The 142,131-nt window shown below is 50.1% G+C and overlaps 3 protein-coding genes, 1 long non-coding RNA gene and 1 pseudogene across 20 annotated transcripts; 2 read left to right on the forward strand and 3 right to left on the reverse strand.

Annotated features, from left to right (window-relative positions):
• Window positions 1–5,725: 5,725 nt before the first annotated feature.
• LOC117027418 (uncharacterized) lies at window positions 5,726–19,499 on the forward strand. The gene is made up of 3 exons (XR_004423909.1): window positions 5,726–5,956; window positions 7,292–7,356; window positions 17,703–19,499. It is a non-coding gene; the product is annotated as an uncharacterized LOC117027418 (long non-coding RNA).
• Window positions 15,605–51,703, reverse strand: ADGRB2 (adhesion G protein-coupled receptor B2). 17 transcript variants are annotated; one of them, XM_033115157.1, is made up of 31 exons: window positions 51,523–51,703; window positions 43,888–44,698; window positions 33,143–33,226; window positions 32,722–32,886; window positions 31,379–31,543; window positions 30,605–30,769; window positions 30,355–30,516; window positions 30,179–30,280; window positions 29,916–30,022; window positions 28,918–29,112; window positions 28,696–28,764; window positions 28,510–28,618; window positions 27,853–28,183; window positions 27,379–27,484; window positions 27,138–27,181; window positions 26,751–26,877; window positions 26,195–26,298; window positions 25,991–26,093; window positions 25,114–25,264; window positions 24,858–24,927; window positions 24,392–24,458; window positions 24,162–24,247; window positions 23,766–23,864; window positions 21,556–21,727; window positions 21,163–21,258; window positions 20,774–20,813; window positions 19,512–20,131; window positions 17,117–17,152; window positions 16,728–16,841; window positions 16,572–16,628; window positions 15,605–16,196 (listed from the first exon to the last, which is right to left on the reverse strand). In XM_033115157.1, the coding sequence occupies exons 2-31, from the start codon at window positions 44,681–44,683 to the stop codon at window positions 16,011–16,013; spliced, it is 4,728 nt and encodes a 1,575-aa protein (XP_032971048.1). In that variant the 5' UTR covers window positions 44,684–44,698; window positions 51,523–51,703; the 3' UTR covers window positions 15,605–16,010. The 17 variants fall into 17 exon arrangements, with proteins under 17 accessions (XP_032971048.1, XP_032971049.1, XP_032971046.1 ...); XM_033115155.1 differs by having other exon boundaries at window positions 15,606–16,196; window positions 30,355–30,522; XM_033115156.1 differs by lacking the exon at window positions 51,523–51,703 and adding an exon at window positions 48,495–48,516 and having other exon boundaries at window positions 15,606–16,196; window positions 30,355–30,522.
• LOC117027050 (collagen alpha-1(I) chain-like) lies at window positions 48,710–52,103 on the forward strand. Its single transcript, XM_033114481.1, has 3 exons — window positions 48,710–48,997; window positions 50,374–50,745; window positions 51,537–52,103. The coding sequence occupies exons 1-3, from the start codon at window positions 48,710–48,712 to the stop codon at window positions 52,101–52,103; spliced, it is 1,227 nt and encodes a 408-aa protein (XP_032970372.1).
• A 26,478-nt stretch (window positions 52,104–78,581) lies between these two features.
• Window positions 78,582–99,679, reverse strand: SPOCD1 (SPOC domain containing 1). Its single transcript, XM_033114844.1, has 16 exons — window positions 98,309–99,679; window positions 89,749–89,790; window positions 88,587–88,763; window positions 88,121–88,162; window positions 87,904–87,964; window positions 87,515–87,590; window positions 86,560–86,719; window positions 86,341–86,457; window positions 84,547–84,672; window positions 82,254–82,359; window positions 81,882–82,032; window positions 81,451–81,586; window positions 80,807–80,896; window positions 80,335–80,521; window positions 78,842–79,365; window positions 78,582–78,809 (listed from the first exon to the last, which is right to left on the reverse strand). Exons 1-16 carry the CDS (start codon window positions 99,677–99,679, stop codon window positions 78,711–78,713), a joined length of 3,465 nt encoding a protein of 1,154 aa, XP_032970735.1. The 3' UTR covers window positions 78,582–78,710.
• A 20,599-nt stretch (window positions 99,680–120,278) lies between these two features.
• Window positions 120,279–121,228, reverse strand: LOC117027831 (KATNB1-like protein 1; annotated as a pseudogene).
• Window positions 121,229–142,131: the final 20,903 nt, after the last annotated feature.

The raw sequence follows: 142,131 nt of genomic DNA on the forward strand, positions 1-142,131 counted from the left end.
CTCTTCACCCTATCTCTGGCTCTCTCTCCAAGTTGGTTTTCTTGTCTAAAGTAGAATCTCTGTTTCTAGCTCTATATCTCTGACTCTCTGACTCTGTTTTCTCGTTCTCCCTCCCTCCCTTTCCTGGCCCTAAATCAGCCTTGTCATCACGTCTGCATGGCTGTCCACGTCCCCGTGGCAGGGAGACCCATCTTTCACCTCTGACGGCAGCTTTATGGTCTCAATGGGTTAGGCAGTGCACCTCCCCTTTGGGGCCATGGTGAGCTCCACACCAACACGCCTGGCCCTGGCAACTTCGGTCCTGGCAACATTTTTAGATGCCCAACCAGGGGCATCTACTTCAGTAGCTCATGGCACCAGGCACTATGGAGCTTCTGGAGAGGTAAGTCCAGGCTCTGATGGACACTGCTGTGGATGTGGCAATGGCCAGGCAGGTGGACACAGGGGCAAGAAGGGAGAACACTCCAGGCATACTGGGCCCCAGCTTGGTTGTCCCCTGGCTCTGCCCACCTGTTCTGAGGGACCTGTAGGGAGGTGACAGGCACAAGAGCCCTGGATTCCACTCCTACCTCCACCCACTGTGTGACCCTGGGCCTAGCCTCCCTCCCATACCCTGAGGTAAATTATAGAATCCCACATTAACCCACCTGCTGTGTTAAAGCAGCTAAAAGCAGTTTGCCTGATTACTCTGCCTCAGTAGTTCTCAGCCAGGGCAGTTTTGCTTCCCAGGGGACACTTTGCAATGTCTGGAGACATTTTTAGTTGTCACAACTGGGGGGTGGGCCTACTGGCATTTAGAGGGCAGAGGCCAGGGAAGCTGCTAAACATCCTACACTGCACAGTCCCCGCAAGACAGAATCATCTGGCCCAAAATGTCAATAGTGCCAAGGTGGAGAAACCCTGCTCTACCCCAAGGGGAAGATTCTGCTCCTCAGAACTCCCACACTCTCTGACCTCCTTTAAACTCTTAATCATACTCTGACCAGGGGTGGGGGCCATTAGAAGACACCAGAGTTTGATCCTGGCTCTGCCTTTAATAACAGCAGCGAACATCTATCGAGCCCTGCTGAAGTGCTGGCCGGCCCCTACGCAGAGAAAAACTCGTTTTAGTCTTACAAAAACCACAGGAGGCTCAGGCACTATTACGATCCCTATTCTAACTAAGCATCAGGAGGCAGGCAGAGAGAAGGTGAGTAATCAACTCAAAGTCACACAGCTGGCAAGGATGGAGCTGGATTTGAACTGGTCATTTTGGGGCAGAGTCCTCTCTGGGGAAGAGCCCATATAGAGGCCTGGGTGAGTCTTTTTCCCTCTCTGAGCCTCCATTTTTTCATCTGTCAAATGTAATCTAGTGTCTCATTTAACCCGGCAACAATTCTAGGAGGCAAGGTTCTGTGATCACCTCCACTTCACAGGCTAGAAAAGCAAAGGTTCAATATTTAAGTCTCAAGGTCATAGGGCTGGGAAATGGTGGAGGAGAGATGTGAACTCAGCTCTGCCGGACCCCACGGCCCACTACCATAGGTCACCTGCAGCTCCCCCAGTGCTATAAAGCAGTAGAGCAGAAGTGCTTAAACTTAAGCTCCGAGGACTTAAACACAGATTGTCAGGCCCCACCCCAGAGTATCTGATTCAGTCGTTTGCTTTTCGAAGAAGTTCCCAGGCAATGCTCATGCTGCTGGCCCAGGGACCACATCTGACAAGCCCTGCAGTAGAGCGTGGTGTTAGAGTGCCTCTGCCTGGGTTCAAATCCTGGCTCCAGCTCTGGCTGATTTGATAACTCAGGGGTATTGCTTAACCTCTTCCTCTGAAAAGCAGAAATAACAGCAATATCTATCACTTTGCTGACAGGATCAAAGGAGATCACGAATGACAAAGGAAAAGCCGCTTGCATGGTGCTGGTACCTCGTAAACGTTCATAAATGCTCGCCTGCAGAAAGATCCCCAACACAGACAACTCCCCCTCCCCCAGACAGACTGGAAGCTCCCAGAGGGTAAAGAACTAAAACTTTCTCTTCCCCTGTGTACTGGCCACTTCCCAAGACCTGCACAGAGCAGGGCACAGGGAGGATATCTCAGAAGAAGCACAAGACAGGCAGTGGGACGTAGCCCAAATCTACCAAAACATCTGCCCCACAGCACAGGGCCTTCAGAGCAAGGATGAGGTAGGAGCACAGACAGCACTAAGGACCTCCAGGCTGACCTGGCCCCCAGCCTTCCTCTCGGCCCTGCCCCACCCTCAGTGATCCCTTTCGGGGCAAGAATTGGCCTCCCAAGGCCCTGGTGCGATAGTCTGTATTTGCTTAACCACCCACCCCTTTGGCTTCTAAACAACTCTAGTCAGGGCTGCGGTGCTGTGTGACCTTTAGTCAATCCCTAGGCCTCTCTGGGTCTTAGTTTCTTCACCTAAAAAAATCAAACAAGAACTCAGCATAGTGGCTAAGGGTGGGGTCTCCAATCCCAGAATAAAGGGGTTCAAACTCTACCACTTACTAGCTGTGTGACTTTTGGCAAATCACTTCATCTCTTGGAGTGAGTTTTTTCCCTTGTTGGTAAAACAGAATTGTCCACAGCTCACAAGGATGCTGTGAGGATCACCTGAGATGATATATATAAAGTGCTGAGCATGGTTCCTAGAACTCAATAAGTGCCAGCTATTCCGGACACACAATGAGATAGGGTAACCTCACCACAAGACACGCAATGTGTTGGCAGGCTTCCCTTCCCATCTACCTCCCGCCTCCACACACGCGCGCGCACACACACACACACACACACAGACACACACACACGTTTAGTTTTGAGACTGTCTTCACTTTTCTTCCCACTAGGGGGTGAGGAAGGCTATTAGGAACAGTCTCCCAGAAGGGGTAAATCTGAACAGAAGCTTGGAAGAGAAAAAGGTGTAATCAGTTATCAGCCACTGATTTATTTGAGCGTCTGTGTGCCCTGCTAGACTGTACGCCATAGAAAGAGCTGCTTTTGCTACCATTTTATCCCCAGAGCCTATGATAGAGACTAGCGGCTTTATAAATATTTGCTGGATGAATGAGAGGACAAATTCCTTCCAAGGACAAACTCCCCTCCATGGAGGGCAAGCCAAGGAGTGTCCTGGGTGGGGTGGGGTGAGGAGGGGAACATTCAGGGATTCCCAGATTCTTTCCTTACATGCAAGAGCCTGAGACAGTTGGACTCATAAATTCTTTGAATCCTGGAATCTCTGGAAGGAGAGAAGCTTTGGCTGCTGCCCAGCCCCACCTCCTCCCAGTAATACCCCAGGCTGGGCTGGGGAGGCCTGACAACCTACCTAAAAAGGGAGGCTAAGGGAGAGAAAGGTCAGAGTGAAAACCCAATTTTTCATCAAGGCAGAAAATAAAATCGAAGAGCACAGAGGGTTTGATTCTGGCTCTGCTAGTTCCTGGTTTTGTTCTCTTAGGCAAATTCCTTCACTTCTCTGAGCCCTCAGTTTCCGTATCTGCAAAATGGGGTAATAATGATAATACCTAACCACATGGAATTTGGGGGGAGGGATTAAATGAGATAATGCATGAAATTAAGCCAAGTCCATAGTAAACACTCAAAAATGTTCATTAACATTATTATTACCGGGAAGGGCTAGCAATTCACCAGGGATTCTAGCCTTGCACCTCACACCCACATTCACCTCTGACAGTCCCCTCTGCCCTCCTTCACTATCTACATAGCTGATTCCATGTAGCTTTGAGAGATTGATGACGTTTCTGACAGATACTCATACGAGACAGGTTTTGGTTTTTTTTCCACAAAGTGACCTAAGTAGCAAATAATACGTAAAGAAATAAAACCAACTGGAGTATTGTCAACCTTGATCATTCAGAAAAGGCCTGACACTGGTGTTCAGACAAAAGAGGACAGGTGGTTGAAGGTAGGAGGAAGAGCCTGGGATTGGGGGCCTGGGTTCAAGGCCAGGGTCTGCCTTGATGCATTATTTGCCTTGAGGACTGCCCTTTGGCAAGAGAGGAAAACTGAACCTGGGGACTCTTGAGCCCCTTCCATTCCCCAAGTCTGATGGTAGCTAACTTCAAGCTGGGATTGAACCCAGGCATACTGTAACTCCCAACATGCCTATGCTATTTTTTTTTTAATAATTTTAATCATCAAGACAATCCTAAGTATCTATCATTATTCCCATTTTATAGGTGCATGGGTGTCATCCTGAACTTAAATACTTAGGGCAACAGGCCCTAAGAAGTGGCTTGCTAAGAGGCAGAGCTGGGATTTGAATTCGGGGCTTTTACAGCACATTCTGCTGTGCAATATGCCCCTTCGTCTCTTTGGGAATCAGTTTCCTCATCTGTAGAACGGGAATGCTAGCTCCAGAACCTCTCAGATAAAATCCAAGTTGGGACTTTTTGCTTCTCCAAGCCCAGGTCCCCACCCAGACAACAGCCCCTTGGGCCTGGGCGAGAGAGAAAGGCAGGTGTAGACATGAATGTCCCGCCAAAGAAGGGGGGAGGGCACTGTACGCTGCCGCCAGACACAAAAACAACTAAATAAATCAGGGCCAAGAACTTCTAATCCTTCCCGGCTGTGGCTGCTACTGCTCACCGGCCTGCGCCGCCATCGCCTGGCTGGCTCCCTGGCGACAAGGCACAGCCAAGAGCGCAGAGTCGGGCCAACTGAGTCGAAGTGATGCTGGCCGTCAAGGCGGCCTCGGCTCTCTCGGAGGAGAAGTAGGGCGGGAGGCCCTCCCTGCAGTGTGAGGCCCTCCCTGCAGTGTGACTCAGGCCTCCCAGACCCCCTCCTGGGTGGGCACAATCGCCTAGGTCTATTTTTAGAGCCGGCTCCAGGCCTGAGAGCACAGGGACAGGCAGGGAAGGGGGCCCTGGTGGGGGTGCAGGGGCCTGACCAGCTCCTCCCACTCCGGGCTCCCGGGCCCTCCACCTGTCTATCTAGAAAAGAATGGAAGCACTTGGAGTGGGAGTGGGGAGTCGCAGGGGTGAGATACAGGCCCCGAGAATGCGTCCCTAACCCCTTTCCCCCTGCCTCTCCGCAAGGCCTGGCAGTTCCAGGGAGTTGGGCGCGGCCTCCCAAGAAACGATGTCTGTTAAGTGGGGCCAGACGGTCGGTCTGTTCGACTATTGGACTGGGGGCCAGGACAGGCGGGGCTCCCGGGCGACCCTAGCGGTTAGGAGGGAAACGACAGAAAGCGTCAAGGTTCGGGGAATCCCTACCCAACCTCGCCGCTGGCCACGCCTCCAGCCCACTCTGGCCACGCCCCTGGCCTATACCGGTGGCTGGGGTGCCTTCCCTGACTCCACCCTAGGCCCCGCCTCTTACCTGGCTCCGCCCAGCTCTGGTTCCCCAAGGTCCAGAGAAGCTAGACGTCAGACATCTGACATCCTGGGACTGGAGCTGGGCCTGTCTCTGGGGCCTGGGACAGAAGTGAGAGGAATGGGGGCCTCCTCCCCCAGCGTGGGGTCGGGGAGGAGAGCTTGGGGGTGGCAACAATGGCGCCTTTGATAGGGAGGCCTCTAGGCTGAAAACGTATCTGTGGAAGCCGGGCTGTCTTCGTGGCTGCAGTAGCTGAGGCAGCCTCGAGCAGGGACACTCCGCAGTACACGGAGACACAGAGTGGCACACGGAGGCACCAAAAGCAGAGGTGTCTCAGCTGATGTCCCTACTTCTGGACCCTAGAGGCTGAGGCCACAGTCCTGGGTTATGGGGGCAGCTGAATTCAAGGACGCCGAGTTTGTGGAGGCCCAAGTGAAGGCCCATCCCACTGTGGAGAGAGGGGCGGAGGATGGGAGGCAGAGCCGGTGTCCCAGCACCAGCCCTCCATCTAGTGGGAAGTTTCGGGATCGCGGGATGCAGAGATGGGGTGGGGGGAGGGATCCATTGCCCCGGAATCTTTCCTCTTCCTGGATGTCCTGCTGGCCCTACACACCACCAACCTGCTCAGTCTGCTCCACCTCAGGTATTTGCCCACATAGTTACCCCAATATCTGTCCTCCTCTCTTACCCCCAACCCCAAGTCCTGTCTCTTCTTCCTCATACTTATCTATAGCTAATGCCCTCTTTTCTCCATCACCACAGGTCCAGGCAGCCACCATCGTTTGCCTGGATCCCTGCAGCTCCTGCCAATGGCTCCCCTTGCTTCCAATTTTACTCTTTCCCAATCCATTCTTCTACTACGAGCCAACTAGTGTTTCTAAACCAGAAATCTGGTCTTGTCGCTTCTTGATTAAAATCTTTCAATGGGTTCTCATGGTCAAGATGAACTTCAGACTGCGGCTTGATACTCAGCCAGCCCCACCTCCTTCAGTCTTAGCTATTCTTACAGGGCAATTGTCAGTTCCTCCCACACCCCCCTGTTGGCTCTCACCTTGAGGCCTTCACACCTGCTGTTCCTTTTTCCTGGAACGCTTTTCCTTGCTGTCTTTAGAGCTCAGTCTGGCAAAAACACCCCTCCTTGAGAGACCTTTCTGACCCCCAGGTGTGAGTTAGGTGCCCCTTGTCTGAGCTCCCACAGCCCCAGTACCTCTCAGCCCCTCTCAGAGCATTGCTGCCTGGGTCTCTCATATCTACCCACTCTGATGGCAGGATAATTTATTATTGAGATGTTCTCCTTGTTTTGCTCCCCTCCCAGTTCCAAGCTGGTGGCCAAGCCCGTTGATTTTCCTAGCCTCAGGGAACTGCGTGTGGCTGAACACAAAACCTGCTTGAAATTGGTGGCTCATCTTGACTTTTGAAAAAGCTAACTTCCTGGAAGTGGCTGTGCTAATGTTCCCAAGGGATGGGGAGAAAAGGGCAGCCACAGTGAGCTGAGAAAGGGAAGAGAGCAGCTAGCTCAAGAGGGGGCAGAAGTGGGGGTCCCGTGAGCAGTGGGGACTCTCTCCAGCAGCCCCTACCCCGACAGATGCTGGGAGCTGTGGGGGATAGGTGGCTGTGTGTCTGGGAGGCTGGAGCCCAAGCACTGGGGTACTAGCCTCAGTTCCCCCAAGTGGCAGAGGAACAGCTGAGTTGCCTAACCCCAAGGGACTATGTGGACTAGGATAATGGGCATCTCTGTGTGACAAATGCAGACCGAAAATGAGGCACCTCTTCCATGCTCAGGCCCAGGTGGGTTGCACAAGCCTCTGCAGGGCGCCCCAGTGATGGTTGAAATTGAATTTTCTGCCAGTTTGTAGGAAAGGCCTTAGAGTGAGTCAGATTGGAGCTGATTTAATAAGTGTAGAGAAATGGGGTATTTCTTGAGTTTGTGTGCCAAGCTTCCTACATGCTACACCTGTCTGTTGTATTCCCACTGCAGGGCTAAGACGTGTGTGCCTCATTCAGAACTGAATCCTCCGGACCCAGCGTGGTGCCTGGCACATAGTAAGTGCTCAAAATGTATTTGTTGAATTCACTTTTCCTCGGTAGCTACAGAAATCTTTCTAAAACCCAAGTCGGCTTCATTGATGCCCTGGCCATCCTCAGAATAAAATCCAGGCCCCTGTCATGGCCCACATGGCCCACTGTGATCAGAATCTGCCTCCCTCACCGCCTCCCCTCTGCAGCCCATCCTCCCTGCATTCTCCTCTGCAGGGAAACCACACGATTTGCAATTCTCCAAACTTGCCAGGTTGTTTCATGCCTTGTGCCTTTGCTTACGTGGCACCTTCTGCCTGGAGTGCCCTTTCCCCTTTCTCTGCCTGCTGAGCTTTCAATTAGTCTTCAAAGCTCAGCGCAAGTGTTTCGTTCTTTAAGAAGCTTTCCCTGACAACCTCTCCCTAAAGGCAGAGTTGACCCCTCCTGCTCATGTCCACGTCTGTCTCCCTCTTCCCCAACCTCGTCTCCTGGACTGGGGCTTCTCGAGTGTTAAGTCCCCAGTGCCCAGAACAGTGCCACATATTTGATTCTCCATAAGTGCTCACTGTCACTGAGCATTAGCCCTGACCCTCCATGGACTCATAATGTGACCTCAAGCAACCTCTCCCTTCTGTGGGCTTCAGTTTTTTCTCTCTGCACAATGAGGGGAGTGGAACTCAATGGTCTCTAAGGGCCCTTCCTTCCCTCCATTGGGCTTGGAGGTTATGGCATGTAAAACACAAGTCACCTGTGTGCACTGCAGGCCAGCTAAGGGCAGAGCAGTTCAGACATGCAGCTGTGCATGTAGCACCCATGCATGGGCACTGGGAGCAAGCCCCTGCCTAAATGGCTGCAGGTGATGTGCTCACACAAAAGTGTACGTGGCCTTCTGGACGTGGATGTTTTGTGTTCCCATACCCCATCCCTGATCAACCATTGGCCCTGACAGTGAAAAATTCAGCAGCAGCCAGAGCTGCCAGTCCAGCAGCAGCAAGTTAATACTCTGTTTCCCCGAAAATAAGACCTAGCTGGACAATCAGTTCTAATGCGTCTTTTGGAGCAAAAATTAATATAAGACCCGGTATTATATTATACTATATTATATTATACTATATTATATTATACCCGGTCTTATATTAATTTTTGCTCCAAAAGACGCATTAGAGCTGATTATCCGGCTTAGTCTTATTTTCGGGGAAACACGGTCTGCAAGGAATGAGCCTCCTGCATATGCACACCCTGAGGCTGCAGTCCTATGGGGCACTCCCCTTCCCAGGCCTGCACATGCAACGCCATCCCCTCTACACTCCCTGCCCCCAGGCCTAGACATAGACACAGTGGGCCTGTGAAGGGCACTGATGGCCAGAGCTTTAGTTCTTCTTCCGGGATACCCCCCTCTTGATGTCCCATGGGAAGCTTAACCACCACATTCATTCATTCATCCATTCAAAAATATCTAAGCTCCTATCACGTGCCATGCAATGGTATATATATCAGTGAATATCACCGTTCTGCCCTCAGGCTCACAGTCTAGTGGGGAGACAGGCCATAAAGAGAAAACAGGTGCTATAATTTCAGATCGGAAGAAGCAGTACTATGGAAGGATTAGGGTGATGTCATCAAAAATGACTCAGAGGGGCAAGGAGTATGCAAAGAAGGCCTTTCTGAGTAGATGGCATTAGAGCTTCAATCAAAAGCAAAGCAGGTCACTGGGGAAGAGTCCTTCAAGTGGAGGGTACAGCTCATGCAAAGGCCCTGGGGTGGGAGAAAACATGAAATGTGTTGGAGGAGCAGAAAGGAGGCCACATGGCTGGAGCTCCATCAGTGAGGAGAGTGCTAGGAGACTCAGAGTGGTGGGAGGGGTGACCAGATCAGGCCCCCCAGATGTAGCTCCCCTTGAGCCACAGTGTAGAATCTTAACTTTATTCTAAGAGCAACGGGAGGCCCTCCCAGGAAAGGTTTTGGGCAGAGGAAAAATAATCCTTCCCTTCCCCCTGCTTCCCTCCTCCTTGGTATCCTTCCTAGAGACCATGTCTTCCTCATCTTTACCTTGCCAGTGTCCAGCTCAGAGCCTGGCATGAGTTGGCATCAGAAAATGTTTACTGAATAAATGAATGACCAAGCCAGGCTCTCCTGGCTCAAGGTTTGACTGAGTGACTCAGAGTGGGTCAGCTGGGCTGCTGAGAAGTCCTCGGGCAGCTCAGGATGGGAGTCATCTGGGCCAGATTAAGACATTTAGATGCCCTACCCATGGAAAAGGGTCTGGTATTCCACATACATAATTCATAATAGAAATAATACTAATCCATGAAGCATAATACCTACACATATGCTGAAATGAAAACAACTTCTTTTAAGGTTTTTCAATTGCAAAATTCTGGGTAAGTTCATTGAAGCAAAATTTCTTTCTGCTTGTGTGTGTGTGTGTGTGTGTGTGTGTTGCTACCACCTTGCTGGTGCTTCAAGCTGGACTATCTGTCAGTTGGATCACCCAGTGCTAAATAGCAGGCCTGGCCCAAGTGTTTCCTCAGGGAGGTGGCCTTGGCCCGTGGGCGGGGGATAATGAGGGTCTCCGAGGGTGCCATGGTGGCCAGGCCGAACTGACTGCGGACGGCCCCTCAGCGACATTGTTGGCAGCTTCTCAAGGCCACACCAGATTTGGCGGCTGCTCAGTGTGAGAACTCTGGGGAACATTCCTTTGGGCCACAAAGCTCGCCCCTGCCCATCTCTGACCCTCTGAAAACTGCACGAAGTGACCAAGGCCCTAAGAGACTTCTCAGAGGAGACATAAGGCGCAGAGTGGTTACTTAACTTGTCCAAGGTCACTCAGCATGTTGGGATGCAGTTGCTATAGCCTGGCTCCTAGAGCAAACTCCATTCTCTTCCTGAGGGGGAGAGGACTGGGCTGGGGAAGAATGCCCAGGGTCTCAGCTTACCTGCCCATATCTGGATGCACAGAGCCGACCAGAACGAACAGTGGAGCTGGCCCCGGCCAGCCTTGACGTGGTCTCTGCCCTGCCCCCCGCCTTTCACTGCCCAGTTGGGCCTTAATCCTCTAGGCTCCATGCACCCCCAAGCTCCAATCTGCGGCCTAGAGGTGGACCTTCACTTCAAGGTCCCCATGGGGGTTCCACAACATCACACAGGCATAGAGTTGGGTACCCAGCAGAGGTTCCAGAAGCCCGAGCCAGAACAGCCCTCCACCTCTCGCTTGTCTCCCATGGTGGCATACTGCATGCACATGGTTCTACCCTTCCCGCCATCATTTAGCCCCCAACCATGGCCTGCTCTGTGTCTAGACCCTGCAGGAAATTAAACTCACCCTGCCTGGGAGGCAAGTGGACCTCCCCTCGTCTGCCCTCCCCTCCGACCATCCTCCCCCAGACTCCCCCCTCACCCCCCCCCCATATCGGGCTGGGGAAACTCAAACAAACCAGATCAGCTGAGCTCTGCCTCCAAGGAGTTCAGGTACCGCCCCCACCCCCAATGAGTGGGAAGTGACAAATGAGACTGAGGAAGTGGAGAGGGGGAGTCAGCAATCGATGGCATTAACATGGTGCCCAAATTAAATATTGACTTTCTTGGTTGACTCTAGGGATGGCTGGATTGATGGCTGGGGCTGTGCCATGCCACTGCAAGGGACAGGGACATACCAGCCTGGAGCAGGCCAAGTGGGGAGCTGAGACTTGGGAGTAGGGCTTGCCTCTGCTCCCGGCTGGTCCGGCAGAGCAGAGGCAAGGACTGCAGAGAGCCCAGGGCACGGTATCCGTATCTCCACTCTGTGCCTCGGGCACTCCCCATGGAGCCCAGAGTTCCCTCCTCTCAGAAGGTCTGAGGTCTTGCTGAGTGCCCACCCCTATCCCCCCACCCCACTCCTACCCCCTTTCAGGAACAGTGGCTGGCCTGCAGCCCAACAAACGAGCAGAATCGATCTCTGTGATGATTTTCATTACCAGGTTTCAGGACCCTGCCTCCCAGGATGGTACGGCGGGTGATTTTTGGTCTGTCATTATGTAGGATCTTGGGGAGGGGGTCAGGGCCTGTCCATTCCTGGAAACATTCTATCATCTTCTCCAGTTAATTCACCTTCAAAGCCTATAGTGGGCCCCGAGCTTTATCTCCCTCTTTTCATAGCCCCACTTCAAGAATTGATGCTGTCACATCTTCATTTACTCCCACTCTCTCTACAGCTGCTCCAACATGGCTGCCGGCCATGCCCGTGATTCTAGCCCAGCCCTTCTCCTGAGTTCCAGTCCTATCTTCTCCCCACTTACTTCCCACTTGAAATTCCCCCTTGACCATCTCCAACGTATTTCATGGTTAACACACCCAAGGCCAAAGTCATGATTGTTTCCCCCATAGCTGGTCCCCTTCCTGTGCCCCAAATCCAATGGCACATTCATCCATCCAAGTGTGTAAGACACAAGCCCACAGGTCATCCTTGGCTCCTTTCCATACCATCCACACCAGGGCTGACAATTCTACCTACTACCTACATATAGATTCCATGACCTCTGTATGGCACCCCCCTAGTTTAGTTTCTTTCATATGAATGGTCTTCTCACTGGTCTCTCTGCATCCATCCTCATTCTCCAGTAACCTCCCCTCCTCCATTTCCCAATCACCTAGAGCAATCCTATTAATATAAATCTGATTATGCCAGTTCCCTGCTCAACACCCTTCTTGACTTCCCCCTAGTCTGAAACCCCTTATTGGACTCTCCCCTGTTCTGGACCCTTAGCATGTCTTAGGACCTGAGAAGGTAGGGGTCTCCCTGGAGTTGGAAGCCTTGGAGGAATGCAGGGGGAATCACAGGGAGTACTGGGGAATGGCCCTAACAATCCCCAACTGTGGACCCCATGAGTTGCCAGGGTGGGCAAAAGAAAGCCTCAAGGGGAATGACTCCAGAGAGGCAGGAGTGGACAGCATTTCACAACCAGGTTCTCCCTCAGGCCACCTAGGCCACCTAATTTCCTTTTAATTGGTGCCTAATGGAAGTAAATTAAACCCAAGTGAATTTTAATGTGTCTGTTCAAATGCCAGTCCCAACCTGCCCCCTTCTCCCGGGGTCTGGGGCTGCAGGTGAGACGAGGGGAAACAGGCTCTAAGGGTGATGATAGGCACCGGGGGAGGGGTCAGTCTTCCCCCAGCCCTGCTGGAGTAGGCCTGATACCAGTCCATAGGTCTCCTCAGGACCTTCTTCTACTTCCCAACACCCCCTGCCCACCGGTGTCCCCTGAATCCCTAGGTTCCAGAAACATTGACTTAGGGCCTCCTTTGTGCAGGTGCTGGTCTGGGAACCTTCCCTCCCTCTCCTCCCTGAGCCTTCACCATGACCCAGTGGGGCAGGTAGTATTTGTACCTCCTTTTCAGAGGACACAGCATTGACTTGCCCAAGGTCACTCCCTTGGTTCTGTCTGGAGCCACGCTATCCAACACGGTAACCACTAGCCACGTGTGGTTACTGAGCACTCAAAATGTGGCCAGACTGAATAGAGATGTGCTGGATGTACAAAACATACAGTGATTTCAAAGATGGAGGGCGAAAAAAGAATGTCAAGTACCTCGCTGTTAATTTTATTCATTATGTGTTGAAATGTTTTTGATATATTGAGTTAAATACATTATTAAAATGAATTCCTCCTATTTTTTTTTTTTTTACTTTTTTAAAATGACTACTAGAAAATGTAGTTACATATGTAGTTTGCATTATTTTTTTTATTGGACATTCCCTGGGGTCTGATCTTATGGAGGTAGGGCTGGTCTGCCTATCCATAATACTGCCACGGTTTGAAAGCCAAGGAAAGGCTGCAGCTGAGCTTGGGTGAGCCGCTCAGGCCTCTCCTTGTCTCTTAGGAGGGCAGCCGTTCTCTGTCAGCACCATGGACAGCACCTAGGGTTGGCTCCCCACTTGGGGTCCTAGGATAGCACCGAGGCCCAGGAAGGAATAACTGGGGGAGGGGTCGATAACACCTGCAAAATGCCCCCTATGAATAAGCTCACAGCACGCTCTGGATACCCAGTGAGGAAGGCTGGGTGAAGGTTATCATTATCCCCATTTTGCAGATGAGGAAACCAGTGTTTGGGGAGATTTGTGCATTCTATCTGTTCACTCAGTAAAGACTGGCTGATGTCTGCTCCCTGTGGAGCCCTCAGCTGAGTGCACAAACCGCAACCAGGTCAACACAGATCACAGCAATTCTGTGTGAGCAGTGCAATAGTGAAAGTGTGTGCCAGGCTATGGGAGCCCAGCAAGTGTTGACCGCTGGGGCAGGGAGTTCAGGGATGGCTTCACAGAGGGGGCCACTTGGCCTGGATCTGAAAGGATGAAGGGGACTTTGCCAGTGTAAGGAGGAGGGAGTTCCAGGCAGAAGGAATGGCGTGTGTATAGGAGTGCTGGTGAGAGATGGGCCAGGTGGTGGGCAAGGGCCACCCCACCACGGGTCTTGCATTCTAGGCTAATTCTAGGATCCTTGGAAGGCTTTCGAGCAGGGCAGTAGCCTGGTTAGGTCTGCTTTTTGGAAAGATCACACCTGGGCCAGATGGACAAAGGACTGGAGACTGGAAGCAGAGAAAATAAGGACAATGAGGTGAGAAATTCAAGTCCAGGAAAGAAATGACAGGTTGTTAGATATTAGCCCAAATGGAAGGGCCATCAGGCCTACAAAAAAGGAAACTCAAGGTCAGGAGCAGGGACTTTGTTTGTGTGAGTCTATCACCCCTTCTGGGAACAGGCCCCCCTCTTTTGGAGACCTACAACCTCTCCTCATCCCCTGAAGTTCCCAAGGGGACTGCCAATCACAGTGCCCTACCCCCTGCCTGGAGCCAATCAGAACCCTTCCTTGGGGGGGTTTCTGATTGGAATTCAAGAGCAAAGTTTTTTTCCCTCTGGAGGCAAAGCTGAGTGGTGGGAGCTGGCAGATGGAAGGTGGACTGGGGTGGGTGAAGAAGCTTACCTAAAAGAATGGAGATGACACAGAGAGCAGCTGGAAGGGATGGAACATCTGGCAGCACACTGAGCCTGGGTCCCATCACCGAAGGCCTGCCATACATGCCCACTGCTGTCCTTGCTGTAGCTTGCCACCCCTGAGCAAACGAAGTTCCCTTCTACCTAAGTTGCCTGGTACTGGGAGTGTGCCACTCCTGGTGACAAGTCCTAATATAGTCATTTACAAGTTGTGGAGTTTGGAAAAGTCACGTCCCTCTCTGAGCCTTGATTTCCGCATCTGTAAAATGGGGTCACTATACCTACTTTGAAGACTCAAACGTGGTGCTGAGTGCTCTGTACACATAAGTGCTGGGGCTGCCCAAGGGGAGGCTCCTACGGCACAGAACCCCTCCCTCCGACATGGCAGCTGCCCCCATGTCAGATTTCCAGGGGCCTGTATCTGTATCTCAGAGTCCCTGGGGAGGGGTCCAGAGGGACCTATGTTGCTAAATTAGCAGGCCGGCAGCTGCATCTGTGATCCCTGCTCCTGCTGCTGCCTGACCACCGAAGAGCCGCAGAGCTTACTACAAGTCGTTTTCACACGCTGCTCCTACAGCCCCTCTTCCTGGGTGCCAGGGAACTGAGCAAGGGTCCCTTCACTCAGGCCGATAAAGGATATGCCCCAGGAATGAGTCTCCTACCCTTGCCCTCTGGCACCTAGCCAACCTGACCCCTCTACCCACACCCACCCTGAAGCCTTGAACCTGAGGCTCCACCACAATCCAGCTCCCTGCCACTCCCCTGCGGCCGTAAAGACCGGGTCCCTGGAAGCTGAGCTCAAGCTTCCTGTCCTACCTGTGGGCATCGATAAAGATGAGGTCCCAGTCCTGCCTCTGACTGTGGCCTGGGGCAGGTCACTTCCATTTCTGACCTCCTTTTCCAATCTACAAAACGGGCAACCTAAAACCTTCCAGCAAGGTCATGGTGAGGGGTCAGGGGTCGTGTGTGTGAAGCTCCTAGCACAGAGCACAGCATGAGACCAAGTGCCGAGGGACCACAGCTGATATTTAAAGAGCTTATTCTGTGCCAGGCAGTCACTAAGTGCTTTATATAGACATCAGTTTGTTTTATCCTCATAACAACCCTATGAGGTAGGTACTAGTACCAACCCCATTTCACAGATGGGGAAACTGAGGTCACCAAAGCTCTGCCTGGGCTCCAGCTCAGGCAGTCTGGCATCTGGGCCCCAGTGAAAGGCCGCCATGACATCACAGCCACTGGGGAAGGCCAGTAGCAAGGGGCCCCACTCCGCATTCCCAATCAGAGCCAGCCCGACTCTATCATACAATTTGACAAGACCAAGCAAGGTGAACCAAGGAGATGGAGGAACGAAGTTGGAGTCCCAGGGCTGGGCCTTCACCTGGGAGAAGCAAACAGCTCAGCAGCAAAATCCACAGAGTGAAGTTTATTCCCAACAAAGTTTCCCTCCCCCCTCCCCAGCCCGGGACAGAGACAGACAGGCTGGGGCAAAGATGGAGCTCCAGTGGCTGAGGGACCTCTGAGAAACAGGGAAGGGCCCTGGCCCCCCAGGCCCAGCTGTGTCTGGCTCCCCCAGCCTGGCTGAGTCCACTGTGTCTCCCTGCCCAGCCCTCGGGGGAGGGCAGGGGGCGCTGGCTCCTGGGTAGTTCCAAAGTGGAGTGTGAAAATAGAGAGATATATATATTTATACGCAGTGGACAGTCCGGCGTGGCACTCACACCTCTGTCTGGAAGTCGCCATCCGGTGGTTCTGTGGGCTCCCAAGCTGCTGCCCGGTGCAGAGCCAGCCGTTCTCGGGGCTTGGGGGGCAGCGAGCCCAGTGTCATAGACTTGAAGGTGCTCCAGCTCTGATGTCGCCGCTGTTGGGACAAGCTGGGACGTTCCCCCGGACTGGGCTTCTCCTGTCAGGGGAGAGGGAAGGGCCCGTGGAGATGGGCCAATACCCTCTCACCCATTGCACAGAAGGAGAAACTGAGGAGGCCCAGTGATGGCCAAAGTTACTGAGCGATCAGGTGGTCAAGTCAGGTTCAAATACAGATCTGCCTGGCTCCAGAGGTGGCCCCCTGAGACCATGTCTCCTGTCTGCCCACCCTCCTTAAGACCCTGGTAGAATCCCTGTCAATGTTCCCCATCCCCGAGCAACTCCAGAGCTGTTGCTTATGCCATGCGTAGGCCCTCGTTGAGGCAGGCTGAGGTTGCCCAAGCAGGGGACATGGATAGGGAGGGAATGAATGCCTGGGAGTCCCCTCACCCCCATCCAGCCCAGGGGGACTTACGCTGGACACGCTCCGTTCGGCTGCCCCACCCGAGGACACACTCCACCGCTTCTCCCTCTGTAACGGGGGCCACGGGTCAGGGTCTGACCCCAGGGGCCACTGCACCAGGCCAGGCCCGGAGCTTCAGGCAGGGGCAACCACAGGAGGAGCCCTCACCTTGGCGGTGGACTGGCTGCGGTAGCGGTCGAAAGTGTGGAATTTCTGGTTGAGCTCATGGTAGAGTTCCGAGTGCCGTTTCCGGGTGTGCATCACCTTCTGGGAGCCACAGGGCTTCAGAGGAGATGCTACCCAGTGGGGCAGCACCGTGAGCCAGCCCCCCACTCAGGGTCCCCATATCCCTGCCTGCTGCTGGCCCCTCTAGGACAAGGCCTGCCTATCTCTTTCCCCAGAGCTACAGGCTTGGGCAGGGAAGGAATGTTGGGAGGATCCCACAGAAACCACAGGCTTGTGGGGTCAGGCTCTGCAATGGGGTCTGGGCTAGTTTTAGGAGTGGACCCTCCAGAGACGACCCCTAGCCCCAATACACACATACACACAACACTTACCTCGAAGTCCAGGTCTGAATACCGTAACTTCTTTCGCTGGGAAGGAGCAGCAAGGAGGCAGTGAAGGAGAAGAAAGCTTTATACCATATGCAGGGACCGGAAACCCGGTACCCCAGGTTCTGCCCACTGCACCTTGCCCCAGACCGAGCCCAGGAGCTCAGAATCCTGAAAGGGCAGCCCCTGGGGCTGTGGGAACATGAGGAGCTGAGGCACTACCCTGCCAAGGGCTGCAGCTCCGGCCCCAAGCCCGCACTCCTTGCCACCCCTGCAATGCACACCCATGGAGGCAGACGCTCACGGGAACACACCCACACTGGCACGCGTGCAGACACGCACCCGCACACAGGCCAAATGTCCCCGTGCAGCCTTCCAACGTGGCAGGGACACGGATTCCCACATGGGATCACAGAGCAGATGCTCCTTCCTCTGTGCCCTGGATTCCACCCTTGGCCCCATCTTGCCCCTTTCTCATTGCCAGCCACGGGCTCCCCTCGCCCCGGAACCCTCCACTTGTGCTGCAAATACAAGGACTCAGGTTTTCAGCCCTTCCTTTGACCCTGCCTCGCCCCTTTTCCTAACAAACCAGGCCCTGCCTCCCTGTCACGTCTCTGCGGTCCTCACTTGCCCAAGATCAGCTCCAAGGACCCAGCAACCTACGCAGTGTCCAGTGCTGCTGAAAGAGGAGGCCTTAGTCTTCGAATGCTGGCACGGAGCACTCAAGACCAAGACCAGGTTACACTGGGGAAACTGTGGTCCAGGGAGGAGAAGGGGCTTGCCCCAAGGCCCTCAAGCATGATGCTAAAGCCACCATCTAGGCCTCCCAAGCCCCAGGCCCAGCAGACTTGCTCGCCACCATCGGCCTTTATTACACCCCTCTCCCGGTCCTCCTCCCACCTCCCTGCCGGCTCTTTGCCCACCAGCCACCCTGGCTTCCCTAACACTAGGCTCTGTGCTCCCTACCCTGGACCTTCCTCTGCCCTTTACCATGCACATGTGTCCTCCCTGTTCCTGGCTACACCTTGCCTTTTGGAGGCAGCCGGATGCCTCCCTCTGCCCCGATGCCCACAGGTGCTGCACACACAGCTGTGCCCAACTGAATAAAGGCGGACTCCTCGGCCGCAAACCCACTCCTCCACTTCTGCGCCCCTGCAGCTGCCCACGCTACAATTCCGGATGTCAACCTTGACCTCTCAAGACGCTGCCACATTTATTGCCACCTCCCACACCAGGAGCACAGTGCTGGCCCCTCCTCAGTGGTCCAACCATGGGCAGCTGTCCACAGACCAAAACCTGCTGTGAGGCTGAGCGCAACCCACCGCTAATGCCAACGTCGAGTTTTCTGTCTTTGTTACGCCTTCCTGTTTTTGCCATCTGCAGCAGGAGCAGGCACCAAATGTTCAAGAAACATTTTGGGAGAAAAACGAAACTTGAGAATCTTCTAGCTGCTAACTTAATTTCCTTAGTGCGGAGGATGGGGAGCAGCTTTCTGAGGCCGAACATGAGCAGCCAACAGTGTCTAAGCTGTGACTCCTGCCCCTTTCCTTATCCACATCCCACTTATCCCTCCAACTAGAGTTCTAGAATGTTCTCAAGTTCTACCGTGGGTCACCACCACCTGCTTGTTCCCAGTGACTCTGTGCAGACAGCAGGTCTGAGGAGGCCAGAGGGATGGTGGGGCATCCACAGAAACCACACAGGCAGGGTGAGAGAGGGGCTGACATTTTCTCAGGAAAGGGGTGGTCAAAATTAGCACAGGCTTATGGGCAGGGCTGAGGCTGATTTCAGGGATGATAAGAGCAGCAATTCCCAATTATCTAGCACTTTCTACCCGTTCCACAAGAAACCAATGTTTTATGTCACTCAGTCCTCACAACAACTCTATAAAGAGGCTGCTCTGTTCTCCCCACTTTACAAATGAGGAAACTGAGGCTCGGAGATATTAAGGCTCAGAGAGCCTGAGGCTCAGAGGTTTTGTTCCAGATCTTACTGAAGCATCCAGACGTGCAGAACTCAGAGGCCCAGGCTCTCAGCCCGTTATGTCTGCCCCCGACCAATACAGCATCTGGCCTGAGCCACAGGCCCCTTCAAGGAAGACCGATCTTAACCAGTCACCCCAAAGTAAGGCCTAAAGCAAGTGTGAATACACCGAGAAGTGCACCCTCAGCGCATGGAGTCCAAGCCCACTTGAGTTCAGAGAAGCCGGGATTCCCTTGGCGCTGCCATGGGCACAAGCAGAGGTTAGACACGCACGGCATATCACTCCCAGCAACTTCGTACAAAGGAGCTGCTCTGGGGAGCTGCCTTCCTGGCTGTAGCCTGCGACTCAGACACGGTCTCAGGCCCGTGGGGGCAGGCCTCCCACCCCACCCTACCCCTGTGCCCTGCCGCCCCTCACCTCCAGGGAGCCCAGCTTCATGGTGGAGCCGGGCACAGTGCGGGGCATGGTCCGGCTGCGCTCCCCAGGCTCGGGCACTTGGCGGGCGCTGGGGGTCGGCGGTGGTGGTTGGAAGGTCATCCCATAGGGGTTCTGTAAAGACCCATAGGCAGGGCCCAACCCCAGGCCCGAGTGGTCCACAGACAGGAAGCTGGGGTAGCCTTCAGGGTGGGCCAGTGCCTTGGCGGCCCGTCGGGGGGTGCCCTCAGGCCGGGCCCTCGGGGGATCCTCACCCCCTCCGCCCCCACTGCCAGGCTGCAGGCTCAGAGTTCGTCGGGGCAGCACCATGTAGTCCCCCTCGGAGCCTGGCTCAGCTGACCGTAGCCATGTGAGATCCAGCTGCCGCAGGCTGCCCTCCCCACACATGTACACGGGGTTGGCCTCCTGCGGGGGAGGCGGCTCCCCCAGGCCTGGCGGGGCTGCCATGGGCACCAGGATATTCCCAGGCAGAGGTGAGAAGCTGAGGCCACCTTCAGGACCCACAAGGCAGGACTTGGGCTCCTCGTCCTCATCCAGGGACAGGCGGGACAGTGTGCCCGTGATGGTGGACGGGTTGCAAGTGTTGACCTCCTTGAACAGAACTGGGGGCAGGAGTGAGAGGGAGGTTAAGTCCTGGGGAGGAGGAGCCCCAGATGCTTCTGTCCAGGCTGGGCAGGTACCAAGCCCCTGAGGTCAGATGGAGGAGGAAACTGAGTCCTGGAGAGATGGCTGGATGATTGATACTCGCTCCAGCACCAGAGGGGTTAAGAAGACAACTGGCCCAGAGGCCCGCAGCAAGGCAGGGCAAGGAATGAAGCCAAGGCCCAGCTTCCACAGGTCAGCCTCTGCTGCAGGTCCTGACCTCTGATCCCACAGCCCAGAGACTGTCACAAGGGTCTTGCTCCTCCCCTCTCCCTACGCAGTTCCCCCCCAGGAGACAAAACTGGAAAGCGATTCTGGTAAGAATCATGGAAACAACACAATACTGTTAACAGGCACCATGGGCCAAGCACCCTGCTAGGCACTTGATGTCCCCTAATCCATTTAAGGCTCAGAGTGGTAAGCCATTGGCCCAAAGTCACACAGTAAGTGTGCTCACAGCCTTCAATCCACTAAGGACTGTCTGACTCTAAAGCTAAATCCCATCACCAGACCCCTGTCAGGGCCTCCCACCATGGGGCTGGGGACCCTCCTTTCCTGCCCTTCCCGGGGGGCCATTCTCAGCTCTGCACAGGCAGACTCACCTGTCTGACAAGCCAGGTCCACATCCTTTTCAAAGTCTGACTATAGGCAGAGAGGGACAGAGCAGGTGGGCAGAGAATCAATGTATCAGGGTGGGTGCGGGGGGCTCAGTCCCCTCCCTCCCCACCGAAAGCTTCTGCCCATGGCACACTGCCCAACAGAGCCCAGAAGGACCCCAGACATGTCCACTCCAGCCCCACCTGATAGGTGGGGAAAATGAACGAGGGAAAGACTTGCCCAATGTTACCCAGCAGTCAGTGGCTGAGCCTGAATTAAAACTGATCTCTGTCCCCTCCCTGCCATGGATAGGAAAGGCGAGGGGACTGGGGCAAGGGAATTGGGGAGGGCACAGTCAGAACCCACTGTGCCCTGCCCAGGCCTCTTCACTCACCAGGATCTGCAGCTGCCCATTCTTACACGAGTCGGGGGAGTCTTCACTCTCATCGGCCCGGCACACGCCCATCTGGCACTTCACCACATCCTGGACCTGGGAGCAGCAGGTATCTGCTGTCCTGAGCCCGCCACAGGGCCCTTCCCACCCCAGGCACCCAGGCAGATGTGGAAGGACAGAAGCGCATTCAGCTAGGGGGAGGTCAGAGGGGAGAAGGAGCCCCGGAAGACCAAGAGGCGAAGGACGAGGCTGCCCAGGCTCTCAGCTCCACACCAAGGGCTGCCCAGCTGGGGGCCTGGGCAGGGCCTCAGTCCTCCTTGTCTGCAGTGAAGAGAAGTGAGAGGACTGGCCTGGTGAGGTGTGTGCGCAAGGATAGGAGAAGCCGAGCCCCACCTCTCGGCGCAGGAAGCAGTGCACAGCCGTGATGACAAAGCCTTGCGCAGAGTTGAAGACGGCGAAGAGGGCCTGGAAGAGGATGGAGCGGCGGTCTGTCATGGCCAGGACAGCAGACATCCAGGTGAGCGCCAGCAGAGGCAGCACCACACAGGAGCTCCAGAGGGAGGCCCTGAAGACAGCAGCACAGCGTCCCTCAGGGTGACACTCCAGGAGACAGAGTGGGCTGAGCCCAGGCCTGCACTCAGCCTTAAGCTGCCCAAGACTGGCAGGGCCCCAGACTCCAAGACCTCAGTAATGGTCCCAAGCAGAGAGGGGCTGAGGAACCGAAGGCAGAGAAACAGAGAAAGAAAGGGGAGAACTGTGGGGCCAGAGCAGGGACCAGGAGAGATGGGAGGGGCAGGCACCCTGACACAGTGGGACTGAGCCAGAGCCAGAGGCAGAGGCAGCATCAGGGGGCAGAGCCAGAGAAGGTGGAAAGAGACAGTGGGAGAAAAGACAAGAAGGGAGACAGATGCAGAGGCTGTGACTTTCAGCCTATTCACAGAGAATCACAGGCCTGGGCCACATCCCCAGAGATTTGGGGAGAGGAGGAGAGGAAGAGGGACAAAGAGATGACAGGCACAGTGAGAGAGAGGATGAGACAGGCAGAGACACACAGACAGGAAGAGCACATGGAGGACGCCACAGAGCACAAATCTTTGGGGAGAAAATGGGGGCCAGGGCCGGCGCAGCAGAGGCTCATCCCCGTCAGTTCCCCAAGGAGAGGCCACCAGGCCCTCAGTGGCTGCTCAGAGCCCGGAGCAGAAAGATCATAGCTGGCGCTGGGGGTAAAAGCCAAGATCAAGGCCAAACCCATACATCCCCTGACTTCTTGACAGGGAAAGGCAGAGGGAAAAAGGCAGATGGGCCTTGCATCCAGGCACCAGTGTCAACCTGCCCTCACTGGCTCTAGCCCACCTGGGGACAGGAGGGCAGTCTTGCCCTATTGGGCCAGGTGCCACACCCAACCCATCCTGCTTCATGAACACCCCCGGTGGGACAGTCAGCTCTGGCCAAGGCAGAAAGACGGGCAAGGGGCCAAGACCCATCCTAGGAAGAGCGCGTGGGGGTTGTTCAGCCTAGCCAGGGGCAGGCACAGCGGTCTCCACAGCCCCCAGGGGCAGAGCCAAGACTGAGAGAGGGCCTAAATGGAGTCATAAGAGCTACCATTGATTAACCACCAATTCTCTGCCAGGCCCTACACTGAACACTTTACACACATTAGTTCACATTGTGATCAAAACAACTCCAATAAACAGGCATGGGAATTATTATCCCAATTTACAGACCAGGAAGCTGGAGTGTGCCCAGCTGGGCAGAGAGAGACCAAGCTGGAATGCAAACCCAGCTTGGCTGCCTCTGAAACCCAAGCTTTTAACTACTAGTTCTGACAGAAAGTCAGAGAGGCAGATGGCAGCCCAAGTGACAGCAAGCTTTCTATTCCACGCAGCTTCCCAGACATGGTGTCAGCTGCCTCATAAGGCAGTGAGCTCCCTGACTCTGGAGGTGTGTAAAATAAAGCTGGACCCCGCTGGTCAGGCAGGCTGAGATGGATTTCCGGCCCTGGGTGGGATGCTGGGCCTAAAGTCCTGGTGGATTTGTGCATGGCTGGGATCTTGAGATTCTCAGCTGCCGAAGACAGGGGTGTCTCAGTGACATAAGTCTCTATCTCCAAGATTCTCTGTTCCCCAACTGGTTGAGATTCAATGCCTGTGAAATTCTAACTCTCAGATTCTATGACAGGTGATAAGACTATGATTCACATTCTAACATTCTGAGCTTCTGATTGTCTTAGTCCAAGATTCTATCATTCTAATTCTAAGGTTCTATGGGCTCAAAAATTCTAAGGCCCTGAGATTCTATGAACCTCACTATAGGTTGGGGTGTAAGGAGGGGTTTTCAGCTGTGCCTAGATAAAATGTAAGCCAGCAGTGAGGGCAGGGGTGGGAGGAAGGGGTGGGCACAGGAATCTAGCATTTTCCAGGAAGCAGACATTTACTCCCAATGCCCTCTGCCACCTCAATGCCAAGCCCTTGAGAGTATGTGGCAGCAGCAGGGCAAGCTTTCCAGGGCACTAGACTGATTCCCTCCTCCACCCACCAAAGGCACTACCCCCCATTCTTTTGCCCCCGCCCACCCCACCGCCCCCCCCAGGGGGCACAACTAACATGGCGTTCCTGGCCGAGGCTGAGCTGAGCAGGGGGCTGGGGACCACTCCACACGCTGAGCAGGGGAGGAGCAGGCTGGCCCAGGGGCACCGCTCCGACCTCGGGTGTGGCACAGACACGGGAGAAGGGGGGAAACACATGGGAAGTGGGAGACGGGGCAGCATGAGCCCCGAGTGGGGTGGGAGGGGGAGGGCAGGTGAGAGAGAGAGAGGTGGGTTAGGGTGGGCGAGGGGCTGCAGCTGAGCCCTGAGTGCCCATCTTGCCTGCACCCTTGATGCACCAAGGTCAGGGAGCTCCAGTCAGTCGCAGCGTAGAGCCCTGAATCTCTGAGAGCAGCCGTAGCCCTCCCTCCCTATACCATTTCCCACAAGGCCAAGTCACAGAGAACCCCCTTACCCGGCCCTCTGTTTCTTGGATTTGTCTGAGATGCCGTCGCGTGCCATGAGCTTGTTGAAGACGATGATTCCAATGAGCATATTCACCTGAGGGCCCAGCAGAGGAGGGGGCGGGGGAGGGAGACAGGATCACCAGGTGCCCTCCTGGCAGGAAAGCCCCAGGTGGGAGCTGGAGGACAGGGAGGAGTAGACCCCCCCGGGCCACACCCCTCCCAGGACAAGTGCACATACCAAGACGATGACAGCCGCAGGGCCCACAAAGGCATAGAGCAGGCCACCCTCCAGGGAGAGCCAGCAGCTGGGGGATGGGGCGAGAAGGGGCATCAGACACCCTCAAACACCATCTCTCAGGGCCCTCTGGGCTGCCAGGCCCCATCGGCAATGGGGCTGAGCCCCAGGCAGGGGTAGGGGGAGCCACTGGCTCTTGTTGAGCCTCAGTTTCCCGTGTATCAAAAGCTAAGACCTTCAGCCCCATGGGGATCCAACAAGGCTGATCCCTGAGCTAAAGGGTTCTTAGAGATTATCCAATCCCAGCACATACTTTAACAGTCAGGGAAACTGAGGCTCTGAGATGGGGAAGGATTTGCCCAAAGCCCCACGGCAGGCTTGGGCCAAGCGTGCAGCCTGAGAGGGCCTGCGGCCCAGTGTGGGCACCAAGCAGTAACCACCCCCCGCCCACCACGGGAGGCCCACGTACTAGCTGGATGTACCATATCCTTTGGTGCGGGTAAAGCCGACAGACACGGCCACCACCAGAGCAGGCAGACCTAAGGGGTCAGGGGAAGCCCGAGTGAAACAGCTGTCAGTCTTCAGGGTCCTCTCATCCTCCCAGAACCCCACCCAGCGCAGCTGACTCCTGTGCCCACAAAGAGTGGCCAGGGCCGAAGCTGAACCTGTCTTGCTGCCCCTGCTCCCAAGGCCCATTGGCAGAGTCCAGCACAGGCCCTGCTCACCCCAGCCCAGGCAGAGGAAGCGCTTGCGAACAAGGCGGGTACGCATCCGTCCAATGACAGCCAGGTAAGACTGCCAAGCCTCAGTGAGCACCCAGCAAAAGGAGGAGAGGAAGAAGAAGTGCAGGAAGGCAGCTGTCATGGTGCATACACCCTGTAAGGAGAGGGGAAAAGAGGGAGTGGCCCTGAGCAGCCGCCAGCGCGGGAGGCACCAGGCTTCCCACGCCCGCTGCTGGGCGCTGCCATGGCTGCCCACCCGAGCTCCGCCCTCCACAGAGCCCTGCCAGGCAACCCCCCGTCTTCCTGCACCCACACACAGCACGACACAGGCCCGGTGACATGCACACAGCGCTCAGCATCCGGGAGGCGGGCAGGCAGGCTACCCACGCACAGACGGGGTTGGCAGGGAGGGGGGCAGACACACGGCCCGGCGGGCCCCAGACCTGGCACTCACAGTGCTGGCACTGTGCAGAGAAGGCTGAGGGGCCATAAGGGGCAGCCAGCACAGGTCATCTATAGGCAGGTGGCCCAAGAGGCCTTGCTCAGGCTCCCACATGTCCACAGACATGAGAAGGCTCGGGCTCCACCAATGCCACCCGCCCAACACATGTGCACGCAGGCACTCAGCTCACGTACTCGTTCACAGAGGTACACAGGCATTCATCACTCGAGTACACACATCCCTCCTCTTCAATGCTTTCATGTATGCTCGCACATAATTTTCCCACACACACTCACCCAACACACAGTTGGAGTGTATACAAACATCCATCACTTGCGTATATATACACAAACACACACTGTCACCTGCAAACACTCTCCGCCCTCACCCCCTGCACCCCACTCTCACTCCCTGGCTCCCCCATGAGCCTGCACCTGCCTTGCTCAGCACCCGCGACTGGCCCACGAGGATCAGGATATTGGACGCCAGAATGGACAGGCAGAAATTGAGCAAGATGATGGAGCGTTCAGATTTTATAAACCTGAGAGGGCACAGCAGGCAGAGACAAAGGAGCTGGCTGCCCCGCCCAACCTGGGGTGACTGGTCACCTACCCCCCTCCATCTTCCCAGTGTCCCACCTACCTCCAGAAGGCAGCATAGATGGCAAGCAGGGTGAGCAGTGCCATGCAGGACACAGCACAGCCAATCACAAGGGGGACCGAGGGGGAGCCTGCCAGCTCCAGGGTCTGGGGGAGATGAGCAGACGTTCAGATGGGTCACTGGGAGAGGGCTGCTACCGCGGTGCCCTTGGCCTCCCCACTCCCTGTCTGGTACAGACTGGCACCTGCACCTTTATCACAGCCACACACAGACGAGGGCTCACCATTGCCTCACACGTGCTGGGAGCAGACCCATTCATACATGTGGAGGCATATGTATGCTCAGTCACCCACATTCTCGCACACACAACCAGACACACATGTGTGTACATGCACACGACTGCCCACTGCCACACACCCTCAGGCACATGTCATCACTGTGAGCACCATCCCAGGGGCACAGATTTCCATGTGCAACCCCAGAAGTGCAGCTGCTCAGACACACGTGTGGGATCACCCAGGTCCCTGCTGACGGTCACAGATGGCCGCTGGCAGCCCAGGCATCTCTTCCCTGCCCACCCCAGGCACCTCCCACTCACCAGGTCCTTGGGTGGCTGGGCCAGCACAGCAAAGGTAGACAGATGCTGGCACTGGCAGCGGGTGTGTGCTGCCTGGGTCTCCAGCGTCTGGCAGCTCTCGGTGTCCCAGTCCCCTGAGCTGGCGTCTCTTGGGTGGGCGGAGAGGTAGAGTGAGCCCCAGCCCAGTTCTGTGGCCCCACCTCTAGCACTGACCACTGCCCAAGGACAGGTGAATCCAGAGCAAGGCCATGTCCAAGAGGTAGGCAGTTGGGAGCTCCAGGATGCATCCTTGAGCCCTTAGGCCAAGGATGGCACCGAGGAGCCCTCTGGCCTTCCAGGCAGGGGATCCCCTCCTGAGGAGAGGTCCTAGGGCTGCACTCTTCCCCACAGAGACCCTGCCCAACTCACGCTCTGGAGTAGTCCCAGCTGGCACAGTGGGGATCCGTGGTGCCCTGGGGAGTGGGGAACAGAACACCTGAGTGCAGTGTGGGTTGGGGAGCTCACCACCCTGACCACCACCCATCCTGCCATGGCAGGGCCCACACAGGTCTGGGGGTCATCCTGCCATGGAGCACACCTCCGCCCCCTCAGACAGCTCTGACCACCCATGTGGGGTGTGCCCAGGGTCCCTGCCCGGGCCCCCACTCACATTGATGATATAGGAGAGCTCCACTGTGATGAGGGGCTCAGCTGGCGGCTGTGTGGGGGGCCGCACAGTCACTGTCATCACCCGGGATGTGACGGCCAGGGGGGGCCTGGGGACAGGTTCTGAGGTCAGCTCCTGCCGGCGGGCGCCCAGACCCAGTCAGAAACCCCAAAGGTGCTTTGGATGGGAGGCAGGGGGAGACCGGGGGCCAAGTCCAGGGGAGGCCTAGAGCTCAGTGGGGCCCAGGATTTGGGTGAGGTCTAGAGCTCAGTCCAACACCCCCTGGACCACAGCAAAGCCTCTGGGAGCTGCATGGACATCTCTGAGAAGCATGTCTGTTCAGAGCCCGGCAAGGAGTCACAGAGGCTGCAGGAGGCTGCGGCTGCATCTCTCCGTGACCCGCGCAGGCTCAGTCCTCCTCTCACCGGGACCTCCCTACACCCTTGGCAGCCCCATCCGTCTCTCCCAGGGACTCACCTGGGGGGCGGCAGGATGAGGCCAAGGGTGCGGTAGAGCACAGCACCGATCACAAAGTAGGAGGAGGCGTCCTCGGGGTCTGCTGGGAGGAGGCGCTGGTGGGAGTAGCCCGGGCCAGGGCCCACCGTGCCGGGGCCCCTCCCCCTGCCGGGGCTGCTTGCTGCCCCCGAGGCAGCTGGCTTCCCTGGGGAGGAGAGGCTGAGCACCTCCTTGGGCAGGAAGAGGCGGTCCTCCGAGTGCCGTACCCAGTCCTTCATGCCCCGGCGGCCGCGCATGGGGAACGTGATGTCGCTGGACACAGCTGAGACGGGCTCGCGCTGAATGCTGATCACTGCAGCGGGATGGAGGACGGCAGCCCACACCAGGACAGGCAGACACAGGAGACAGACACAAGGAAGAGAGAGATGTGGGAGAGGCGGACACCAGGAAGGCAGAAGCGTACCCCCAGGTTAGCACCAACCCAGAGGCGGGCGGATGCGTACACAGAGAAACACCACACAGAGACGGAGCAGGGGAAAAAACATGGAAAGATACAAACAAGAGGTTAAATGAGGGAAAGACGGGGCCTCGAGAAAGAGAGAGGAATAGAAGAAACCATCCCTCCCCCACCGAGGCCTGGGTTCCACCACATCAGGCACCCCTGCCGGCTTCCTGTACCCAGGTTGTCCGTGACGATCAAAGAGCTCTGGAAGGCCTTGAGAGCATCGCCCACCAAGTGAATAAAGTCCTCCACGACACGGAGCAGGTGCACAGAGCCAGGGGACACCTGGGGACAAAGAGTGTGTAAGGGTCCAAGATGGCGGTGGGTCATGGAGGAGGAAACTGAGAAGCCTGGCCTCCCACCTGCTGGGCATCATCCCACTTCTCCTTGTTCTCTGCATCCACCATGAAGCTCACCACCTGGAAGAAGCGCTGGGGAGATAGTGATTGTCAGGAGGTCCCAGCCCCAAGGACGGGGCTTCTCCACCACAGTCACACTTGCCACCCCAGAGACCAGGATTCCCCATTCAGTGTGGGGCTTCTGCACCCTCAGCCCTACTTCCTCCCACAAGGGCAGGGAGGTACCTGCACATCATCAGCCGAGGGCACATAGGTGGCCCTCTTGAAGGTATCAGTGACGTTCCTCAGAATGTCCACGGAGAAGAGCAAGTCCCCGCTATAGTAGGTGCGCCGGGCCAGCAGCTCCTGCAGGCTGCGCACCACTTGTGACATGCCCTCACCTGCCAGCATGCGCTGCCCCTTGGCCAGGTGCTCCCGAAGCTGCAGGTGACAGGTGGGCCACTGTCACAGGAGTGTCAGGAGCTGGGACCAGCCCCTGGCCCATCCCACTCCAGTCCACCCACTGCTTGCATCCAGGAGGAAAGGGAGGGAAAAAGGCAGATAGAGGTGCTCAAGGGGAGACAGAGTCCAAGAAAGAGACCCATAAAGAGAGAGAATCCCCAAAGATACTTTAAAAAGGCTACAACAGAAAGAGCTAAGAAGGAAGGTGCTCAGATGTACATCTAAAAGATGATAAGCATGGTACAGGGACAAGGTACCCCATCCCAAAAGGGTCATGCACACTCCGGAGTGTAACTCATTCATATTCTCTCTCTCTCTCTCTAATACAAGCTCTAAATGCAACCAACGAATACCAATTATAGTCAGACAAACAAGTACACACGAGCCACATTTGCTGATAACATTCTTATCCCATGGCATGCCCTAAGCTGGGCGCTGGGGACACAAAAATAAATTCAACTTTGTCCCTGCCTTCAAGGAACTTCTGGTCAAACAGGACACAGACATTTCAAAGAGCACTCACAACACCTAATGACTAAGCAGCTTAGGGGGGGCTACAGGAACACGGAGGTGGGCACCAGGGATAAGGGAAGACACTTGAGAGTGAGGACTTGAGGTATAAGTAGAAGTTTGCCAGACAGGGAGAGGCACAGCCAGGCAGAAGTGGGCACAGCATATATATGCCAAGGCACATGGGCATGAGCGAGAATCAAGGTCCCTCCATGTCCTACCAGTGTCTAGGGGAGATTTCGTGTTGCCCCAGCCCAACAGGGCACACTCACTGATAGATATAAGTAGCGGTACTCGTGGGAGATGCAGCGGGCAAAGCTGGGCAGCCCCCAGTATGCCACGCCCTGGGCACTGAGAAGACAGCGGCGGCTGGCAGACCCTGCAGGGGACAGGACAAAGGGTTGGGTATGGGGACTGAGCTTTCACCCACTTCATTCCACACCTCAGGATAGAGGATCAAAGAAGCTGGGGCCCAGAAGGGAGCAGCCAGAATTGCGAGGTGAGGGCCTGAGGGGAGAGCCACATGCCCCCTCACCTGAGGCATTGGGGGGACACTTGTTATAGATGATCTCGCCAGCAGCCGCCTTCTTCCACGTCATCAGCATCACGTACTCATCCCTGCACATCTCATGGAAGGCTGTGGGCATAGTGGAAGGGCTCAGCCAGGTCCATACGCTTGTTCCCCAACCCCCAGGGCCCTGCGAGCAATACCTGGACACCTCTTCTCACTGCAGGGCTTCACCTCCTCTCCGGTGCCCTCACACGGGTAGCCCTGCGTGCCCGTGGCCTGGCACATGCGGAAGCGACGCTGCCAGCCTGTATCACACGTCTTGGAGCACAGGCTCCACGAGTTCCATGGCCCCCACTTGCCATCTGTGGCTATGGGAGAGGGGGGCGTGAGTGGCCCCAGGTGCCCCGAGGGCCAGGACGGCCACCTGCGGCCCTTGTGCTGAGCACTCACCGGGGCACTCAAGGTTGCTGCACTCGCGGGTGTCCGTGAGGGCACCTGTACACGTGGCCCAGGCTGGGCCTGCCACACTGCACTTCCGGCTGCGCTGCTGGGTCCCATTGGCACAGGACGTGGAGCACGGGCCCCAGGGACCCCATTCTAGCCACTGGCCTTCCACTGCATGGGGAGACACAAGCAGGGGTGGCCGTTGAGCAAGGGTTGTGGGGACTGAAGGGGGCAGAGCACTGCAGGGAGATGGCAGAGCCTGCTAAGCACTGAGACTTGAGCCAGGCCAGACTCACTAGAGAGAGGTGGATGAAGGGGTCTGGAGTGAGCAGGTGGGGCCTGGGCCTGGGCCTGCCTGCCTGTCACCAGCTCCAGGAACACAGGACACCTCTCCACTCAGCATCAAGGCACACGCCCTCTTTTGGCTAGGGAAAGGGGCCCCAGGGTCACCATCTGGTCGATCTTCGCCTACACTTAAGCCCAGCTTTATGTCCCCTCATAGCCCAACTTGCCATGAGCACCAAAGTGCTATGAACAGCAAGGGTAGCCCGGGGCGAAGGAAAAGGGGCACTGGCAAGCAGCACTCCCTTTGATGGGGTCACAAGATGCCAATTCCACCTCAGATAGGCCAGGTCACCTCCCACGCTGGCAGTCTCCCCGTGCTTGGTCAAATTTTATGGGGCCCCCAGGGGTAGGGCACTGGACCTGACTGCCTCCTTTGTCTCCCGACCCCCACCCGGCTGGGCAGCGCCCGCCTGGAAGCCCATGGGTGCTACTGACCCGGGCAGGCAGCCATACTGCAGAGCTTAGTCTGCAGCTCGGGACCCTCGCAGGCCTTGCCGCCGTGCTGGGGGGGCACGCAGGTCCGCATCCGGCTCCGGGACCCCCGCCCGCAGCTGCGGGAGCACAGGCTCCAGGACCCCCACTCCTCCCACACGCCGTGCACTGCAAGGAAGCACGTGGCCGGTGGCTGGGCCGCACCTTGGCCCCGCCCACTGCCCATCTGCCCACCAATCAGGAGCTCCAGCAGTTCTGCGACCACTCCTCATTGGTTCTGCCCTGGACCCCAGGACTCAACCCTTTGAGAGGGTGTGGATGACATGGGTTTCTATTCCCAACTCACACAGGATACCTCCTGTGGACACCCAGACAGGGAATCTGGGATCCATCCAGAAGGGGAACCAGGGGTCCTCTCCTGGAGGGACAGGAAAGCCCAGGAAAGGATATAAGATCTACCCCCACCCTATCCCACATTATCCCTCCCCAGCCTTTCCCACCCCCAGACCCAGAGCAGGAAGCCAACATGGCAGGCGTGGGGCAAGAGAAGTGCCCCTCCAACCCCAAGCGCATGAACACACAAATAGACATGAATCTCTACACGGACACTGACACAAAGAGCTCACACTCCAGAACACAGCTTTGCCCCAGCCCTTTGCAAGCTCCTGCCACAGCCCTAAGTACCAAGACCCCTTCCCAGGTGGCCCTATCGTAATTCCACAGCCGGGAGCTAGCCACGGCCTAGGCGCCACTGCGCTCCCTCAGAGTGAGGAGCAGGACTGGCAGAAGCTGTCCTGCCCCTCATGGTGGACCCCCTGTCCCAGGCAAGCACATGCGCATTCTCAACTCCATGCTGAACTGAGGAAGGTTTCGGGGTCTACAGGAGGCTCCTTGGGGAATAGGATGAGGAGTCAGAGAAGGGTGGGGATGGTCAGGGAAGGTTTCACTTTTTTTAAAGTGGCATTTGTCTTAGATCTTGAAGGACAGGATGAATTTTGATAACCCAGGCAGAGAATACGGAAATGCAGGGAGGTAGGAAAGTTCAAGGAGTGCTGGCGTGGCCAGAGCGTAGGGAACATGGAGGGCAAAGAGCGTAGAAAGATAAGCCTGATTACCAGGCCCTAGGCATCTGGGGAATGATGTGCCCAGAACCCAGCCCACTGGCCTTGGTGTGGGCCTTGGTCTGATTCATCTGTGTCCCCAGTGCCCTGGACTGGACTGGGCATGGTGTGGGAGACATTCATTTGCTGAATAAAAAGAGGCAACCAACCATCTTTGGAAGATTAACCTGCCCGAGTCCCAGGCAGGACCTAACCCTGCAGGCAGACCGGGGAGGACGGGCATACCTGGGCAAGTGGCTGAATTGTTGCAGGGCCGGGTCTCCCGCAGGGGCCCGCTGCACAGGGTCCCATAGGGGGAGGACACACAGGAGCGGGTCCGCACCTGCAGACCCTGCCCACACGTCAGGGAACACACGCTCCACGGGGACCACTCCTCGGCCGCCGGGTCTCCTACAAGAGAGGGACAGCGTCGGCGGCAGGGGGCACCTCCCAAGCACTCAACCTTATAGGAATCCTCCTACCCTGACCCCAAGTGACAGGCCCTTCAGGAGGCAACACAGCCCTGCCCACAGGACTCACATGGCAGGGAGACACAACGGAACTCCAGGACGTAGACACAGATGGGCATAGACACACGCCAAACACACATGCCACCAGACACCACACGGGCCTCCGCCGCTGAGGAAGGGAGGCGGGCCCGAGTTACCTGTCTGCGCCAGGTATACCCCAGGCTCATCTGCAGACCTTGGCCACTGGGTTTTCACCTTCGGTTCCTCTTCCGGCTCCTCACCTGGAACACGGAGGTGGTGGCAGGGGCTCAGCCAGGGCCAGCTCTGTCCTGCCATAGTGGCAGGGAGAGGGCAGCCTCGCTTGCCCTCAGACTGAGGGTCTGGAACCAACTGCAGGTGATGCTCAGAGGGCACCACGTCCTGCCCCCTACCCCACGACCACCATTTTACAGATAAGGAAACTGAGGCACAGAAGGCCACGCAGGACTCACTCACAGCCTCACAACCATCCTTTCCTCCTCTTGCTTCAGCCAGACTCGGGGAGACTGGAGAGAAGCGGCAACTCATATTAATGAGTTCTGAGAGGCTTCTGTGCCAAGTGATGTCACAAACCTATCTCCTTTGATCCTCCCCTGGGAAGTAGGGACCACCATCTCTGTTTAAAGATGAGGACACTGAGAACTAGAAGGGGGAAGTGACTTGTCCAAGATGACACAGCTTCATGGGCCTGAAGCCCAGGCTCTTTCCCCTCAGAGAGCTGACTCCTAGGGCTAACAGCCATGCCGGCTATCCGTGACCACCCCCCACACCTGCCTCCAGGACACGATCCCTGCCAAGCCAGGGGCTGGGTCTTGGGCCCAGATTCAGCTCCCCAGGCAGCACTGGACTGTGACCTGGTAGTGCAGGTAGAATGCCATTCCTCTGAGACCCAAGGGCCTAGGGCAGGTGCCTACATCCAGCAGACCCTCCTCCCCACTGACCCTATAGCCAGGAGAGCAGCAGGTACTCCAGGAGGCCACTGCTGCCTCGGCCTCAGCTTCACGGGGCTCTTGGCTGCCCTGATGTATGTGTCTGCTCTAGGCCTTGGAAGCACCGCCAGTGCTAGAGGAGAGGCTGGGAGCTCCCATTCTCCAAAGCCCGCCCCTCCTGCCCAGACATGAGCTCATCCACACCCTCTCCCACAGGCTGGGTAGCAGGGATGGGGGCAGATGTGAGCACAGAGGGGAAAGCCCCAGCCCATGTAGAGGCTGCTGGGCAGGTGGGATTGGAACAGCATTTGAAGACAGGGTTCAGCCCATGCTGTCCCCAGACTAGTAGGTACTCCGCTTCCTCTCTCCCGGGCCCTCTCCTATTTCTAAAAGCCAGATTAGCATAGAACAGGCACTCTGAAGGAACCCGAGAGGGTTGTACTCTTCCTGCCCCCTGCTGCCCAGTCCAGGCTCTGCATTGGAGAGAAAGCTCTTCCTGACAAGGCATGAAGAGTGGCCACCCTGAGGAAACCAGCTATCCAGCAGGCCTTCAACCACCACTCAGCCCAGCTTCTAGTCTCATCAACTCTGGCCCCCAGGCCCAGGATCTGCTCTACATCATCCCCAGAACTTCTCCGCCATCTCTGAAACCTGGACCCCCCAGGACATCTTTGGTCAGGCAACCCTGGACCCCAACTGGGACGAGGACATTGACCACCTGTGTGACCCTGGACAAGTGTCTTTGCCTCTCTGACCCTATTTTTACCTCTATAAAACAATACTTGAATACCCCCTAACTCAAAGTCTGACACAAGGACTCCCTGACAGTAGGCCATGACGCCCTTAGCACCTTGCTTGGCACGTGGCAAATGCTCAGAAGGCAGGAACTATCTGGTGTATTTTTACCATCTCCCCTCCCCTCACAGCCTCCACCCCTTCTGCACCCTCACATGCCACCCTTCAGCCCCTGGGCCCCCTCCCTTTGAACAGCATCTTTGGTCCCTCCTGGCCTCACTTTGGGCCCTGCCTCCATCAGGACCACCAAGGTGTTAGTGCCACGCCTGCCAGTTCCTCAATCTGCTCACCCAACCCTTCCACCACACCCGCTCAGCCAGTCCCCCGCCCTGGATCCTTGTGACAAGCTGCTTTCTCCACGCCCACCCCCAGGCTGCTGAAGAAATCTACAGTTGTGCCAGCTGGCAGCATGACAGATTCAGGGCTGCACATCCGCTGGGTGCCCGGACTTCTCAGCAGCCGTTCTGGGCTCCCTGCCTTCTCCATTCCCCACCTCGGCTAGCTATGCCAGACCCTGACCTCTCTCTACTTATGTCCATCTCCCCCCACTCTCTCTGCAACAAGCTCCTTTACAGGGAAAGCCGAAGCTATGACACGGGAGCCCCCCAACTTCTGGCCCCACACCTCCAACTCCTAACTTGCCTGCAGCCCTTCTTCTCAAAAAGGCCAGCCCCTCCGCCTGGTCCTGCAGCCCACTCCCCGTCTTCTCTGGAGGGTTCCATCCATTATCCCCTCTCCCGTCTGCATTTTCTCTCATCACAAAGCTCATGAACGTATCCAGGCCTTCTGCATTCTGGGGGGATCCCTCCTTTGACCCTCTGTCTTCCTCTGGCTACTGCCCTCTGGCTTCCTTCTCTTCACCATCAATGAGTGGTCCACAGCTGGCACTCTAGTTTCTCACCTGCCATTCATGTCCTGACTCAAATGTCACCTCACCTGGTAATCCATTGCTGTCGGGCTCCTGACCACATCTTTCTACTGACACCATTCTTGACAAAGTCATTAACACCCTCGTGGCTGCTAAATCCTGTAGACACTTTGCAGGCCTCGTTTCACTCAGCAGCATTTGGCCTTGTTGACTCTTCCTGCCTCGAAACACACTCTTCCCTGGCTCTCCCGCTTTCCTCCTGCCTCTCTGGCTCCTCAGTCCCAGTTTCCCTGACTGGTCTATCTTGCCGCTGCTTCCGGCATTCATGCTTCGTCCAGTTTTCACTGCATACTCTGCACCCCTCCCCCAGGCTTGATCAATCCCCTCTGAATGGCTGCTCCCAAGTCATTACGCAGAGTACCTCCCCCTCACGTCTACCTAGCATCCTGCCTCCTGAACAGGTCTCCTGACAAACTCAGCATGTGCAAAATAGGATCGTCATCTCCTCTCAAACCTCTACCTGCTTGTTCCCCACCTTCTTTCCCTGGAAAACTCCTACTTGACCTTTACAACCCACCTCAAATGACCTCTCTGTCATCTGTGAAGTTTGCCTTATTCCCCTGCTCTCCGGGCAGAATTGGCTGCCCCTTCTTCTGTGAGCCCTCTCATTCCAGATGATTCCATCTTCTGTCTGAACTTCCCCTCACCCATGAGCCCTTTGAAGGAAGGCTGTGTGGGAGCCATCTCCCTGAGCGCAGTAAACACAGCACAGAATCTGGTCCAGGGAAATATCAATCAACACCAACGAACACACTGATCCCAGCTTTCCCCCACCTCCACCCCAGCCCATCGGGGTCACTGGAAGCCGTTGTTTATATCTTGAGTGTCAGCTCTGCCTAGCAGCCCTCCACCAATTTATTAATGAACCTGACACCCTTTATTAATAAACATTCTAGAGATGCCTTCTGTTGCAAATCCAGCCATGAGTCCCCTCATCCAACTCCTGTTTTGGCATCCTGACCATCTTCATCTCTGTGACAACACCCCCACCACCACCACCAGCCTGGCATCCAGTAAGCCCATCAAACAGGGAAATGTGACAGACCAGCCTGACTTGCTTGTCGTGGACTCACACTGTGTCCTGAGGTCTCCATGTCTTCTACTAACTGCTCACCAGCCGTTTATGGACCAACCCAACAATATAACCAGAGGTGATGTCGCTGGTTTCCAAAACAACCCCAATTAAAAATCAGAACATGCCCCAGGGCCCTTTCCTAGCGTCCTGGGCTGGGCCAGAGAGGGGAAGGAATAAGCCCAAGGCCACACACACTGACTGCCCTCCCCTCCACTTTCGCCCCCACCTCCCTCAGAGGAGTGGCCAGCAATTTATTTCCCTCACATGTGAAAGCCAGTTCTCCCTGAAGGGGAAAGAAGACAGGTAAAACCAGAGGTGTCATCTAAGGAAACAAATGTTTATTCAGCATCCACCCAGTGCAGGCCCCAGCCAGCTCCAGGCCCAGAACAGAGGGCATCTGAGAGGAAGCTGAGCCAGGAGGACAAGGAGGGGCCAGGAAGGGCTGTGAGTGCCACCTCGACTCCCGAGTGTGCCACCCAGTGAGCTCGAGGGCTTGTTGGAGCCGGGGTCTGAGGCTCGCAGGCCTACAGTCTATCCGTTTTCCCACCTGGCTGCCAGACATGGGCTCAGACAGACCTGCTGCCTGGGACAGGCTTCCCTGCTGAATTCCCCTAACAACCTTTGAACAGTTCTGTTTTATTTTGAATAAGACAACACTTACTACACAAATGCTACCTGCCAGTCTACATCACCTCATTTCATTAGGACAGGATTTCCCATTTCCTCGTGAGACACGAGGCTCCAAATTCTCACATTGGAGAGAGGCTGATGGGGATTCACACCCAGGCCTGCCTGACTCCAGAGCCCACTGCTTTTTCCACTGAACTGCACTTGCTCTTACAAAATGCAGCTCAACTTGGATCACCTCAGAGATGCCCTTCCTAAGTCCCCTGGGACTCCCAAGTCACTCCCTCGTCCCACCAAAGGCCCTCAGACTTGCTTCTATTATCCTGTTTCTAATTGATCCTTTGTGCAGCTACTTCCCCTCCCCCAAGGCAAGCCCGATTCTCCTCTGTAGCCTCGGAAGTGACTGTCTGGGAGACGGGCTTCAGACACACACACTCCCCTGCTCAGGCAACTTCAGTGGCTCCCCACTGCTCCAGCCACAATGTCAACCTCTGAGCCTGGCATGCTCCAGACCCTGCTGACCTGTCCAGTCCTGTTCTCCCCTCTCCACCAAGCAGCCAAGCACACTGTGAGGCCATGTGGAAAGTGGGAAGGACATAGTTTCGGGAACCAGGCAGGTGTAGGTTTGATTTCCAACTCTGCCACAGTCTTGCTGTGTGCCCTTGGGTGTGCCCTTGTGCACCTCATGTCTCTGAGCTTAAAAATCTTCAACTGAAAATAAAGGTGACACTTCTTACCACAGGTTTATTGTGAGAATTAAAATTAATTTGCCAACATCTTCTACATGTCAAATGCCACCTCCTCCAGGAAGTCTTCCTAGGCTGACTACACAAAGTTTTAGGTATGCCAGTCCCGTCTTCTGTGGCTTAGACCCCAGGCTGCCTCCTGCTACAGCTGTGAATATCCTGGGCTCATCCCTCTTGTAAGCCCCAAGGAAGGGTCTTAATCTCCCTCTCCCCTCTTGCACTGAGGACCTAGCTCTGAGCAGTCAGACACAGACAGGCATTCAGCAAACATAGGCCAGACATCCCTGAGGGTTCGTATACTCAGCCACACAGGGGCAACTCTTGTCTCACCCTGGCACTGGTAGGCAGGGTTGGCACAGGTTCTCTGCCATTTGAGCAGGACTGCAGACCCTGCTCCCCAAACTCCACACAGTCCAGCCTCCTCAGCGTCCTTTGTTGGGAATGTGTTAAAAATAACCATGATAATCATCACTTCCATGGAAGAGAGGGGTGTGATTTACGAAGCAGTCCTCCCTCAGTCAGGCTTTCTGCATCCTCCCTGAGGCTGGGCCCAGAGTCCTGAGTAGGGACCAACTGATCCCCTTAACACATGGCTCCCGAGCCCCAGCAGTGCTTCTTGTACCCCATAGTGTACCAGAATTCCAGGGGTGCAGGGACAGAGGGAGGTAGTTTCCGAAACTTCCAGGCCCTGCATCTGCAGTCCCATGCAACTGGCTGTCCTTATGAGACCAGAAACCCAGCCAGACTGCCAGAAGATAACTTCTCCCCCAATCCGCCAGTCTAACTGCCCAGCCTCCCAACAAAGCTAGCTGGGTCCCTGCCACCACCCCCACGTAGCCAGGAGCTCCTTGAGAGCAGGAACCATGTTTGACTTACGCTGCCTCCCACATGACGCCCAACTTCTTGCTACCTTACTTAAAGCCTTCGGCCAACAGGGCGAGGTCCCAGTGTTTGGTGATGGCAGTCAGAGCCTTGGCCCTGTCTGCCAGCACCAGGGCCACTGTCCAGTAACACCAGTCTGCCATATCTCCCCTGTACCCGGCATGTTCACACCTCCACACCCGGGCACAGGCTGTTTCCTCTGCCTCCAAAGCCTCTTCTCCTACGGGGTTTCCCGAAGTATGCAGTAAGAGATGACGGGGGGTGGCTCACAAACGTGCCATTAAATAACACTGGGTCATTGACAGAGGAAGTTATCCTCTTTCCATGTCTCTTCTAATCAGGGTGACTATTTGCCAATCTGCCTGGAATAGTCGGGATGCAACTGTCACTCCAATGTAATTAATAGTACCCCCTCCCTGCCTTTATAACGCCAAAAATATCCCAGTTTAGATGATGAATTATATGGTCACCTTACATTTAATCCTTCCAAATGCATGAAAGATACAGCCTCTGTGACTTTATCACCTTTAATACCTCCCCAGCAAGTGCCGATTTCTCTATCTAACAAACTGAGGAGAGAAGCATCTGGCTATAATTTAATAATGTTTTGTTTTCACTGTGGTTGTCTTTGGTTATCTTCTATTTCAGATAAGTGATACAATTTTTCCATTTATGATATGGAATTTCTTTTTAATATAATAAATATTAAAAGCGATTCAAGGGGCCAGCCTGATGGCTCAGGTGATTGGAGTGCCGTGCTCCTGACACTGAGGTCACTGGTTCGATTCCCACATGGGCCAGTGAGCTGCACCCTCTACAGCTAAGATTGTGAACAACGGCTCTCCCTGGAGCTGGGCTGCGGTGAGCAACCGGAGGTTGGCGTGAGCTGCTCCGGGCTGCTGTGTGCTGCTATGTGCTGCCAGGAGCGGCCAGTGGCCAGCGTAAGTGGCCGGCAGCCAGAGAGAGCTGCCGTGAGCAGCCGACCGGTAACCGAAGGCTCATAATACCAGCAGGGGCCAGGGAGCTGTGTCCTACACAACTAGACTGAGAAACAATGGCTTGAACCGGAGTTGCAGCGGTGGGGGAGGCGGAAAGGCGGGGGGAAAGCAATTCAATTTAAGGAAAAATTTCATAGGCCAGTGAATTCCTATTCACTCCTCAAAACCCAACTCAGAATCACCTTCTTTAGACTTAGAGTGCCTTCTCACACCTTGGTGGTGAGAGCACAGAGAGCTCCAGCAGCACTGATGGGGCTAGAAGAATCTTCCAGGAAGTGCACTGTATGTGCTAGATCTTCCCCCACCCCATCCAGAGAGAGCCCCAAACAGGCAGTTAGGGCCCCACTTCCTGCCACCAGGGCCCCACTTCCTGCCACCAGGCTGGCCAAAAGAAGACAGCAGGGCCTGCGTGCTGAAAGGAAAAACGCCAATCTAGGACTCGCTGGGCAGTTCACAGGCAGGGCTTAGAAGGATGCAGAAGTTCTGGATAACGAAGGGCAAAGGGCATTCCAAGTGAATGAAACAGCCTAAGAAAAGGCAAGGAGGCCAGAAAGCAGGGGGTTCAGGGGCCACAGTTGAAAGGGAGGAGAGAATTAGAGGGAAGGCTGAAAAGCAGGTGGCAGCTGGGTCCAGGGTGGGGCTGGAATGCCAAACAGAGGAATTTGGGCCACAATGGGGAGTCACGGGGGCTGGATCAGGGAAGTAACACACAGAGAACTGGGGGTCCTGAGGCCCCAGTTGGCAGCACCTCGTCCAAGTCACACAGCAGCAGTGGCAGAGTGGAGATTTTACCTTACTCTTGCCTCCCAGGCCCAACACTCAGGGGACCGCAGGCTTACCTGGTGGCCATGACAGGAGTGGAGCCTGGATGATGGGGAGGGTAGACTGGCAGCCACCAGCCAAGGGTGGGACAGGGCCTATGATGGGAGGCAGGGAGTATAGCAGAAGGAGGGAGGGCAATCGCAAGAATGAAAGACTTTTTCCCAGGTGTCACTCTGCACAGCCATCCCCATTGGCTGGTGCCTCCTGAGGGTTGGTGGGTCAGTGGGCAGGAACTATAGGACGGTGGCCAGCCCTCAGGAACTAGGCTCTGCCTGCCCCGGCCTCAAGCAGCCTCCGTGCTAGTGCTCCACTGAGCTCCTTCCTGCCTGTCTTTCCTTTCTTCCTCTCCCCCTACTTAACAGATTGCGGCAGCAAGATGGCACAAATTTATGGCTCAACTCACCAAAAATAACAAGAGATCTATCAAAGGCAGTTTGCGTGAAATTAACAGGCGCCTGTACCCTCTTGTCAAACGCACTCAGCTCTGAGGCCGGCCCAGGTACTCCGCTCTGCCACTGCCCACCAGTTCCCCGCCTCATCGCTCTTCCGGTACCAACCAGCCCCATCCCACCTGGCCTTGCCACTGACCCTACTCAGGGTGTCTCACAGAAGGTGAGCACAGCTCCCTGCCCCAGTGCCTGGCAGAGGAGCCAGGAGGAGGGTCTCATGCTTCCTCTTCACCACCATCCCCACCAATCTTGTTCTCAGCCTGGCAGCTCCATGTGCCAGCCAGTTCTCCTGTTGGCCCAGTGGGGAGGAGATGAAGAGAAGCATGTAGGGGAGGCCAAGGGCTTGGCAAAGGTGGTGCTGCCACCAAGCATAGAGTGTCCTGGGCCTTCATGATGCCACTGGCCCTCAGACACTCCCTGCCACATAGAACGAACTGAGTGTTGTCCCAGAGAGGTTGGGCAGAAGAGAGTAGATGGCAGAAAGAAAGAGTCTCTTGCCTGCCAGGGGAAAGGAAGGGGCTGTGCCAGCCCAGCTCTGGGCCCCAGTGTGCCATGCGAGCCCACATAGGATGGCTGATGTCCTATCACCCCCCCGTCCCCCTGCAGCTCCACACAAGGGTCCTCCTACAGGCAAGACCATAGAGCAGCCTGGAAACATGCCAAGCAGGACAAGGGGCATGAACCAAGTTCAGGCTGGGATCCCAGGGCTCTCTGCTCAGAAATGATACCAGGCCTCATGTCCAAGGACAATCAGTGTCCAATCTCCACCCATGCTCAGTCCCAGAGGCTGATGATGGTGGGGACGATGGTACCCTTCTCGTCATCGGTCCTCTCTGATGTTCAGAGACATCCCGGCTACCAACCAACTCCTGCTTCCGGCTTCAACCAAGCTGGGCTGGCTGCTCCTGGCTCTGTGCTCCACATGGCAGCCTGCCCAGATGGTGCCTGCCCAGGAGGGCAGAGCCTTGCTCCATCCACTGCGGACCACTGGGCCAATGGACCATAGGGAAAGCCAGACAAAAGAACCCACTCTCTGCTGAGCACAATTGGGGAGGCCCTCACAGAGTGACAGGCAGTGGCAGCCAGGCAGGAAGAGCCATAAACCTCCTGATGTACGCCTGGCACTCTCCGCAGATGTTCGACAAAGAAGCAAAATTCAATTTCTTCCTGCAGGCACTAAATCCCAGGCCAGCCTCCAGGGCCTGTAACCTGCCCACGGCCTAGCTGTCACTGGGACGGCTTCATTGACTGCTGTTAAGAGGCCAGGCTGGCCTAGGGGAGACGCCAGAGCAAGGCCACTGGGCACTTGCCATGGTTGGGTATGATGCCAGATGTCTCATGGGGGAGACTGAGAAGCCCCTCCCCCAAAGCACTGGGAGAGATTATTGTCGTGATAAACACCCTCTCTAGTTAATTCAGGGGTATCTCCCCATTTTACAGGCAAGAAACTGATGACAAAAAAGGTGGGGGGGAAATAAAAAATTTTAAAAAGGTGGGGAGTCCACTCAAGGTAACAGCCAAAGGCAGTGCCCAACTCCAGGGTTCTGGTCTCCAAAGCAGGGATGGGGACAGAACATACTCCAAGACCCCTAGCAGTCCCCCACCCCGGAAGCCTCTGCCTCCTTGTAATCCTCTCTCAGTCGGCTCTAGATGCCGCTTCTGACTTTCATCCCTGCGTGACATCCTCAGGATGCTCAGCCAACACCTGTTATCCCAAAGGGAGAAACTGAGGCCGGAGAAGGGCGAGAGCTACCTGTTCGTACCAGAGCTGAGGCCCAGATCCCAGATCTGCCTCCCCCCCCCCACTCTGTGCCAGGCCCCTGGCCGGCCCCTGGCCCAGCACTGTTTAGCAGGCACGCAGGATCCAGCTGAGGGGTTTAGGGCCTCAAAGTGGCATGAAGGCAGGCTGGCAGAAGGGAACTGGGGTGGGAGCAGGAGCAGGCAGGACTCAAGGACTCGCAGAGCTTTTGCCCAGTCAGCAGGAAGCTCTAGCAGCTGGCAGCCTTGGTCCCAGAAGACACGGGCCCAGAAGGGGGAGGCAAGGGACCCTGGGAGCTGAGCCAGCCCAGCCCTCCAAGGCAGCCTCAAATCTCTTCACCCAGGCACATTCTTCTGCTCCTCCCTTTGCCTTGACCCTGGGGCCACTGCCAAAAATCAGTGACCCATGTGGCAGCAACACGTCCCTGCTCCCTGCCTCCTCCAGCCTCCAGGCAAACTTGTCAATTTGCAGTGCCAGGGCCTGCCACGGTCACTCCCAGCTTTGGGCCTTTGTACACTCTGCTCCCTCTGCCTGGAAAGCCCTCATCACTCCTTGGGCTTGGCTCACTTCCACTTGTCCTTCAGATCTCTGCTCCTGTATCACTTCCTTCAGGAAGCCTTCCCTGACTGGCCCATTAGGGGAACCCCTCCCTGAGTTTATCATGCTGTGTTGTCTCATCAGTGCCCCCATTCATCCACCTAAACTGCAAACTCTTCAAGAGGGAGGCCTGACCGCAATCCATTTTGCTGACCCCAACATCTGGACAAGGCTGGACATTGATGACATGAGTGAATGACTATATGAACGGCCCCGGGATCTGCCAAGATGGGCACCAGCAGGCACCCTCAGGCCCCGGGACACACGCACCCCACTTGGGTGCTGCTCAGACTCACCATATCTCATCTCAGTTGTGAACAGGTCATTGCTGCTCCCCGAGTGCAAATCAGCCTCAGCAGGTGGGGCTGGGCCCCCAGGCACCAGGGCATTGGACAGAGTGTGGGCAGCAGGGGGACCTGGAGGCGTGGTGGTGGCAGGACTGGTCCCCGCCTCACCGGGGCAGCTGCAGCCCGGCTGGGCAAAGCCACAGGCCCTGCCGGCAGCGCGGCCACACTCCTCACTCCAGCGGCAGAGCACACCACAGGTGAACTGGCTGGAGTTGTTGTTGTTGATGAGCAAGACCTCGACAAAGCGGAAGGCCAGGGCCGCGGGCGCCAGCAGGCGCCGAGCCTCCGAGGGCTCAGCTGACAGGCACAGCTGCACGAAGTTCTTGTCGAAGTGCAGGAAGGTGAAGGGGCCGGAGCCGCCGCACAGCTCCAACCCTGCTGCTGCCTCCTCCTCCTCTGGCCGCCCCACCTCCGACTCCACCTGGGCCACTGCTTCCTCCAGGCTAGGCCGCAGACAGGTAAAGTTGACCAGGTAGTGGTCCAGAGGCAGCAGGCGGGGGGCAAAGTGGGCACACACTTCCTCCTGGCGGTTGAAGCGCAGGTAGAGGGAGTACTTAGTGGGGTCAGGGTTCTCCAGGGTCCAGGAGCAGCCTGAGGCGATGGTAGGAAAGAGGTCCTGCAGTGAGAAGGCCCCGTAGAGTACGCCCGAGGCCAGGGCGGAGCAGGCACTGGGGTCAGGATCGAAGGCGGTGGCCAGGTGCAGGGACAGAATCACAGATAGTAAGAGGGGACAGGCTGGGGTCATCCTATGTCCCTTGCCCTGTGGAGAGAGACAGTGGTCAGTGGTCCCAGGCACAGCCAGCATGGGCTCTGAACCTCCTGTGGCTAGCTGCAGGTAGTGGGCCTCATGGTTAAGACCTCCTGTGTGATCTTAGACAAGGGACTTGACCTCTCTGAGTCTCAGTTTCCTTACCTGTAGAATGAAAGCAGTTGGGAGAGTGCCTGGAATCTTACAAGCCCTTAATTCGTTGTTGTTGTTGTTTTTGTTGTTACTATTATGCTATAGTCCCGTCAACCACAAGCATCTCAGCTTGACATTCAGATCCAGTCCCATCCCCACCACCCAACTTGTATTCTCCAGAACCGTTGATCTCAGTCGCAGTGTGTCGTGATCAGCTATGAGGCGTGTCATGCGTAATCCAACAGTAATTGTCAAAGCAGCGATGTTTGACAACGATTTGCTTTTTTATAACTCCGAGCGATTCAAGGTTATTCCCAGAACAATGTCATTCTCACTCACTTGCTTTACTGAGTGGGAGAGAAAGGGGAGGCATTAGCGCCAGTGTGCCAGGGACTGCACACAACCTGAGCCATGCCCATGGGAGAGCATCGCAAGTATGAACGTCAAGAGTATCGCTGTCGTGGATTTCCTAGTGGAAACAAGTGGGAAAGGCATCTGCAAAGTGGGTGCAGTAATTCTCCTCAAACCCCTCTTCCCCACCCACCATGGGGTGACCATCCAAGACCTGGCTCAGAGCCTGCTACCCCCAGTGAGGCCACCATGCCATCTCCCTGCTGTGAGCTCCCATAGCCCTGGCCTGAAAGTCCACCCCAGCAGTCATGACCTCTGTCGCTTGCTATCTCCCCAGGGCTGGTTCATGCACCTCATAAGTATTCAATCACCTAAGAGTGAAGGACCAGAGTTCACTGATTTCCACCTTCCCCTCAAAATGCTGCCCTAAGCTGAGCGCCCAGCAGGTGTGAATGTCCTCTAGGTGTGGAAGGGCAACAAGGCCCAAGCCCAACCCTAACAGACACACAGGGCAGTTAGGCCAAAGTGGACAAGGGCTGCTTGGCGGGGCACCTACAGGTGCCCTTCCACCTGCCAGGAGAGAACCTCCGCTGTCCAGAAAACGGAGCCTGGTGCCTGGGCTGGCTCAGCCCCATCTCCAGCCCTGCCCCCAAAGCCATCCACACTGCCTCCCTCCTCCATGCCCACAGCATAGCTCACAGAACTGGATGGGCCCCTAGAGCCTGGTTGTTCCACATTAGAGGAAAAAAGATGAGGCTCGGAGAGGGGAGGCAACCTGCTCAAGATCACACAAGAGTGGCTGAGCTGGGAATGGATGGAGTCCAGGATCTGAGGCCCCAGAGCAAGTTTCTCTCTCATCCACCAATAGCCTCTTGCTCCATCCCCTTCCTTGCTCAGGCTTCAGGACCAATGGACAAGCCATTAGCTCTGGGTACTGAATTACAAACATAGGAAAATGCACAGATATGGCTAGATTTTCCCAAGACAAAGCTGTTCGCAAGGACAGATTTCTCTTGGCTGTTCAGAAGTCTAAAGAGTGGCCAGAGGTGGGGCGGGGGGGGGGGGGCAGCACAGGAATTAAAACCCCAGAATTCCCATCCCTGTGCAGCATCCACAGAGCTCCTCACTGCCCCAGCTACCACATGCTGCAACTCTGAGCCAGGCTCAAGGCCTCACCACAAACAAGCACTTGCCCCTCTCCAACCACACGGGGATGAGAGAGAAATAGAGGGAAGCAAGTTCAAGACAGCCCCACTTACTGGGGAGGAGCCACCCCACCCTCCTCCAAAGACCCACCTGGAGTTTATTCAGCAGATGCCAGAACAGGCTGTGCCTCCGCTGTCCCCCCAGAGCTGCAAAAGGGCTCCCGGCCTTCCCCGCCCCACATCACGCCCATCCCAAACTGTTCATCCTGCCCAGCCCGCTGCTGCGCCAGCAAAGGCAGCGGCTGATGATGAGTGACATCCAATCCCCTCGCTGCCCCCAATTATTTTTAAGCAGGCTGCAAAATTCAGGCCATGGCTGGGGCTCAGTGGAGGGGAGGTGGGAGCTCATTATAAACTGGCCTCGCCTCCCCCACTTAGAGCAGGCGGGGAATCTCCCCACACAGACACCGACACATGTGGGCTTGAACATCCCTGTGTCCTGCAGGCATGCACACACAAGCATGTATGCACAAACGCATGTTTAGACAGGCGATCACAGGCATTCTGCGTGTGAACACATACACATGCACAGAGATGAGTGTGGACCGCTGATGTATAAACTCACAGGCACACAGGATTGTGCACACTCACGTGTACAAAGGTATAAAGAGCCAGATGCTTGTTTACATAGGCAGAGATGCAAATGTACTCTCTGAACACACACAGGTATTTGGTTCTCTCAGGCTCAGCATATGACAGCTAAGTGTCAGGCAGGATCTGACCTGCTGCTCTTTCCTTTGTGTCCCTGAAGCTGGGAGCTCAGACTCCCCACCTTCTGGGCCTCCATTGTCCCCTACTTCAGAGTCCTGACCCATCAAGAAGCACTAGGTCCACATCCTTCGGAGCCACAGCCTGGCTTCTCCAGAATTGAGCCACCTCTAAAACCTGCCCAAGCCCCTCCTCTACTCAGTCTCCTTCAGCTACCCGCTTCACACCAATTCTTGAATTTCACCCTGGGTGTAACCCTCACTGTTCCTGCTGTGACATAGACCTTTTAGGGGCCCCTCTTTGTATCACTCCCCACCCACAAAATAAGGCAAGGAGCCCAATTCCAAGCTAGGTCAGAGAGAGCCTCCCCTGGGAAGAGACCTAGAAGGATCTTTGCCTCTCAGGCAGCCTAAGTGGTTATTAGCCATGATTGACCTCTCTGAGCCTCAGTTTCCCACTCTGGATGGGAGACCGTGATCCCTGCCCTCAGGATTGCCTCCTCCTCATTCAGCTTCCCAGTTAGTTCCTGGCACAGGGAGAGGGCTCACAAGTTCCCTCTCCCTCCTCCCCTTCCTCTTACCAGAAACGCACAAACTCTCCCTTCTTTCCTGCTGAGGTCAACCACTGCCTCTGGGAAGACTCTTTGGGTTGAACCACAAGAGTGGCTTTGCCACCTCCAAGCCCAGTAAGCCCACAAACCTACCGTGCACAATAGCTAGAGGAGAGACACGGAGGTCGGCTCTGCGGAAGAACTTCCTGGGTTAGGAGGTTAATGGAGAGGATAATCAAAAGGCCACTTCCCTCGGGACCTCACTGGGCTGAGATGGGTGAGTTGCTGGAGAGGGTAATCTCAGTCTCAGGGACCACTACCTCCCTCTCCTCTCCCTACCTTCACTGCATACCTGCTTCCTCCCAGCAAACCTGGGAATCTCACTCTCTGCCCAAGCACACTCAGGCCCCCTTCCTCCCAGACCCCACAGGTCTGCCCAGCTTCTGGCTTCCCTTCTGAACCAAAGGGGGAATCGGAGGGTTTCGCATTGGCTGGAAGGGCCAGGACAAGACTATGGGGTGGGAGGCGGTGGGGTGGCAACTCAAGGCAAGGGCTGGGTCTCCAGGGATCCCCAGGATTGACCCCTATCCGCCGCCCGGCCCGGAGCAGGGGTGCTGCGCGGTGGGGAGCCGGGAGCCCCGGCCGCGGGCGGGGGAGGGGCGGCAAGTGGGGGAGGGGGTGCGGCGGTGCGCACATCCGTCGCGTTTATCCACCTGGCAGCTCCAATTCGCCTGGCCGTCACTCACCCTCCATCTCCCCGGAGCTTGCTGCGGGGCCCAGCTAAGGCCAACCTGCGGGCGAGGACCCCTAGTTGGGGCTTCAGGGTCCCCTGCCCACGCACCTGCTGCGGATTGGGGTCCTCAAGGTCCCCGTTCCCGGACTTCTGGCACCCAGGAGGGTGCACAGCCTTGGTCCAGCCTCTGGAGCTGGTGGGCAGGACCGGGGGAAGGAGGTGATCTCCCCAGGGCGGCCCCTCTCTCTCTCGGACTGGCAGAGAGGGTGTCTCTGTCCCGGAAGTGGGGCTCCGGGAGCCTCCAGAACACCATAAGGAGGGGGATGAGGGGCGGCCCCCCAGACCCCCCGGGCGGTGCCGCGCGGGCAGCGGGGGAGGGGGCGGTGACTCAGCCGCCCTCGGCCCGCCTCCCCGGAACTTTGCAGCAGCTGGAGCCGCCGTTGCTACAGGAACGGAAAGCTTTTGTTCCCCAATGTCAGGGCTGCCAGGGCAAGAGGGAGGCTGGGAGGCTGCCACTCCCTGGTGGGACCCAGGACACCACACTGCCCAGAGGACTGCCAGCCCAGAACGGCCTCATGGTTCCCAGTCCCCTCTCGCCTTTCACCAAGCCAGTCACGCCAAAACCAGGTTTTTCAAACTCTTGGGGCCCTTAGGCCAGGTGGCCCCCTAACTCTGATCTGGAGATCTGGAGCAGTAACTGCCCTGGAAAGACCTGATGGCGGCTGACCTCCTGGGGGAGGAAGAGGTGCCTCAGTGCCCCATATGCTCCTCTGTGACTGATTTCCCACGTGGGCCCCCTAACAGGCAGCCTACCTTTGGGGACTTTGACTTGGGCTTCTTCTCTGTACTTACCCCACCTCCCAGCCTCTACACCTGAACCAGGACCTCAGAGACCTTGGTCTGGCTTTTACTGGTGCCCCTCTGAGTAGAACTGATCCCAGAGCAGTCCAGTGGGATGCCGAGGGTAGGGGGGAAACTAACAGTCACAGGCTCCCTGGACTCACTCTGGGGGGGCTGAGTATTTTCTGGCTTTATTATCCTAGGGGTTGTAGTGAAGTCACTAGAACCTGCTCTGCATTTCTCCTCTGGGATTGTGAATAGATAGGGGCCTGACCTTGGCCTTGAAGACAAACAGCCCAACACACCTATCATTGTTGAGCATTATTAGGTGCCAGACACTCTATATACAATCTAATTTCATTCTCCCAGCAAATATTTGTGGCCGTTATTATTGACCCATTTTATAGAGGGCCAACTGAGGCTCAGAAAGGTTACGTAGTTCACCCGGGTCACACAACTTTTGAACCCAGGTCATCTGACCAAAAGCTGAGTTCCTAACTACTTACTCAGCTCCTTTATCTGGGGGGGGGGGGGGGGGGCAGAAGACAGAGACCAGCTGGGACCTCACTTTGGGTTATAGAAATGCCTACCACACACACACACACCCCAAGCTAGACCTATTCCTTTCTAAAGAGTGATGGGGGAGGGAAGGAGAAGAGAAGGCAGACAAGGGAAGAAAAGGGGAAAATCTCTGTTAATCTTGATCCAGGGAAGACCTTCCCTCAGGCTTCCACCACCACCAGACCCTGTACAGAGTCCACACTGACCCTCACCACTTCCCCAGATACCTGCTCTGTCCCAGGGCCAGGTGGACTCCCTACCACCTACCCTATGCCCAAGCCAAACAGAGCCCACCTCCACCCTCACCCCCACCTAGTGGGGACTGCCTTGGGGTAGACAGAGGCTCCCTGAGAATACCTGCCCAAGCCCAAACAAGCCAAATCAGACCATCTCAAATCCAGGGGCCAGTCCTGCTGGTCTGTGCCTGATGGCTCAAAGAGTTCCAGAATTGCTGCTAGGATGAGCCCTTCCCTCCACCCCATCACCCCCATTCTCCCCCCCCCCATATGGTCTGACCACCAAGGCTGTTCTGGTAGGGCTAGCACGTGGGGGCACTCGACCTCGCCAACCAACCTCCTCTCCCCAGGGACTTCCCAGTGCTAGTCCCGCAGCCACCGCTGCTGCTCCGGCTGCGGAAACCTGGGGTTGCCCACGGAAAGGAAAGGGGCGGCGGGTACAGGGCGGAGGGCAGGGGGCGCCAGAGGACGCCCAGGGGCCCGGCCGGCAGCTGGGAAGGCGGGCAGGCGGGCAGTATCTCACGCCCGGGAGCCCCTCCCCCCGCCAGTACCAGACCCTTCGCCTGCTCTGCACCCGCCGCGGCGCGGAGGACTTCCCTCGGACCAAGCCGACTGCGGGAGTGGCCGCCAACTTCACAGCCTATAACCCCCTCCCCTGCCCATCATGCCAGCCCCCGGGGCTGCGGGAGAGTGCGTTTGGTGCCTGGCTCTACGTCCTGGGGGTGGGAGGAGAGGGATGGGGGTTGGACAGATAGACTCTGGACAAAGATGGACACGAGAGCCAGGGATGCGGGGCCAGTCGAGATCCCAGCTAGAGAGGTGGGGGCTCCGAGCAGACAGGGGGGACACGGCCCCAAGTCCCGGCTGAGGGGGAGGAGACTTGAAGCAGAGATTGGCAAGGGATAGCGGGACTCCGGACAGATATGGGGGAGGGGGCAATAGCGATAGAAATAAGACGGGTAGCATGGTCCGGGTATCGGCGCGGGGAAAGGCAGTAACTATGGGCAGACATGGACGGGGACAGGAAGGACTCCGGGCAGAGATAAAGTGGAGGCGAGGAGCAGGGTCTGGCATCCAGACGAGAAGAGGTGATTAAAGGGGGCGACACAGTCGAGCTGCAGGTTGGAGAGAGGGGCTTTAATGAAGGTGGGGGCCGCACGGCCCGGATCCAAGCTGAGATAGGGAGAGGCTCGAGACAGAGATGGGGGTAAGGTCTGGGTCAGGACTGGGCAGGGGCTGGGGGCGCTTTAGCAGAGATGGGTAAGGGGGAGGGGGACAGAAAAGGGACTCACCAGGGATAAAGGGGCCTCGGCCCCAGGCTTGGAAGTTCCCAAAAAGATAAGAATGGGTAGGTGCCGAACGAAGTCAATTCATGCGGGGGAGAATTCAGCAGAGATGGGCTAGGCGAGCGCCCCGAGTCCGGGCTGGTGCGGAAACTCAAAACCATGCAGGGAGAGCTCGGTGCGGGGCTGGATGAGGGTTTGGGGCCGAGCACTCACCTGGGCGCCGTCAGCAGCAGGAGCGGGGGCCGGCGCTGGCGGAGGCGACCACGGGGCGCAAGTTTGCCATCCCTAGGCGGGGGCCTGGCCGAGCGCGGGGCAGCTCGCGGCAGCCGCGCGGAGGGCCGAGGCTCCCGCTCCGCCGAGCGGTGGGTGCAGAAAAGGCGTCGCGGAGCAGCACCGGGCGGGCGGGCGGGCGGGCACCCGGCCGGGCGCGGGCTCCTGCCGCCGCCTCCTCGCCGCGCCGCCCCCCCACCCCCACCCCTCGCTCCCGGCTCCCCCGCCTGGATCACCACCCGCGTCGTGCACCGCCTCCTATTCGCGGGCGGCGGCCGCAGCCCCAGGCTCTAAAACCCGGCGCCGCATCCTCCTGGGTCTCTGAGAGCCGCCGCCGCCGCCAAACCGGGTTCCTCCGGCCGCTCCGGCCGCTGCCCGCAGCGCGCACCGGGCCGAGTGACGGCCGAGGCGGGACGCGGCGCCTGCGCGGGCCGGGCCCGGGAGGGGGCGCGCGCCGGGCCGGGCGCGAGGAGCCGCGGGAGAAGGGGCGGAGGGCGGGGGCGACGCGCGCCGCCTCCTGTTAAAGCGGGAGCTGCGCCAGCCAAGCCAAGCGCACCCTCCCCTCCCTGCCCTGGGCCCCAGGCGCCGGCGCGGGAGAAGCCCCGGGTAAGCCCCCGCCCCGCCCGCGGTCTCCTGGACCGCAGGATGAGGCGATCCGCGACGCCCCTCCAGCGATACCCTAGGCCAGAAGCCATCTCCTGTGGCCAGGGTCTCAGGGGCCCTGGGGACTGAAGCATTTGCCCCCCACCTTGTGCATTGCAAATTGCATATCTCTGTGCATGCGGGTGCCACTCCTGTGCGCTGAACTTTGCATATGCTTATGCATACAGGTGCCTTTTGTGTTCACTGCAATGTTGTCTGGCTCTGTGCATGCAACTGCTACACATATGCACAGTGTGTTAACATGTGCTTACTGGATCCTGTGGGTAGGGATGCTATTTGCATGCAAGCTTACAAGTGCCACATATGTGCTGAGTGCTGTGGGTCATTTGTATATAGGAGCCACATATGTACACTGCAGTGTGATATGTTTGGTGCATACTCTGGTGTAAACTCTGCAATGTTGCATGTCCCTAGGCACCGGGATGCTACACGTGTACAGTGTGTTCCATGTTTTCCAGAGTGCCTGTCTGTTCCCACAAGTGCCTTTCCCTGTGCCAGGGGCGCCCCCATGTTACATCTGCCTGTGTAGAAGCAGCAGAAATATATAGACCCGCCCATCTCCCATCCTGGCACTGTGCCCAGGGACAATTGAGTTGGGCCAGAGTCCACATGATAAAGGTGGTACCCAGGGAGATGCCCGTGGCTCAGAGCCCTGGTCGGGCAGTTTGTGGCCTGGGCACGTTGCCATCAGAAGATGGGCGGACCAGGGACACAGCACTTCGGCCAAAGACAAGTAGGTTAATCAGATGGCTCTGGTCAGAGGAGGAGCCCGTGGTGGGGGGACAGCTTTGCAGAGAGGAGAGGATTTCCGGAACCCTACTTTTTGAAGGTTTTCCAGCCAGGAAAGGGCCAAACCTGGGGAGGAAGAAGTCCCCAGTCCACTCAGTCCCAACCCCACTTCTCCACTAAAGCCCCTTAAGTTCTGTCATCTTGGAGACTGGGGCAGGATGAGAGAACTCCACCTCTCCCCAGGGCAGTGCCAGGGAGAGGCAGAGAGAAAAGCCCCTTTTTCCTTCCCTCTGTCCCTCCCCCCTTCCAGCAGTCTCCATGACATTTGTTGTGAGTGATTGTGAGAGATTATCGACTTTAATGGAAGGAGGTAATACGGGGCGATGAAGGAATCTCACCCGTCACCTTAAGGGAATTTATGAGTCTGTATGAGGCAGGGAGGGCTGGCACCTTTCCTTTCCCAGTGGGAGCCCAAGGAGGCCTGTGCCTTGGGCCTAGCACTGGCCCCCGTGTTCTTCTGGTGACCCTCCAACACCTCCCCTGTGTCCTTGGGTGTGGAGGCTCAGCCCCTGCTGCGAAAGTCAAACCAGGCAGCCTTGCCGTCTGCATGGTGTGTTGAGAGCTACCCCAAGGGCAGTGGGGATCCCTGCCTCCTCACTTAGGCATGGTGAGGGACCATGGGGTTACTGGGGTTGAGGCTCAAGGAGGTGGGCAAAAGTGGAGAGAATGATGGGGACATGGGGTACCCATAAGGGTATGAGGACTGGCGCTCAGCAGCTTCCAGGACCCTGTCCTCCAGAGCTTCAGCGCCTTCCACTCCTTCAGGGAGCTGCCTTCTTCTTTATGAATATTCATGATATTAGCATACTAGAGACCCAGAGCCCAGAGAAACTCAGGCATGTCTCTTGCAGATGTGATGCAGCTGGATCCCTAAGGCCCTCTCCTTCCCCTCAGGATCCAGCTGGGTGTGGGGGTAATGGGAGGGGCTGGCTCCAGAGAAACAGCAGCGTTTTGTCTGTTTCTCTGTTCCTTGGTAGCCCTCTGACTTCTTGACCCCATTCTTTCAGCCACAGAAATGTATGCCCTAGGAAAGCAAGGTTGTCAGACAGAGTGAAGGACTGACAGAGATGGGACCCCATACCGGGGGCTCAGGGGGGCAGAGTGAGGAGACCAGCAAGATGGAGGACTCTGGGAACGGCGTGGAGAACGCAGGACCTCCCAAGGGTTGAGTAGAAGCAGGTTAGATTAAGGCAAACCTCTGGAAGGCTCTCTCCAAGGTGCCTCCCTGCATCAGGGCTTCCCCACCTCCTTTCCCGGGTGCCCCTGCCCTTCCAGACTCACTTGGTGATAATGCTGCCCAGGAGGGCTCAGAGTAATTACAAATCGTTTCCATATTCAAATCCAGCTGGTTGAAGAAAAATGACTTCTCAGCCCAAGCGGGGTGGAAAGAGCAAGACTTAGCCCCAGGAAGGGCCTCCAGGGAGCCTGGAGCAGAGACTGGGCCAGGGAAGGGTCACCAGCCAGAGCGTGAGCACAAAGGGCTGGGCAGAGTGGAGGGACATCCCCTGCCGGCCCCTTTCCCCCCAGACTGGGCAAAGGACAGTGACTCCTCTGGAATCTCTGATGGGACCAATCACACAAGGGCAACTAGAGGTCAGGCTCTCTACCCTGCTGCTCTTATTCTGTCATTCTAGGTGACCTTGAGAAAGTCCCCTCAGCTTTCTGAGCCTCTGTTTCCTTATCTGTGAAATGGTGTAAATGGTCTCACCTGGGTGTAAGTGATGACTCCAGTAAGATAAAAGATATGGATTAGCAAGAGCTATGCCTCTGAAAGGGGCCTTTTAAAATTATTTTTATTACCAATTAATTCATAGTTTTGTTAGCAGTAACAACCACCACTGGCCCAGTCTGGAGGCAGCACAACTCCCAGTGGGGCAGCTCAGGGGAGGATCGTGGGTGGAGGGGAGCCTAAACCCTGGCCTCCGCCCTGCCTCACGCTAGGCCAGCCTCTGCTATGCTTCGTTGCCCTTTAAACAGATGAGAAAATGTTCTTCCCTTCCCAATGATTTATTTGGCCCAGAGCCTGGGCAGGTTTCCTTCTAGCCAGTGGGACTTAGAAACATCCCTCCCTCAGATCCCACCCTCTCTTGCCACTTAACCAGGTACCCACGGCCATCCAAAGCTCAGTCTCCCATCCCCACTCCAGGTACCTCTCAGGAGCTCTTAACACGTCCCCAAAGACACCGAAATCCACGGGATGGTCTTCTACCACCATCTGCCCCACAGCTCTTATGACCAACCCTCATTGCTCTGGATGTCATGGATGCTGGAGGGGTATTTGGAAAAGATGGACTGGGCCTCTCTGCCGGTGGGAAGTCCTGCATATCCAGCTTCCATCATTCCTGCTGCAGATGCCAAATGGCTTAGGTGCCTGGTGCAACCCAAGCTGGGTGTTTGTCATTTTCTTGGTGCTATAGATCAGGGAGAGAAAGGAGGATTACTTGCTCCCCAGCCAAATCTTCCCAGAAGGTCAGTGCCTGGTTTGTATGCAACATTCTGGGCAGTGCCTGCATTCTGGGCCCTCTGGGGACTCTGTCCCCTAGGGCAGAGGGTGCAGAAGACCTTTAGAGTCCTGCGTGATCTTCACACACATGTCTTATACTGGAGGGTGTACACAACAGCCTGACACCAAAAAGGTGCCTTCACGCATTCATTCAAAAATATTTATTGGTTATTTATTAATACTGTGTTCTAGGCACTGGGATCCAGGCCATGGTAAATCCCATTGCTTCTATCTCCCAAAATATCCCAAATCTATTCATTCTTCATGTTCCCACTGCCAATACCAGAGTCCAAGCCACCGTCATCTGGTGCCTGGACTCTCCCTTATTTAATCTCTGGGCTCCTACTTCTTTCTCACCACCCCAATTCATTCTCCTGGAGCCCACTAGGCCATCTTTTTAACATATATATCAGGGCACCTCTTCTTAAGCCCTCCAATGGCTTCCCACTACCCTTACCAGCCTCTCCAGAGCCATCTCCTCTACCCCACCCTTACCCCACCCCACACTATGCTTGGATAACACAGGTCTCCTTGCTGTTCTTAGAAAACTCCAAGCCCTTCTTCCCTGAGCACTTCCCATGCCTGATTCCTTCTCATCAGAAAAGTCTCAGTTCCAACATCACCTCCTCTAGGAGGCCTCCCCTGATTACACTTGTAAGGCAGCCCTACCAATGCCCCACTCCCCAAGTCATTCCATTCCATGGCATTGTATTTCCTTCCTACACTCATTACTTTGAAAATATGTTATCTATTTACACACATGGCATCTGTTTCCCCCACTGGACTATGAGTTCTGTAAAGACAGGGACCTTGTCCATTCATTAACAGTTGGATCCTCTGGCACAAAGCATTGTGACAAGTATGTGGCAGGTACCCAATAAATATTTGTTGAGTGAATGAATGGTGAAAGGATAAGCAAAAACCCTGCCCTCATGAAGCTTCCAATCTGTGATCCCTGATTGATGTTTGTCCAATAAACAGTGTTTTACAGTTACCGTGTGATGAAGCCGAAAGAGTTCTGTCCCTGCGATCACACAGATCTGGACTTCTGCCTCTGTCCCTCACTGGTTGTGTGACCTTGGACAGGTCACTTATGCTCTCTAAGCCTCGGTTTTCTCTTCTGTAAAATGGAGATAAGGATCCTCACCTAACAGAGCTGACTGAGTCACAGGAGATGATAAAGATGCCGTACCTCACACAGAGCCAGACCCAGGGAGGTGTCACCTGCATGAGTGTGGGCCCCTGTCAGACTTAGGGCTGTGGGTTGTCCAGGTTCTGAGGACCTGGGGATGACTCACAATGGGCCTCTGAGCCCTTCCCAGCATCCCTCCCCCTCCCAGGGTGAGAGGCCTACGCGCAGATGTTATCTGCTGAGATCATTGCAGTGAAGGGAGCCGCGGGAGCCACGGCGTGACCTGGACAGTAGGCACATGTGATCCCTGCACAGAAACTGAATCTGTACCCGCTTCTCTGTGGCACCTCCTTTCCTATTTGGAAGCCCCTCTTCCTTTCCTGCCTTCCTTGTGTATGTAAACACACACACACACATGCATATGGATACATGTACAGATAAACCTATATGCACACACTTACAGTCACTGCTCCACAGATGTGTACTCTTCACTGGGATACACAGGTATATAAATAACCACACGCATACAACCCCAAGATGCAACCACCCTCCATTTTTCGGTCCAATGAGGACCTATCTGGCTTATCTGTCAGTCCTATCAGCTCCTGCTTGAGGCTGAGGTCAGACACAACCCCTCCGGGTTGACAGGGGGCAGCCCAGGCACTCCCCTTGGTAAAATTCTTCCTTAGGTCTAACTCCACATTCTCCTGCTGCAGGCCTGCAGAGCAAGGAACGCTGGCCACCACTCTCAGCACCCAGAAATGACAGCACCATGCCCTGTATCCACACCCCAGGCTGGTGGATATGCAGGGGTACCTGAGAAGAGCTGCTCCCAGCTTCCTGCCTGGTAGACGGGGAATAGGAATCCCTCAGAAAGGGCCTGGGACACTTGGCAGGCCTGGGGCACACCAGCAGTGGGGGGCCAATGTATTGCCACCATCTAGGATGCTTCAGGTTCTCTCACCTGGGTGCTGTGCCACCTGGATCCTGCTGAACTGGGCTTGTACCAAGCAGGACACATGATGAGCATAGCAGGCAGGGTGGGGGTGACCTAGAGGCCTAGAGGGACCAGCTCATCCTCTCTTGAGACTCTCTGTGGGCCTGACACTGTGTCAGCTGCTTTTAACTTATTGTCACAGCCCTCGGAACAACCACTTAAATTGGTCTGGTCACCCCCATTTCACAGATGAGCAAACTGCACTTAGAGAGGGGCAGAGATAGAGCCCTGCCTCCCCTCATTCAGTGAGACCCTGCCTTCATCCTGCCTCATCTTCGTCCTCTTTGCTACCCCCAGAGGACAGACCAAACACCAATTGTGGGGAAAAACTTATTTCAGGATAGAGCTGATCTTTCAGAGAAGACCCAGTCCCTCAGGGTGAGAAATTTGAGGGTGTCTGCCTCCCAGGGCCTGGCCCCTGCAAAGAGAGGCTGGGGCTGGATACCGGATTTGGGGGAGGCAACCAGAGTTGCCGAGGGTGTTGGGAAGGACCTCACACTAGGACCACTGACACCTACACACGTCCCTGACAGGCCCAACCACACTCGTCACTCACACCACTGCATGCCGACACACCCCAGGCGGTCAGCCCTCTTGCCTGAACACACTCGCCCTCATGCTGGCAGTAAGGCAATCATGCTGGGGGAGGGGGCTGCACCTCTAGCTCACTGCCAACCTGGCACAACTCTAACCTCTGGCAGTCCCATGCTTGGGGGCAAGTCCTGTGGATGAGGCAGGGGGCGGCAAGAGAAGGCTCCTAAATGGTGTAGTTAGAAGGGAGAGGTCCTGGGGTGCATCGCTGAGCCAGTGTTCTGCATTCAGAGTGGGAGTGAGTGGGGCTGAGCTTGGGTACAGGTGTGGGTGGTTGTGTGCGTCAATGTGTGGGGGGAGAGTCTGTGTGTGTGTATGGTGTGCCTGTGCGCAGGTTTTGTGTGTATCTGCCTGGCCTTGTACGTCAGAAGCCTGGGCCTGGCTCTGGGGAATCTATGCTCTGAGTGCGTGTGTGTCTTTATATACAAAGTGTGTGCCATTTTCACGCATTTATTTTTCTGGGTGTGTATATGTGTGGTGTAGAATGCATACGTGTGTGACTCGTATTTGTGTCCTTGCTCAGCGTTTGGTGAATGTCGGGTGTGTTGACAGGGCAGTGTTTGCCTGTTGTTGGAGTTTGTGTGCAACCAGAGTATGTGGTGTTTCTTTGTATTCAGTGTATGCTGTGGTGTGTGTGTGTGTGTGTGTGTGTGTGTGTGTGTGTGTGTAGGGGAAAGCGTTTTCAGGCCTGTGTCTGTCTGCGCCTTTGGGTGAGGTATGAGTCAAGGTGTATGGCATTTGCAGGCCTGTGTGTGACTGTGTCTCTGTGTGTCAGTGTTTGCTATGTATCTGTGCTAGCCTACGATGTGTATCCCTATGTGTGCTTGGGGGTGTTGGCAGGCCTTCAAGTTTGGGGTGTGTGCATGATACTATCTGGTGTGTGTCTGTGGGTGGTTGTGGTCCTGGGTGGTTTATATAAACTTAGATGAGGGTTGTGGATTTGTGTGTTGTGTCTGTCGGCAGAGCTGTACATGTGACATTGTGATTCTTGTCTTTGGGGACTTTTTGAACTAGTGTTTTCCAGGCAGCCCCCAACCCTTTCTCCATGCTGAGATCTTGGCCATCATCTATACTCCCAGCCAGCGGGGAGTATAGCTCTGTGCCCAGAGCCAGCTCTGTGCCTACCTTGGAGGGGAGGGGCCCTCCTGAGGGAACACAGAGACTGACAGCCACCAGGTCAGGGTCACATAGCAGGAGCCTCGGTTCCTTCTCCTACAGTGCACCACACCCCTCCCATCTCACCAAAGGTCCTGACACCGAGGCCACTGGGTCCTAAGCAGGTCTCTCCTGAAATGAATTTTAATTTCTGCTCTGGGCAGTTGGCTGTAACAGGTCCCCTGAGCCACCAGTGGTGGGCGGGGATGCTGGGCCACTGGGCTGCAGAAACACGGAAGGGAGTACGGATTTGAATTTCAAAGGCAGCTGTGGCCCAAGCACCTCTGTGTCGTGTGATCCTGTGCATAGCGCTGGCGCTGGCGTGTCTGCTAATGCACGCCTGCATGTGTGGCGAGTGTCTGGGTGACTGTGTTTTGTGACTGTGCCTCTGTGAGGCCCTTGCTGGGCTGTGAGCGCGGGTGTCAGTGAGCCGAATGTTCGGGGTCTGTCACTGTGTGAATGTCCACAAAAGAGTATGGGCGTGTTTGTGCACACTTGTGGACACGAGTTCACATCTGCATGCTGTATTTTTAGGACGAGTCTGTAGAAACGTGTCTTGTCTTTGTGTATTGTGTTCCAGGCCCTGCGTGTATTTGCAAGTGTGTCAGTGCATTTGGGTGCTCACTGACTGTGTCACTGAGTGAATGAGTGCAGGGGTGCGAGGGCGTGTCTGTGTGTCTTTGCATATATATGGACGGGCGTTTGCATCTGTGAATCTGTGTGGGAGTGTATTTGTAGGAACGAGTCTGCACAAGCGTGTCTGTGTCTTTGTGGGTCCGGGTTCCCAGCCCTGCGTGGGTCTGCAAGTGTGTCCATGCATTTGTTTGCTTGGATGTCTGTGTCATTGTGTGTCTCTGCAAGTGTTTGCGCCTGCAAGTGTCAGTGTGTCTGTGCGAGTGTGCACCTGTTGGGATGGGTGTGTGTGAGCATTCGGTAGGGGCATAGTGCACAGGAGCGCAGGGTGCAGGAAGACGAAGCAGGCTGGCGCCCCGCCCCCCCAGCCACCTCCTGCTGTGTGTTAGCACCTTCAGCACCTTTATGGCTGGTCATCTCTGGGGACCCACAGGGGGCTGAGTGAATGGCCTCTCCTCACAGGGACCCAGGGCTGCTGCCAACCCTGGGCACATCCCACCCCTCCTGGAGCAGCTGGGCTCCCCAACCCGCAGGCACTCCAAGGGCTCTCAGGCAATGGCCAGAGAGGATGGGCCTTAAACCAGAGAGGGGTGCTGTTTCACATTCTCCTTCTGCTGAGGGTGTGGGGGCGGTTCATCTGGCTTGGACAATGTGCCTGCGTGGCTGTGAGTCTTCATGGTCCTGTGGCTGCATTGGAGACTCAGCTGAAGTACAGGAAGGCCCAACAGGTCCAAGGTGATGCTGTCTCCTAACAAGCACATACACACACAAGCCCTAACGCAGACATACCTGGGCACGTGCCCAAGCACAGGGAACACACACAGGAGTGTGTAACAGGCCCTTGACACCGGGGTCAGAGGGCCCACTGATGCACACCTAGGAATGCGCACACACACACACACACACACACACACACACACTAATCCAGAGACACAGGCAATTTCACGTGTATCTCACTTGAACACCCACACCCCTCCCTAAGTTTTAGACCTTTTGAGGTGAAGTGGGCTGAGGCTCAGAAGTCTCAGTGAAAAGGGACATCCTGAGTTACTCGATGTCCCTTCTACGCTGGGCCCTGGGGACCTAGAGGAAGTTCACTCTGCATCCTATTTCCCAGACATTTTGGAGTAGCGGGTGGGAGGGGCAGCACCCCAAATCCAGTTGTTCCCAGTCATTCCCATAATGTGCCTCCCATAGCCATAGACAGGCAAGAGTCAGGAGCTGCCTCCTCATGGGGACCCCCAGGAGCCTGGCTGGGCACAGGATGGTGATGTCAGGATGCCCAGAGAACAATAAAAGAGGAACTAAGGATGGAATGATGATTTCAGCTCCTCTTTCGCTGTCATCTCGGGAGCATTTTGAGAAGGGGTAGGGGCTAACTTCTCCCAATAAGGCTCCGCAATGGGCTTGGCACCCAAAAACACTTATTGACTGCATGAAGGAAAGAAATAAATGAGTCAGAGAATGCAGAGGACCACCTAAGAGCTGAGGGAGCACCATACAGAAGCAGAAATAGTATATCCAGGCTCTGTGCATGACTCTGTGCCTGCGTGTACACACATGCATGTATGTACACATACTTGTGTGTGTGTGTGTGTGTGTGTGTGTGGTGATATTTGGGGAGGACATGTGAAGCTGGAGGTTAGGATGGAAATACGTCAATGAAAACCTTGTAAGCTAAACCAGAGGTAGATTTTATTCTGAAAGAAACAGATCTGTGAAGTTTTTGGAGAGGAAAGAATCACGGTCAGTTTGTTTAAGGAAAGACAACTGGGGCAATTGGAGGGTGGATTTGAGGAATCAGGATTAGAGAAGGGGACTGGTTAGAGGCCCATTCATCCATTCATTCATTCATTTATTCAACAAATACTGGGAACTTACTAAAAATGTCTGGTACTCTGAGTGAAACGGGTACAACCTGGGACCCCATGGAACTTCTAGAACCTGCCCACATAACTGCTGTGTTTATGTGGGGTTTACCTTCAAGTGGGAAGGGGAGGCACACACAGATGCATAAACATATGAAATGTTAGTGTTAATACGTACAAAGGACGATAAAGGGTAAGGGGACAGGAGCGAGAGTGGAGAACAGGAGGTTATTTTAGGTAAAGTGATCAGAGAAGATGTCTCTGAGAAAGTGACATCTGAGCTGAGACCTGAAGGGGGTAAGGGATATTTGGAGGAAGAGCTGTCCAAATAGGGGAAATCACAAGTGCAAAGGCCCTGGGGGGGAGTGTGCCATTTACTCAGATGGGGAAAGACTTGTGGGAAGTCGATGATTTCTATTTTGGACATGCTGCATTGAGGTGCCTTCAGGACATCCAGGGATAGTGACCAGAAAACAGGAGAGATCTGGGTAAAGATAGGGATTAGAGAGAATGGAACCCTGGGAACCGACACAGTAGGATGGAGAGTGGGGGATGGGGACCATGTGACTCAAATGGCATCCCCAGACGGGTCCTGGTACTAACTGCCCGCCTCCCCATCCTGCCTAGGCCCACAGCTTCTCCTTACTTGCCAGACTACCCTGCTGCCTGGGAGAGAGCCAGGGAAACAGGCTAGGTTGTTGACAGGAGCCCCTTTCCACGTGACCTCCTATGGTCCCCTGGGCTCCTTCTGCCCCTGTCTTGGTCATCAGAGTCAACCTGTCCACTTTTAATGCTTCCTTCCTCTAGCTTGAGGCTGAATCCTCAAGTCACTCTGCATTCCCCTCCACTGTTCTTAATATTGGGAAGCAGTGGAGTCTGGGCTGAGAGTCTGGAGGGTCACACAGATTTCCTAGGTGGCCTCTGAGCTTCAGTTTCTCCCCTAGTGTTAAAATATGGAGGGACAACATCTAAGCAGGACCTTTCAGCCCTAACATGACCAGACTCTCTGGGGCTCTTTCATTACAGTTCAATGGTTTCAGCATGTACTCAACAACTGGCTCTGGTAAGGAGTGGGGAGGGGTAGCCTTGATTTGTAGCATTTGCCAATTTCCAGGGTGTAAATCCTCCCATGATGGCCAATTTAAACTACCAAGGTGAAGTCAACTGGCTGGCAAAGTTCCTAAACATTTAACAATCAGCTGGTATGAGCTGGCTCCAGCACCTTTGCCAGACTCTTTCCAGAGAGACAGAAAGGCAAAAAGCCTGGGATGGGGCTTGGAGGTATAGATGAGGAAAGAGAAAAACTGGGCTTTTTAGCCTCCCCATCTTCCCTCTCAACGTCCAAGTCATTCCCCAAGGAGAGGCGCACAGCAGCTTATCTGCCCCCATTTCGACTCCAACTTTAACCATTTGACATCCTTCCTAGACTCTCTACCCACTGCACTTCCTTCTCTAAGGTGAGCTGGTACCCACAGCCTCTCCCACTTTCCCTGCATCCCCCCGAAAGGGTGCTTTTATTCAGAAACAGAGGCCAGACAGCCATAGGCCATGCCATCCTGACCCACACCCAGGCCACACCTGTGGTCACTGTAGACAAGCGACCTGGATATGTGGCCCAGCTCTGCCACCAACTCCCAGGAGTTTCCTTTCTCTACCTGTCCTCAATTTCCCCATCTGTAAGCTAGGCCTCTCCAAAGGAGAGCCTACCATTTTTTCTATCACTTCTTGTTTCAGCCCTGGGTATAGGTCAGAACCTCCTCTCTCAGACACATTTCCCCAGCCTCCTAAGACCCTCCCTGCTCCAGCAGCCCCCTACCACCTCTGGCTCCCCAGGCTCCCCGATAAGGGACCCAACTAATTACATTAGGATTTCATGCCAATTAGCAAACAATTACACGAGCAAATTGGTACCTAATTTGGAGCAATAATGATAGCTCCTTTGGCCGAGGCGAAATAGCTGCAGACAAAACTATTCACCAGGCCTAGACCTATCCGAGCCCCTGGAATATGGAAGCTGGCTTCTGCCCTGACCTGGGCCAAAGTCTGCAGTTTTCCTTTAAGGACCTTTAAGCAACTGTTTATGCTGGTGACATGGCGTGCCCAGGTCTTTGCTAAGTAAAGGGTATAGAGGAAAGAGAGGGAAGGTGGGCTGAGGGGGACATAGGGAAGCTAAGGCAGACAGGGATGGCTTCACTGAGGAGGTGGGGAAGATTTGGGAAGGCAGGGAGGAGGGAAGACATGGCAGGACAGTAATAAATATGAACAAAGGCATGGATGCTGGAGTGGGCCATGTGAGTTTACAACTAATGGAGAAACCAGTGGGGCCAGAGCACAGGATGGTGGGGGAATTGAGGCAGCAGAGGTAGGTAGGGCCAGACTGGGAATGCCGTTCTAGGGAATTGAAACATAGAGGCCTTAGGAGCACTGGGCGCTCGGGTGAAGAGGAGGACACTGTGCTGAAACTCACTGGGCCCCAGACCTTGGATCACAGGCAATCCTCCTTCCCACCTACGGCTGCCATGGGGTCCCATCTGGTGTCCCCTCTTAACATCTCTGGAACCCACTGCCCTGCTCAGGACCACAGAGACCATAGCAGTAGCTGCCAGTCCTGCCCCCATGCCCTGTCCATATTTTCCCCAACTGACCACCCGAAGGAACAAACCCACCCATATGCCTCCTTTGTTTAAACTTTCAATGCCTCCCCAGTGCTCTTGGGATAAAATTCAATTTTAGTATATGTGCCGCCAAAGTTCAAACCAACTCTGTACCTCAACACACACTGCTTTTCACCATCTGGCCACTGCAGACCTCCCCGCTTTTCCTCTCTTCTCGTCTCCGCATCCGCCCTGTGCCCTGGGAACAGACCCCATTTCCTGATCATGCCAGGCTCTATCTCACCTCCCAGCCTTTGACCCTGTGTTTCCTCTGCCTACATTGCTCTTCCAACACCCCTTCCTTGTTACCAAATGCATCCTTCCAGGCCCCCTCCTCCGCCTCCCAGGTTCCTCCAGGAAGCACCAATTCTTCTCTCTCCTGGGCTCCCCTTCTCACTGTAGGACTATTCACTTGGTATCGGAGCTGTTGTATCAGCATCTGCCTGTCCCACTGGCTGTTGAGCTGCTCACGGGCAGGGCCTGGAGCTGATTTACTCCGTGTCTCCCTCATCCAGCCTCAAAAGTGAATGAATAGAGAAGATAAAAGGATGGGATAAAAACATGTTCTCCTGAGAACGGTGAGGAAACTGAGGCAGGGACCAAGAGAAATATTCATGAATCTGGTGGATGCTTCACTTAGAAAAGAAAGCTGGGTCAGCTTTCAGCCCTCTGCCCATTGGAGCCAAGCCCTGCCTCTATCCCTCCAGGGTTTTTTCCTGAACACCTTCAAAAAGCTTGGACTACCTCACTTCAACCCACCTTTCCCAGGTGTTTTTGCCTCTGCTTTCAACACATGAGATTTTAAAAGGCCCTACTAAGCTAAGGATACCCCCAAAACCTAAGCTAAGGACACCCCCAAAAGTAAAGGCAGCTCTCATGAGGGTGATGGAATACCACACTGAACTGCAACATGAAGGCGTATGGGCAGACTCAAGGAGGAACCTCCTGACCATGAGGGCTCAGCCCCTAAAGTAATCCCTAAAGGAATGACCAATGGAGACGGGGAGGTGGGGTGGGCTTGGCCTATCTAGGGGAGACCAATCAGAGGCCAGGGATGGCACACAAAGACAGGGGAATGACATGGCTGACTTTCCTGGGAGTGTGGTTCTCACTTGGGGGGTGGCTGCCACTCCATCTTAAGGCCCATCACTCACGTTAATTACCAAGAAAAAGCCAATTTCTCCTCATTTCCAGACTCCAAATGACAATATCATTAAGCTGGTAATGTGCAAAGAAATTGTGCGTGTCTGTCTTGGAACTTGTCCTGAGCCAGAATGGGTGAGGGCACCCTTAGCCTGGGTGTGTCTCCAAGATGCTCCTTGTGGCAGAGGGCCAATCTCAGGAAGCGATGCTGTACCACCAAGGCAAAGGTGCTCTCCCTCTCTGTTCAGTGGGCACCACTGATGGTGATTAAACTAGACCAGACAATGGCATGGGTGACAAGCCACAACACACAAACTCTGGCAGATATAAACAGAGTCATCAGCTCCCCTCTCAGACGTGCATGAGGACACAAACCCCCTTATCTGAACTTGAACTCACACCTGTCCGCAGCCACGGCCCTTCCCAGTCTTGCCCAAACCCTTTGCTCTGAGTTCCCCGCCCACCTCTGGACCAAGAGGCATCTGGGCAAGGAGCGCGCCATCCTGCACATTCCTACCTGCCTCGGCAAAGCCAGCTCCCTAAGTGCAAGCAGACCTCAAACGATAGCCACTGCTCACAGCCCTTTACATTCTCTTCATTGTGTTTAATCCTCACTCAAACCCACTTAACATACAAGGAAAGTGAGGCCAAGAGAGGCACGTGATTTGCTCAGTGTTCAAGTCTCAGACCTCAGCTTGACCCTAGGTCTGCCCAAGGTCAAAGCCCAGGCTAAAGACAGAATCTGAGATTCAATCCATGTCATATTCTGGGGGGAAACATGTCCTTCTGATACAGAGAATTGAACCCAAACAGGCTCTGCCCTCAAGAGCTGAGGTTGGTGAGAGAGAGGCAGGATGTAAAAATATAATTATAGCTCAGTGTGATCTTTGCATGACACAAAAGAGGAGATACAAAAGGTTTATCCTCACCAGTAATCAAAGACATGCAAATTAAAACAACAATACAGTGTGGTTTTGCCTATTGAAATTAATAGTTTTTTTTTCTTTTTTTTTTTTTAAAAAAAAGACAGCACCAGTGTTGGTGAGAACTGAAATCTGGGGCACTCACAGATTCCACTGACGGAAGGGTAAATTAAAACAACTTTTCTGGAAAGCCATTGGGCCCTAGTGTCAAGAGATTTAAAAACAGACTGACCCCTTGGTCCTATTAATCTACTTTTAAGAATTCAATCTAAGAAATAACCAAAGATGTTGAAAAAGAGCGGTGCATAAGGATGTTTATTGCTATTACTTGTAACTGTGGAAAATCACAACCAATACAAATGTAAATAAATTATGACCTATCCATGTATAAGAATATTATGCAACCATTAGAAGTCATGATCTTGAAGAATTTTTAATAACCTGGGGAAACTCTCACTATATAAGTGAAACAAGAAGGAAACAAAACTATACATATAGGATAGTTCTTAATTTTATCAAGAAAATATTTTATCAATTCATTTAAAGAATGTCTGGAAGGAAATAAACAGAGTTATTCTGAGAAGATTATGGGTGATTTTTTTTGTTTCAATTAATCCTTTTCTGTTTCTTCTAAATCTTCCACAAATTTTTGGGGGAAAAGGCATTAGAAATAGATGGTGTGTGTGTGTGTGTGTGTGTGTGTGTGTGTGTGTGTTGCCGGGAAGGCATCCCAGGACATCATGAGAACACAGAAGCTCCTAACCCAGCATGGGGGCAGTCAGCGAAGGCTTCCTGGTAGAGGTGATGCCTGTGCTGAGACTCAGAACGAGTAAGCTTTATCCAAAGGAGGATGGGTTCTAAGCTAGGAAACAGCATGTGTAAAGACACAGAGGCAAGAGAGATCCCTTTCTGGAAACTCTTAGTAGCTTGTGTGGCTGGGTGAAGGGGCAACAGGTAAACCCAGGAGGTGAGCAGAGCAGACTGGAAGACCAGACTGAGGGGCTGGTGCTTTGCGCTGAGAACAAAGACGAGCATCAATGGTCCTAAGCAGGGGATGTAGTGAGATCCGCAGAATGGAAAGGGGATAGGAGCATGGGAGATGGGGTGAGGCAAGATGTGGCACCTAGAAACTGGAGGAGAGCCCTTAGGAGGCTGTTGCATTTTCTGGATGAAAAAAGGGGTTGCCTGGGGCTGGGCAGTGGTGGCAGAGCAAGAGAGGAGGAGACAGCTGGACCGCTGATGATAAGGAGATTTGACGGGACTTGGTGATTGATTGGAGAGGGGAGGGAGACTCCACCTCTGACAGTGATTATAGCATATGCATAATACATTCATGAACTCAGATTTAAATTACACAGTTTCAGGAGGGCCTTTCTCCCCCATTTCCCACAAAGAGAGAGATTTGAGGCTTACTTGATATTCGGCTGCAGACCCTGGAAGAAGCTGACCTTGGACCAGTCACCACACCTGTCATGCAGGGTGTCATGTGGGGTCTCTGGTCCCACTGCCTGCACAAGAACGCACAATATGGTGAGGCCAAAAAGGAACACCCATGGAGCCATAGATAGGGGAGTCATACCACTATAGTCTCGCTGGCGGCTGGGTTGGAGACACAGGAAGCAGGAACCACACGATCCGCAACCCGCCATCCGCTTCTCTGCCAACCAACCTCATTTGCTAGCTGCAATCCACTCTTGCTAGCTCAGCCACCATCTTCTTGCTAGCCCCCATTTGCTGCTAGTGTAGCCACGGCAGTTATATTAGTGGCCAATGGCTCACTGGTTACAGCTGACAGCCAACTAGCCACAGCTGCTGGCCATCCAATCACGGTTGATGGCCATTTACTACCTGAGTGAATACCTTTCCACGTGAGGGCGAGAACCTGGAGACTGCACTCCTGGCTCTGTCCCTACAACACCCAACTTCTGGCTCATCCTGGGCACCCCTGTGCCTCTGCTCCCAGGATGCAGCCCCAGAACGTGGGGGTGGGCAAGGTTACGGGAAAGCCCACCAGGAGGTGGGAGAGGGGACAGGGGTAGGGGAAGGCATAGAAAGGCCATAGCTGGGGCTTCCGTCAGGACATAGATACACATTGTCACACACATGGATCTGGATCCACAGAGAGCGAGCAGTCATGCACGAGGATTCTGAGTCAAATCACAGGCAGAGACGTACACAGAGACAGCCTGACGGAGGCTGCCAGACACAGGTCCTGTCACACACACAGTCACACACCCACAGTCGGATCGCCTCCAGCAGAGTTAGCCCCACACAGATCTCACACTCAGGCCATTGTGCTCAGCTCGATCCCCCAAGGTCCTCCGGGCTGCTCCACCCCCAGCCCCACATCCCCCTCCTGCCTCCTCAGGAGGACAGGACAGAGGGCTGGCAGAGGGGCCAGCCTAGGGGACTGGCACAGGGACCAGCAGCCAAACCGGGCAGCCGGAAGGCAGGTCTCTGAGAAGGGGTTGCCAAGGCAACAGGCTTCTGTAGAACCAACCAGGGGCTTAGATTCTCTACTCTTATTTTTAGAAGTTGGGCCTGGGCTGGTTGGGCCAGTTAGTGGGCCAGATTCCCCCAGGCAGTGTCTGAGGGCATAGGCACCAACCTCAACCTTCCCCAGGGATTCTGGTGGGCATTGCCCATGTCCTGGCTTCTTCCACAGACCCCAGCCTCCTTCCCCAGGGTCATGCCCTGGGCAGGATCTTCTACTCCCTTCTGACTTCACATAGACCCAGGGCCCTTATACCAGCCATATCCTCTACTCTCCAGGCACCAGGAATGCGGGTGGGGGTGGGCTGGAGAATGCAGTCTGCCTTCTCACTGCAGCCTGTTGATGTCCTGACTTAATTGATGGTGTGTTAGGGAAAGAAGGGCAGGTGGAGGGGTTGCCAGATTTGTGTGATGGGGTGTGAGAGGCTTGTGTCTGAATAAGTGTATAAGTGTGGGCATCTCAGGGGAGACTCATCCTCACAATTGTGTGTGTGTGTGTGTGTGTGTGTGTGTGTGCACGTGCATGTGAGAGAGAAAATTCCCTCTTCTACATGGGTAAAACAGAGTTGTCTCTCTTTCCCAGCCCCACTCACCACCCCCATCCTGGGTCTAACCCCCGCCCCTGCCTGGATCTCTTAAAAATGGGAGTGAGGGCAGAGATCTCAAGCTAGAAGGGTGGTGGAGGGCCTGGGCGTTGGTGTCCCCGCCTTGTCCAGACTCTCCCATATCTCTGAGGAGATAGCTCCTGAGGTGGGCAATAAAGTGGTGACACGGACAGGGAAGGACTGACAGATCCAGGTGGACAGAGACTGGCTGAGGGGGTTTCCGGAAAGCTCTGAGTGAGCTGACTTTATGGTGACTCCTCCAGCTGCTGGGGATTTCTCCGTTAATCTGGGACTGCTCTGTTTGCATCTCATTTGCCTATATTTGCATAACAAGGACCTGGCTTGCACCAGAGATCGAAATTCCTAGCCTGGGTAATTGTGCGGAAAAGACTGAGCAGGAATCCTGGGGACTGGGAATCAGAGTCAGGGAGCTGGATGTGTTGGCATTGCCAGTCCTCATTCAGTTCCGGGAGCCTCCACTTCTCCCTGATCCCTGGGACAGCAGGGCAGCAGGGGTGGGGGTGTCAGTGGGAACGGGGTGGAAAGGGGGAGAAGACGGAATCAAGTCATCCTTGAGAGCCCCCCCCCACCCCCCCCCGCATCCAGATGGAGCTGGGGACAGAACATTCATTCCCATGGGTGGGAATGGCCTAAATGTGGAAAGGGCAGAGTTTGGGGGGAGGGGCAGGTTAAACTCAGCAACCTCTGCCCCTGTCAGTCCCCTGATCCCCTCAGTATCCCCTAATCTGGTTAAAAGCTGACTGGTTAAAAGCCAGTGTCTGGGATCACATCCTTCATCGGCCACTTACTGGCTCTAATGCTCTCAGACCCAGGCCCCTGCCCTGGGCCCCCCACTTTAGATGACCCCACTTTGGCCCTGTTCCGGTGAAGAATTCGAAGGTCCACAGGCCCACAGGGTTGTGTCCACCTGGAGCTCCAGCCCCTTTCTAGATCATACCCAAACCCAGACTCCCAGAATCCCCTGCTCAAACAGCCCTAGACCAGCTGCCAAGGCCTGGGTGGCCTCTTTCCCTCGTCTTTTCTCCTTAAGCTCTAAGTGTGGCTATTTGCCAGCAGTGTGGACCAAGCATGGACTCGAGTGTTGGGGCGTCCATAGGCGTGCATCCAAGGCCCCTCACGCCAGTCCCCAGGAGTCCAGATATAAAAGGGGTGGGGAATGGTGGAAGGCTAGGAGCTCCTTGTTATATTCTTGCCCTAGGTTCTCAAACATTTACGGTGGCTCTGACAAGCTGTTTGCTCTTGGACAAGTTACTTAACCTCCCTGTGCTCCCAAGTAGGGTTAATAATAGTAGCTGTCTCATAGAGTTGTTACGAGGATGAACTGAGTTCATGTTCTGAGAACGGTGCCTGGCGCAGAGCAAGAGGGTGTAAATATTAGCTATTACCTCTTATCCTGGGATTTGGCTCTTTTCCCTCCAGCTGCACGAGAAGCACCTTTTCGTTCACTTTGAGAGACTGGGGAAGAGGTATGGCATGGGGACATGCCTTCCACTCCCTCTGCCTCCTCCTTCAGAGCTCAGACCCCCCTTTTCTCCCTCCCCAGCTACTGCACCCCCAGGATGCCAGGATGCCAGGAGGGCAGCCAGGTTGTTGGACTGAATGTAATGATTTGTTTAATGTCCTTATTGGTTAAATGAATGAACAAATGAATGAACGAAAAACAAAGGCTGAATGAATAAAAGTCAAACAGAAGGCTGACAGGCAGATGTTTTGGCTTTGGGGGCCCTCAGATCCATTTCCCTGAATCACATTACCCTTTTCTGCTTGCTTTCATTAGATGGTGAGAAGCAAGAGGCGGTGAGGGGCCTGGCCAGGGTCTGTGCAAGGTCAGGCCGGCTTCGGTTGAGTGGCTCATGCCTGGAGAGGGGCACCTGTGTCTGTGGGTGTGAGAGGAAGAGTGCCTGCCTGTGTCTGAGTCCTGTGGGAGAGCGAGTGTGTGTGGGGTGGTGTCTCTGTGTGAATCTCTGGGTCTCTGTGTCTGTGTCCCTGCTCAGAAGATCCCCCCTGCTCAATAATGAGAGGCCCTGGGACAGGCCGCATCTGGTCTGGGGTGGGAGGTGGGAAGATGTTGGTAAGCCTTCGTTACCTTTTTATTTACACCCCTAACCCTCTCTGGCAGAGCCTGGCCTCAATGTGCCAGCCTGTCAGCTGTCAGGTTAGCAGTGACAGAGAGTTCTCCTGGGGCCTGGCAGCCTTAGCCATCTGGCCAGGCTAGTGTTAGGGGAGATGGGGGGACCTGTCGAACGATCGCCCCTCTGAGCCCTCGGGCTTGGCACTAGGCTCATCTCAAGAGTGACGGGAGTGTGGGCATGTGGGAATACAGGTGTGTGTGTCACTGCACGTGTGCCATGGTGTGTGTGTGTGTGAGAGAGAGAGATTTTGTACATGTGGTGAGAGTGCACGAGTGGCTGGGTCTGGGTATGACTGAGGAGGCATTTATGTGTTTGCATGCATGACTATCTATGTTTGTGTGTCTGTATGACTGTGTCCTGGTAGTCTGAGGTGTCTGTGTATGACTGGGTATGACCCCAACTTTGGGCTAAGTGCATGGGTCTTGGGTCTGGGGGTTTTCCGTGGGCAGCCCTGAGGTGGACGCAGGAGTGGGGAGGGCTCAGGCCCAGTGGGGAACTGGAGCTGTGGCCTTGAGAGGAAGGTGTCGGTTCTCAGTGAATTCCTGGCTCCCTTTTCTACTGGAAGAAATAACCTCCAGGTCCATTTCTTTAAAAATTATTCTCATCTCTTCCGGAGTGAGGCCCCCTGGTGCTGAGTCCCACTAGAGGGCCTAGAAGTTCCTGTGATGGAAACCAAGGCAGCCCAAGGAGTCGTAGAGGACCCCTGACTGTCCTCGAGCCCCTTCTCCTGGAGGTAGACCCTGGTTTCAGGTATCCACTGGGCTCCCAGGCTCCCTCAGAAGCATCCTGTAGACAACCTGTAGGCCTTACCTGCCCCAGCACAGAGACAGGACACACGTTAAAGCCACTCTGAGGTACAGTCACACAATTACCCAGATAAGGGCACTGTCACAACATCAGACATGAACCAGAAACCCACATGTATAGTCACAGATCTGCTGGACACCAGCACATGTACATATGCATATATCACGACACACAAACATTCATACAGGCACACAAATGTATAGGCGCATGCCTCTTTACACACAGAAATGTGCCCATACATTGGCAAAACACACTCTTGCAAGGACACACACATGCTTAGAGTGACATGCCTGCAGACATGCTTGCATAGGTGTTCACACACATACTGTTCCTTCCCACCCTCCCTCCAGTTCTCAGTCCAACACCCTGCTACGGCTTTCACCCATTGGGGACAGCCCTTTGCAAGGTGGGCATCAAAGGAGGCCAGGTGCCATATGCACAGGGGACCCTACGAGTAGATAGCTGTGTGTGCTACATGTCCAAATTTGTATATGTGAGTGTCACTGTGTGTCTGGTAGTCTGTGTGGCTCTAGCTCTGTGTAAAACAGGGAAGGGTCTCTTTGTGACACTGTATTTTTCTGTATATGTCAATGGGTTTTTCTGGCAGGACCTCCGTGTAGCTGTATGTACCCATTTGTGTGAGTGTGAGTGTACGGAATGTATTTATCTGTATGACTCCATCTTGTGGACTATCTCTCTGAGCATGTCTGTATATGTATGTCTGTGCGCACGTTTGAATAAATGTGCATTTCTCATGCGGTTATGGCTCTGTGGTCTGGAATCCACAGGCTGGCTGGGTTGGCTATCCTTCTGACAAAGGCTATGGCCTGGGGTGGCGCCAGGTGGGACCTGACCAAATCCCTCAGCCATTGACAGTTGTATTTACAGAGCTCCAAGTAGGACGTAATTGCTTCTATTAATCTTTCTCCGGTTGTTAATTGCTCACTTATCGGGTTGTGTATTATGCCGACTGTTGCTCTTAATTCGACTCCATAGCTGCAGGTGTTCCCCGCCTTATTAACTGTTAATCGGCGCGGCTAGGGATGGAGACTTAATTGGCCCTGAGAGTGGGACACAAGCAGGCCAGCCGGGCACTGACAGGCTCTCAACCTGTCCTTGGAGCCCTTACCTGTGGAGCACAGGTGGCTACCAGAGAAGGCGTTGGCCCACTGCTATTCACCTGCAGACAGCAGTCCTGCAGACAGCGGTAAGAGTGACTACTGCTGAGTATGGTCCCTTCTTCCAGGAAGCCAACCAACCAATTAGAATCCAGCCCCTACATTCCCTATCCATCACCAACAACCATCCTCTCCCCAGAATACATAGGAGCCAACCTCATTTATTTTCCTGATCTGAGCCTAACTGAGAACTGAGAGACCAATACAGATGGAAGTGGTTCTCCTCCTCTAACACCTCCTCTCCTCCCCACTGACCCTGGCAGTCAAGGCTGTTAAGGTTACAGAGACACTAGGAGAAAGGAGGGCAAGACAAAGGAGCTTCTGCCAAGCAGGAAGGTGAAGTTAGACCACGAAGGACTTCCATCTTTTGAAAGGGCAGAGGAGCACCCCTAGGGTCCCCTAGTCCTCTCTGGTAAAGGCTCAGATATGCAGCTCTCCAAGCAAAGTTTCAGTCTCCTCCCAGACCCTGCTCCATTTCACACATCTCAGACCTGGAGGGGACTTTCTCAGTCACCACCTCCTTAGCTCTGGTCTTTCAGTCTCTCGACCTCAGCTGCCGCTGCTGCAGCCACCTCCAGCTCCAGCGCCTTTGAGAGAGGAATGCAAAGTTTCTGACACAGTTGGCCCCTGAGAGAGGCAAGGGTGTCAGGGTGTGCATGTGTGGGGGTGGTCGTGATGGGGGAAGGTTGGGAGGGTTGTCCATGCTTCACCAACCTGGTCTCCATCCTCCAAGAAAGACAAACAGGCAAATCTAAAGTCTTCATCCAGGACCTCAAATCCAGTCTGCCCTGACATTGGAAGTTCTTCCCATTGTTTAGTTGTCATGTCTTCAGCTGCAAAGAAAGTTGATTTGCTTTGGTTGGGTCCTGAGAGGAGCTGGGCGCTATGGAGAGAGGGAAGGAGCTACCATTAAATGTCTACCGTGTGCCAGAAGCAGCAATGAGTGCATGTAAGAGTGGCATATGGCTGAGCCTTCATATAACCTGATGAGTTAGGGATTACCAACCCTATTACGGAGAAGGAAACTGAGCCATAGAGAGGGGAACTAAACTTGTCCAAGGCCCGGCAACAGCCAATAAAGGGCAGACCTGGGATTCCAACCAGACCTGGCATTGCCTGGGGGGCCTGGGTGTCTTTGGTCAGGGACACCTAGATGGATTCATGCTAATTATTCGATAAGGTGACCAGGGTCTGGAACCGGTGGTCATTATTACAGGTTACCCACCCACCCCTAATCTGGGAACATTAATAAGAAAAGCACTCACGCATGCGCGGCCAACGTGCCCATCAGGTGGGATGAGAGAGAAGCAAACGGAACTGTCCAGGGATAGTTGCCCAAACAAGTTCCAACCCCGTCTCTATGTTAATGATATGCAAATGTATGTAAATTTGCACACCCAACCGCTCAAACCTTTGAAAGCAATGGGATGACACAGGAGAAGTTGCTATGGAAACCCAAAAGCGACCTCCTTCCCCCCGCCCCACCGAAAGAGCAACGCAAAGACACGTGCACAAAGGCCCAGGGTTCCTTGCTCCAGAGAGCCCCAGAGGATCACGGAGTCACGGAGGGTGTGAACCGGAAGGATCCCAGTGACAGAGTCCAGCGGGGAAGCTAAGGCCGGGAGAAAATCGCCGGGAGAGGGGTAGTCGTGGGGTGTCTACCACTAAAACCGAGGGGAGGGAGCTCGGTGGCCCTTCGAATCCTTGGCGACTCCTACTTCGGCCTAGCCCAGTGAGCCCCGCCCAGCGTTGCTTAGCAACATCCATCGAGCCTAGCAACCACCGGCCTCGCCCCCTAGCAACAGCTCGCCTAATCCGCTCTCCTGGCCTCTGCCAAAAGAACGGCAAGGGGCTTGTGGACGTGGGCCAAAGGTGGGTGGACATCTTGTTGACCAGCCTCCAATCTCTAAGCAGTCAGGCTACAGGTCCATCTATAGCCCTTTACTTACAGAGGAGAAAACTGGAAGTCCCAGCCCAGAGAACAGAGCTTGTTATTTCTGAGTGGCCCGGGAAGGCAGCAAATGCTCTGGTCTCCTGGGAGGAAGCCTTGGGCGTGGGGGAGGGTGTGCACAGCCATCCCCTGCTCCAAAAGCGTTAGGGAAATGACCCAAATTGCCAACTGGGAATAGAGCTGTAGGTTGCATAGTAATTTGTGTTATTTACATATATCACTGAGGCTTTGGCGCTCACAAGCCACTCGCGACTGGAAAAGTTCCGGAAGGAGCCCCGCCCCCGACCGGGTTCACCTGTCCAGTCCCCTCTCCCAGTTTCATCCCGCACCCCACCCCACCCCCGCCTCCAATCCCTTTGGCTAAAATCCCACGTCTCGTCCCGCCCCCAACTGGTCCTCCAGCCCTGCCAGCGCGACCTCCATCCCAAGGCCGAGGGCCCCCTCTGCTGTCTGCTGCGGGTAGGGCAGCAGCAGAGCTGACGGGGCAGAGAAGAGGAACTCCCCCAAACAACAAACGCCCCATCCTTCCCAATCCAGTACCGTCCAGGGCAAGGCGGGTACATAGGAAGATTTCAAAAAGGGATGGGCAACAGTACACTGTGGGGACAGAGCCAGGAGTGCAGTTTCCAGGCTCCCGCCCTCACGTGGAAAGGTATACACTCGGGTAGTAAATGGCCATCAACTGTGATTGGATGGCCAGCAGCTGTGGCTAGTTGGCTGTCAGCTGTAACCAGTGAGCCATTGGCCACTAATATAACTGCTGTGGCTACACTAGCAGCAAATGGGGGCTAGCAAGAAGATGGTGGCTGAGCTAGCAAGCGCGGATTGCAGTTAGCACGGCGGATTGCAGCTAGCAAGTGGGGTTGGTTGGCAGAGAGAAGTGGACGGCAGGTTGCGGATAGTGTGGCTCCTGCTTCCTGTGTCTCCAACCCAGCCACCAGTGAAACTGTAGTGGTATGACTCCCCTATCTATGGCACTGTGGGTGTTCGTTTTTGGCCTCACCATATCCTGCGTTCTTGTGCAGGGAGCGGGAGGAGAGACACCCAGCATGACACCCAGCATGACAAATGGCACAGCGAGCAGGGTACGGTGCAGGCCAGAATTTCCAAAGGGGTAATGGAGCAGTTGATACGTATGAAAGCTCAGTTTCGTGAGCAGGGTACAGTGTCAGCCAGAGCTCTCCGAAGGATGGTGGAGCAGCTTGTGTGTGTGAACACTGTCTCAGGAAGACCAGGAGCAGCAGCTGCCGGAGAGCTGGACACCCGTGGAGGGGTGAGAAGACATAGGCAGTTCCCCAACCAGCACAGGCCGGAGAAAGCGAAGGTCATTGCGGCCCTGTGGGCTGGGAAGTGCTTGCTGAGGCCCTCACCCCCAGGTTGGGGAGGACTTGGAGCCCTCGCCCTGCAGAGAGGGCACACTTTGTGAGGCCAACGCACAGCCCTGGTGAATGACTGTGGACTATGGGGAATGGGCTCCATCCCTAATGTAATGGACCGCTTTACTGTTTGCTTGGGAACGTACCACCATGTAGTGGAACTGGCAGATAATTTGTTTTTGTGTCTCGACCGGCTGCCGTCGAGAATATGTGAGAACCCTGGCTCTGCCCAGAAAGTCTGGCTGTGCCCAGAAAGACTGGTGGTACCCTGAGAGGCCCTGGCTGTGTCCAGGAAGTCTGGCTGTGCCGAGAGAGTGGCACTGTCCTGAGAGGCCCTGGCTGTGCCCGGGAAGACTGGTGGTACCCTAAGAAGCCCAGGAAGTCTGGCTGTGCCCAGAAGGACTGGTGGTGCCCTGAGAAACCCTGGCTGTGCCCAGAGAGCCTGGCTGTGTCCAGGATATTGCATTCACCTCCAGGCTCCTCGCACAGGGCCCCTCGCAGAAGATGCTTGTCATGTAGATTGTGAAGCAAGACCCTATAGGGGTGGAGTGTGGGGACAGAGCCAGGAGTGCAGTTTCCAGGCTCTCGGCCTCACGTGGAAAGGTGCTGGCTCAGGTAGTAAATGACCATCGACTGTGATTGGATGGCCATCAGCTGTGGCTAGTTGGCCATCAGCTGTAACCAGTGAGCCATTGGCCACTAAAATAACTGCCGTGGCTACGCTAGCAGCAAATGGGGGCTAGCAAGAAGATGGTGGCTGAGCTAAAGAAGATTAGTGGCTCTTGCTAAAGAGCGAACTGCAGTTAGCAAGTGAGGTTGGTTGGCAGAGAGAAATGGATGGCAGGTTGCAGATAGTGTGGCTCCTGCTTCCTGTGTCTCCAACCCAGCCGCCAGCGAGACTATAGTGGTTGACTCCCCTATCTGTGGCTCCATGTGTGTTCCTTTTTGGCCTCACTATATCCTGCGTTCTTGCGCGGGGAGCAGGACAAGAGATCCCGCATGACACCCGTCATGACATACACCCTTTCAAGCCTAGGGAGGCGAAGAGTGGGGTCCTGCCAGAAGTTCTCTCCGCCAAGCCAGGCCCTGCTTCTGGGTGTGGGTTAGGCAGCCAGGGGCAGTGAGTTCACGCGTCAGTCCCCAGACTCAGTTCTCACGAGGTACAACCCACACTGAGGTGCCTTACAATTGCAGCTGCTGTTAGGAGCTCACTCCAGCCCCAGGCAAAGCAGCACTATCCATGCTACATTATTGCACAGAAACTCAGACATACCCACCCCAACCCACACCTGGCCCGGTCCAGGGTCTCCGTGGCCCACCCAGCAGATGCAGTCTCAACTTTGTCAAATGCTTTATTGAACCAAAAATCAACGCTAACCAGACTGCAGAACAGGAAACTCAAACAGGGCAGATGGGTTGAGCTGGCCCCCCCTTCCTCGGCCCGGCTCTCTCTGAAACAGTTCAGGGTTCAGTACTGGTGAGAGAATCAACGCCTCTCTTGTGGTGGGTCATGAGGGTCAGATCTCTCTGGGGAAGGGACGTTCAGAGCCAGCTCCATCTAAAGGCCCCCAAGAGGAGTCAGGGGCTGGGCCATGGGGTTCTGGAACTGCAAGAGGCTGGCAAAAGAGGCCAAGAATTCCAGGGGTACAGGGGGCTGGGGGAACATCTCCTGGCCTGGCAACTTCAGTGAGGCTTGGAGCTGGCGGCTTATGGTCACCAAGAATTCAAGATGCTGGAGCAGGGTTCGGTGGAGACAGGCGGCACTGTGGAGGTGCTGGCAATGGCTGGCTAGTGCTGCTGAATAGTGATGCCAGGACTGGTAACAGTCTGGTTTGGGGGGCCACTGTCCTTGCCCAGGAGACTGCCAGGTTTCAGGCTCTTCCCACAGTCTCCCCCTGCCTGTGTGGGGCCTCTGCCAAGCACAAATTCCCCTGGGAGCCAGGCTGTCTTTTCCCTGGCTCTGCTCCCGGGTACCCTCTGGGGGAGGGGAGCCTTTCAGGGCCACATCCAGCCCCCTGTCCTCCGGATCGTAGCATCTCATCTCCACTTTTTTGTTGAAGGAGACCATCTTGCGAACCTTCCCCAACAAGAGGTTGGACTCTGCTGTGTCTGGAAGCCCTGCCTTGGGGAGCAGCACAGCCAGCAGCAGGCTTGAGTGAGTAGCTTCAAGGCCTGGAGAAAGAGGGGGAGAGACCATAGGCCTGGTAGGAGAGAATGCATAGCCCCCAGAAGCTGCATTCTGGCTGTGGCAGGAGATCTGCAGGTTAGATTCCGCCCCCCTTCAAGAAGAGCTTTCCAGCAATGAGATGGGGGCTCATGAGATGCTGGGAAAAGTGGGAGGGTGAATCTGTCTTGGAAGATTTGCTCTCAGTGTGGGAAAGGATTCACCTGGCCGAGGGTAGGCATGGTGGAGTCAGACTCTATGGATTCAGTCTACCTCACTGTCGCCAGAACAGGCAGCCCAGAAAGGCTAAGCGCTCAGCTCAGGAATGGGTACAACCCCATGAATCCCCCCACCACCCCACCCCCAGGCACTTTCCTGGAGCTACACCCTGGAAGGTTTCCATGCACATAAGGCCAAGCTCGGCCCGGTACAGCTGTGGAGAAAACATCCTTCCTTCTACCTTAGGTGATGCTTTCAGTCAACTGTTTGTAGGTCCTGCCTCTGTCCTGCTGTGTCTGTGTCAAATGTGGCTGCCCCATGAGTTTCTATTCAGGGGCCTAACTGGAGAGAGAGTACGTACAGTGTGGTGGTCAGGAGCCCAGTTTCTGTAGCCATGCTGCCTGGGTGTGAAGCCAGGCTCGGTTATTGATTGGCCATGTGACTCTGGACAAGTCACCTGCTTTCTCCCTACCTCAACTTCCTCATCTATAAAATGAAGAAACTAATAGTACCATTCTGCTAGAGTTATTTTGAGGACTAAATGAATTAATATAAATAAGCTTTTAGAACACTGTCTGGCACGTGTAAACAATACACGAGGATGATCTATTGTTATTGTTATCACATTTGCCTGTCTCAGGAGTTCTCTTCTGAGACATGCTTGCCTCCATGGAGACACGGGTGAATGTGTCAACAATGCTCCATCTGGTCACCAAGTGAGGGGAGGCAGGGTCTGGTATGGGAATTGGGACACTCACCTGGGCCTCCCAGAGGGCGCAGTCTGGAGGGCAGGGGCTGGAAGGCAGGCAGGGGCAGTAGGACCACCCTCATGTGTTCCACAGCTGCCAGGCCGTGCTGTTGCTTATTGTTGAGGTAAGAGTAGAGCAGGCGGCAGTTCTCGGTGTCCCGAGCCCCCTGTGGGTACAGTCTGACCACACAGACATCCTACAGTTGTAGGAAAGACAGCAAATTTAGGAGCAGTCATCCTTTGCTCCTACGAACACCCCTGGTCTCATCCAAACCTCTAAGAACCCTGTGAGGAAGTGTGTCCCCATTTTCTGGAGAAGGAAACAGGGACTTGCCCAGGGTCACACAGTGATCCTGCAGTCACAGTGGGAATTAGACCCGGATATCCTAAACCAGGCCTCTCCTCCAGAGGTGGAGAAAGGGAGCACAGGGCGGGGGATATGGTGCTAGGAGAAGAGGTGGTGCCCCAGAGTGGGTGGTTACCTTGGCCTCAGCTGGGTAGATGCTGGCCAGAAGGTCCCATATGGTGTTGGAGGGGATGCAGCCTGCTGAGCGAATCACCTCCGGCAGGGCCTGGGGGCAGGCAGCAATGGCCAGTCAGCCCCCCCAGATTCCCACCCACTTAGGGCCAACTCAATACCAACCACTTGGAGGCCACAGCCTGCAGCAAAGAGGATGAGCAGGCAGTCTATAAGTACCCCTAGTGGCCGCCCAGGAAGCCCCAATTGCCCCTGGAGGCCTACAGCCTATCCTTGTCAATCTCTTCCAACTTCTCAGAAGCCCTTCACTCCCTCCTCAAACCTCCTGCACTCAGCCCACACTTTAGCTGACCATTAATCACTCAACGATCACTCCTAAAACCCTCCTCTGGGCCAGAGAGGCACAGACCCCTACTCCTGGGCCCTTCCTGCTTTATGCCTTAGGTTACCCACGTTTTTTTACCCATATGTGTGTCTGCAGGAATAGGGCTGGCATCTCATTTGACTCCATGCCCAGCACAAGGCCAGGCACAGAGAGGATGCCAATGACTTGTTTTAGAATGAGTGAATGAATCAATCAATGGGGATGTGAGTAGCTGACCAGGCTGGTCAGTTGGAGGGAGTCCCTGGCAAGCAGGGCAGGAATACCATGATGAGCCGACAGCTGTGTCCTGAGACCAGCTGGGCCTTCACCCGGAACCGCTTGATGGAGAACATGTCCACAGTCCCCTCCCAAGGCGGCTGGCTGGGCAGGGCCTTTGTGGGTCCAGCAAGCACCTGGAGCCTAGAGAGAGAGATAGAGATAGGACCAGGAAGAGTAGGTCATCAGGGCTTCACCCAGCATCTCCTTACTCTTTGGAGAAGGTCCTGTGTCTCTACTGTGGGTGCTAACACTAGTCCTAGCATGGCCTTTTGCAGGGGGGAATCAGTAGGCTGGGATGGTTCCATCGCACAGATGGGGAAACGGAGACCCACAGAAGAGATAAGATTTGTCCAAGGCCATATAGAAAGGAAAGCCCATACTGTGTCTGCTGCCCTAGTGAGTGGCCTCCCCAGTCTCCCTGTACCCAGCCCCATACCTGTTCTGGGGCTCCATGGGAGGTTTCTCCCCGATTTGAGGCATCTCTGGAGAGGACACCGGGGCTGGGTTTGGGGCTCTCTGGAAGACACTGTCCTCCACCCTCCTGGTGGTTATGGAGGAGGTTGGCAGCTCACTTGAGGGCTTCCAGTCTGCAAACAGCAGAGGCAGGAGCTGAAACAGGCTGGCAGCCAGACTGAAGCCAGCCCCGGCCTTTAGAGCCAGGGTTTGAAGCAGGTTGTTTTCAAGGTGACCTGGGGCACAGGCACCCCCATCCTGCCACTTTGTCCCCAGGCCACGCATCCCTGTTACTGCTGAACCCCGCACACTCAGCCCCAGCCTGCCCACCACCCCCGTGTCTCCCCCTACCTACCCTTGCAGGAATAGGGGTCTAGGAAGTGGTGCTCCTGCTGCTCCCTGGGGTCCTTGGATGTGGCAGGCGGGGCCAGCGGGCGGCAGTCTGTAGACACCATGGGCCCCTGGCAGACACAGGAGAAGACAGGGACTTGTCAGGCAGCTGAGGAAGTCCTCCATGAGTAAGGAGCCTCAGGGATGTGGTTTTAGTTTCCCAATAATACATTTTTTTGTTACACAAGTACTATGACCTTGTTAAAGAAAATTTGGAAAATATAGAAAAACTAAAAAATAACCACCCCTTGTCCCCACCCCTCAGAGACAGCTGTCGCTATTCTGTATATTCCTTTATAATAGTTATTCCATACATTGGTGTTTGGGGGTCCTTTTACTAAAATAGCTAAGATCAAACATTCAACCCGTACAGGCATACCTCAGAGATTTTGTGGATTCAGGTCCAGGCCACCACAATAGAGAGAATACCACAATACAGTGAGTCACATGAAAGTTTTGGTTTCCTGGTACATTTATGAAAGTTATGTTTCTACTATAGTCGGTTAAGTGTACGATAACCTTATGTCTAAAAAACCTTAATTAAAAAGTACTTGCTTGCTAAAATATGCTAACCATCACCTGAGCCTGTTGGAAAAAAGTGCCAACAGACTTGCTCGACACGGGGTTACCACAAACTTCCAATTTGAAAAAAAATGCAGTCTCTGCAGAGCGCAATAAAGCGAAGCATAATGAAACAAGGTAGCCCTGTTTCTTATTTTGTCCATGAATTATAGCAGAGGCATTTGCCATGTACTACAGTCCCGGGATGGGGTGGATGGTAGTGTACACGCCACTTCTGTTGCTAGGTGATTGGGTCATTCCCAGGTTTTCACTACCACAAATGGTACTGAGGACATCCTTGGGGAGAAAGTATTTTCCTAAACTTTCAATTATTCCCTTAGGATAAGTTCTCAGAAGCAGATGACAGAATGGGGGAGAATGAACATTTTTAAGACTCTTGATGCCCATTGCCAAGTCACCTTTCTTCCTCATAATAGAAACCGTTTTAAACACAAAATAAGCATTGCTTTAGGAAGATTTAAGATTTTAAAACCCTATAAACCTATAAAACCCTATAAACCTATAAACCAATGAAGCACCTCCAGAGCAGTGCTAAGACTCACTAAGGCTTTGGAATCAGCCTGGCCTCAAATCTCAGCTCCCGCTCTGCCAACTAGTTGACCTTGGACAAATGGCTTCAGATTCCTTGCCCAGGAAACTGGCATCACCTACCTGTAGGTCATTGTGAGATCTGAATGGAGCACTGTTTGTAAAAGGGATACATGGCAGGTGTTCAATAAGGAGTCAAGATTATTATGTGTTATTTTCCCTTTCCTCTCTTCCTCCCTCTTCTCTCCAGGTCTCCTTAGGTCCTCCCCTAACACTTCCATGCAATTTACTCAGGGAATACAGATTGCTTTGGGTTGGGGAGCAGCCACACCCCCAAGGGCTCCTCTGCATAGGCAGCGGTTCTGGTTATTGGCCTGGATACCGGCTGGGGGGAGCAGGGATTGTTGTCATTTCACTGCCATTTCCCCAGTGAACGTGGCTCAAGGAGCCTGCCCTGCACTCCCTGTCCTGAACACACAGCTGATTAGACTGGGGTGAACATCTGCCCCACAGAACACCCACCAAAAGCCAGAGCCGCCTTCTGAGAGTGACTGAAGGGAGCCCAGGGGGAGTTCTGACGGGCTGCAGGAGGCTGAGCCAAGGGGTTCATTTGACTGGAAGGCTGCTGAGCTACAATGTCAGGCCATGAGCAAGATGGAGGGCCAAGCGGGAGGAAGCAGCAGGATGGACAAGAGGATGGGGCAGATCCCCAGCGACAAGAGGAGACTGCACTGGGCGCTTCCCTGTCTGGAGCACCCATAAGTCCTTCTGCCCAAGACAGCAGGTGTCTTCCTTACATACACGAAGTCGCTGCCTCGAGCAGGTCCTCCCGCTTCCCAACTGGGGATCTGTCAGAATGTCTGCAGTCGGGGGGAGATGCGGTGATGGGCCTTTCTACCACTCACATGGGGTCCCTGAGGGTTAGGCCACAGGGAGGTAGACCAGCACTGAGAAGGCATTGCCAGGCCCTGTGCCAGTGGCTGTCTTGCCCCACGCTCACCTGGATCCTGGGTGGTAATGATCATTACCCAGCTTTACAGTGGGTCTGAGTAGTCAGGGGACTTGCCCCAGGCCACACAGCTGGTGAGGTGAGGAGCGGGATCCCTGGGCACAGGCCCTGCCTGGCCCCAGGGCAAGTTCCCACTTACCACCAGATCCTCCAGAGTCAACATCTGGTCTGTGTCCCGCAGGATCTCCACTTCACCCTTGTGGGTCAGTTTGGAGGTTGGGAGGCTACATGGCTCCTTCTGTTGCTGCTCAATGATCTCCAGGCCCTGGCGGGTGGAGCAGCCCAAGGTCACCCGGGGTCAGGAGTCTGGGGCCACCAAGAGCCCGAGTGCTCACGTTCCTCCCTTGAGGCCCGTCTCAGGTGGTTCCCTTCCATCCAGCCCTTTTACTTTTGCCATTTCCCTCACCTGGAAAGGCCTCCACCCTCAGCTCTGCCTCTCCATATTCCACTCATTCACCCTCCAACACAAGCCCTGCCTCCTCCAGGAAGCCTTCTTGAACTTCGCCTTCACCCACAAGTCAATGTGCTTCTGACTGTACCCCACCATCTGTCCTGGGAAGAAAGTGGTGTAGTCGAAAGAGTGCCAGCTGGGCTACTAATAAAGATCCACAAGGTAGTGTGGCCTTGGGCAAGCACTTCTCTGCTGTAAGCCTCAGTTAATCTGTTCTCTAGGAATTCAGGTAAGAGCATGTATCAAACAGCCTATGTGGAGTGCTTAGCCCGGAGCCCGGCTCGTAGTAAAGGCTACTCCTGATTCTTCCTGTTGAGCAATGTCATTCCATCTGAAATGTTTCCTGAAAGCCTGTTCTCCCTTTCTAACCGCCCCCAGAAGACAGACATTCTATCCTTCCTGGCAGGCTTCCTGGGCGTGGGCTCTGCAGCTGCACAGGGCCCTGTGCTTAGAAGGACCCCATGCTTAAAGCTGTCCGCATCTTGAAACCCTTAATAGTTGTTGAACAAAGGGCCCCACATTTTCATTCAGCACTGGCCCCACAAATTATGGGCCTGGTCCTGCCCCCGGTCCCCTACAGTGCCTGGACCGAAGCTCAGCTTAGAGTGAGCGGATGGATTCGCCTCATGGATTCTAGTTATTCATTCTAATCAGCCCAGTGTCTTCTAGAACAGGAGCCTTAGCGCCCACCCCATGGAGTGACATCTCCATGAACCACTTTGACAAACAGGTCCTGCAGGGGCAGAGGCAGGGGTTGCACCACACCGCTCCCAGAACCCCCACCGGGCCTCCTGCCCTGGCCCCTCTCCCTTCATCAGTGCCACCCATTCCCCCTGGGCCGCAAACCACTACACAAACATCCCCAAAGCCGGGGTGGTGTCCACATCTTCCCTGCCCCTGCCCCATCTTCCCTGCCCCTAGCAGTTCCTAGGCAGGGGGAGACCCATGACACAGGGTATGTGGGCATGTAACTGACGGGTAGGGACTGTGGGGTCCCTCACCCAGCCTGGGACGCCAAGGAGATGTCCAGCCTTTTCTGGGGCTTCTGAGGCTGGAATGAGGCACCCCAGGGGCTCCATTCCCCATTGGTGGTAGATGACGACCCTGGACTCCAGACTCGGGCCCATCATTGCCAGTTCCCTTCCACCCCCAAAGCCCTGCTCCACAGAAAAACAAGTGAAAGAAGATACCTCTCAGGGTGTCACCTCTCTACTGAGCTCTCCAGCCCTAATCCCTTTCATTTCTGCCTCTTTTCCTAATGTGTTTGGTGGAGAGGGTCTCTCTGATTCTCTGCCTGCCTGCCGTTTCTTTCCGTTTCCTTGTTCCTGTTTCTATCTGTCTGTCTTATGCTCCCCTTGTCTCACGGCTTTCCTCCTCACTCTGCTCTGCCTGCATCTCCCTGTTCCCTCCGCAGGCCTCCCCCTTTCACTCCCCCTCCCTGCTACACTCTGTCACCTATCCTGACTTGACCCAACGGCTCACCCTTTTCTCCTCCTGGTCCCGCCAGCGGGCCAGCTCTTGGGGGGCCAGCTGGATAGAGTTCATCCGCACCAGGCCATGGGGAGTGATATCTCCATGAACCACTTTGACGAACAGGTCCTGCAGGGGCAGAGGCAGGGGTTGCACCACACCACACCGCTCCCAGAACCCCTACCGGGCCTCCTGCCTGCGCGTTGCGCCCCAGCCCAAAGTCCCGCTCACAGGGTTCCTGGGGTCACGCAGGTTGAAGAGCAGGCTGCGGTACTTGGCCTTGTAGCGGCAGTTGGTGGCTTGTATCAGGTCAAAGAGGGCTGCCTCAATGCCAAAAGCAATGTCCTCTACTTCCTCCTCGCTCAGCACCAGGTCTGGGCGCTCCCGAATGCTGTGGGGACACGGGCAGGGCCATGGCACAGAACTGTGAGATTATCCAGGCATTCAGCCCGAGCGGGAGGGAGATGGGCGGGGAGCAGGGTCTGGGCCGATTCCAGTTTCTATTCTGGGCATTTTCCTGCATGAACCCATTTATTCTCACCCCAACTCTGTGGGGAAGAAGTATTATCATTCTCCATTTACAGAAAGGGTAACTGATGCTCACAGAAGATCAGGAGCTTGCCCGAGGCCACAGTCAGTGGCAAAGCAAGATATCAGCCCGTGCTCTGTTCCCCACCAGTGGAACTGAGGAATGTATGGAGGGGAGAAAGCCTGGGGGGTGGGGGTAAGGAATCAGTCAGGGCAGGAGATGGAGCCTGGCCCTAGCTGTAACCCTGAATCTGCCATTGACTTGCTGTGTGGTCTTTGTAAAGTCCTGCCCTCTCTGGGCCTTGGTCTCACTATAGTAAATGAGAGCTCGCAGCTTAGATCTCTGAGGTGCTCCCAGCACAGAGTTCCATTATGTCTGAAAACATTTGCTGTGGGGGATAGCCACAAGGACCTGAGCAGACGCTGAGGGCTGCAGTGGCTTAATGGGAAAGCATGATCTTGAAGCCAGAGAGGCCTAGGGTCCAATTTCAGCTCTCTTCTAACTCTTTGCATGGTCAAGTAACCTCACGGCTACAAAATGGGTTAGTCATACACACAGATGCCCTTAGAACATGGCATGGCCCTGGGAGGTGGTGGTATGTGAGGGCAGCCCATCGGGATGTCAGGGATGCCAAGGAAGTGGGGAACAAGACCTTACCGACTCAACAGCACCTCCTGCATGGCACGGACCACAGTGTACCGTACCTCAACATCCTGTTGGGGCTGGAGCTGAGCTGTGGAGAGAAAAAAACATCACGGGTCCCCAGGGGATGCTCAGGGGCCAGAGCAGCGGGTGACTCGATGCTGAGGGGCTTAGGCAGGCAAGGAAGGAGTCCCCCTTCATGGACCTAGCCACCCCCACACCCCTACCCCGCCATCTGTCTGGGAGCAGCGCCCAGGCAGCCAGCAGTCCTCTGGGGAAGGACTACAGGCAGGGAGGGGAGAAGAGTCCTAGTGGGGCTGGGGCCAGGAGCTGTGTGTCCTCCAGTCCCCACCAGTCCCCAGAAGACACAGAGCTGCTGAAGGGTAGCCTCCTCTGCCCTTCACCTGAATCCTCTCCCCCGTCCAGTTCACCAGGCTTCTTCTCTGCAGCATTGACGGGACCAAACTGTAGGGGAGAAGTAAGGAACTGAAACTGTGTCTCTGGGCCCAGCCTCCCAGCCCCACGGGGACTTTGCTTCCCCCTGTCACCACCCCACTCCCACTTTCTTCCTGACCCATGCTCCAGCGAGGGAGGCCACATGGCAGGGGCAGAAGCACTCACCCCTGAACTTTCAGCATGGGCCTCCTGAACAGGAAGCCACTCCTGCAAGAGAAAGGGGATGTAGAAGAGAAGGTGGGGTCCCTGGGGGTCAGGGAGTGACTCCTCAAATGGGGAAAGGGGTCAGAGTGGCCCCCAAAGCCCCATGCTGTCCCTCCTGAGGGAGGCAACTATAGGCACTTGGGATGGCACGACATGCTGGTCGGCCAGCAGCAAAGGTGGGCAACTGCTCCCACTCCAAATGTACTGGAGGGCCTGCCCCTCTGTTGCTCCAGACAAGCTCCTGGACTCATCAGAGCTGCAAATCCCCAGGCCAGCCAGCCAGGTGGGGGCCTAACCCCGCCTCTAGCTACTGCGTCCTGTGTGACCATGAGCAAGTCACAGCACCTCTCTGGGCTGCAGTGGCATCTCTGTGAATCAGGTATGAAGGATTAAGTGACATCACCTATGTAAAAAACCTGCTCTGTACCTGGCACCCAGTGGGGCCCCTGGCCACACGCCTTTCCTTCCTTCTACACCTCTTGGCGGGTGAGGCTGAGCTGACCTCCATCATATTCTCCAGAGCCTCCAGCTTTGAAGGCTGCAGCTCCCCTGCCCGGCCATGACTGATGGCCCCCAGGAGGTGGATCACTGCCCCGGAACCAAGCTGCAGGGGGAGAAGAGTATTTTAGAACTGAGCAGTGCATGGTGGCCCTTCCCTTCAGAGTGCTTACCTGACCTGTAATGGTTTATGTTGCTCTCCCCCACTGGGCTGTAAGTTCCATGAGGACAGGGACCTTGTATGTCTTCATCCCACTGTATTCCCAATGCCTACAGAAAGCCTGGCACATAGTAGTTCTGCCTGGCCTGTGCTCCAGGAGGGCCTGTCTTCATCCCATCCTTTCATCTTCCTCTCACTCCCAGCCACGTTCAGAGTTAACTGAACCGTTTTTATCCTCCTGACTAGAGATGTATCTCATCAGGGGCACATATTCTATTCTGAGTCCCCCCGCTCCCCCAAAGCTCTGTCATACTCCTTTTCAGGGGTCACTGACTTGCTCTTTGCCCCTCCCCTAAAGCAACCACATGGCAAAAACGTTCATTCCCCTCTGAAAGGCTGCTGAGCACTCCACGACCGCCCCTGAGAGAAAGCCCTTCATGACCACTCCAAGGTGCAGAGTGGGTTTCAGTCTTCTGATGAGCTAAAGAATCTATCCTTGTCCCCTTTTTGCTATGGCTGCCAGGAAGCTGTGTTAACTTTGAGTCTTGCAGTTGAACCTTTCCAAGATTGGTAGAAGGGGGAAAGTGGTAACAAGATTTCCCTTTCTCTTTCTCTTTCCCTTGCTTTTTTTAGGCTTTTATCCCACTTTAAGTATGTTTGGATTCTTTCACCACAGGGAATTGTTTTGAAAGCAGATGGATCTGAAAGCTAATCCTTGAAAGAATTATCATGAGTGGTCAAGTTCCATGGTCTGGGGGGAACGGGAAGTCTGAGATTCAGCACCAAAGGGAGTGGGGGGCACGGGGATGTTCTGGAGGAGGGCAGGTGGGGGGGGCTGGGGTTGCCTCTTCTGTGGAAGACCCCCCACACACACCCCACCAGACCTAAGGGGAGGGAGGAAAAATGGCAGTAATAAAACGTAAAAACCTACGTAACACACATGCTTCACTCCACAGGGCAATTTCAGTTCCTCCTTGGAGAGAAAAGAAGATGCAGAGATTAGAATCCAGAGGTCCCAGGCATCCCACTGCAGGGAACTCACAAGACGACACTCACAGAAAAGTGAAAGATGTACATTCAGTGTTCACTGGGTTGGCATTTATAACCCAAAAATTGAGTACAATCTAATGTGTATCAAAGGGGGATGGTTAATAAACAGTGGCCCATCATACTATGGATTCTATGTGGCCATTAAAAAAGGGTGAGTCAGAATAAAAACCACCATTCACCAGTGGCTTATAAGATCGCTGGCCCTGGAGGAAGCACGTCATATGTGATCTCACAAAGGTCTCAGAACAACACCATGAGGTATGTACAATTTCTACCCCCATTTCACAGATAAAGGAAGTGAGGCTCAGAGAGGCTCTGAAAAGAACCATAGCTACTAAGCCGCGGAGCTAGGATTAGAACCTAGTTCTGTCTGACTCCAAAGCCCAGGCACTTAACTGCTAAGCTATGCAAAAGTACTGACTGATGTGGAAAGATGTCATAGCATACTATTAGGAGAAAAAGAAAAAAAAATAAAACAGTGTCTGTTACATAAGCCCATTTATGTAAACATATATTTATAGATGCGCCATAGTGGTTATCTCTGGGGAAATGAAATTCCAGGGGGGCTTCGGCTTTCCACTTGTAGACACTCGAGTATTTATGTTATTCAAAATTGTTATTGTTCAAAATGTTGTTATTCAAAATGTTATGATCACGTACGTATTTTTTTTAATAATCGGAAACATATTTTTTAACTAAAAAACAAACTCCGAACAATTTGTGTCATGTGCTACCATTTGCATGAAAAAGAGAGAAAAAGAATTTTTAGTGTGTTATGTGCTTGAATCTGCATAAAATATCTCAGGAAGTATCCACCAGAACCTAATAACCGAGCTTTCAATAAGAAAGGGGCTGGGAGCTGGGAAGGAGACTTTTCACTTTTTTTTTTTAAGCCCTGGAAATGAATCAGACTTTCAAAAAAGTACATTGAGAAGGGGGGAGGGGAGAAAATGGGACATCCAGGAAGGAAAGCAGGAAAAATACTAAGACTAGTCCTTCAGAGTTTAAAACCTTTTGGCTGGCCCCTGCCTCAGGGGTCCGTACAGCAGCGTTATGAGGCTCCAAACAGCAGGCAGCAATCAGACCAGCAAAGACTTTATATACTGAATGTAGAAGACCAGAATACAAAACATGTATGTGTAATATGTTTAACAAAATGAAAGGAGTCAAACATATGCACGAAAGGCAAAAAAAATATTTTAAAAATGATCAAGCAAATTTGGTTGGGAACCAAACACAACTTCTGGAAATGAAAAATATGATGATGATGATGATAATTAAAATTAAAAACTCAATATGCAGGCTTATATAGCATTTTAGACACTGCTGAAATTAGTGAAATAGAAGACATTGAAATAAACTATTGAATGTATTCACCGCACAGAGACTGTGAAACAGTCAAAAATAGAGTGAAAAGGACTAATTAAAGTTCCAGAAGGAGAGAGGAGAGACAATGGGGCAGAGGCAGTATTTGAAGATATATGACTAACATTTTTCCTGAATTGATAAAAGACAACAATTCACAGATTCAAAAAGCTCAGTGAATTTCAAACAGGATAAATAAAAGTAAATCCACATCTCTGGACACATCATAGTGAAATTGCTCAACACCAATGATAAAGAGATCCTAAAAGCATCAATAGAAAAAATAATAGCTAACATTTTAATAGCACTGTAAACATGCTACCACTGTTCTGAATGCTTTACATGGTAGTTCATTTAAGCCTCACCACAACCCTACGAGCTAGATACTGGTATTATTATTGCCCCCATTTTACAGAAGAGGAAACTGAGGCACGGAGAGGTTAATCAGCTTGCCCAGTGTCATACAGCTAGTAAACCAAAGAGCTAAGATTTAAATCCAGGAAGTCTGATTCCAGAGGCCACACCTTTAACCACTATGTTATAATGCCTCTCACCAGAAGATGTTTTACTGATAAAGGAATGGCAATTAAACTAACTTCTCAATAGTAATATGGAAGGTAAAATAAGGTAGAATGATATTTACAATATGCTTAAAGAAAATAACTATCAATTGTGGGCCTAGACAAAATCATTTTTGAGAATGAGGATAAAATAAAAATATAGAGAAAATCGACAGTCATTGTTTTTCTGCATAATTTAATTCTTCTCAGTATTAAAAGATGAATTTGAGGCAGCAGGAAGGAAAAATGATCTGAGATAGAAAAGCTGAGATGCAAGGGGGAGTTTTGAGCAAAGAAAATGATAAATATGTTGTTAAATTTAAACAAACATTGATTTATGAAACTATAATAACAGTGTATAATTTGTGGGATAAAAAAATAACTTAGGACCAATTCACTGGATAATAGCAGCACATAAATTGGGAAGGTTCATGCTTGGAATTAAAGCATTCCAAGTTCCTTATATCATTTCAGAGGAAGATAAAGATAGTAACTACCTTTATACTTTGATAAGTTAGGTATTCGTGTTAAAATTTCCGAAGTAGCCACCAAAAGAATACAAACAAGGCATAGAAAGTTTCCAAACTATTAGACGGAGAAAAAAAAATAAAAATAATCAATCTAAAAGGAGGCAATAAAAGGGGAAAGTATAGAAAATGCAGGATATATACAAAGCACAAAATAAGACAGTAGGAATATATTCAAATAAATCAGTAACTACAACAAATGTAAAAGGATTAATACTTCAGATAAATACAAAAATTATTGGACCTTAAAAAAAAAGAAAACCCAATTACAAAATAAGACCCATTTCTAAAATACAACAATGCCAAAAGATTAAGAGCAAAGAAATGGAATGGGCAATTAATTACCAACCAAAATACAGGTTTGTAGCTATATTAATATCAGATAAAACAGACTTTAAGGCAAAAAAATAACTGGCGGCAAAGACCTTACTACGTAGTGATTAGCAGTTTCATCAGGAAGCTGTAACAACTTTAAATTGGTAAGCATCTACAATATAATCTCAAAAAATATAAAACAAAAATTGAAAAAACTACAAGAAAAAAGACAAATCATCATTATACCAAGAAATTTTCATGTATCTCTCTTATTGAGAAATGTAGCTGACAAAATAGTCAATATTGATAAAAAGATTCAATGAAAACAACTGACAAGCTTAGTCTGCATACATATATAGAACACTGTTCCTAACAACTAGGGAATACAGATTCTTTCATACACATACATGTAACATAGATGAAAATTAAGCACAGCCTGCACCATAAAACAAATCTCAACAAATTTCAGAAGACTAGTATTTTTTAGACCAGCAGTGCCCAACAGAAATACAAACATGAGCCATATGTGTACTTTTAAGTTTTCTAGTAGCCACCTTTTTAAAAGGTACAAAGGAACAAGTGAAATAAATTTTATATTTCGTTTTCATTCAACGTATCCAAAGTATTATCATTTCAACATGTAATCAATATAAAAACTATCAGTAATGAGATTTTTACTTTTTTTTTATGAAGTCTTTGAAATGTGGTGTGTATTTCATACCTATAATGCATCTCAATTTGGACTAGCCAAATTTCAAGTGTTTGATAGACACAAATGTCTAATGGCTACCATATCAGATAAAAATCCCATTCTCAGACCACGATATGACTAAGTTAGAAAGCAATAACATGAGATTTATAGATGATGTAATACAGAATTGTTCACCTGAAATCTGTGTAACTTTACTAACAATTGTCACCCCAATACACTTTAATTTAAAAAAAAGCAATGACAAAAAGAAAGGGAAAGAGAAAGAGAGAGAGAGAGAGAGAGAGAGAGAGAGAGAGAGAGAGAGAATATATAAACTACTACAGACCAGATCAATAAAGTTAACCAAAAATTTTTTTGGCAAAAGACCTAATAGGAATGGTCAAAATGCATGCAAAGATTCTCCTTAGTAACAGGGAAATAAAAATTAAAACAACATTGAGACACCATAGCATATCCCCACTTCAGCAAAAATTGAAGTCTGATAATATCAAATGCTGGTGAAAATATGAAGCTACTGGAATTTACACATTGTTGGTCAGAGTGTAAACTGTTTCGACCACTTCAGAAAATGCCTGGTACTGTTTAAGTAAAGTTGAAGGTATGTATACCCTATAGCCTAGCAATTCTACTCCCAGGAAGTTTCCATGGAGTCACTCTTGCCCATATGCACCAAGAAACATATACATAACTGTTCATCATAGTAGTGCCATATATAACAGCAAAAATCTGCAAACAACTGCAATGTCCTCTTGGACTCAATAAATTGTGGCATAGTCATGCAATCGGATACTTCCTGCCAACATGATCTGTGTGATCTTGGGAAAGTTACTTAATCTCTCTGTGCCTTAGTTTTCTCATCAGTAAAATGGAGATAATACCAGTATCTACCTCATAGTGTTGATGCAAGGATCATTATCATTATTCAAAGCTCTTAGAACAGTGCCTGGAACACAGCAAGCTCTCTCTGTAAATGCTGATGTTAAGACTCCTTGGCTCCTGCCCTCAAGAAATCCCCTCCTGGGGCGGCCGGTTAGCTCAGTTGGTTAGAGCACGGTGCTCTTAACAACAAGATTGCCAGTTTGATCCCCACATGGGCCGCTGTGAGCTGGGCCCTCCACAACTAGATTGAAACAACTGCTTGACTTGGAGCTGGTGGGTCCAGGAAAAACACACTTAAATAAATGTTTAAGAAAAAAAAAAGAAAGAAAAGAAATCCTCTCCTGATACTTGACCACACTTCAGTCTCTCCAATTCCATTCAAGCCTCGCTGATCTTTCCCACCTCACCCCTGCCGTCCTGACCCTACCCCACCAACTGCTCCACTCCTAAAACACCCCAAGCTGCCTCCTGCCTCTGCTCCTTTGCCCATGCTCTGCCCTCCTCCTACCATGCCCTTCCTACCTTTTCTGCCTACTGAACGCCTACGTCCTTTGCTCAGACGCAGCTCAGAAAGCCCCCTCCTCTGGCCTACCCTGCCTTAAAACCCTCCCACCCACTTCTCCCCAGGGGAGATTCAGTTGCCCTCTGGGTATCCAGGGTCTGCTGGGCTTCAGTCTGTATCTCAACCTTCTGGTGACTTGTTTGTCTCCCGCTTGTTGAACAAATTTTAATAAAGTCCCATAAAAATGCAAACCCCTTAGCCAGGCCTTTGGCAGCCTGGCTCAGAGTATGGACTCTGGAGTCACCTAGGCCTGGATTTAAATCCTGGCTGAACCACTCACTCACTGTGTGACCCTGAGTGGATCACTTAACTTCTCTGAATCCCAGTTTTCTTAAACGGCAAAGCAGGGGTATTAAAACTGACTTTTAAGGCTATTATGAGGATTAAATATGAGATGATGTCATAGGTGGAGATCTTTGTATGTAGTACGAACTCAATAAAGAGCTGTTCCTAGGTTGCCCATCTGTTGGAAAGACACTCCTCCCTCACACACCTCCTGACACTTTGCAGCTACACGCAGGGCACCTGAGCCTGGGAAGCTGTGGGTTGTGATGGGCAGAGCAGGTAGCAATGGCAGAGTTGCCCTGCCCACATCCCCTGTCACCCTACCTACAAAACAGCTTCAGACCTCACTGGCCACTGCAAGGCTCAGGACAGAGAAGAAAACAGGGTTTCAACCCACCTCCCCACCCCCCATCAAGAGTCTCTATTTCAAGCCAGAGGAATACAACACAACCAATCTCATATACCAGATTCCCAGCAGTTCTGAGGTCCAGCTGACTCCCCCATTCCATACAGGAGCAACTTAAGGTTCAGAGAAGAGACATCTCTTGTCCAAAGTTGCCCCGTAGTAAGAAACAGGGCCTGCCCTTGAATCCACCTGTCTGTTCCCCGGCACAAGCCAGGCTGCCTACAGGAGAAGGTGCTAGGGCCCTAGAAGGGGTTCCAGACCAGCTGGATACTATGCCCACGCCCGACTCAGCCCTGTCCTCAACCACCTGCCCGTCCCTGTCACAGCCCAGCCTCAATTCTTCTCCTGCAGCTGGCACCAGTTGCCATGGCAACGGGTTATTTGGGAAGCTGTGGGAAGACAGGCTGTGCCGCAGAGCCAAGGATGGGGCCGGGAGGAGGGAGCAGCCGTGGGCTGCTTCTGGTCAAGGCAGGTGGGTACCTGTCTCCACCACCAAGTTCAAACAAGCTCCTCAAAATGCTGTGGACCTAGGAATCCCGATCCTGGGCACTTGGCCCAAATAACTAATGTGAAATGGGGAGAAGTCAGATGCTCAGCAAGGTTCACCCCAGGATTACTTAGTGCGGGATGAAACTGTATGTCGATAGCAGGTAACGTTTTTGAGTACTTTTCTTGTGGCAGGCACCAACGCTAAATGCCAAGTACATGTCATCTCACTTGGTTCCCATTGCCACCCTATGAGATATACCAGAAAGGTGAAGCCACTTGCCCAGGTCATTCAGATAGTGGCCAAGCCAGGACGGAATGCCAGTCTGTCGGCCTCCAGGCTTCGAGCTCTGAACCACACACTACAGAGGTTGGAAATGAGAAAAGGAAGTCCCAGCCCATCCTCTAGTCCTGGCAGCGCCTGTAGCTGTGACAAATATGCCTGTAACTGCTATGATGCAGGGCTCAGGGAAAGCACAGATTTGGCAGAACAATATGTACCAACTTGGAGAGATCTTCAAATACTACAGCGCTTGAAAAATAAACAAAATACAAGTCCCAGAACAATGAGGCACAGTATAAGCCTATTTATATATAAGAAGGTACAATATGTCGGTGTTCATTTATGTATAGAAGTTTATAGAAAGGAGACAAGCCGCTAACCGTTAATAGTGGTTATCTCCAGACAAAGGGCAATGGGACCAGGAGGCATTCAAAAGGATTTCCTCATTCTGTGTTAACAATTAATTGTAAAAACTTTTTTAAACACCAAAAAAAATCAAGTTACAAAATTTGGCACACGTGATCCCACTTCTAGTTGAAGAAAATAGATATAGATATAGGTAGACCTATATCTATATCTGGTAATTGCAGAAGTCAAACGTGACTGTATGCATCTTTTGTTATTGGTATATATTGAGTATTACGATTTTAATACAGTTTTTTCCTTTCTTAAAACGTCTATACATTGTTTTGGCACTCTTTGTATATATAAATATGAAAGATGGACGAAAAGACATATACCAAAATGTCAACCTGAGATAGCACTGAATGTTGACATTTTGGGATTTTTATTTCTTCTTTATTTTATAATAAACATATATTAGGGTTTTTTAAATTAAAGACTAATGTTTTTGAGTGATGCTTACAAAGACAATGTAATTGCATTCTAATGTAGTTATAGTACCGAATAGTGGTAAATCACACAGGCAGCTCATCGGTTCCTATGTCAGGTCTACTGATCTGCTGTTAAGCCTTAAACTAGTCATTTCACCTCTCTGAGCCTCAGTGTCCACATCAGTAAAATGGGTATATATCAGCAGCATCTACCTCATAGGGTTGTTAGAAAGATTGAAGATAAAGTGCTTAGTATAGTACCCAGCACGTGGTAAGCAGGCTTGGTACAATTACCAATAGTAATAGCAGTACTATTCCCCAGCAGCAATCCTCCCCAGCGGGGAATATGCACAAGCAGGCAGTGCACTGAACTCTCAAAACAGACTGCCTGCATTTATATCCTGGCTCCGTCATTTTCCAAATGTGTGACCTGGGGCCTGTTACCTTACCTCTCTGGTCTTCATGTGAAAATTCAATCAAAAGCACCCAGCCCATAATACATATTCAATAAATGTGATAAAAAAATTCAACTATGTGAGAAGTATACACCCAAAACAGGTAGTGCCATCTTTTGCCTTTGGTGTATAAACATGTTAGCTATGATTATTAATAAACTGACAATTATAAGTAAAAGAACAATGGAAAAGAAAGCAGTGAATACAGGGAACATGGCTAGGCACTGACTCCCTTGCTGTGTGAGCTTGGAGAAGTTTGTGAACCTCCCTGAGTCTCAGTTTCCCCATCTGGAAATATGGAGCCAATGCATATCTTATAAGGCTATTGTTGACACTAAAGAAAAAGCCAATATAACATAAATTAACTTGTACCTTATGCTGTGTTAGAAACATTATTTTATACCGTCATCTCATTTAAACCCATAACAACCCCATTAAATTGGAATTAGTATTCCTTTTTTATAGATGAGGAAACTTAAGAGAGGTTAAAAAATATTCCAAGGTCACTCAGCTAGGAAGTGAACAGAGGCAAGATTTGAACCTAGAACTTACCAACTCTAAAAGATAATGATCCCTCACAAGATAACAGCAAATGTAGTTTATTTTCTCTTTCCTGATTTGGTGGGCCTCAGTTTTGTGATGCATAAAATGGGCATGAGGGACTCTGATCATAAAGAGCCCACCTATTTTAGCTCTATTAAATTTTACCACCAAGCAAGGTGTTGAGAAACTGGCCTGGCCCTTCCTAGCCCAACTACTCAGACTCAACTTACCAGTTTGGGGCAGCCTCCTGAGCTGGATTTCTCTGGCTGGTCCTGGGTGGAGTTGTCTGAGCTTCTGTCTGTGCCCTGGTCCTGGGCACAGGGCATTGGGCCCCTCCCCAGCTTAGCATACTTGGATCTTCTCTGCCCCATGGATGGGGCTGAGCGAGCCTTACTGGCTGCAGGCGCTCGGGAGCTGGCGGGAGCGTCAGTGGGAGCCGAGAGGACTTGCCCTGCCCTGCCCCTGGACGCTGTCTGGGCCTTGACCTCCAGCTCCTCCTGGTTGTGTGAGGCGACAGGGCCATCATCTCTGCCGGCCCCCATGATGTGCTCAGCTTCTCGCCGCTCTGTGGAAGCCTTTCTAGACACTCCCAGGCACAGTGCAGGGCTCTGTGGAGAACCCTGGGCAGCTGGCCTGAGGGACTTCCCTCCACTGGGCAGTGGGAACTCAATGGGGTCATAGGGGCTGGCTGGCTGGGCCCCACCCCCCACAGTGGGCAAATATTCTAACTTCTTAGTCCCTGAGGCACATCCCACACAACTTCTACCTGAATCTCCACGCCCAGGCCCAGTGTCCTTGGGAAAGAGAGAATTGCAAAGGCTTCCCAAGGACTTCCGGTTGGCACCTTGTGGGGGGCCTCCCACACACTGGGGCTTGGCTCCACCAGGGCTCTTACTGAGCTGCAAGAAGCCACTGGCCCCCTCCCCACCCTCTGAGCAGGACTCACACTTTCTGCTTTTCTTTCTTGCCCTCACAGGGGCTGGGCCTGGTGAGGATGGCAGGCCCCTTTTGTGGGGTTTTTCTTTGCTGAGGGTAGGGCTTCTTCCATCACATCCTAGAGAACTCCTCCCACCACCTCCAACCTTTCTGGGCCTGCGGCAGCTCACCTTCTTCACCCCTGCTGGCCTCTCCCTGCCAACCAAAGCTCTGTCTGGGAGACCCACAGACATGTTACAAAGATTCCCGGGCCAACTTTCATTTAAGATGTTGTGCAGAGAAATCTGGAGCCTCTTGGAGGCCCGAGCCCTCCCCCGTGCAGGCACTGCAGGCAGACCAAAGTGGAGCTTGGGGCTGGGCACTGAATCCTGGCTTTGTTCTACAGCTTGCATTTCCAGGACCACCAGGTGGTCCTCAGCCTCCAGACTGGCTCCAGGAGTACCCCCAGCATGGGAGCTGGCACCCTGATGGGCCCCCTCCCCCAAAACCCTCTTCCCTCTGCCATCCCAAACTTGGGCCTCAGCGCTCGCCCCTGGCAGGTCTGGTGCCAAGCCTGACACAGAGCTAGCTTCTTCCACGTTCTCCTGGAAAAGCCCACAGCTGCGTGGGGGACTGAGAACAGGGTCCTCTGTGCTGGAGCCCTCTGCAGCCCCCTCCTGAGACATGTCTGTCCACTTAGAGGGGCCAAAAGCAGAACGCAGGCCCTGTGAGGAGACAGAGAAGAGACTTCATCATGGAGGGTATGACTCACCAGCCCATTCAGGACACCAGGCCTCCCGTCCAGGTGCCATCCCCAGGCCCTGCCCACTCTTGAGGCCTGGAAGCCACAGGGACCTGAAACAGCAACCCAGGGATGTAAACACCTGAGCAGGACCTGGGGCACAGGTGAGGGAGGGCAGGCCTGCCACCAAACAGGGTTGAGCTACAGTACCCTTAAGTTCTTCCCATCTCTGAGGGTTTACACTTTTGCTTAAATAGGATGCAACACGAACAGTTGCCACTTATCAATTACTTACTTATGTGCATTATTTCATTTCAGGCTGTCAGCTACAGGTGAGGAAACCGAGATAGAGATATTTAGTGACTCGCCCAAGAACACGCAGATAGTAACGGAAGAACGGGGATCCTCTCCCCCGCTGAAAGCCAAGCTCTAAACCACTCTTCACCAGCAGACACCGACGACGGTTGATTCCCACTACCCCGCTCCGTTCCCCTAATATCAACTCCGTTCTGCTAGACACCCCACCCCCCCCCAAGTTCCCAGGCCTGACCGCGACAGTGCCCAACGGTTCTAGGAATCCGGCTCAAACCGGTCCAGAAGCTCTCACCTGGGGCCCCCCCTCCCGCTCCCGCTCCTAGAGTTCCACCCCCTGCTGGGAAGGGGCTGGGATCACGTGACGCGGGGAGCTCTGGTTGAGGGATCCAGGCGTACCGCTACCTCCCATGTTACGCAAAGAGCCGCACCACAGCGGCCTGGTGTCCCCAGCGCCGGCAGAGGGCGGACTCTCCCTACAGAGGGCTTCCTGGAGGAGGTGCCAATCAATCCAACGGGCTCCTGAACAGGGGTAGATGGGTAACTGAAACAAGAGGTCCGAGGCATCCACGCGCCTTGAATCTGTTCTAGAGTTTAAACTTGATTCTAGGGTGATGGGGAGTTACTGAAAGTTCCTGAAATCCTAGGAAATGTCAGACTCTGATCTACATTTTTGCCTGATTATTATTTTTATTATCTCAAATATAAAAATATAATTCATATAAAAATGCACATCCAAGCCCAATAGAAGAGTTAGAAATTTAAAAATTTAAATGTCCTCTCACTTCCCAACTCTTGGGAGCAACCTTTCTTTTCTTTCTTAATGTGCTTGTTGCTTTAGTTTTTTATTTATGTTACTTTCACAACTGTGAATAATATACTCACACTCTATTATTTGACTTATTCATGTTAACAGTATCTATTAACTCCCTGCTACGGTGATTTCATACCACCCCTTTCCCCTTTCTTCTTCCAGTTTTTCCTTTTTAAATTCATATTTTTAGTTTTTCTATTGGTTGCTATTATCACTTCGCAAAATATTCTTAAACATCTGGTTCTTCTTTAGATTGTATCTTTTGATTCTCCTCTATGTGAAATGAATATTTTCCCCTCCCCACTTCTGCCTTCTTCCATCAACTCAATTTTTACTTTTGCTTTGTCAAGATTTGTAGCACATATACTCTATTCTGTAAAGGTAATTCAGTTTGCCATATTTTGCCTGCAGATTGATTCTGAACACTGAAAACCAGATGACATTTATAACATTACCACTATGTAAGTATTCTTATGTAGAACTCAGGATTTGATAGACCTCAGTGAGAGGAAGATGAAATTCCTGGCACTAAACCTCATGTGAGACCATGAGAAGCTTCCAGGTCAATGGAATACTAATACCACAGTTAGAATGAATAAATTATATATATATAATTTACTCTGCCTCCCAGGTTTCTTGATTTGCGAACAGGCATGTTCAAGGTTGTTGACCTCATGAACTGGGAAACCAGAAGCAACAATGGAGAAAAGATCGTCTCTTCAATAAATGGTGCTGGGATATATATATATATATATATATATATATATATATATATATATATATATATCAACATGGATGCATCTCAAAGACATAATGTCGAATTTAAAAAGCAAGATAATAATAATAAGGGAAACTGAGTGCTAGGTATTTGGGAACTCTCTATACTAATCTTTAATTTTTTTTCTGTAAATCTTAATCTCTTCTTAAAAATAAGGTTTACTACCCAAAAAGTGGGGGGGGAGGGCGGCTGTTGTGTGGTCCATATTAAAAGCTATCACGATCTGGCTGCCAGGGTCAGAAATGAGATAAGAGTTGAGATCCAACTGCTGCTCTAAATAATTTTTTTAAGTGAAAAGACCACCCACTATGGAATGTCCTGGTCATTATGGTAGAGACTTGACGAGGTTCCCCAAGACCAAGTGAACTGTTATTCTGATCCATTTGGGTAATGGAAATCTCCCACCATTGCGCAAGGAAAGGGGGACAAGAGGTATTATTATAAGCACCACGTGGAGATAAAAGGACAGTGATAACTAACACAGTGCTACTTTGAGCCAGGGACTGGTCTAAACGCTTTACCTATCTTAATCCTACATTTTCCTATATGAATTTTTACACCAAGTCTCTGAGATAAGTACTGTTATTATCCATATTTTACAGATGAGGAAGTAGGCACAGAGAGATTAAGTAACTTGCCCAAGGGTTCGTAAGTGGTAAAGTTGGTTTAGGAACGCAGTTTGTCTCTCTGTCTCCTGATATTCTAAAATGTGTCATTGTCATAAAAAAACAAAGTTTTGCCCAGGTTTGGCCCAATGCCCTTTACTGAACTGTTTGCCAACTCCTCCACTGATTCATGAGAGCACCCCCTTTTTACAGCCAATGCTCATTTCAACTTCTCACCAGGATTTATCGTGTTTTGTTTTTTCAATTCCTTGTTCTTGGTTGCTTCTTGCATTAAACTCCTTCCATTGGACACCTAAAACTAATAAATAAATAAACAAACAAATTCTTTCCATCAAAGAAGTGAAACTAGACGTAGAGTGAACTGCATAAGAGGCTGTCGACATGATCCTAGTGTCAAATGGTTTCTTTAATAAATATTTATTGAACATTTACTATGAGTTGGGACTTTTGTATATTATCTCATTTACTCTTCGCATCAACAAACACTACAAAGTAGACGTCATTATTCATTTTTTTACGGAGGAGGAAGACTGAAGTTTCAATAGGTGAAGTGATTTACCTGGGTTCTGCTTCTCACCTCTGGGGAGAAGCAAAGCTGGTGGTTCATGACATCAAAGTTGATAACAACCTTCATCATGTAGCAAGATAGTGTTTTCCAGATGTCTCCGCTGCAAAGTTACTCTTTTAAGAATTCTAAGATGGAGAGAGGTAATGTTTTCAAAGAATATTTAATGATGTGGAGAAAGCGTCGTCTGGGATGTTAAGCATATGCGTAACACTGGACCCATTATGGATTCAACTAAGGAGAAGCTCTCAGTCTTGCCTCCGTGAGATGGACTGATTTTTGTAAATTGGCTTCTCCGGCTGCCGGGGAGGGGAAAAGAGGATAAAAGTTCATTTTCCATGAATGCTTCTGTGCACTTTCTTCAACCCAACTTTACAAGCTGTGAAATCAAGAGAGAGGGGGCGCTGATTTGGAACACACCAAGCAGCCAGTGGAACACCTGGAGGGAGAGCAGAGAGGCACTGGGAAGCACGCTTCCCCAGAAGCACCCCCTGCACTGCCAGTCAGCAGTGGGCTGCCTGCCCACAGGTCACCACCGCTGCCCACAGCCCCATCGATCCCAGCCTGAATGCGCCTCCAGCTCTGTCACTCTGCCTCCCAGGTTTCTTGATTTGCGAACAGGCATGTTCAAGGTTGTTGACCTCATTAACTGGAAAACCAGAAGCAACCATGGAGAAAAGATCGTCTCTTCAATAAATGGTGCTGGGAGAACTGGAAAGCCACGTGCAAAAGAATGAAACTAGACTTCTGTCACCATGTACCAAAATTAATTCAAAATGGATCAAAGACCTAAACATAAGACCTGAAACAATAAACTTCATAGAAGAAAACATAGGTACTAAACTTATGGACCTTGGGTTCAAAGAGCATTTTATGAATTTGACTCCAAAGTCAAGGGAAGTAAAAGCTAAAATACATGAATGGGGCTATATCAAACTTAAAAGCTTCTGCACAGCAAAAGAAACCATCAACAAAATAAAGAGGCAACCAAACGAATGGGAGAAGATTTTTGCAAACAGTACCTCTGATAAGGGGCTAACATCCAAAGTACATAAGGAACTCATACACCTCAACAACAACAACAAAAACAATCCAATTAAAAAATGGGCAGAGGACCTGAAGAGACATTTCTCCAAAGAGGACATACAAATGGCCAATAGACATATGAAAAAATGCTCAACATCACTAATCATCAGAGAAATGCAAATAAAAACCACAATGAGATATCACCTCACCCCCGTTAGAATGGCTATCATCAACAAGACAAATAGTAACAAGTGTTGGAGAGGCTGTAGAGAAAAAGGAACCCTCATACATTGTTGGTGGGAGTGCAGACTGGTGCAGCCGTTATGGAAGGTAGTGTGGAGGTTCCTCAAAAACTTACGAATAGAATTACCATATGACCCAGCGATCCCTCTCCTGGGTATCTACCCAAAAAATCTGAAAACATTTATCCATAAAGACATATGTGCTCCAATGTTCATTGCAGCTTTATTTATGGTGGCCAAGACATGGAAACAACCAAAGTGTCCTTTGATAGATGAATGGATAAAGAAGTTGTGGTATATATACACAATGGAATACTGTTCGGCGGTAAGAAAAGATGAAATAGGACCATGTGTGACAACATTGATGGCTCCTGAGATTATAATGCTAAGCGAAATAAGTCAGACAGAAAAAGTAGAGAACCATATGATTTCACTGATATGTGATACATAAAACTGAAAACAGGGGCCGGCCCAGTGGCTCAGGCAGTTGGAGCTCCATGCTCCTAACTCCGAAGGCTGCCGGTTCGATTCCCACATGAGCCAGTGGGCTCTCAACCACAAGGTTGCCGGCTCAACTCCTCGAGTCCCGCAAGTGGGCTCCGCCCCCTGCAAGATTGAACACAGCACCTTGAGCTGAGCTGCCACTGAGCTCGCGGATGGCTCAGTTTGTTGGAGCACATTCTCTCAACCACAAGGTTGCCGGTTCCACTCCCGCAAGGGATGGTGGGCTGTGCCCCCTGCTATCAATGGCAACTGGACCTGGAGCTGAGCTGCGCCCTCCACAACAAAGACTGAAAGGACAACAACTTGAAGCTGAACGGCACCCTCAACAACTAAGATTGAAAAGACAACAACTTGACTTGGAAAAAAGTCCTGGAAGTACACACTGTTCCCCAATAAAGTCCTGTTAAAAAAAAACACCACAAAACTGAAAACAACAAAAGAACAAGACAAACAAATGAAGGAACAAAAACTCATGGACACAGACAATAGTTTAGGGTTTACCAGAGAGTAAGGGGGGAGGGTGGTTCTAGAAGAGGGTAAACAGGGTCAAATATATGGTGATGGAAGGAGAACTGACTCTGGGTGGTGAACACACAATGTGAGATATAATGTGTTACAGAATTGTACATCTGAAATCTATGTAACTTTACTAACAATTAAAGTTAGTAATTGTTAAAGTTAGTAATTGTTAGTAACTTTAATTAAACTTTAATTAAAACCAAAGAAAAGAAAGAAAAAGAAAACCAGAAGCAGACCCTCTGGGCCTCAGGCAAGAGGCTTCAGAACACAGTGGATGCAGCTCAGTGTCCTGAGGCCTGGTCCCTGCCTAATGATGCACACTGCTGTACCTCAGGGCCACAAGTAGGGCTCTGCTGATGCTGCCAGCTGCTGCGGTCCCTCCGATCCCAACCCCTAGGACCTCCTCTAGACACGATTGCTCCTTTTCACTAAGGTCATGCCTTCTGACACCGCTGAATGTGGCTGCAGCTCTAAGTCTGGGCCGCAGCTGAAGTGACTGGATTTCCTGTGCCTCTGAGAAGCTAGCAGCTGAGGCGACAGCAGGTGCTCCAGAGCTCCTGATCCCCATCTTTCAAGGTCAAGGACAGACATAGCCAGGACTAAACCAGAGCTGTGGCTGCTGCAGGTGGATATGCTTATGTTTATGAAAAGCAGACCTTTACCAAGGCTGCCAGGAGCTGCTGGCACCCAGACCAAGGCTGCTGATGGACACACATCCTATGAACATAACTTACACTGTTGATGTTGACCTTGATCACCTGACTGACGTAGTGTCTGTCAGGTTTTACCACTGAAAAGTTTACTCTGCCTCCCCACTTCCACACTGTACTTTTAGGAAATCGCTGTGTGCAACTCACACTTAAGGAGTGGGGAGTTATTACCACCTCCTTGAGGGTAGAATATCTACATAAATTATTTGGAATTTTTTTGTGGGAGATTTGTCTCTTCCTAATCATTTATATATATTTTTATTTAGTCATTTATTTATATCAGTATGGACACATGGATATTTATTGTATACGTTGGGTTGTAATGCAATGCTACTTATTTTGTTGCTCAAAGTGTTCCAGCTTTGGCCACTGGGAGCTGTTTTCCTTGGCTCCTATGTCTCTTTGACACTTTCACATTATCGTGGGGATGAGGGGAGGTATATATCCTTCCTCCTTGGAGACTTTTGACCCCACTGATGTTGGATGTTGGATGCGGGTGAGATGCAGACTGACCCCCTCCTTCACTCAGCCCTGCTGCCACTTGCTGCTGGGCCTCCGAACTCTAAGTCCTGGCCGCACCTCTGATCATGGGGGACCCTGGAGCTGCTGGTCACACTGAACCGGCCCTTTGCTCCCTCCTACAGTCACTGCCCTGCAGCAACAGTGCCCTTTCCCTGGCCGAGTCTGTCCAGTTCTGGCTCAGAAAAGCTTTGTAACCTTAGTAACGTAACTATATCCTCCATGTTTATGAATAAACTTAAAGGACAAAACAAAAAATTCTGCCTTTCCATTATATTTGAAACCTACCTTGTCTTCTCCATTCCTGAACTTCAGATCAATGTCATTTTGCCTGGGACTGTTTTTATTACATATCCTCCCATCTGGCCAGCAGAGCATCAAGGTCTTTGGAGTCAACCAGACTCGGATTTCAATCCTAGCAGCCATAGGCAGTCACTTGATCTCTGAAAGCCTCAGTTTCCTCACCTGTAAAAGAAACATAATAATAACCTTCAAATAGCTACCACTGACTGAGCACCTGCTATGTGTATTGGCCTTCAAATAGCTAATAATAACCTTCAAATAGCTACCACTGAGCACCTGCTATGTGTATTAACTGATAACCGATGAAAAGCACCTAAGAAGATGCCTTACACACAAAGCAGATGTTCAACAAATGGAAGCTGTTATCACTGTTAGTAGTAGGAATACTGTAGTCATTTGTCTCCCTGCCCCCAGTCTCTCCCTCACGTCCATTCTCTACTCTAAAGCTCAGACACAACAGTGTCACTCTTCCACCTGTGTTCCACCCAGAATCCAGAATCCAGAAACCCCCTGAGATTCAAGATCTTTAGGAATCTTGCCCTGCTCTGTGCCCCTGGCCTCATCTTCCTTTTCTCCCCAAATCCTACCAGACTATTCACTGTTCCCCAAACAGGCCTCACTTCCCAGCCTTTGCCCAGGCTGTTCCCTCTGCCCACAATGTTCTCCCAGCCTCTGTCCATCTGGGGACTTCCAGATCTGGGTTTCTGTTCTCAGTGACAAAAACCAACCAACCAGCTGTGATTCTGTGTTGATGTGTCTGCCCCGCCCCCACCCCTTCACCGACCAGGCTGCCCAGTGGTCAGGGTCATGTTTTATTAGACCAAGTGGTAAGAAGGAAAGGGCATGGACTTAGAGTCCCACAAATCTGGGTGGGATCTGCATCTGGAACTTATCTGCTGTGTGGCCTCGACCAAGTTCCCTAACGTCTTTGAGGCTCATTTTCCTTATTTATAAAATGATAATAGTAAGAATAGTTACTTCGTAGGAATTTGTAAAGATTTAAGTAGAAAATCCATGTGAGGCACTTCACATAATGCCCAGCACACAGAAAGTGGTTAATAAATGGTCACTTTCTTTCCTTTTATTAATATCAGGCAGCCAGGAGTTGCTCGCTCTGCCAGGCTCCATTTATTGATAGATTCAAGGCTAAAAATAGAGCTGCAGCCTTGAGGAGTAGGTCCTTCCAGAGCCAGGAATTGATGCCCTTGGTATTGTGGATAGGGAAGGAGCCTGCTTCTCCCCCCCCCCCCCAGGGGTCTCTCAGAGAAACACAGGTCTTGATGCCTCCAGCCTTTCTCCCATTGATTTCCAGGGTGGGCATGCAGAGGTCAGCCCAGCCCAGGCTGATGAGCCCTCCTAGCAGAGAGTTCTGCAATCCAACAGGCTAACTTTTAACTCCAGCCCTGCCATTCACTGGCTCTGTGACCTTGGGCCAACAACTTTCCCTATCTGAGGATCATTATCACTCTCTAGCCTGGGAAACTGACAACGGTAATAACATAGTTTGTGATAACAAGCACCTTACATGCACGGAGGCCTTGAGGCCAGTGACAAGCTCTGGGACTCCGGATAATGACATCCCGTCTCTGAGCCTCAGTTTCCATATCTCTGAAATAGGCAAACAGTAGCCCTGACCTTACAAGACTGTTGTGAGGACCTAGAGAGGTCGTGGTCAGCAGTCGCCATTAACAGTAACATCTGATGGGAACCTGAGTTATCGAATGGCCCATCTCCCCATCTGAGGGTATGGGGAGCAGAGACAGAAATTTATTTTAGCTGTTTGTAGCTATTGATCCACTAGCCTTGGAAAATGCAAAGTAATGCATCCAAAAAGAAAAACTCCTCTCGGCTTGAGCTGCTAATAGGCAGGCCTGCCAATGGATAAACCACTTCTGTGTGATTGACTTCCCCTGCCATCATTTCAGTACTCTTGGAGAGTTGTTTTGCCTCCCAGGACAAGATGCTAATTTAATTAAAGCAGATCCTAAATTGTGGACAGGAGCCCCCATCTCCCCCTCTGCAGCTAGTTATACCAATGCCATCAAAGGGCATAAATCTGGCTTCCAGGGGCACTGACGTGCAGAGCTCACATGCTCACAACCTCCAGGCCGTGCGCTCTGGACGGTTTCTCCCCTTCTTCCCTTCCTGGGACAGATCCAGTCAGGCTCCAGCCCCTTGCTCATTTCTGACCACGAGAAGGATCCAGAATTGCATGACAATAACATTGATAAAAAGGCACAATGCCATCACATTGCAGTCCTCCAGGGAGGAGGATAGTATAATGGTCCCTATAAGAGATCGAGAGCCTCGGGCCAGAGCACCATGTGCAAAGGCTCTCTACCCAGCCACCTGCAACCAGAACCTGTGCACCTCACAAGGGGAGAGGAAATCTGCCCAGGCTGAGCATGAAAGGAAGAACACTGGATGATCACCTGGGGGTGCCAGCAAGCCCTATAGCACTGAACCCACGAAGTGGGGGTGTCCAGCCAGCAGCATCTAGGATGAGAGTTTAGGCTCTGGATTCTCTCTCCTGGGTTTGGATCTCAGCTCTACCCTGGAAGACCCTGGGCCAGTCTCTAAACCTCTCACTCCTGAGTTTCCTCAGTTTGCATATTTATCTATTTGTTTACATATTCATCAGTATTCTTGCTTGCAGATACCAGAGTCTACGTAGTTTAAGTAGAATAGGAATTCACTTGGATGCTAGACTCATTGGTTGGTAGAGAAACAGGCTGTAGATGTAGATTTCAGGAGTATCTCTGAGAAGCACACTGCAGAATCAGACTGACTAATGGAGGAGCTGCTGCTGCTGTCACTGACCCCAGAACCATGACACAACTACCATGACCCAGGCCAGCCAAAGAGCCACCCCGTATGTAGCCATTCCTACGTATAGCTCATCTCCTGGTTGGTATCTCAGGTGGGTGAGTGTGATTGGAGAAAACTAGGTCACACACCTGCACTCCAGGCACAAGGGAGGTTGGCTTCACTTTGGGAAAGAGAAACTCAAAATACAAGGAATAATCGAAATACAGAAAGGAATTTTTCAATTGCTGGATAACAATGAATGATAAACATTTAGTACATCTTCTTTCTTGTCTATTTCCCCCACATTGAATGTAAGTTCCATGGAACAAATGTCTTGTTTACTTCTATATCCCCAGCACCTTACATGGAGCCTGTGATGAAGAAACACATAAACCAAATGTGGGTAATAAAAAAGCTACCTGTACTTTGAGGCTATTGGCCAACTTACAATCTCTCAGGGGACTGTCGCTCCATGCCTTTGGAAAAGCTGCTCCTTTATGGAATGCATTCCTCCATAGCCCCTTGCCTGATGGTGAAGTTGTCTTCATCTTTCAGTTTTCAACTTTGACTCACCTCCTCCTGGAGGCCTTCCTTTATATACAACTCCATCCCTTCCACTGCCATTTTCACTATTGCAAACACAATGCCCTGGGGAGCTGGTTTAGTATGGTGGCTAAAAAGGCAAACTCTACAGTCTAACTGGCTGATTTCAAATACTGGTTTAAGCTCTTAGCTGCTGGAGCGCGGGTAAGTCATGTAGTCATTTTGAGGACCATCCTCTTCATCTATAAAATGGAAATAATATAGTATTCTAAGTCACAGAGTTGTGAGATCTAAATGAGATAGTGTATGCAAGTTCTTAAAACTGGGTCTAACAGAGAGAGAAGTGACAAAGAGAGATAACTCAATTAACTACTATGGTTGCTATTGCAATCCTTGCTGTTCTAGTGCTTATCTGGGCAATATTATGATTGTTTTCATGTCTATATCCCCAACTTAACTGAGACCTTCTGAAAATTAGGAACTAGTGTCTTCTATGTCCTCTCCATGCACCTGTCATACAGATTGGGTGCTCATACACTTTATTGGATAAATGGTTAACTCACTTGAAGAAATCATAAATGGCAAGACTGATAGATAAAACAGTTAAAGTCTGTACATTAGAAAAATAACTAAAATTAAAATGTCATCTGTAAGTAGGGAGAATGGCAAATGGCTAATGTCTACATTATGTAAAGATTTCATACACACCAATAAAAAATATCTGAGTTGCTAAGAGATATCTGGACAAAGGTCATGAACAGGCATTTCAGGTGAGGAAATAAAAGTAGTAAGTAAACACAAAAGAACATTCAACTTTCAACAGGAGAAATAAAAATGAGATACAAATGGAGGCAACAATAGTATAGAACACAGAATTCAATACAGAATTATTTATAACACTAAAAAATGTCCAGTAGCAGAGAAAATAGTTACATAAATAATGATACATTGATTTAATGGCATGGTGTTCCATCATTAAATAATTATGAAAATGTTGAAACCAGTGCTTATGGTATAGTAAGATTACAAGCAGACTGCAAAATTAAATTTAAAGCATGATCACAAGTGTGCAAAATGTTCATCCGGATTTAATGAAAGCTTGGCAGAAAATACAAGAAAATGAAAACAGTTGCCTTGATAAAAAAGAGAAAATTTATGGAATGTCTGCCATATGCCAGACACTATGCCAAGAGCTTCCACATACATGATCTCACTTAATTCCCCAATTGTCCCCAAATCTCTAAGAGGTAGGAGTTGTTCCTTTTATGGATAAGGTGACTAAGGCATAGAAAAGGGCAATCACCTGCTGAGGTGGCACAGCCAGCAATTGGCAGAGAGGAGTGCCAACCCTGGTGTGTTGGACTCCAAGTCCAGTCATCTTTCCAACACATCAGATGTGTAAGATGGATGGGGTCCAGTGGCTTTTCTTTCCATTTAAACATTGCCTTTGGTGCTGTTTAAATGTCATTTGTACAATCAAAACACAATTAAAAGAACAACCAAAGCTGTCTCAGGAAGGCAGTTCATTCAGCCTCTACCCCTCCAGAGTCCATGGACTAGAGCCCCACCCTGCCATTGGCCAAAGCCCATGGTTTTGTCCAAATAATACCAGGAAACAACCCTGCGAATCTTCTGTCCCTTTTCACTCATAAAAACCCTTAAGGAGGCATCTGGCATTTCCTCCATCCTCCTTACTAAGACCCTCCTTCCAGAACTACCTCTGCAGTGGGGATCCCAGGACTTTTGTGCATTCCGTCCCCCTTGACTAGAACTCTCTTCTCTACTCTTCACGTATCTGGCTCCTCCTCTTTCTTCAGGTCACCATATCCTTTCCCTCCTCAGAGTCTCCCTGGTTACTGTCATCTCCACTTCCCTGGATTGCTCAAGGTTTTATCACCAAGTCAAGCTCCCTTCGCCCCTCAGGGAAGATGCTTCTTGAAAGCTCCCTAGTCCCCATGCAGATAAGCCCTTGGGTGTCCATCCCACAAGGTCATCAGGTTGGCCCATTCCTCTAGGCATCGGAGCCTGAAAGCTAGTAAATACCACCCCCACCCCCTTCAGAAATACAGGAAATAAAGCACGTGGAAAATTCCATGGTACTCTGCACCTGGAAACAGAAGACTTCTTTTTGAGCACAAGTGAAAACCCCTCAGGGGATCCCAGAAATAGCTAATCATCTATTTATACAATAAATTTATTGAGCACCTCCCATGTGCCAAGCCTGTGCAAAGCACTGGTCATGCACACCAAGGCAGGTCACTCACTGCACAAGGGTTCCCCACTTGAGGGACAAGTGGGGGTCAAGATCCAGCTCCAGCCCACGGCCAGTCACCAAACTGTGAGCCCACAGAGCTGTGTCTGCTCAAAAGGATGCCTTTTTCTAATTCCCTCAAAAGCACTGTATGGGCTAGAAACAGCCCTGCACATTCATGAATTAAACCCATATGGTGCCTGTCCATGTGGAATTACAGTCCAGTGTGAGACAACTAAATATATAATTAGAATTTACCCTTATTTTACTGGTGAGGATGCTGGGTTTCTGAGAAGCTCAGTAATTGGCCCAAGGCCACACAACTAGTGAGTGACAGAGTCAGGGTTTAAATTCAGGTCTCCTGGCTCCAAAGCCACAATCTGCCCTGCAGAATGAAAGAGGCAGTTTAGCTACATCAGTATTCATGTTGAGTATCAGTGCCGTCCTCCTGAGTCTCAGTTTCTCCCTCTTCCTGACCCCTTGGATAACAAAGTCAGGTTTCTCTGATTCTGAAGGTCCCTCCTCTTGACCTGGCCAGCCCCCTTCAGCTCAGCTCGCTTGAATCCACCTGCTGTCTAATGCAGAGGCTTTTGGTGAAATGACTCATGCAATTTTTACTTCCTGTCTCATGTGTCTTTTGGACCCAGTCATTTATCAAAGGGCAGGGCTGGGGACAGGCCTGAATGACTGCTCCAGTGTTATACTCACAATTCCATTCACAGAGGCACATAAGGCCATCATATATCTAGGAATAAGGTGATATGAATAAAATTATAAAATTTTACTGAAGGACATAAAAGGAGATCTGAATAAATGGAAAGACACACCGTGTTCTTGGATGGAAAGACTTAGTATTATAAAGATGTCAGTTCTCCTCAAAGTAATCTATAAATTTAATGTAATTTCAATCAAAATATCAAAGGTTTTTTATGGAATTTGACAAGCTAATTCTCAAATTAAACTGGAAGAAAAAATACATAAAACATACACAAGAATAGAATATCAAAAAAACCTTTTTAGAATTGTTTTATTGTGGTAAAATACATATAACATAAAATTTACCATGTTCACTATTTTTAAGTGTACAGTTCATGGCATCAAGTACATTCAAACTGTTGTGCAACCATCACCACCATCCATCTCCAGAACTTTTCCATTATCCCAAACTGAAATTCTATACCCATCAAACAATAACTCCTCATTTTCCCCTTTCCCACAAGGGAAAAAAAAAAAGTTTAATGGACAAAAATGAGAGGGAACTATGAAGCCAGAAATAAAATATACTTATAAAACAAGAGAAAGTCTATGTATGTGTCTGTCTCTCTCTATATCATAAGCATAGCATTTTGAATCTATGAAGCAAATGGGACAAATGATTCCTCAATTTGAAAAATATGAAATTTGAACTCTACCTCACACAAGACACACAAAGTATCTTTGATTTTAAAAACTAAATGTAAGAAACAAAAGCATTAGAAGAGATAAAAAGGTGGTTAGATTTGACACCATGAAAACATTTAACTTTTGAATGACTAAAGACTGGATGAGCAAAGTTAAAAATAAATAACAGACTGGGAGAACAAATCTGCTGCAGACATACATGAATGCAACAAGAACATATCTCAAAATAACAATTTTGCCTTTATTATTATTATTTTGTAGTAATATTTTTCCTACTTTCTCGAGTCTATCAGAGGTTCCATTTTACCTGCAGGAGAATTCATGCTTTAATAGCAAGAATATAAAGCAAGAGAAACAGCCAACATTCAGATGTCATTGTTTTTTAACTTCCCAGATAGTCTGCTGAAGCCCACATCAGAAGCCACACTTTCGAAAAGCAGAGCCTTTGATTTGCAAGAGGCTGAGAGAAGAAAACGCTCTTGAAAATTAAAAGGATAGGCTCTGGAGATAGAGTTTATGCCTTAACTATAGACTGAAAAGAGAACAGAGAAGACCCAGACCATGTGCCACCTGGGGAGGTAAACGGGGTCCTTCGGCCGGGAGAGAGAAAGGGAATGGGATGAGGCACAACCCTGGGAGATGCCAAGGGGACCTCGAATAAGTGAATTGAACTTGAGGGACCACACGGAGGGGAAAGAAGTCAGTGCCCAAAGACTGCTAAACCCCCTTCACCACCCCTGCCAGGGAGCCTCTGGGGACGGGGCTGTCACCAGCACATCCTCTGTGACCACTTATGTGGGCACCACAGGCCACTTTGGCTGAAGAACCACATTAGCCATTCAGGTCGCCACTGTCCCCCTAGGGCCTTCACTGGCACATGCCTGGAATGCTCAGCAGGAGTGATGCCCACCCCCGTCCTGAGACTTTGCTGAGTAGCCCCATCCACACTTATCACTCTTAATGCAGCCCCTTTCCAAATGGCTCAGGACATTCATCAGCCTCCCAAACCAGAGGGTGGGCTCTTTGACAACCACAGAGGAGGTGGTAGTATGGAAACGAAGACCCCTATAACCTGTACTCGGCTAGAACTAGCTAATGGTAAAATCTACCCTGGCTAAATATAAAGAACTCCCACAAATCAATAAAAGATAGATCGATAATCCAATAGAAAAAGGGGCAAAGGATATGAAAAATAAAATTTACAGAAGAAATACAAATAGCTAATAAATATGTGAAAACATGTTCAGTGTCAGTTCTAATTAGGAAAATACAAATTAAAATGAAATACATTTTGTTTGGCAAATTGGCAAAAATTAGAAAGGCAGATAAGGGAGAAAGCACTGTCATATGCCACTGGTGGAAGAACTCATTGGTGAAGACTTAGCAAAGGGAAATTTGGCAATTCCATAGAATGTACACAAATGTACACCTTTAAATGCACACCTTTACATCCAGCAATTCTACTTCAACCAAAATTTCCCACCAGGGGATGGTTGAGAAAATTATGGGTACGGGGGTCTATCCAACATGGGTCAGTAGAGTTGTTTTGCAACATCATTGTAGTGAAAATTTGGGTAGCAGATTGGGAGTGCAGTTGGGGGTGCTGCCATTTAAGTGGGTTGATCACTGCAAGCTTGACTGAGAGAGCCATCTGACAAAGGTGAAGCAGAACTTGAAGCAAACATAAATCAGTCAGGAAGGTCTATGGGAGGAGCTAGGGCTCTATGTAATCGCGAGAACCCTACAGAGAAAACTCTGTTTACAATAAAGCGCTGTGGTTCTAACTTCCTTTTCCCTTCTATAAATACCCCTCTATCCTGGCATTCGGGCCAGAGTATGTACGTGACTTGCCATGTCTACATGCACTGGGTTGCAACCCTTTTTTCCCCCCAAATAAATCCTTTTTGGTGATGAAACACCTAGTCAATATTATTTTTCAGTCAACACATCCTTTAGTAAACCTTTAAAGGAGTTGAGATTAATCCATGCAAATGTTGGGAGAAGACATTCCAGGCAGGGGGAACACCAGTATGAAGGTCCTAAGGACGGAGCCTGACTAAATTGGTCAGGAAAGAGAGGGTGCCACTGTGGCTGGAGCAAAGTCACGGGGGCAGGGCAGAAGGGTCTGGAAGGCCCTCCAGGGAGCTCCCTGGGAGGAGGAGTGGGTAGGCAGATCTGGGGAGAGCCCCATAGGCCAGGGGAAAGGCGCTTTTGGTTTTGCTCTGAGATTGGAAATCACTGAAGGGATTTATGATTAAGGTGAAAAGGCAGAATATAAAATCAAAGGGTAGGATGATATGTTTAAAAACTCATTTAAAAAAAAGACTGAAAGGAAATAGCATAAAACTGACCACAGCTACTGAGTTAGAGTGAAAGAATGATTAATTTTTTCCTCTATCCAACTTGTAGTGTCTCTTTATAGTATGTTTGCGATTAAAATCTTTTTACATGATTTTTTTTAACTAGCTCCTGATGAGAAGGCAGAAAACTATTCTGAAGGAAGAGGAAAGACGCAAAGAACACTGGGAGTTAGAGGTAGAGGTCAGAGGCCAAGACAAAGGCAGAAATGAGACCTGTGGTAGGGAAACAGGTGTCAAGGTGGGAGAAGACAGAAATGGGAAGGAGAGAGGGAGAAACAGAGAGATGGGGAAGAGTGTGAGAGAATCACAGAGATGAGAGATGGCAACAAGGACAGGGGGAGGGTCCTAATGGGGTCCAGGGCAGAGACCTGGCACCTGCCTAGGCCTGTGGAAGGACCCCGCCCATCACACCCCCAACGAGCGCTCAATACCCGGTCACCCGCACAGGGGCAGGCGCAGGGGCCTGACCCAGACAGCTGAGCAGAGCCCACTCGCCAGACCTATTCCAGCATCTCAGGAACCCTCCTTGGTGTTTGGATGATCTTAAGCAGGGAATTGACATGATTGAGCTTGAGTGTTCACGGAGCCCATGTTTGTGAGGAGGAAGTGGACTAGACCCAGCACAGACACTCTGAGACGCACCTGGTACTTCTGAGAGCAAGGCAGGGGCTACAAAGCACTTTCACACCACACACACACACTCTCATACACACATCGCACACCACAGCGGGCCCTGCACATCTGTTACAGCCTGCGCAGAGAAATTCTGGTACCTACTGAGGCCGGGGGTATCTGCTGGAGGTACCTAGTTGGCCAGGAGCAGCACCTGGCAGCAGGAACTTGTTTTTCAGCCCATGTGAGAATCTGCCAAGATGCTGACAAACGCTGGTGGTGCCCCTCCCCACATCCCCTTGGCCCACAGACTGGTGGCAGCTGAGGAGCTAGTTTTGTGCACCTTGCTCCCACCCCATTTCAAATGTGCCCTGTGGCTTCCCTTGGCTTTTCTGCCTCAGGGCTTTCTCTTTAGCTGGGGCAGGTCACTCTGCTCTTCTCTCTTGAGGAAGTACAATTTGGAAATGCAGGAAGCTCACGCCCCTGGAGCAACAACCCTTAACAGTGAGGGACTGGAGTCCTTGAAAAACACCTCAGCTTTCTGGTCCGAAGTAGAACAACGCTGAGGCCCATTCTTCATGGTTCCTTAGAGGAGCCCCAGCGGGACTGAGCCCAGTTGCTCCCAGTGTAACCAGCTCAGAGAACAACGTAAAAGAAATCATTTGTCCTGTAGAATGTCCCACATTCTGGGTTTGTCTTCTAGCTCCTTTGTGATATCAACTACCTTGTTTCTCCGTCTGCTGTATTTCCTGTAAATAAAAACCCTAAGTTCAATTCTGCTGGCAAGGCACCCTAGCAGGTGGTGTGGTGCCTGGCTAAGTGTTCTTGGCCCATCCTGGAGGTCACTTGCAGACATGCTGTACCAATGGTCTTCTGCGTCTTACAACCTGAGGGCATTCTCTGGTCCTGAGAGGGGACGGGGAGTTAATACCCCTGATCAGCGTGGGGTGGCCTTTGATCAGTGTGGGGTGGGAGTCCGTGTCTCAATACCCCAGCTTCCTTTCCTGTCGGAGGAGGTTTCTGACATATGTTCTGCACAGTCTCTCAGAGGGTCCCCAGAGGAGCTGGCCCCAGTTACCTGAGTGACCCCCTCATAATTCACTTTTTTTGGCTTTCTTGCTTCCCTGCCTCACCTCCCCGTGCCCTTAAAGGTACTTCTTGGGATCATCTCCCAAATAAGCTTACTTGCACCCAATCTTCTTCATAAAGTCAACTTTTGGGAGCAATCTAAACTAAGTCAGATACTTCACAGGTGGGGCTGTGCACATCATATATCATCACATTAATGGTGCGACACCCATCATGGTGCTAAGGTTGATCAGTGGTCGCCAGCCGTGACAACCAGATCCCTCCATTATAAAACTCCCCATCAACTTTGCATATAATCATTTCATCCATTGATAATTATTGCCTAAATCCATTACTTTATTAAGGGTTGTAAAAAAGGTGATTTTTCTAATCCTATCAATCCTTTCACATTTACTAATTGGAATTATTTTTTTATGTGAGGAACTTTCCCTCATAAACTAGGGCTTTTAGGTTGAGATGAAACAGTAGAAGAATGACAGTATAAAGGCATATTTTTTTCCTATTTATTGCTAATTCTTATGACGAGAAATTGTGCCCTAGTTACCTCCAATGATATTTAATGATATTTGTTGAATTTGAGGCTTTCTCTCTCTTTCTTTCTGAGTATCAATATAAACAAATGAGTATTCCTATATTCAGTGTATTTCAGTCATTACCAGTCATTATCCTTTCTGATGCTCAAATTATCCCATCTTTAACCAGCGAGCATCCCTTCTTGTTGTCTCCTATATGTCCTTTGGTCATGATTCCATTGCTCTTTGACAATGTCCTTGCTTTGACCCCACAAGATGTCCCAGGCTCACGGGGATACGAAAGTCAATTTGGGGAATGTAATCAATAATGTTGTAAAGATTTTGTAGGGTATCCGATGGACACTTGCCTCATTAGGGAGACCACTTCAGGGATGAGGTAGATGCCTGATCACTGCACTGTACACCTGAAGTTGAAGCTGAACAATAATGAATGTCAACTATGATTTTATATATATATATATAATTACAAGAAGTGGAGTACAGCATTAGGAATAGAGACAGTGGAAATGTAACAGCTGTAGGTGATGTCAGAGGGGTAGAGATTGGGGGAGGGGGTCATCACTTTGTGAGGGATATAAATGATAAATGCCTACCTATTACATTGTTTTGTACACCTGAAACTAATACAATAAATAAATAATTAATAAATAAGTATATAAACAAATAAAAAAGCTGTCCCAGGCTCATGGTGTCTATTTCCTGTTCCAGACCAGTAATCAGCCATTCTTCCAAAGAGCCCTGGTTCTGGGTAGTTATTGAACACGATCGGGACACTAGGTATGCTCACTGATGGCAGGTTATCATTGCTTCTAAATTTTTCAGTGGACAGAGCTGGAAAATACATACTTTTGAACACAAAAACAAAAGGATTTGAGTTGCTGCTAATATTTCCAGTTCAAATGGAAGATTGCAGGGTTTTCAGTTAACTTCTTTGGTCTTATCCGCATATCTCTTTTTCTAACACACTGAAGATCTTAGATTCTAGCATTAACACAATTATTTGCATTATGCTGTGATTTATATAAAATAGTTTCAAAAGTAATGCCAATATCCGTACTAACAATATGACTTTCTTTTTTTTTTAATATTTAGTGAATTTACTCAAATGAAGGAAGCTTAAATGATACAGAACTGAAAATGTTAGAAATCTATATACAATAGAAAGTGAATATAAATTAGCCAACTCCATGAACATTTCCAGCAAAGCATTCATACAAATACATGTTCACCTTTTCTTTTATAGAGGAATAACACACACATACATGACATGATGATTCTGGCAAAAAAAAAATGAAAGATATTAAAAATATTCTCAAGTTTTAAAGATGGCGTGGAGTAAGTTTTAACAACATTCTATATGAATGGAAACCCCTGATTTGAGTCCATGATTTTATCATGCCAGAAGCATGGTTGGTTTTAATTTTTTTAAAACAATGTGGTATCATACACATTGGCTTATTAATTAAGGCATTTTGTATACACAGTATCTCAGGATGTACAAAAAACTTTTAGTATTGATTATTTGTTATGATGTTTTAAACTTTCCAAGTCTTTTCAACATAAGAAAATAGCTGCACACACTTGAGAGTTTTCTTACAAAACACAATCTTAAAAAAAGTAATGATGATTGGTCTTTGTGGTTCCTAGTAATAAGTTGTCTTATGTTTTTCACATAGTATAAAGTATATTCTTATGCAGAATTGCATTAAGATCCAGTAGTTCTTAAACAATGTCACTATAATACCATATAAATCCCAAATGCAGCAAAGGTGAACAATCTTCATAGTACACTTTCGCTAATTGAAGTTGAAGCTGCTCCTTTCGGTCTTTTTACACTTCAATGTGAAGTAGTTTGTTAGGGTTTCATTAGTGGCTTCATTATGTAGTTGTTGTTTTGTTGTTTTTTTTTTTTTTAAAAAAAGGTTTTGATTTCTTCCATAGTTCACAGTTCTCTGATGAGACATTTTGGAAATCATATAATCCAGGGATGTTTTGAATAATCAAATGTTCTTTACTAGATAAAGTCTCTCAATGCAACTGTAATAAATAAGCATTTACATCCTTAGCTATATTATCAGTATATCCTGGAACCAAAGTAAGACGGTTTTCTTGCTCCCACAATCCACTTAATTGTTCTTTTAAAATCTGAATATTTCCATCATTTATAATTTCTGTTCTGGAAGATAGTTCTGACCACCATCTTTTTATGACTGCTTGAAGCCTGTTTAAGCCAACTATTTCATACTCTTCAAACTTGCTTTTAAGTAGTGATTTTACTAGCGGCAACAAGTCTAACAGCAGCCAAGCGAGATGTACTGTTTTTCTTTCTGTAAACTATTGGCGAGCACAGGAAGGCAATCCACCACCACTCCAAGGTCTTCTATCCTCACCAAATAAGCTACAAGTTCAATTATACTTCTCTTTTTCCAGAAAGTTAAAGCTACATTCAGTCTCAAATTCCTGCTGAACAAAACTTGTGCCATCGTGTCACGGTCCTGAGAAACCTCAGACAAAAAACCACTATATTTTGATGATGGGCTTTCTGTCTATGAAGAATCAGAATCACAGGAGTTCAGCAAATATGTTCGACCATCATGGTGTAATTTTTCAGGCAGGTGGCCTGCCCAAGCCAGTTCATTTTCTTTATTTGCCATGTCACAGCCCCCACTTCTAGGGGAGTATTTTTTTTTTTTTTTTTTTTTTGTAACAAGGATTTAGAAAAGTATTATCATGAACTTTCTTTCTGTGATAGATCACCTTACTTAATTTATCTGGGCTTTTCACAGCTTGTCCAACTGTTCTATTTATATAAGCAGCCAACTGTTTTGGAGATTTCTTAACCTCCTTCATGTTCTTATTAGTAAAATTAGATATTCTTTTTCTAGAAAGATCAATGGAATGATCCTCAATATTGTTACAAAAGTTTCGTTTTTTAACATTGTGGGTTTCCGATGCCATAATCTCTTGAATACCGGCGCCTCATGGTACCACAGCGCCTCAGCTCAGTCCTATCGCTGACAAGCCTAGAGAGTCCCTCGGCTTGCAGGTCGAGCCCCATTCAGGGCCATTCAAACGCTGCCGCGCCAACAATATGACTTTCAAATACATTTTTAAAATTTCTTTGCTGCTCTTTTTATCCTTAGAAAATATTTCTTTAAGCATATACAGTCAATCTGTTGTAAAGCCACTTGATATCATTATTTTCACTGAGTGGTTATATATCACCAACTTGATATACATCTAAGGTCTTTCATTTCAGATTGTTTTCAAATTTCAGAGACGCTTTTTTTCCTCCTTTCCTTTTAATTTAATGTTATTTTTGAATGTGTGAAGTAAAATATCTGATTCTAAAGTCAAAACCACATAACAATATGTGCTTAGAAAATTTTGCTTCCATCACTGTCCCTCTACCCCATAAGTAATCATTTTATTGTTTGTTTTTGTGGGATTTGTTTGTTTTTTGGTTTATTCTTCCAGTGTTTCCTTTTGCAAATAGAAACAATTTTTATGCATATTTATACCCCTCCCGCCCCATTGATACACAAAAGATAGCTTGCTAGATATTCAGGTCTACACTTTGTGTTTTTCACCTAACAACATATCCCGGAGACCGTTCTGTTGCAGTGTGCCTTCCACATTTCTTTTTACAGCTGGATAGTGTTCCACTGTGTGAATGTACCACAGTTTATTCAGCCAATCTCCTAATGAAGAACTTTTGGATTTTTCCAATCTTTTGTTATCACAAATAATGCCACATGAATAACATTGTGCACAAATCATTTTAGCATTTTTTTCCAGTATATCTTTAAGTCAGAATCCTAGAAATGGATTCCTGGGCCAAAGGGTAGATATATAAGTAATCATGGATTTTTTTAGGTATTGCCAAGTTCCCCTCTCAAAGAGATACTATTTTGCATTCTCTCTAATGACCATTTTTCAGTCATTAATTCAATAAACACATTTTGAAACAGTGAAAAAGATAAACATGGTCCCTATGCTCTGGAGCTTACAGTCTGGTAAGGAAACAAGAGTGAACAGATAATTGCACAAATAACCGTTCATGATGTGTATTAAGAAGGAGAAGTATCAATTGCACAAGAAGAAGTCCTAACCTGATTTGGGGTGTCAGGAAGACTTCCCTGAGAAATAATGTCTAAGTGAAATCTCATAAACAAGTGAAAATTAGCCAGGAAAAGTGGGTAGAGGAAAATATTTCGGTAAAGAGAAAATAAAAACAGAAATTACAATAATCAAATTAAGGAAAAAAGAAATCCTTCATATCAAAACCTACAGGATAGTCATCTTTATTCAGAAGATAATTTATAACTTCAAATTATTTCATTGTTAAAAAAATGCTAAAAACAAATGAACTAAATATGCAACTTAAGACCTAGAAAGAGGGAAAATATAAAGAATAAATTAATAAAATAAAAGAAGAAATTAATGAAGTAGAAAGGAAAGAAATAAAAAACAGTTAAAAGTATAAATTAAAACTGGTTCTTTGAAAATATTTCTTAAAAGTATAAAACCACCAGCAAGCCTAATTAAGTTTATATACATATATACAGAGGGTGCCAAAAAAAATGTATACACATTTTAAGAAAGGAAAACTGTATAAAATTGTAATACTCAATATATACCGATAACAAAACATGAATACAAGTCACGTTTGACTTCTACGATTACAAGAGGTGCTCAAAGTATTTACCATCAGCATCCAGACACTTCTGATTATGACAAACTACTGCTTGAGCAATGTTGACCAGTGTCCACTTGTATACATTTTTGGGCACCCCTAGTGTATCTATATGGAGAGGGAGAGGAAGAAAGGAGATAGAAAGAACTATGGATACAGAAGTTGCTGAAACAATTTGAAGACAACATAGCAACAAACGTGTCAGTCCACAGGTGGATGACAATCTATCAAAATATACATTACCAAAATTGTCTCAGGAAGAAGTAGAAAAACTGAACAGACCAACAATCAAACAAAAGATTGAAAGGCCTATTCAAGAACTACTGTTAAAACGTGGCATAGTTCTCCCTCCCTCACTTCCTCTCTCCCTCTCCATCTCTCTATCTTTATTTGTATGTTGGCTCTCCGCCCCCCTGTTACACAGTCTCTGTGTGACCAGAAAGAGGTCGACTGGAAACCTTAGAGGCAACTTCACTGACAGCCTCCACCTCTCCCTTGCGAAACGTAAGAGTGTGCCTGTCCTGTTCATTATAATGGTGGCAATAATAGCAGCAATAATAATAAAAACTCCTGACTGATCGCCCTGCGTGAGTCACAGGATCAGTCAATCACAGGACTGGCCTGGCTGGGCCAGGCTTCTCCACTCCATGGCTTTAGTGTTTAAAGCATCTTGACTGATAACTCCTCCCAGATCGCGTGGAGTTAGGAGGAAACCCCAGAGAGAGTGATGAACTGGAAGCAGTGGTGTCTCCAGGAAGAAAGAGTGATTAGCCGTGTCAAATGCTGCTGATGGGTCAGTTAAGATGGATGAAGGTGATTTAGGTGAGCGCAGGGCGAGAAGGACTCCTTGGAGAGGGTTTCGAAAAGACTGGGGGGAAAGGAATGGAGAGCAAGGACAACAACGCTTTTGAGGAGTTGTGCTGCAAAGGTGAGTTTTTTTTAAAATGGGGTGATAAGCTGGAAAAGGAAAATCTGGTTTTATCTTATGAAATGGGAGAAATCACAGTACAGTTGATTGCAGATGGAAATAATCCAATGAATCATTGTGAGACAGGTCACTGGCTAAGAGGAATAAGTTGGGGGGAGGAGGTGTTGGGAGGTTGACAAGAGAGCAGAATGTACAAAATAGACACTTAAAAGTGTGTGAGAGTGAAGGGCCTGTTGGCACATAGTGTGATTGCCAGGTAGCTTTCAGAACCCGCTTGAAGTTTATGGTCGAGAACTGTGAAAATTACACAAGCTAATATATAATACATGAAAAGTACTTAGAACAGAATCTGGCACAGAGAAAATGTTATGTAAGTGTTAGCTATTATTATTCAAAATTAAGTATAGAAAGGGCTAAGAGAATCAAAATCATAGCATCAATAATTTTGTGATAAGAAGAAATCTATTCATGTTTGGTATTTTATGTATTTGTAATGTTTAAGAGTATTTGGTCTATTAGAATGAAAACCATGTAACTATACTTTAAATGTGTAATTGAGTGATTGATTAAGACTATGGTAAGTTCAAATCTTACTAAAGTAATGCACAGTACTGAAACATCTAATTGAGTTTCAGGCTCACCATATTTATAGTTTAATTTTCTAGATTGATAAGAATTATTTTGTACTTAGGGAGGTTTTGCTTGTTAAGTGAGAAAATTTAAATACTTAAAAAGAAATCAAATATATTTAAAATATCAGTGCAGTTTTCCAATGGTGAAGGTGTTTAATTAACTGAATTTGTAAATGGGAGCAAACATTATTCAAAGTCAAAGAATAATTTAAAATTATTCTTAAAATGTATTAGGCTTCCACATAGAATAATAAGACTTGTAAGCCGAACATAAAAGCCTGAAGAAGAACTGGTTTTGAATTTGTAATTTTAATAAACTGACTCCATTTTTAAGACCCAAAATAAACCTTCGTAATAGCCTTCTCTGCAGACAAAAACCATCCTCAAGGACACCAAAGACCAACAACAACGAATTTCAGGCACTGCTGCTTCTTGTGGGAGAAGCAATCAGAGCCCAAGACAAACTACCTTGTCAGGAGGTCATGAGTGGGCGCAGTGTGGAGAAGGAAGGCAATGGGGGTGGAGGGCTGGAAGGAGACAGAAGAGGGTCCCACAGCTGGAGTGGGAGTTCAGAGTAAAGGACTGAGTTTTCAAGGCAACTGGAAGGTTTGTGAGCGAGACAAATTCAGAGGGAAAAGAGGCAACTTTAGGTATGAGTATTCTTCATTGAATCCCCTTTTACGTTATTCAAGATGTACCAGTAAAAAGTGAATCACTTTTACTTTGGTTGCTGACAAGTCTTTGTTCTAATACAGCCCTAGGCTAAGATGGACCATGGGCCCATGTAGGGCCCTAGTTTAGGAGAATCTGGGGTCTCCAGGCAGAAAGCTGACTATAGAGACAATCCCTACCACTCTGTCCTGGCAAGGGGTGCTCAGTCTGGAAAGCATATGGGAAGTGGGGCCTAGAAAGGGGGTGCTGCTGTGGGCAGAGATGGTTTCTGAGGCCCTTCCTCAGCCTGGAAGGAGCCTCCCTCATTTATTTTGTGAGACAGGATTCTAACCCAATTTTTTCTTCAATGGTTAGGAAGTTATCCCAGCACTTTTTATTGAATACTCTAACAATTTCTCATTGATCTGGAAAAACGTCTTTATGCATTTTGGTTTCATCTTTCTATTCTGTCTCGCCCATCATTTGTGTATTCTGCTGTATTAATTTTAAATTTTTTCTTTATGGTATGATGCATTGAAATTTTAGGGCCTTACTAATCTTGCAGAGACTGCCCCTCCCAGGGCTAGTTAATTCCTAGAGATAGTAAACAACTTGCCTACAAGCACACGTTTCCTATTCAAAGCAATCAATCCCAAGCCCACAGCCACAATCATCTTTTTCATCTAAGTCTCACACACCAAGCCAATATTCCTCCTGCCTTAAATCACTCCAGGGCCAGGTAGACAACCCTTGTAGTCCAAAGCCACCAAATGTATTCAGACTGTCCAATCTAAACCTACTTAGCTGCTTACCCTGCCTTGTCCATTTCTTCCTGTGAAAACCACAATAAAGACTCTGGCCCAGGTTTTCTCCCACTCCTCTGCCTCCTGACTGACCCAGATGTTATTTCATGTGGCCTTGCATGGCATGGCCTACCCCTTCCTCTTGGCGACCGCCAGTAACAAAATCTCCTTTCAAAGGCATTCATCTCTGTGTCTGTCTCCTTACCCTACCTGATTAAAACAAAATTCCAGGTGCATTTGAAAACATCCATGCCAGTACCGTATTCTTTTAATTTCTAAAACTTTGTGATCTTTTAATGGATGGGCAAGTCTATTCTCGCTCTTATTTTTTCAGACTTTTCCTGAATATTCTTACAGCTTTCTTCTTCAAATTAACTTTAGAACTTCTTTGTTAAATTTTAAGATCAGGCCTCTGGGGATTTGGAGTTGGAATATGTACATTTTTATATTAATTTGAGGAAAATAGGAAGGTTTTAAGCATGGAGTGTTTCTATTCAAGACATGGTATATATCTCCAAGTCTTCTTCTATGTCCCTCAGGGTGCACACTTTCTATAAGTTCATTTCTAGTTATTTTCTGTCTTTATTGGTGTTATGAGTGGAGCCCTCCTCTACTGCATTTTCTAACCGCGTTGTGTTGTTCAACGGGAATGCTATTGATTTTTGCATATTTATTTTGCTATTGGCTGTGTTCCGGAACTCAATATTTTTAATGGATTTTGGGGAGATTTCCAGATATATAATCATATTAACTTTAAATAATGATTATTTTGCCTCCTTTTTTCTAGTATTTATACCTCTTTTTATGTGTTCCCATAATTAAATGAATGAGAACTCTCAGAACTATGTTAACTAAGAGTTGTGGTAAAATAAACATTGTTCCTTACCTAATGGGACTAGTTCTAGAGTTTCATTGTGAAGCATAATGCTTAAAGTTGGTTTGAGACATTTAAAAAAATACTTATAAGAAAGTATCTTATTTCTATTAAGGTTTTTTAAACTTAGTTATAGATATTAAATTCATCAAATGTGTTTTCATTATCTTTTAATAATATTACATGGTTTTCTTTTTCTACTTATTAAGATAAATTATATTAATAAATTTTCTAGTATTGATTTGTTTTTTTATTCCTGTAAAGAATACCACTTGGTCGTGGTATATTTTTCCTTTAAACCATTATTGTATTCTATTTTCTAGAATAAATAATATTAATATATTCATTAATACTGAACTAACTTAACATTCTTATAATAAATGCCACTTGATCCTGGCATATTTATTTTCTAATACATTATTAGGTTCTCTTTGCTAATATTTTGTAAAGGCTATAAACTCAGTTGCACAAGAAACATCACATTTCTCATTCTGTCACAATTTTATTCAGCAGTTTTGCATCAAGATGAGTAAGCCAGGTTGGTCTATCCTTTTCCTTTTCTGCACTATCCTTGAGTTTGATCTTCCTAAAGAAAACCAGAAATACTTTTTTATTTCTCTGTGCCCTGGTACAATTGTCCCGATTAATTGATGTAAACTTCCCAGTATGTAGAATGCATTATGCCCATGTTCTACTGGAGGAGACTGAGGTGCAGACCTGCCATCATTAAGCCTCGTATCAAGGTCTCTGGGAGGCAAACTTTGTCAAGAAAGGCAATGAAGCACAGTGGTTAAGAGTTTGGGCTCTAGGGCTAGGTTAACCAACCAGGTAGCCTTGGTCAGGGTCCCCCACCCCCAGAGTTCTTATGAGAATTTAACAAGATGATTGTGCATAGAGCTGATAACAATGCCTGGCACATAGCAATCACCAAATAGACAGGACTTGAAAAACAGAACAAAACCCAGAAGGTTAGTGGGTTCTTTAGAAGGATCCTGTCCCCCAAACTCAAGGATAGTACAAAACAAGGAAAAGGATAGACCAACCTGACTTACTCATACTGATGCAAAACTTCTGAATAAAATTGTGGCAGAATGAGAAATGTGATATTTCTTGTGCAACTGAGTGAGATGGCTTAAAAATCTAAATGAAATGATAATGTGCTAGAAACATGTACAGATGAATATTTTTTATAACCTTGGAGTGGGGGCAGCGAAGGGTGCCAGCTAAAACATAGGATAAGTGTGCCCCATGCAATATTTGGGACATACTTATACGTAAAAAGTACGAGGTCAGACAATTAAGTTTGCAGACTCATCCTAGAAAAAGTGCCACATACCTCATTGCTGAATATCACTACAGTCACCTTCCAAGTACTCCCCTTGGGAAGCTATGCACCGACGCCAGTGCCTAGTCTACCCTTCAAAGCTATTTTGAAACTCTTTTCCTGGAATGGTCATCAGAACTGTCATCGTATTACTCTTGATGTCCTGAATGTCATCAAAACGTCTTCCTTTCAATATTTCCTTTATCTTCAGATAAAGAAAGAAGTCATTGGGGGCCAGATCAGGTGAGTAGGGAGGGTGTTCCAATACAGTTATTTGTTTACTGGCTAAAAATCCCCTCACAGACAGTGCCATGTGAGCTGGTGCAGTGTCGTGATGCAAGAGCTATGAATTGTTGGCGAAAAGTTCAGGTCGTCTTTTTCACGCAGCCTTTTCAGCACTTCCAAATGGTAAACTTGGTTAACTGTGTGTCCTGTTGGTTACAAATTCATAATGAATAATCCCTCTGATATCAAAAAAGTTCAGCAACATCGTTGCCACAAGTTCGCGAACTTAATTGTCAGACCTTATATTTCTCGTTTATTTGAAATTCAGATTTAATTGGGCATCCCGTATTTTTATTTGCTGACTCTGGCAACCCTTAGGAGGAGAGAGAGGCCTTTCTAAGAAAAACAAATAACCAGTCAACTGCATCGATGGTCAAATCAATGAAAATAAACACGAGAAGGCACTTTGCCTATCAGAGACATGAAGATTAAAACTTGGCCAAATCCAGTATTTGTGAGGATGTAGGGAAATAGGCGTGACCACTCTAACCAAAACCTTTTCTCTTGCTTCCTCAACAGTTCCAACCCTGTAGACACCTGAGCCCGGGACCTACTTCCTCACTCTTCGTTCATTCTTCAACCCACTGGAGTCTGACTTCCGCCACTGCGCCATTAGATTGCTCTTGTCTCATCTCAAACCTCAAATAAATGTTTCCTAGTCTTTGCCTTATTCAATTTCTTTGATACTGTTCAATACTGTCTCCTTCTTGAAACAACCTCTTCCCTTAGCTTACATGGCCCTTCCTACCCCTGGTTTTCCACTTATTTTTTTTTTCCATCACTCCTTCCCAGTCTTTTTCTTTTATCCATCTCTTCAGTATTGGCACTTTTCCCATTCCGCTAGTAGGTCCTCCTCCCTTCACAGTCTTCATGGGCAGATCAAGGACGCTCCCACCCACAGCTTTCTTCAGACCTCCAGGCCTACAAATCTAACTCTTTACTAGCTTTCAATGTTCCACAGGACATCTCTAACTCAAATGACCAAAAGGAAAAACATCATCTTCACCCCAATCTTCTGCATCTCAGAAAATTCCACCATTATCTAACCAACTGTTCAGACCAGAAACCTGAATGTCATTCTTAACTGCTTTCTCTCCTTCTCCATCCACTTTAAAACCATCGCCCAAACCACCATCAATTCTGCCTCTTAAACTTCTCTCCCATCCATCTATATATGGTCATTCTTACTGTCACCAAATCACCCCAACAAACTTCAACTCCTGCACCTCCCTCACTCCCTACAATCCAATAGAAAAACAGCCAAAAGGTACGGACAGGAAATTTGCAGAAGGAGTTCAAATGACCAAAAAACATGAAAAAGTGGTCAACCTTGTTACTAATTATACATCCAACTTAAAAATCAATGAAGAGAAAAAGTGAGATACTGTTTTTGCTTTAAAAAGCAGCAAGGGTAATGACGATACATAGTATTAATGAAATTCTGGAGAAATGGGATAGTCTCACATCGGTATAGACCCTTTTGGAAAGCAGTTTTCAGAATCTGTCAAAATTCTGAATGAACCAAAACTGAACCCAGAAATTCCTCTTCTAGAAATTTATTCTAAGGAAATGATCAGGTGTGATGTTCATTACAGCACTGTCTGTAAGAGCTATTAACCCTGAGAGCACTTACTCTGGGAAATTTCTCTTTTAATCCTCACAGCCAAAAGGAAACACATCATCTGGGAGTATGAACCCCATTATACAGATGAGAAAACTGAGGGTGAAACCAGGAACGTTCCCCAGGATGCTTGTAAGTGTCATGGCCGAAACCACAAGCCTGAAAGCCCACAATCTGCTATCTCCTCAACAGAAAGGCCTTGACCTATGAAGGGAGCAGGTTCAGGAGAAATGTCTTTTGGGTACTTCCTAATTGGGTGTCAGTAGGGTGGGGGTAGTACAGCACATGCCAGGAGGACATTACATGGGCAGCTCCAGAGTCTATTTTGGGGCCTGAAAGCAGCCATCTGGTTGTGGGGAGGATGCCTAGGGGTCTCTTGTTGATGTTATATTTACGTAGAGAACGTTGTTTTACTTAACTGGCTTGGGGGAGCTGACGGATATCACAGAGAAGTGTTTCAGTTAGGAATTATTTCAAGCAGCAGGTAAGCTGCAACAGTGTTAGCTATAACAGTGGCTTAAGTAAGTAAGGGATTTTATTTTGTCTCTAGTGCCCTTATGGTGGCTTCTTCTATCTCCTGCTCTGTCATTCTGCCATTCTGGCATCACAGACAAATAAGGAAGGAGGGGGAATAGATATGGAAAACTCAACAAGCAGAGTCTACCACACGGATGATAAAGTTCGCCAAGCCACACCTTGGCACTACCATTATGGAGCCTTGATTTAAAAAGGAAAAACAAAAAGTCTAAGAGCTTTGAAAATCTGCTGGTGAGAGGAGAAGCTGGAGGAGGTTTTGGAGAAGCTCTGTATCTTCAAAGCCCCACTCCATTTCTGTATCTACTGGTTGGGTAGCCCTTCATTTCACCCTTGGCTCCCTGGGAGTATTGGATCTAACAGCGTTGGCAGAGACATTGGCCTTCTCGGGGACTTGGGCAGTGACACTGGGCAGGGCTCTCTGAGAGCCTTCTCAGTGGGGCCTCAGCTGGAGGAGAGCTGATGCCACCTGGGGACAGTAGCTCACTAATTAGTTTGGGGAGTCTCGTACCTGTAAACTGGCTCTAAGAACGTTTTTTTATTTAAAAAAATTACCCTGATTTGTAGGATTTGCTGATTTCCATGGTGTAAATACTCCCACAGTGGCAGATTTCAAGATACCACAGTATAACCACCAGCTCACAGAATGCTTAAATATTTAACAGTCAGTTCTTGGGAGCCTGCACATGCCAAATCCAGCACACCAATCCTGGGAGCCCTCTTTTGGGGACTCCCAGAAACAACTGGGGGCCTGAGAGACTGAGGATTTGTCGTCACATAAATGGGATATGAAGTCATTATAAGTTGAATATGAAAAGGTAATCAGGCAATTAAACCCAACTTTGTAGTAGCAAGCTAATGAGGTCAGATGCTTGGGCTATACTTGCATTAAAATTTTTTCATACATGTCCTCATTATAATATAGACAACTATGCAGATCCACTCATTCAACAGGTATTTATTGAAAACTGCCTCTGTGCCAGAGACTGTTTGAGACACTAGGTCTGAACAGAGTCAATAAAGTACAGTTCTTGTCCTTGCAGAGTTTACACTATAGTACATATGAAATAATGTCAGGTAGTTATAATTATTACAAAGAAAATTAAAGCAGAAAAATGGATAGAGAGTGAGAGCACTTTATTTGACAAGTGGAATTCCAGGAGGCCCTTGCTGATGAATTAATGTTTGAGCAGAGATGGGAATGAAGTGAGGAAAGAAGCCAGCACTGGTCCAGGGGGAGCATTCCAGGCAGAAGCAAGAACACAGGGAAAGGCCCTGAGATAGAAACAAACTGGGCATGAGCGAGGAACAGCAGGATTCCATGTGGCTGGAGCTCAGTGAACAAGGGAGAACAAGGTGTGAAGTTACAGAAGTAAGTAGAAACCACATTATGTACACTATGCACGAGTCTGCATTTTATTCTAAACGTGATGAGAAGACACTGGAGAGTTCTGAGCAGGGAAATAATGATATCTCCTTTGTGGTACAAAAGGATATTGTGTCAACATCATGTGGGTGGTAAGAGAGGAAGCAGAGAGACCAATTAGGAGGCTATTGCTACAGTTTGGGGAAGAGATGATGGTGGTTTGAGCTAAGGTATTAGAAGTGGAGGAAGTAAGAAGTGGTTAGATTGAAATAGAGCTTACAAGATTTAACAAAGAACCGGATATGAGATGAAGGAAAAAGAAGATGAATATCAGATAATCTCAGTATTTTTGTGCTCCCCACACAAATACTTAGGTTTGCTACAGAAGAGCAGTTTTGGGGTGGGAAAAACAAAAGGTTCAGTGGGATGACAATACATCTATTTTGTCTTCATTCTTGAAGGATATTTGTGCTAAGTGTAGAAATGTGAATTGACTTTATTTTTTTAGCATATTAGACATCTAGGAGAAAAATAACCATAAAGGTGACATTTTCAGACAAACAAAAGCTGAAACAGTTTGCTACTAGCAGATCAAATACACTAAAGACATTCTAAATATTTTATTACAGGCAGACAAAAAATGATCCCAAGTAGAAGGTCTAAATGAATATTGACTGTAAATAATAATAATAATATCTTAAGGTTTAAAAAATAAATATTTCAGTCAAAAGGCAAAGATTGCCAGATCCTAGATTAGTTATAGAATAAAATAGACTTTAAAGCCAAAAACATTTCATAATGGAGGGAGGAGGGTCATTCCATAATGATAAAAATTCAGTTTACCCAGAAGATATAACAACTCTAAATTTGTATGTACCTAATAACATGCTTTTTTAAAAGATACAATTTTTTTAAATGGCAGAACAACAAGGAAAACAGACAAATCCACAATTATAGCAGGAGTTTTTAACACATTTCTTTCAATAATTGCTGGAACAAGGAGACAAAAGAATCAGTAGGAACACAGAATATTTAATGATTAACAAGTCTGACCTAGTAGACATATATAGAACACAAAATCCAACAACTGCAGAATCTGCATTCTTTTCTTGGCGCACATGGAACATTTACAGAAATCAACCATATCCTGGGCCATTAAGCAAGTCTGAACAAATTTCAAAGTGTTGGAACCATACAGAATATGTTTTCAGGCCACAGTGCTTTTATGCTATAAATTAGTAAGAAAAGGTTAACCAGAAAATCTCTATATATTTGGAAATTAAGAATTATACTTCTAAATAATCCATGTTATTCACTGACTGCATAAAACCATGATGGTAATGTCTTCTGAGGGTTAGAAAGAAAAATAAAATAAAGTTAAAATAGACAGCAACAATAGCATATAAATTGGAGGCGAGTTAATGGAGTTAAAGTGTTTTAACGTTGTTGCATAGTTCAGGAGACAAAAGATATTGATTAATTTCAGACTTCGATAAGTCAAGTTGAAATTACTAGGATAACTACTGTAAGAAGAGAAACAGAAAGCAATTTTTCCAAACTGATGGAAGGAGTAAAAAGGAACAAGACGAAATAATAAACTTCTCTCATAATTGATAGAAGAAGCAGACCAAACTATATATAAGGATACATAAGATTTGAAACATGTATACTTCCACATGGATGGTAAAAATGCTGCTTTGGACTGTATCTGGGGAATGGGTAGGATGCGGCTAGGTGTGGGAAGACTTAGTCAACTTCCCTCTTCCACTTTCTGCATTTCACTACCTGAAGGCTTTTTCTAAAGCTGCAAAGACCTTTCTGCCCCGAGGGTGATTGACAGGATAGGTACATAAATACCCCAGCTCCCTTGCCCCTCCGGTGAGATCACACTGACAAATTACAGTTTCCTCACAGACTTTACCTCCAGTTGTGCAGAGTGGTAACCTACATGATAACACACCCCTTAGTGGCAGCTCTACCTTTCCTATATCATGTCTCCACTCCTATGCTGGGGTTTTCTGCGCTACCTGGAGACCTTTGTGCACTTCCATCTACATCTCAGGGTTGGCTTCAGGGGGAAGCAGGTCCTGCATTAAGAGAGGCAGTTGCCCAAGTGGCTACTGGACAAAAAAACCTTCTCTTAGTGGCTGCTGCTCCCGGGGTATGTACTCAAGGAAGCCATGGACCTGGACCCATGGGAGCCCCTTCTGTTTGGCAGGGAATCACAAGACTCAGGTTTGGACTGGCCAGTCTGTAGGCCTCACCTGGGGAGAAAGCGCGGAAGACCCAGGGTGCTTCTCTTGAGGCTGAGATAGGATTTTTGTAAGGATTGAATTATGTAATGCTCATAAAATGCTTAGCATAGTATCTAGTACATAGGAAATAATAGATGGTACCATTATTATTATATTTGCCATAGCTTGTTTATAATAACAAAAAAAGTGGAAACAACCTAAATGTCTATCCATGGGAAATTGGTTAAATAAAGATGTTACATCCATACCTACAGTGGGATTCTGTGCAGCTGTTAAAAATTATGATGTGGATCTATACAGTTGTCCCTCGGTATCTGCAGGGGGATTGGTTCCAGGCCTCTCTATGAATACCAAAATCTGTGGATGCTCAAGTCCCTTGTAAAAAATGGCCTAGTATTTGCATATAACTTACACACATCCTCCCATATATTTTAAATCACCTCTAGATTACTCCTAACACCTAATATAATGTAAGCGCTACGTAAATAGTTATTGAATTGTAGTGTTTAGGGAATAGCAACAAGGAAAAATAAGTTTGTACATGTTCAATACAGAGGCAGCCATGCTAGACTTAACTATGTAGTACATGCTAGCAACAACAAAACTTTTTTTTTCATATTTTCAACCCTTGGTTGGTTGAATCCCTAGAAGCCATGTACACAAAATGCTGACTGTACTTATTAATGTGGAACACTGTTCATGTACTTATCATTTAGTAGAAAAAAAGCAGGTGATATATCAGTTTATATACTATAACCTGATTTTATGTTTAAATGATAGTTTGTATGAGTGTATATAGATGTATGTGTAATTATACATATAAATGCTTAGAAAAATGTTTGGAATGAGATACACCAAACCATTAACACTGGTTATCACTGCAACAGGAGTATATTTTTTATGTTTATTTGTATTTTAGTTTTTTAATAATGATGATATGTGATTTGTGTAACAAAAATAATAATAAAGAAATAGATTAAAATTTGTGGTCTAGATTGAGAAAGAGCTCCAAATGAGGTCTGCCCAACACACAGCAAGTAAAAAAAGGAGTGAAAAGGAAGCTTTATTTATCCAGCTTTTTTTTATTGTGATGAACTACACATGACATAATCTATACCATTTTAACCATTTTTAAGTGTACAGTTCAGTGGCATTGAGTACATTCACATTGATATGCAACCACCACTACCATCCATTTCCAGAAATTTTCATCTTCCCAAACCAAAACTCTATGCCCATTAGATAATAACTCCCCATTTCTCCTTCCACTCAGCCCCTGCAACCACCCTTTTACTCTATGTCTCTATGAATTTGACTACTCTAGGCATCTTATACAAGTAGAATCATACATCATTTGTCCTTTCATGTCTGGCTTATTTCGCTTAGCATGTCTTCAAGGTTCATTCATGTTGAAGCAGAATTTCCTTCCTTTTTGAGGCTGAATAATATCCATGATATGTGTCTACCACATTTTGTTTATCCATTCATCGGCTAATGGACATTTAGGTTGTTTTCGCCTTTTGGCTATTGTGAATTGTGCTGCTATGGACATTGGTGTTTTATCCAGCTTTTTAATGGAAGGTCACCACACATCATTCTGTGCCTGGCTTTGCTCCAATTACTAATTAGGTTGAGATTTGACTAACATTTAATAAGCAGCTAGTGAGCTCCAGAAACTGAGCTAAGTGCTTTTAATCCATCGTTTTATGTAAATCCTCAAAACAACCCTGTAAGTGAAGTAAGCACAATTATCCCCATTTTATAGATGAGGATACACAGACTCAAAGAAGTCAAGTAACATGTCCAAGGCCACTCAAGTATGAGAGAGGCAGGATGGTTACGCTGTAATAACAAATGACCCCAAAATCTCAGAGACAATTTTTTTCCCTGACATATTTATTTCTCACTCATGTTACATGTCATCGTAGATCAGCTTGTCTCTATTCCGTATTATCTTCACTCCAGGCTGATGGAACAGCCCCTCTCAGGGACACCGCTGGACTCATGGTGGAGGAAAAAGGAGAAAAATAGCAGACCACAAGCTAGCTCTTAACATACCTGCTTAGAAGTGACATGGCCATATACAGCCACATTTCACTGACCAAATCAAGTCACATGGCCATTTACACCCACATTTCATTGACCAAATTGACTTCCATGGCCACTCCTGAATTCAACAGGACAGAGATATATACAAGTATATAACCCTCTCCCAGTACAAACAGCAAATCATTTGAACAGAAATGTGATCCAATGAAGTCTCACACCTAAGGGTGCTCCTGGAGCTGAGAGAAAGGACAGCAAAGCTATCAGGGAAGCCAACAGGTGTTCAGGCTGGGTCCACTTTGCAAAAGTAGGAACCAAAGTTGGTGAGAGCCCCAGAAATGTTCTATCTCCAGAGGACTGACCCACATTAACCAAACTCAAAGGAGATTATAGACAAACAAGAGGTCAAGATTTTATTTATGGTAAGAATTAGAAAGGCTATGGGACTCACACACATGGGTCCTTTGGGAACACAGTGTCTCTGCTGAAGAGAGGCTTCTTAGGAGTCCAGCTATAACCAGGAGGCCACTTAGTAACTCTGCAGAGCCAGCAATAGTAGGTGGGTCTCCAGGCCAGTGATTGGTATAACACAAGACACCTCTAATTCTCTGAAGTACTGCCATTTCCTCATTTTCTACCCAAACCTCCCCATTGCAGGTGTTGCCTGTTGGGCACCCACCGTTGGCCCAGATGGCAAGGTGCTACATCTACAGTGGAGAACAAGATACACATGTCCTCACAGAGCTCACAGGTGGACAAGAAAGACAATGAATGAGCTGTCTCCATAAAGTGTTATGCAGGCCCAAGAACCTGAGAGCGGTTAAGAGCTTGTCCCAAAATTGACCCAGTGACTAAGTGGTTGTTCTTCACATAGAGTATTTAGGAGCAATCAATGGCTTTAGACCTGAATTCAAAATCCTGGTTCCATCCTCTTAGCTGTGTGATTCACCTGCAACCCCAAGCAAATGACTAACCCTCTCAGCCTTGGTTTATCTCTGTAAATGGGTCACTGTGAGATTAACTGAGATGACGCACATAAAATCCTGAGCTTGGGTACCTGGCACACAGTGAGTCACTGTGATTTAAAAAGACATTTGAAAAAGAGATCCAAGATGGTGGAGTAGATAAACACTGTGCTTGTGTCCTTCCCTGAACACATTAAAATTACAACTGAATTATAGAACAATCAACCTGGAGAACCACCTGAAGTCTGGCTGAACAGAAGTCCTATAACTGAAAATATAAAGAAGCCATGTCGAGACTGGTAGAAGGGTTGGAGACTTTGAACGGGCCCCAAACCTCTCCGTAATGGTTGAGAATCAGGAGGGATATCTTGGCCGCAAAGGTTCCCCCCAGAGGAGCAAGGGAACCCAGCTCCTCACACCAGGCTCCCCAGCTGTGAGTACTGCTGCCGGGAAGAGAAGCCCCCACAATATCTGGCTGTGAAAAACAGTGGGGCTATTGACAGTTCGGGCGGCATGGAAGGCTGTGGGAAACCCAAGTCCTCTTAAATGGCCAGCAAACAGACTCACTCGCTCTCAGGCACTCACCTTGGACTCCAGCAGAGGGACGGTGACTTGGGAGTTGGCAGAGACATTGGGGGAGGCGGAGCAGACTGAGGTGTGAGGCTGCCAGGGGAGGACTGGAGGACAGTCAGTATTTTCCTGGTGAGGGGTCCTTCTCCAATGCAGCCAGCAGGCGGGCGCCATCTTTCCTGTGTTGAGCCCACCCCCACAGGCCAAATCTAAATCTGATTGGCCTGGTCAGCTCTGCTGCTCCACCCTGCTGACTCAGCTGGGACTCCATCTCACCCAACTCTGGCACCACCAGAGGCACTTTCTCCAAGAGCAGCCAGCCCCCTCCTGCACTATTTCCTGGAAAACTATCAGAGTCAACAGGCCCCAGGTGGGCAGCAACTGGCCTCAGTTTGCTCTGAAACTTTTGCTGAGTTGCTCTAGGCTCAGCACTGGCGCCAAACCAGAGTCTACAAGACCACAGCTCTTCCCACTCTATAACTCCCTAAGACCCTCCCTCACCTAACTCGCATATCTCACAAGGCTTTATCAGTGGCTGAACTTTAAGGAAGCCAGCATGTGGCAGCAGGCCTCTGGGTGTCCTGGCTTTTTGCAGAGTTATCCCAGGCCTGGTATCCCAGGCAGCCATCCTCACGCTGGTATCCCAGGCAGCCATGGCCTCTCCCACGTGCCTCCAGGTTTAGCACAGGCAGTGAACAACTGCGGATCAATTTGTAGCTCCTACCAGGTAGCCCCCAGCCAGTCACAGGCAGTAGCTGACCTGGGCCTGCACCGGAGCCCTTCCCAAGAGGCCCCAGAACCAAGATACTTGGAAGTTGGCTTCAGACCACAGCAGAGCACCCCCCCAATTAGCCCCACACATGGCACACACAAAGGGTGGTCTCAGCAGGCACCAGAACCTGCTGGGGCAAATCCCGCTCAGTTGGTAAGCCTCCTACACAGAACCCCTAAGCTGTGGACATGGCCAAACCCCACAGCCAGTCAGCCTGAGGGTCAATCCCACCCACTGATGTGCTGATAGCAATCAAGGCTCCACTATAACAAAGGAGTATACACAAGGGACACTCCTGGAGCAACCGACATTTGACCCAGGACTCCCAAATCCAAGTGTGTTGCTCTTCACAGCCCCTCACACTGCCTCTCACTCAGGATAAGGCCCATTTCCTCAGTCACAATGATGTCCCCTGCAGTGTGGTAAGGACCTTATGTCTCTTCGAAGCTAATGACTGACAAGAAACTCTAATCTCTGGAGAGATTGAACTGGGAAGTAGGGGTGGGGAGACTGCGTATCTTTCTGAACTGTTTTTTTAAAAAAATCATTTTCTTGTTTATGAGTTCTTTCAGGTTAAAAATATGGGAATGAAAGTATTTTAATAATTAGAATTAATGAATTACTCAGGTACTCCTTCAGTAGAAAGTTCCTTTCCCTCTGCAGAGCTTGATTTTCCTCACAATTGAGTCTGCAGGCCACCTTTATTAGAATTCCATGCTCCTCCCTCCACCAGTTCCAATGAATCAGAATTTCTGGGGTGGTGGATGAGGGATGAGCCTGCTAAGCCTCACTTCTAATTAGGTCCCCTTGTAATTCTAAAAGACACCAAAGTTTGAGAACCATTACTTTATGAATCCGTTGGCATACGAAATACTTAGAAATGTTACCTTCCCTTCAGTCTATCTCCAGAGATTATATTATAGTTCATTGTCCAAGAGAATCCACATGTGACTTTGTCATTATTTACTGTGCAAACTAAAATTATTCACCCTGTCATCCCATTGTTCTACTAATACCAGTGGTTAAATGCTGCCTCAACTGGTTGAATAAGTATTAATGTAATACTATGTAAACATTAAAAAAAAGAGTGAGCAGGCTCTTCCCACTGTACTGTAGACCAAGTGCTGAGAAATGTAAAGTGAAAAAAGGCAGAATGTACACCAATGTGTTTAGCCTGCTAGCACTTGTGTAAAACGTGCTCACACACACACAAGATATGCAATATGTATTAATACTTGTACATACAAATCTTTGAATATGCAAATCTCTGGAAGAACATACATGGAACTGAGGGTAAGGAAGAGTGTGGTTGCCTCTGGGGAGAGAACTCAGTGACCGGGGATGTGTGTAAGAGAAAGACTTTTCACAGTACTGTATACCTACTCTCGCTCTTGAAGTTGAACCATCTGAATGCATGCCTTTTTCAGAAATAAATTAAACTCAAATGTAAAAGCCCAGGTAAAGCTGTCTTTAAGCTGTTTTGAATGCACAAGCCTCGTTTTCAGCTCATCCCTGCGGCTCCCTGTTCTTTAGACTGTCTTTTCATCTAAGGATCTCCTTCCACGGAGTCAATAACTGACCTTGTCCATCCACAGACATATTTTGATCAGATTGTTAAGAACTCCGCCAGCACTTAACATTCCAGTCCAGAGGCAGCAAGAGCACATTTGCAAAAGATTCCATGATTCTAGACTCTGGCAAAAAGCAAGCGGTCAGTGTGCTTATATAAGCCAACCTGCTTCTCAAATGCGACGTGCTCAGAAAGGTAAGGCATGCCCTCAGCCTACCGCAGCAGCATGACTTGCACAGAATCAGAGGCATCTTGGGGGGTGTCAAGACAGGGTGGGGGGACTGAGTCCCAGCCCTGCTGAGGACCTTGTCCAATCTTAAATTGATTGGCTTAAGCAAAGAAGAGAAATATATTAAGAATAAATTAAGGGTAACATCTGATCTAGCCATTTTCCACTCCTAGATCTTTATTTACCTGAGAGAAAAATAACTATTATGTCTGCATAAAGACTTGCATGCAAATATTCATAGCAGCTTTATTTGTAATAATCCAAAACTGGAAACAATCCGAATGCCCATCGATAGGTGAATAGATTTTTGAAATTATGGCATATCCACCCAATGGAATACTACTCAGCAATAAAAAAGAAGGAACTATTGATACTTGCAACAACATGGATGCATCTAAAAATAATTGTGCTGACTGAAAAAAAGCCCAACAACAAAAAAGAGTGCCTACTGTATGATTCCCTTCCTGTAAATCTCTAGAAAATGTAGGCTAATCTATGGTGACAGAAAGCAGATTAGTGGTTGCTCGCGGATGGAAGCACGAATGACTAAGAAGGAAGGATTTTAAAAAGGCAGGAGGAAACTTTCGGGAGTAATGGAAATGTTCACTGTCTCGACTGTAGTGATGGTTTCATGGGTAAACATATATGTCAAAACTTAAATTTCACAGTTTAAAAATGTGCAGTTTACTGTATATCAATTAAACCTCAACAAAGCTGGGTTTTTTACAGAAAGAATCATGGGGTATCATATGGAACTCAAGAAACAGGTTATGCTTTTGGGTTGAAGGAAATGTTCTGTATCTCGATTGTGGTGGTAGTTACACAACTGTTTGCAGTTGTTAAAGTTTATCAAACTGCATACTTAAAATCAGTGATTTTTTTTTGCATGTAAATTACATCTCAATGAAATTGAGTTTTACAAACAGGATATATCCATGGGCATGTACACACACACACACACACACACACACACACAAACACACACACACAAAGAGAACAGGTCAGCAGCCAGACCCCAGGAATACCTGGTATATACCTGCCACGGCTACAAGGACGCTCTATCTTTCTCTCATCTCAGGTTCTCCATATGCCTACATCATTCTACTCTCTCTCTAATCTTCCTACCCATTGATTCCTTTCCAATTCTGGCCCAAAAGGCAGAACATTAAGCTACCATTATTTTCTGCCTTTAGATCCTAAGGCCTAGACATTCAAAGAAAGGAGGGAGGAACTTCTCTCTGAGTCAAGTTGCAAAATTCATGAGGAAGATTTCTGATTGGTCCATTCTGAGTTGTGTGTTAGGCCTCCATTCACTCGTTTGCAAAATACTGAACAGCACTTACAAGCATTGGGGTAGGACCTGAGATGTCATGGAAAATGAGACTCATGAAGTCTCCATTCATGTCTCTTACAGTCTAGTGAGGAGACAGACAAGGAATGAGCAAAGAAATCAACACCCCCACTTCAAATGGTGATAAGTGCTTTAAAGAACAAAAACAAGAGTAAGGGGAAAGAGACGGTTGGGGCGTGGGATGGTCTCTAAGGAGATGACATGTGAATGGATATGAAGGATAAGGGGTTAGCTCTCCAAAGATCTGGCTGAAGAGAAGTTAGGTCCAGGTAGAAGGAACAGCAGGTGCAAAGCCCCTGAGGCAGGTGTGTGAGGCCAGCATGACAGGAGCCTAGAGAGGAGAATGAAAAGAGAGGAGGCCAGATAACATAGGGCAGGGAGAGGAGTTTCATTTTATTCCAGTGTTTTG

This window comes from Rhinolophus ferrumequinum, chromosome 9 (assembly GCF_004115265.2).
Source record: "Rhinolophus ferrumequinum isolate MPI-CBG mRhiFer1 chromosome 9, mRhiFer1_v1.p, whole genome shotgun sequence".
Taxonomy (NCBI): domain Eukaryota; kingdom Metazoa; phylum Chordata; class Mammalia; order Chiroptera; family Rhinolophidae; genus Rhinolophus; species Rhinolophus ferrumequinum.

What these genes read in the sequence shown, in the direction of transcription:
- ADGRB2 (XM_033115155.1), bottom strand. Translation starts at nt 44,683, where the DNA reads ATGACCCCAGCCTGTCCCCTCTTACTATCTGTGATTCTGTCCCTGCAC. An exon ending in CACAACTGAGATGAGATATG is followed by an intron (nt 33,227 to 43,887) that starts GTGAGTCTGAGC and finishes TCCGTGTTCCAG; the next exon opens with GTGAGGAGCCGGAAGAGGAA. An exon ending in CTGCGGCTGTCATCGTCTTG is followed by an intron (nt 24,248 to 24,391) that starts GTATGTGCACTT and finishes CTGGGCCCTCAG; the next exon opens with GTGAATATGCTCATTGGAAT.
- LOC117027050 (XM_033114481.1), top strand. Translation starts at nt 48,710, where the DNA reads ATGAGGGGCGGCCCCCCAGACCCCCCGGGCGGTGCCGCGCGGGCAGCG. An exon ending in TCTCGCCTTTCACCAAGCCA is followed by an intron (nt 48,998 to 50,373) that starts GTCACGCCAAAA and finishes TCCTCTCCCCAG; the next exon opens with GGACTTCCCAGTGCTAGTCC. An exon ending in CCTGGCTCTACGTCCTGGGG is followed by an intron (nt 50,746 to 51,536) that starts GTGGGAGGAGAG and finishes GGGCGCCGTCAG; the next exon opens with CAGCAGGAGCGGGGGCCGGC.
- SPOCD1 (XM_033114844.1), bottom strand. Translation starts at nt 99,679, where the DNA reads ATGTCTCAGGAGGGGGCTGCAGAGGGCTCCAGCACAGAGGACCCTGTT. An exon ending in CAGGAGGTGCTGTTGAGTCG is followed by an intron (nt 86,720 to 87,514) that starts GTAAGGTCTTGT and finishes GTGTCCCCACAG; the next exon opens with CATTCGGGAGCGCCCAGACC. An exon ending in TGACTCTGGAGGATCTGGTG is followed by an intron (nt 82,360 to 84,546) that starts GTAAGTGGGAAC and finishes TGTGTCTGCCAG; the next exon opens with GGGCCCATGGTGTCTACAGA.